The sequence below is a fragment of the Amphiura filiformis genome, chromosome 10 (genome assembly GCF_039555335.1).
Source record: "Amphiura filiformis chromosome 10, Afil_fr2py, whole genome shotgun sequence".
Lineage (NCBI taxonomy): Eukaryota > Metazoa > Echinodermata > Ophiuroidea > Amphilepidida > Amphiuridae > Amphiura > Amphiura filiformis.
Window position 1 is genome coordinate 59370006 of NC_092637.1, and position 144179 is coordinate 59514184.

Consider the following 144179-nt stretch of genomic DNA (forward strand, 5'->3'; position numbering starts at 1 on the left):
AGAAAGTAGTGTTGGTTAAAATTTGAAGTGTAAAATGTAAATTGACTTTACATAAAAATTTATGTTTATCATGTTTGTTGACATTATTATTGACATTGAGAAATATAGTCATAAAATGTATAAAACTGTATCATGTTTAAACAAAATATGAGAATGTATATCTTTAAATAGCCAACATGAATGAAATCTCGTAACTTATAAAAAAATGACATAGATTGCCGATTGTGACAAAATATTGTATATTTGATTAGTTTATCACATGTTTTAACATGTTTAATGTGATGATGAATTGTGGTCTATGGTGACAAAATAATGACTATTGTCTTGCATGACAATATTAAATTTGTTTTTCAAAGACACAAAATAATTGTGAATAATGTAATGATGCCAGGAGTTCATTTGTGTTTGTGCAATGTCAAATCCATCCTAGGTAGGATTGTGATCTCGATATTGTAACTAGCGAACAATTGGTCGAGTTAACTTGAGTCGACGCAAGTTGTCTTTTATACCAAATGTTTGTTGGTTTACACTATCAGATTCACCATTGCATGATCCGAATAACTTTTGTGACTGAAAAGTTAACTCAAATGATTTTGAGTTGTTGAAGGTGTTACATAGGCCTATGTGTTAAATGAAATGGTTATCATTTCTATTGAATGTATATAGAGGGCCTATGCCTTAATTTTTTTTGAAATGAAATTGTATGAGTATTTTGATGAAATGTATTTGAAATGTGTGTAAAATGATAGAATCGTCAAATTATATAAATAGACGAAAATATGTGTACAATTAACAATGTGTTAATTTTGATATACTGAGTCATTATCTGTTAAAAGTAGCATGTGATACAAAATTGTTGAACAATGTGAAAAGTCGGATATGAAGTTATTTGGTGTTTAATATTCTGTGTGAATGAATAGGTGTTATTATATGGTATAGATGTGGTTAAATAATCTGTGTGATACGTGTTAAATTTCCATAATGTATTATTACACGTAGGCGCACTTGAATATACCTAAGGGGTTAAGCGTATGTTGTGTACTTTGTGTTATTTTTGCTAGTTTGCCATAAACATAATTGTCCTAAGTGTTTGTGTTGTCACTCAAGTCTCTATGTTTCATGTACATTGTTAAAATTAAAAATACAATGGAAAGAAAAATTATCTTGATTGTACAATGATTGAAAACAATGTATCTGAGAGAAATGTGTTTAAAAGATAATTTGGTATGAAATTGGGAATGTACAATATTAATAGGCAAGCAAATTGTACACGTTCATCTGCATGTAATCAGTTGTAAAAAAAATGTATGTGCTAACCATTTTTTTTTTTCGCGATAGCTTGGAAAAAATCGCAATTAGGCCATTTTAACACCGACATTTGGTGCGTGCACTGCTGAGTTTCAAGCTTGGACATCGCGCGGTCCCTGATGAAACTTTAACGCTTTTCTAAAATTATTCGGTTGGACGCAAAAATACGAAGTTATTGAGTCTACATAAAACTTCAAGTTCAACTTTTAAAAAAAACCCATTGTCTTCAAGTTCTTCGTGGCTTCAGATGTATTTTATTGTATTTATATGTGTCGTATGTATTTGGTTAAAAGAATGACTTGTATGACTTCCATCTTGATATTATGTGTCAATGATGCATGGTCTATAAATAAGTCGGATTCAGTTTTGTTAAAAAAATGGCATTTTATTAGCAATTATTGTATGTTCTTAAATTGCCAGGAGTCAATTATTTAAGGGGGAGCGTATGTTGTGACGATAATTCAGTCAATAATTGATTATTGATCATAGAGCAGAAAGCCATGAATAACCATTCATCAAGTGAACGTTTTTATATCCAATTCTGTGCATCAATTGCACTGAGTGAACCACTGTTTTGTTTCTCCGTTAATAAATTCGTCACTCCTTGCTAGCCTTGCGACTGATGCAGGTCTACTCTACTTTGGTTCACGATGGATAGTTAGACTGGTAACATGATGACGATTCTAATGTCATCATGTCTTGCACGTGATTCATATTAAATTATACTACTTATGTGATGTAACTCTGGTAAGATTTTATATTAATTCATACACCTTGTATTTTGATCAGTTTAACGTAAATTCATAATAAATTCTATGATACGTAATTTCTGTTTCATCTTGTTCATTTAGAGATTGTCATTCCCGTTTCCGTCCATTCCCTCATCCCTTGGGACTCCAAATCTGGTACCTCGCTCTTCCTTCCCATGACTAATTCCCCAATTTAAAAGTCATAACAAATTTCTATAACATGCCATGCAAACAATGATTTTCTCTTTACTTTTTTGTCTAATATGCACAGTGGTCCTATTTTACATTGTACATTCATACAAAAATACATTTAAAAGGTATTTTCTATATGCGCTAGGATTTGGCAGAAGTGTGGATTGTAAGTGTGGATTGTCAGTGTGGATTGTCAGTGTTGCGACAAAAGACTACGAAACCCATTGCAATAACATACGTGGTGCACGCATGTTGTAATAGTACCAAAATTCATGCCCAATTGAAGGGTCCGCCTGGTTCCCCTATATATGACGTGATCCGGGGGGTTCTTAGTGGAAAAAGAGAGTAGTGGGATGTTCAGCAGATGTTGGGGTGCATTAGTCATTTAGTTTAGATTCGGGCTGCATTTTAAACTATATTTTAATTTATTGGTGGCTCTCGTTTACATGAAAATATGGTTTAAAAGGGAAGTTTTTCAGTATTTCTCAACTTATCTGTAGAAACATTAATCCAGAACCAACTATCCTTCTGGAACATTAGCCCTAACCCTAAACCTAATCGAACCTTTAACCAAAACCCTAACCGCAACCCCAACCCCGACCCAACATCTCAATTTTGCTATAGTACGTAGGAGGCATACTCACGGAAATCCTTCGCCATTTTATTTGTACGTAACTCGAGGGAGGGAGGGGGGTAAAAAGTTACGTACGCTTTGTACGTAAGTGAAAATGGCGAAAATTATGGACGGCCCCTAATGATACCTGCGTTTTGACTCAATAGTTTTTTAAAACCTCATTTTGCATTTAGTTTTTTATGCCACCTCGGGAGCCACCTACAGGATCTCATTTTGCATATAGGTTTTTATTGCGTTGCAAAGTAGCAAAACCCTCTTACAACCTATCGACAGGTCTAAAATCTATGAGGTGTCACCGGGTTTGCAAGAGATAATAATACCATGAAATCTAAACACCATGAAATTCACCACATCACGACCAAGTTCACATTGGGCGCCCCATTCATATTTTAAAGGAATTTTTATTAACTCTTGCTAGCTTTTGTAGCTTTTTGTCAGGGTCAGTGATATTTGTCTTTGTCAATATTATACAGGTTTATACACATGGCCGGGTTATTACAAGAGTCAATAAACATTCAATTAACTATAGATAATGGACTTAGTTATATGCAATGTAGTTATATTGAACTTCATCTGAAGTAAATCACCTGCTACACAGTTTTCTATACAGAATATGTTTACTTTGTAGTGAGGCCTGACCTAACTCCTGCTAGTTTTGATTAACCGATCAGTTATGTGTATTGTCAGCATGTGATGGCCATAAGCCAATTGGAAACATGTTTCTAAAAAAGGCTAAAAAATTCATACGCTGGACAGACTCTTGGAAAAGTGTTAAATAGTAAGTTGTCAGTGGGGCAAGATTAGATAAAGGCATACAAACTATGAGATATTAGGAATTATTTCCTAGCCTCTTAACCACAGGATGGTGTGCTATGTAGCTATTCAAGACACAGGATATGTAAGGGATAAACTGTGCATATGAGATATGGGTGCAAGTGGCATCATTTCACTGCCGTGAAAAAATATTGCACATCCCCTAACGGAAATGCACCAAAAATATTGCAGTTCCCCATGCGGAAATACACCAAAAATATTGCACATCTCCATGCGGGAATGCACCAAAAATGTTGCACTACCGCATGCGGTACTGCATATCCCGACCTGCATCACCGCATGCGGTGCAGTACCGCATGCGGAAGTGTGCAGGCGGTGATGGAAGCGATATCGCCAATTTTGAGGTCGCCATTGGATTAACACATAATCATGAAATCTTCACAAACAATTCTAAATTTGTTATGTGGTGTCAAATCATAATTATCTTACTCTAAAACCGTCGGGGTTCTACAAAGTACCCCACTGCAAGTATGTTAATTTTCCATTTGTAATTTATTGCTAACCGTGTATTTTGAATGGGGCTGTCAGCCCTGTATCTTCGCCAGCCTCGTACGTCACGTGTTGCGCTTCCTATGCCGCTACTGCACGCGGTACGGGACGCGGTACTGCACATATACCAGTCGCTTTTAATACCTGTCCAGAGGGCATACTAACTTATTTTCGAAATCGGACTAGTGTAACATGCGGTTGGCGTCTCACGTAAATTTTCTTTCTTTCACTCGCTTCTCACCACTGTGGCCGGGGTTCAATTCCCCGCCGTGCCACATGTGAGTTTGGTTGCCGATCCATGCTCGTCCTTGCAGGTTTTTCTCCGGGTGCTCTGGTTTTCCTCCTGCAGTTAAAATTGGACCTCTTCCCATATCCCTGTCCCGTCATATCCGGATGACATCCTTTGAATTTTTAGTAGCCTCTGAGCACTATTGGACTTAGCCTGGCTTCGGCCGAATGTTATAAATACGTAAAAAAGGTCGAATTTTGAACCTTTTACAGGTAATCTTCGACGACGTTTAGGGATGGTTCTGGAGATGGTTGGATCAGTGGCGTAGCTGGGATTTTTCCAGGTGGGAAAGCCTGTATGGGGCGGGGGCCCAAATCCACCAAACAAAAATTTTGCCGCCCTTTCCTCAAAAAAAGTTTTTTTCCGGTGGTTTGAAAAAGTGAAGAGCAAAAAAAAAAAAAAAAAAAAAGAAGGAATAGGCCCTACATGGGATAAAGACTTCATTTTGATATAATATAGTTCCATTTTTTAACAAAATTTTGAAATTGTTCAAATTCTATCCGCACCTTATATCGTTGGCCTATGGATTCTCTCTTCCTCTTTCTTTTCCCCTTTTTTCCATCTTGCTCACTCCTTTATTATTTTGCCCTGCGCTAGGGGGAGGGCGGGGGCCCAAATGGGGCGGGCCCAAATAGGCATTGCCAGGGGAAATTGCCCCCCCTGCCCTCCCCCCCCCCCGGCAGCTACGCCACTGGGTTGGATTACTCAAGTAGACAAGTAACAAAGAAAATGAATATGTACTGTTTTAGTTTATTCTCTTTATTATATTTAAGTGAGAAAATTGTCATACACATTACACCATTTAGGGGTACCTTTTAGTGTTTTACGTCAATTAGGGGGTAAATTTTCTAATATCTTACGCCAATAAGGGGTGAAATTTGCAACCCCTGAATACGCCATTTAGGGTCGAATTTTGAGCTGCTGTGACAAACCGTACCCAATGCTTGTCAACGGCGACGTCAAAATGGCGAGAGTATTGTCTCAAGTTTATTACAACACCATTGTTTAGTTAAATTACTAACAGTGGACAATTATGTCTCATGCCAGCAATCCTACTCGATGGCAAGTCGACACCCCAGAATTTCTAATCTCATGGATGTGTATTTATACCATTGGACAATACACAATCTGACATAACGCGCCCTCACCGTCGCTGCAAACATGTTGGTGACCTTAGTACTTCGATCGGCATTGGCGTTGAATACCTGAAAATGGAATGACAGGGAGATTTCAAATCATTTCGTTATTTTTATAGGGGCTGTGCAATAATTATTTGTCGCCCCAGGGTGGTCAAATTTCATAATTGCCTGCCAAATATGCTTTCCCTCCTCTCGGTATGCCCCACCCCACCCCAGTGCATAACAAGCAAGACATTTTGCTGTTTTCCTATCCTATGCCAAAGAGCGTTTTATTTAAAAGATGCCCATAATTGTGTGCCAAGAATCTCTTCTTTTTTGTTTGACTTGCCAAAAATTCCTTTCCCCCTTTATGGACATGTCAAAAATTGCGTGTGCCCCTCTTTTTAATTGGTTTAATTATTTTATGGCATGCCAAAATAGGTGGTCACGTTTCTTACCAGAAGTCAGGTTACCTTGAAATAAATATTTCATGTCATCTTAATCAGAACAGAATTCAGCATAGCATTATCTGAAAATAATTCTACACTTTACGTTTACTCTTTAAAAGTAGCGCTATATATTTCGTACGTTTATATCCGACTGCTAACCACGTTTTGACCTCGTGTGTTGTAGCGCTATATATTTCGTACGTGTATATCCGACTGCTAACCACGTTTTGACCTCGTGTGTTGTAGCGCTATATATTTCGTACGTGTATGTCCGACTGCTAACCACGTTTTGACCTCGTGTGTTCATGCTCGCATAATCGTACACATCGCTTTAGCATGACTTTTTCAAATTTGTAGCGATCACATAATTCACAAGTTGTAGTAAAACACGATTTTCAACGATAAAATTGCTAATATTGAAGTTGGCACTGTTATAATGATACAATTTTAGTGGTATGAACCCCTGGTGGTTTATAGGACGGGGTTAGGACGTTCGACTAATGACCGCGAGGTTGTGTTCGAACCCCGTCAGGGCCAACATGTTTTATCCTGACACTTTATCTCGCTTGTCCCACTCCACCCAGGTGTAAATAATGAGGAGCTGTTGGGGGTAGTCATCCCGGTGCCCGGGCGCCGTTATTGTTGGCCGCCGAATGATGCGATATATCATAGTTGCAGCGGAATCCATATAAAGCGCTTTGATATGCGGATCTAAGACGCTATATAAATGTCTCCATTTATTTTACCTTTGGTTTGTTATCTGTTCCTAAGATGTACTGAAGTGAGCATTGTTGGTCTCCCAGTTGGACCCTGTATTGAGTTATCCATTCATCGTAACTTGGTGCTCCTTGTGTCATCACTCCGCTCACAGCGTTATTGGTAGTCCCAAACAGATCAACCTGCATGCAGTATAATAAAAGGTTGGAAGCATTTGACAGATATAAGTCATTTCCTCAGCTTCATTAAATCTATTGTTCTGGTTAAAACTTTCAACTTAGGCTACACTTCGGATCTGATAATCTGAAACTAATATACCACGTTAAACCACTGAACGAATTTGCCATCCACGAGCGTATGCGTTTTTGTTCTCATCTCCGCAAAAGGCGGGGCTTCGGGCTCATTTATTATGGGGAATCGTCCGAACATGCTGAAAATGTATTGCTCCTCCAGAGACTCCGGTGCCGTCACCAGGTGACTGGAGGAGGAATTGTAGAAAGAGGGGGGCGTTTAGAAGAGGATTGGATATACCCTACCTGTATCCATGGATAATTATCGGAGAGATCCGCCGTCCAAGAGCGTGGGCCATCAAGACGAGCGTAATGAGAAAAATAGTTATCAGCGTATAGTATGGTTGAAGTGGATATCATGCTATCGGTAAGCTGGCCATTTGCCATTCCCAACGGCGCCGGTGATGCACAAACTTGTGGAAAAAAGAATAGCGGTATCAAAATTAGGTATAGTAAAATAGTACCTCCCAAAAATAATTTTTATTTAACTATTAGTGTACTGTTGCTTTGTCAACTTAACTGAGCTATTCAGTTATTTAAAAAAAAAAGCGCAGTGATTTATAGTGCGCTACGCACAGGCACAACGCCTAGACGTTGATCCACAAGCCTCAGCACACTTTACAGGTTGTCGCTGACCACTACGGCCCCACATCATTCCATAAACCATTTAACAACAAATCAGGGACTTTGCTGCTACAAGAGCGTACACCCTAGACATACCACAAATAACCTTCGCAGTTCGCAACCAGGATCGGCTCCCCGAGTTTCGTCAGTACGGGTTAAATACAACGAGACAATTAGCAGTAAGTTCCTTGTCCAGGGGAATTTCAAGCTAACTCAATTTTTCCACGAGAGCGTACTAGGCACCGCTCCATAAACATTTGACAAACTCTTTAAAAAAACCGTTAAATAAGTGTGTGAATCCGTATCCATTTATAAACCGTTTGACTATAAATGTTTGACAAACACTTGTACAAACATTTGGCGAAAACAGCTGTGTACTTTGTGTTTTTCGATCGTCATGTCTTTATTTTTATTTCTTGAACGATTTCAACGAATGGGGTCTTAAAATCGAGCTAAAAGATGCAGGTATTGGCTGCTGATTCCAATTATGACATACCTGTCTTTGTTTACGATATACAGGGGTGAACTAATATTACTGGTACCTTAACTTCTTTTGCTTATTGTATTTGACAAAGCGCTTTAATAATAATAATAATAATAATAATAACACTAATAATAATACTAATACTAATACTAATACTAATACTAATAATACTACTAATAATAATAAGAAGAAGAAGAATAATAAGAATAATATTAATAGATACCTACCAGCATAATTAAATGGTGCTTGAACATCTGAAAGTAATAAAATTATACTGATGAGGTTAGGAACGAAAAGGTTGTACGATTGCAAATTGGATTGCATTGGTGGATGGTGGGGTGACCCTCCCTGGGAGGCCGGTCGAGTGCAGATCCGTCGGAACACGCTCCCTAACCCTAACTAATCCCTAACCCTAACTAACCTCATCGTGACATCTTCCAATCAGCAAAGTTCATTTCCCATTGAAAAGCGTTATCCAACGGATCTGCATTCGACCATTCTGCTCGGGTCCGTGGATAACGACTGGTATTCTCGGAGTGGGATCGATTGCTGGATTTTGCGGTCAACAATACGAGTAGGTCTCTATACTGGTCCAGCTGTTTGTGTATTCAGTGGCATCGATTTGTGAAAGAGGAATTCAGCGGATTTTGGAGATTATCCAGAGGCGGAACGAACCGAGTCTGTGGGAGTCTAGCACTGGAGTGACTCACTTTGTTTATAATCACACAGGAAAGTGGGTGAGACATTCCTGCAATTACCTGAACAAGCAAGTCCTAGCTTGAATCACCTGATATTCCTAAGATGAAGGCATATGTTATTTTCATAATTGGCACATTTAGATGTATTATGAGGTGATCAATGGATTTGCATGTAAAAAAGACAGATGAAAATGAACTGACAATGACGATGATAATGAAATGGATGAAGAATGTATATATTGTACTTAAACCATACCAATGTTCGAATCACATTTTCCCAGGTAAGCCTTCACTTCGCACAACGTTAGTTGTTGAGTTCCAGACAGAGAAATACTAATGTATCGTCCACGTAAGTTACATTCAACTTCTATCACACTGCCAGCGTTCACTTGGTTCAGAGTTATGGGTGACCCACATACAGGGTTGTTGTTCCTGTTGGAATTATCTCCAACTCGAATAACAGCACCAACCAACTTCTCCTCTGAATGTGACGAGAAAATAATAAAAGTTTCATAAGTTCCGAGATTATTCTCTTTAGGCTGCAAATTGGTTGAGAGTATTACTGCAAAGTAAACCATATTAAAGATACAGAGATGTACGATTTTTCTTTTTTTTTTTAATATCCCGGGTTTGATATTAGGGTGGAACATTACTGGCCTTTTATCAAAAATAGAAATACCACTGTCAAATTATATGAGAGGTAGTCCATATCATTGAATTCGTACCGTAAAATGGGGTAACTTCGGTCAGCGGGGTAACTTTGGTCGGTTAAATATATTTTTTTAAATGGTCATATTTTCGTACAGCAATATTGTTTTTAGTCATATTTTGTGTCAATTTGTTAAGAAATATATTTGGAAGAAATAATAGTCGCTGATGTCCAATTTCATCTAAATTTGCGAAAAATTCGTGATTTTTGACCAAAAATGAACATTTTTTAAACATTTTTTTCAGAAAAATAAAAATCGATATTTTTGAGCAAGAATGTGTGCTTGATTAATTTTACAAGGGGTCAAATGTCACAAAAAACAACAACTTGCCCATATACAGCGAAGATCAATTTTTGATTTTTTTTTCTTCATGGAATGTAATACACTGACCAAAGTTGCCCCAAATGCGGGGTAACTTTGGTCAGGCTATTTTTAACCCCTAGGGCACCCTTATAAAATTGTTTAAAAATCTTTTTCAACTTCAAGGTGTAGTAGGGAACCCTAATGTCATAAAAAAGAGATAATTAGAAATATTATTGGTTTTGTTTGGAAGCAGTGGTTTAAACCCTGAAAAGTGCCCAAAGTAAACCCCATTTTACGGTAGCGCTGGAGCCTACTTTGTCACGGTGTACGTAACTCGAGACAGGGAGTGATTTTGAAAGAAGTCGCTAAAATGACAAGAAAAAAAGCGATAATTAAAGATGGTCGTATAAAATGTATTTGTTAGTTCTTGAACGTTGTAGGAGTTACGAATTTCTGTCCTCAATACAAGAAGCAGAATCCCACTCTAGCGCGTAAGTTAGTTTCTGCATTGTACTTACTACAGCAGTCCTGACGATTGTATATAGCAATGGATCCAATACATTGATTGTAAACTTGATCGATCATCCACCATGCACCGTATTGATTATCTGAAAAATGACGTCAGTGCCAAAAATGTCAGTGTAGTTGATTAAGGTTAGCCGAGAGTTTTATATGCGCTTGATTTCAGAGGGGCGTAAGTTCATAACAGAAACAGCCATGCAGAAAATGAACAAGCGTATGTTACGGCTGCCTTCGCAAACAGCACGAACTCGCAAACCAGTTTGCGAGTTCGCTCTTTGACGACGGAAACGCAAACTTTATCGGGTAAGGAGAATATAAGATGCAATCGTAAGTATCAACATTGTACTGATTTAATGGACATGATGGATATTATTCTAGGTCGGGATTAAGGGCGTCGTACACCAAATCACTATGTATTATTGCAATACGAGTTCCGGGTTAATATAATTATGCATTGGAGTGGGGAAATTGGTGGGTGTGTATGGGGGGGGGGGGGGGTTATTTCTTAGAGCAAAATCGGAAACTTATCTTAAACTTGGGCGAATTTGGCGGATTTATCCTCATTTTGGTTCAAAATAGTGTGTTTTCTGTGTTTTTTGTCGGGGAAATTCCCCTTCCCCTTGGCGCCGCCACTGGGTATATGAGCCATACTGGGGACAAGTTGCGAGACTTCCCTATTTTAAGAAGAGCTGTGCCGAATACGACACCTGAAAGTCTTGATGAAACGATCTATAAACCGTAAAAAAAATCCCGGGCACACATCCCCACAAGATGGTGTATTTACCTGCTGATTAGGCAGTGAATTCTCCTAACAATGCCTTCTATTGAACTTAAAACGAACTGCCTAAGAAAGAGGGCAGTATACTATTTGGAGTGGGAATTTTGTATAGAGTTTGCGTACCCGTCCAGTTTGCGTTTACGGCCTTCACAAGTGTTCCGGGACGTAGGCCTACTTACAATAGAATATCGATCCACGATCAAGACATGAAAAGGCTATGAAACTTGGCTTAGCTCGTGCCCGGAGCTCGGATGCCGGGGGGGTGGCACAAGCCGTTTTCGGCAATTTTCACAAGGATTTTATAAATTTTAAAATTGATTGGGGGCACTTCGTCAAGCTACGCCCTGGAAAATGTGTTGATTTTGAATTTATGAAATCAATGCTGCTATTCCCCTGAATGTAAGGGTAGGCAACAACAATATCAAAAAGCAATTATTTGTAAATCGAATTTGGGATGAAAATCAACGAGACAGACTTAGCAGGCCTACAAATTTCTGAATTATATAAAGTGAAAAACAATCAATCACGATTCACTGCACTCAGCGAATCAATCAAATAAAACTAAAAAGAAAGGAGCAAGAAAGAATAAAGAAATAGTGAAAAAGAGAAAGAAAGAGAGAGAGAAAGAAAATGAACGAAAAAGAAAGAAAGAAAGAAATGAAAAAAGAAATGAAAAAAGAAAGGGAGAAAGAAAAGAGGAAAGAAAGTAAGTAAAAATGAGAAAAGAGATAAAAAAAGATGAAAATCAGCCACACGGAGACTCGAACCCACAAAAATAGTTCATATTAGATTCCCAATCCAACGCTCTATCCACTCGGCCACAGATCAGCTTACGAAATTGTCTGTTCTCAAAGCGGACGATATAACTATAATTGGATGCAATTAATACATGATTACAATCGCGTCCGCATTATGGCTCTTAGAATAAACACGCATGTCGGCGCTGAAATTTTGAACGAACTGATGGAGGAAAACCTCGTTTTTGCAAAACTAGCTTCAATTTGGAGTGAAAATCAAATGGAATAGCAATTGGCAGAATGTTGAGAAATAATGTAGGTATTCAGATGTCTAAATTAACGTCTCGTAATCAAGATATCGATAATTTCACAAACCAGCTTTTCTCAAGCAAATTCTCCAAAATTTTCCCCCAAAACGGGCTTTTAAAATTTAATCGGTACTGTATTTGGTTCTTCCCCATGGCAACATTATTTCTTTGATCGATTTGTAATACAATACGAAAAAGAAGAAAACAATCGCTCGGTGTGGATTTATACGGAGCGCACATTTGAAAAAAAAACCTCATGGAACGTGTTTTTGATCTTGTGAACATGGTGGGTAAAAATGCTTTAAACGAAGGATTTTCAAATTTATTTTAATAATTTGTATATAACGCACACAATAATGTTAAGCTACATCCAATTCACCAACATTTCACTCGCTGCGATATTTGATTACTGAGAAAACTCTGTTTTAGAGAACAACTTTATACGTCTTTTATACGTTTTTTATACGTCTCTTTGTGTAACCTTAAAATAAAAGCGAGCAAAATTAAATTGTGATGTAAGTATTGAATGCACACACATATGTTTTTATGCTTTATGTTTGATAATGGTCAACAAAGGGACGCACAATTAGATAATAAAGGGGAGAAAAAAATTGTCTCGCCTTCTGCGCAAAAAAAATCCACCTCAGACCCCCCGAAAAAAAATGCTCCACCTCGGAACAGAAAAAAAAAAAAAAAAAAAAGATTTGGTGTCAAGGGTCAAAGAAATGTGTCACAGTTTACAGTGAAGAAAGTCGCTTCCCCCATGCCCTTATAAAAGAAAAAACATGACAACGCTTCTGGGGAGGGAATGGGAGTGCCTTGAAGTGGGAATGGGGTATTATAGGAGGGGATAAAGTTTGAGAGTGCGAGGATAGATGGAGGTAAGAGGGAGGGGAGAATAAGGAGAAGGGAAAGGGAGGTGAAACAGGCCGGGAATGGGAGAGAGAGGAACGTTGAGGAAGGGAAAGAAAGAAAGAATGGGTGTTTCATTACGCTTTGTATTGTACAATGGAAATATGAAATTGACAAAGCTAACATTAACTTAAATAATTGAACCTTTATTAAATAATATTGGCCTGCTATCATAAGAATATTTACTTGAAACATATTATTGCGAATTAAAAAATAAAGGAGATTAGCTCTGGCTCCTGACATAATCCCTGTTGAAAAGGCCATCGCCTGATAAATACATGTTTATGCAAACGAAGCGCCTAAGGTAGAGTCTTTTGTCTTGAATTGTGACCAACAACTCACTTGACTCAACAAAAGAGAGACATTTTGCAGCAGTCGCTTACACATTCCCTTCTTTTGATCGCCCATTGATACACATGTCCCGAGTTTAAGCAACTAAACGCTGTTGGTGTAGTAACCAATCAGACGTTCGCGTTGCAGTACATTTGAGCAAGAAATCCAGTGATATATGTGAAGTTGCCGCGAAAGTTTCACAAACTCTCTATATACGCTACAGCGCGCCCGGGACAGCTCGTAGCATCTGCGTTGTGTTATTGGTATAAATGTAGTCATTTGTGATATCACGCTATTAGCGAATCGACATTTGTGACGTTTCCAGACTCCTCGTCAAGTTCGTTCTCCGGAAAGCGTAGTATATCAGTTGTGATGCAATATTGGTGATGTACTTTTACGCTGGCTATAATCGAATATGATCTATCATTGATTGCATGTGATGAAGCTGACTTTAGAATGCAAATACGTCAGCGAACCCCGGCTGAAATAGCTAATAGTGCCACGTACGGTGAACATTTATGACACTAATGGCCGATTCATTATCGTTATAGTATTCGTTATATTTATATGTTATATTCGATGTCAAATATTCGTTCGTCAAGTATTCGTTATAATTATATATCTATTATATTCGATGTCGAATATTCGTTCATCAAGTATTCGTTATAAATATATTTGTTATAATAGACGTCAAATATCAGTTGGAAATATGATTTTATTTCACGTCAATAAATTCGGTAGAAGTTAAACATGACTGGAATGAATAACGAATGTTTGTGACAGTTCTTCTCAGTTCTTGTTGCAATTTTGCCATTTTTATTTTTCACAGACGATTTGACCTTTTAAGGTCATCTAATAGACTCTCTTATTAGTCTTTTTTGTTATCCTAATTACTGTTCGTCCTTTGAAAAGTGAACTTCTACTTTTGTGGTGCGAAAATTCTTGCCACCAGCTGCCATCGGTTTTTGTGGCGTTACCCGTGTTTTTCTGATCGTGTGGTTGAGCGGTACCGGAAAAGGGGCTAATGACACTCGCACGCGGTACTACAGTTTGTCCACTCTGAAGTACAAAGTGACAACGCTGCGTAGTGATGCGTCTCTGCTGCAGGTATGCGTGCCTTCAAAGTCGGCACAATGTGTGCGTCTGCGTCTGTACTTTGTACTTCAGAGTAGACTGACTGTAGCTTAACTGCCTTGAATGAGCCATGCATGGTTATTAAGCAAATTATATTAAAAATTCCGTCTTTTTTGGATGCTCTGTTTGCATACTATCTCTTTCATAGATTGTTACATTACCCATGTTACCCGTGAAACAAACTATTTGGTAGGAATGCCTTGTATTTTTTAGACATTTTTATCACGCATTTGTTCCGACCTCTGGTCGGTATAAAAAATGAAACAAAATGTGACTCTTAAACGATTCAAAATTCGGAAGCGACGTCGTTTTGCCCTATACTAGAAGCTCCCGGGTTCGAACACGGTTGCTCCATGCCCCTGGTTTCCAGTCCATCCAAAATTGGACTTGTATTACTCTCTCGTTCTTCTGACGATTATTCTCCTTTATTGCTTATTGCAAAATAAGACGAGAATGTTAACTTACATGTTTGTGAGCATGAGTTTCCAGAAAAGAAAGAATTTGTATTGCCATCTGTTGCTCGATATGCGGATGTTATAGTACTGCTCTGGGTTACCGTTCTACCAAGAAAGGAAATTTCTGTGCAGAGTAAAATGACAAAGAAAATACTAAATAATACAAGAAACGGGTACAATATAATTAATAGTCTAGAGTTTAGGCCTTAAAAGTTCTGGACTCTGGCACCCTACCCAGATGATGTATTGTAATCTCCGGCTGAACCTTTTGGTATTACCTAATTAATTATTAATACATTCATTCATTCATATTTTATTTCCATAAAAATTAAAGACATTACATAAAAAATAATATATAAACACGGTACATATGGAGGAAAAGGCTGGAAGACCAAAAAGGTCTGAAAGTTAGCCTTTCCCTGAAATCAAATGAACTTAACAAAATAAATCAACATCACATAACATAACCAAAAGACAAGGGAAGGGGGGGGGGAGCTCACGGAAAAGATTAATTATATATAGAGATCAGTTTTGTTTTGCATTGATTGCGGAAATGTTTAACAGATTTTGAAGCTTTCAGATTTTTATCTAAAGAATTCCAAAGAATGGGACCTCTTGTACGTATGGCATGATCAGAAAAGACTTTCTTATTTTTGGTTAGATTTAGGTTATTTACATATCGTGTCTTGTAGTTATGTATGTTAGAACGTTTGGTAAAATAATTATCAAATGAACAGGGCAGCTCATTTATAGAGTGCCTGTACATGAATGTACCTAATTCCAGTGTGTACATATCTTCAACTTTTAATATGTTATAATTAGCAAACAATGGCGCTGTGTGGTCTCTATAGTGAACGTTTGCCACCGTTCTAATAGCCCATTTTTGAATTTGTACAATTTTTTTTACAAGTTTTACATGTATTTCCCCATAAAAGTACTCCATAATTTAAATAAGGCAATATTAACGTACAATAAAGTGTAAATAAAATACGACTTTCAGATTCAGATTCAGATTCAGATTAAATTTATTTCAAATTCGTGGCCCGTAGGCCAAATTACATGAAATATTACATTTGCATTGTTTACATTAAAAGACATAAAAACACATATAAAATATACATAAAAACACCAAAAATTACTCAAAGAAATTAATTGCACTTGTTGAGGCAAAATCTCACACTCACCCCCATACAGCTCACACACTCCTATATTTCCACACACACTTTACATACACCCACACCCAAACTATCAGCCCTCCATATACACACACCCACACACACCACATATGCTCTAAGGAATTTAATTTTATAAAGCAGTATTTAATAAATAACATAACAAAATATTGCACATATTTAAACTGGACCAGCCAAATTATAAGGAACAAATTGAATACATCAAGATAAAAATGCTGTCATAAAATCATTAAAACACACCAGCTGAATATGAACATAATGAGATGCACTAATTAAGTAGATGAGTGAGATAGGGTATTGAGCTGTTCCCATATCTTTTTGTTTTGGTTCTGGGGACCTGATACTTATTGCACTGTCTAAGGGTCATATTGTGGGTCCTCATATTGTGTGTGGAAACCATTCTGAGTACCTATCAGATTCGACACATTTTGAGCAAACTGTGTACAGAGATGTAGTCTTCTATCATTCAAGGTTTGGAGTTCCAACTGGTCAAGGGAATCTGTGTAGGATGAGTAATTAGCACCAAGGATAATGCGGCAAGCCCTCTTTTGGATGCGCTCTAATTGATGTGCCTGGTCGTTGGTAATACTACCATGCCAGACAGGGGCTGCATATTCACATGTTGGGCGAACATAACCAATATAAACAGAGACTAGGTCACCAGTTGGAACACCAAAGCGTTTGAGACGTGAGAGCATGTACAACCTTCGACTGCTTTTTGATACCATATTGTTAACCTGAGACTGCCAGCCAAGATTGGACTGGACAGTCAGTCCCAGGAGCTTAGTCTCAGACACCACCTCAAGCTCAATCCCAGCAATGTGAAGACTAGGAGGGACAGGTGGTTCCCTCATGAAACAAACCTGCATCACCTTGCACTTACTCGGATTGAGCTTGAGATGATGGTCTTTTGCCCAAGCATCCAAGTCCTGAACATCGGGTCCAATCTGGCTGACTTGTTTAGCAGGACGAACCTCTCCAAGGGTGAGATCATCGACATACTTAAAGCTTTTAGTCAGAGACTCCTCAGAAGCATTGTTGATCACACCAAGAAATGTGATGGGGCCCAGCTTAGTGCCCTGTGGGACACCACATGAGAGAGTTTCCCATTCTGACAGGGCAGAGTGGTACTGCACCCGTTGACGACGAGCTGTGAGGAAGTTTATAATCCACGGCAGTAACTCGCTTCTGACACCAAGCTCGTAGAGTCTCTGGATAGCTAAAGTATGGTCGATGCAATCAAATGCCTTGGAGAAGTCCGTCACAACTAGGGTTCCTACAGTTCCTCCTTTGTCTGTACCTTTGAAGAAAACATCAAGAATTTCAATTAGACAATGAGAAGTAGACGACCCTTTGATACTACCATATTGGTTGCGGTCAATTGCATTAGAAATATCATCAAGCACCCAATTTGCAACAAACCCCTCACATACTTTTGCCAAAAGGGAAGTCAATGAGATTGGCCTTAGTTTTGAGATTGTAGCAGGGGTTTCCTTTGGAATTGGGGCAATTGTGGCATCTTTCCAAACAAAATGTTTCAATTTATTCATGACACCAACATTTCTTGAAATTGTTATACGCAATCTATGTGACATTTCCAAGTGAGACATTCATCTATTAGTACACCAAGGAATTTAGTTTGATGCACTCTTTCTAAAGTCGTGTGATCTAGTGTGATTTGCAGGTCTTGATTCATCGATGTCATTTTGGGTGTGCCAAGTATCATGTAATTTGTTTTGGTAGCATTAATTGACAATTTATTAGCTTTAAACCAATTGCTTACTTCATTTAACTCTTCATTAACAAGGTTTGTCTGGCGTTCTACGTTTTTATGGGAGTATAAAATGGTGGTATCGTCTGCGACAAAGTACGAATTCGAGTACTTTAGTTATATCATTGACATAGAGTATAAATAGAAGTGGCCCCAGTATGGATCCTTGCGGAACACCGCATATAATATCGTGTGATTCTGATTCATAAGAATTATAATAAACGTATTGTTTTCTGTTACTTAGATAATTTCTGAACCATTCTAACACAATACCACGAAAGCCATAGTGTTCTAATTTATGTAAGAGTATGTTATGATCGATTGTATCAAAGGCTTTTGATAAGTCCAGAAATATTCAAATAGTCGTTTCATTTCTTTCAACTGCTGCAGTAACTTTGTCTATCATTTGCTCTATAGCCATAAAGGTGGAATGTTTTGACCGAAAGCCAAATTGTTTGGGGTTAAGGATTCGCTTATTGTCAATGTAATCCGTACATCTGTTAAAAACCAACCTTTCAAGAATTTTTGAAAAACACGGTAGGAGAGAAACTGGACGATAGTTTGAGAATGCCTCAGCATCATCTTTTTTGTATAATGGTATGACTTTTGCTATTTTTAATTTATCAGGAACAATCCCAGTAGATATAGACAAATTAAATATCATATTAAGAGGTTTAGCAATTTCTTTACACACTTTTTTAATGATTAGATTGCCAATATTGTCATGGCCTCCCCCTTTGTTTATGTCGAATTTATCAATTATTTTTACAACTGGTCTTGTTCTCACTGAGATAAGCGAAATATTGCTTTCCTGTGTTTTGGATACTTGATGGAAGCTTAGGGCCTACGTTTACGAAAAAGTCATTGAACTGATTTGATATTTCTTTAGGATTGGTAATAGAATTGGTAATTCCCTCGCTTTGCACCACTGAGGTCCCGGGTTCAAGCCCCGGCGCGGCCCTAGGACTCATGTGCACTTGGTTTATCCCGATCCATGCTCGCTCTCGCAGGTTTTCTCCGGGATCTCCGGTTTCCTCCTGCTTTCAAAATCGGTGATTAGTTGTTTCGTTATCAAAAACTTCCTTCACCCAATGGAATTTGGGGAGCTGCAGAAAATGGGTGGATGTTACAATCTAAGTGCGGATAGGTTTGCGCCGGGTTCGGCTGCAACTAGCCTAGTTGATGCGATCTGATTGTGATGATTCACCACGCAGCGAAATTACAGCGCTTTGAATCCTCTGGAAAAAGCGCTATATAAATTCCGAAATTTATTTATTTTATTTAACTGCCATCTTCAGCTTTAAATTTGCTCTGTGCAGATTGTTTCTTTCCTCGTCCAATAATATTATTAATTGTTTTCCCTGTTTGCTTCATATTATTTTTAGCATGCTCAAATTTGGAAAAGAAGTATTTGCGTTTTGATTTTCGAATAAGCATTTGCAACTTATTTTTACATGTTTTGAATATTTGAAATTTTTTGTCGTTTGGAGCTTGAATGTATTGTTTATATAACATATTCTTTTTATTAATACTTTTTAACAATCCCTTCGTAATCCAGGGCGATATTGGTTCTTTTCTTCTATTACCAGTACATTTCTTTAACGGAATACATTCATCGTAAATCGTATTAAAGGTGTCAATGAATTTATTATAGTCATCATTTGCATCAATATTATCAAGAATTTCACCCCATTTAACGTTGGATAGTCTTGTTTTAAATTGAGCAATATTCTTACTATTGTGATTTCTTTTGTAAATTACGTCTTTCCCTTTACACGTTCGATTTTCTACTTCGAGTTTGGTCGATAAAGTAGTTGGAAAGTGGTCGCTTATGTCAGTAACCATAATTGTTGATTTGATAATATTGTCATTATTTGTAAGGATATTATCAATAACAGTTGATTCTGTGATTCTAGTTGGTTTATAAATAGTAGGCATTAATGAATAGGAGTAAAGAAGTTCAAGGTAATCATGGGTAGGTCTGTCGATGTCTACTTTAAGCAAATCGATGTTGAAATCGCCCATAATATAAATATCTTTTTATCCGAAGTTAACTTCTTAAAAATAGGGTCAATGTCTGTAATGAAATCATTGATTGAAGTGTGTGCTCTGTATAATACTCCGACTATAACATTCTGTTTAGATTTACATTCAATTTCAATAAAACAAGATTCAAAATTTGAATTAGCATGACAAAGATCTTTCCTGAGTTTATACCTTACTTTATCAGAAATATACATGCAGACACCACCTTTTTCCCGACCAGTCCTGTTCATATACTCCAAATTATATCCAGGAATATTAAAATAGTCGTGAGGTTTATCGTTCAAATGAGTCTCAAAGATACCAATTACACTGAAATTTTGGTTCAATGTATTTAAACATTTTTTGAGTTTTTCAAAATTTTTAGACAAGCTTCTTATATTGGCATTTAGTATATTAAATTTTCCACGACTTGCATACCTGTACGTTGTTTACATAGTGACGTCATTAGAGCTTGTCACTTTGTCAATACAAAACATGACGAACATTTGCCTTTTTCTTTCCATTTTAATACTGTTATATTGTGAAATACCATATAGTTGTGAAGTGTTAGTAAAATATAACAGAGCTTTATAGGAAAGTATTTCTGTTAATGACACTATGTTGACATTGGCTAAATAAACTGTATTTTCTCAGATGACAGGAACTTTTGAGGTCATTTAATAGAATTGCCTACCAGTCGTTTTTGTTATCCTAACTACAGTTCGCACCGGTTTCCAATTGTTATATAATTTCCTTGACACAGATACACACACACCCCCACACATTTACCTGCACACCCTCTTCATCCACATCTGTACACCCCATATCCACCATACACCTATCACCACTGTCTTTTATATAAATAATGAGACTCACCTCTCCGTTTTTGGCATATGTAAGGATACTGCCTTGTGCACTGATTATCCTTCCATTTGCCATCTTGATGTGGCCAGACCGCGACACAGTCTTGATCTGAACCGTAATTATCAGGTTGTCCAGGTGCCCAATTAGTATAGTCATACTATAAACAAACATGGATATACGAGATTATCAACAACTGCTGTGTACTTTGGTTTGACCGGTCAGGCTTCCTTTATACTGGGATGACAATCTGAAGCAAGGAGCTGAGGAGGTTTACTTTGGTTTCACCGGTCAGACGTCCTATACTAGGATGACAATCTGAAGCAAGGGGCTGTGGAGGTTTACTTTGGTTTGACCATGTTGAACGGCCAGGCTTCCTTTATATTGGGATAACAATCTGAAGTAAGTGGCTGTTAGGAGGGAAATTTCTTTAAGTTTTGATTTGATTTAACTTGTTCGGGTTTGACAACCCAAAAAAGCCTCTTTAATATGAAGCTTGGCAACAGTCATTGGTTAACTCTTCGCGAAACCGACTGTGAGCTAACATGGCTCTTCTATACACGGGATCGACGACTTAACATCCCTCTGAAGGACGAAATTATATCATAAAATTATGGTACATATACCAAATGCATCATGGGAAGAGGAGAAGTCTGAATTTAGTCTACAGGCCTTTTTATCCAATTGATGAGTCCATCTGGCTCTAAACTCTAAAACATTGGATGAAATTGAAATACATGCCGTACATTGCAGCAACATAATGCTAACTTGACAAATCTTCTGACCATGCTCACTTGGATTCTATCAAATTCGGCAATGCATGTTGAGGCTCAATGAAATAAAACTCCAGGAGCGAGCTGTATTGTGCGAGTCCCTCTCATTACTGCAGCCTATGGATCATGTAGCTTATCATCTACTGAGCACGGTTACCGATCCATACCTTTCAAACTTTCCCGGTAATCGGCTTCCTCTTCCATCTGTCCATTCTCCGATCTTACAAATAGATTTTTTTTATTTATATGTCATGTATGTGATGTAGCCGCACTTTATTTGATATAAAAGTTAAAATACCTTCTTATATTATGCCTACCTGGCTGTTGTCTGACCATTGATATACCCCCTCGTTAGTCTCGTCGCGTAATCCTACAAAGTAACCATCATCGACGTTTTGGGGATCTTGTTGGATTCGAACTGCAAAAGTAAATATAAAATACCGATGTGAACCTACAATGATCGGTTGGGAGGCAAGGTTGGTCATGCAAATCAAACAGAGCGGCACGCCTTTGGGGCACTATTTGGTTTCACTGTTGTTTATAATAGAGGCTGTTGATACTGTTTTACTTCACTCAACTTCAGGCGCCACTGTCTTAGATACTGTGCCACTAAGTGCTCATATCCTGGCATAGAGAGCTTTAAATATTCTTCCACCCGCTGTGTGTTTCAGGATAGCCAGGTCATCTGCCGAACCATATTTCCTTTAGATTGTGTCCGTAAGGTCATAGTCAGTTCATCTTTGAAGAGCACCATTCCTTGGTGTCCTTCGCTAGTCTTGAGGATTAAACTACAGTTTGATATTATCTCTACAATATATTGCACCATGCGTCTGCAGGATCCATAACAGCTTGAGTGTCAAGCCTCGATGTCATACTGTGTCGTATGCTGCGGCAAGGTCAACAAGGACAGCCCGCTTCCTCATTTGCCTCAAAGCAGTCCTCGATGACTTGAGTGAGTAACGTCACTTGGTCAGCGGTTGATCTACTTAAGTTGGTGGAAGCCAGCATGCTCATGGGGTAGCTGGGGCATGGGGATCAATCATGGTATTGGTGCGTCCATGTATCAGCCTTTCGAGGAGCTTATACGGTATGCACAAAAATGATACAGGTCTATAGCTCTTTGGGTCGTCTCATGGTTTGTTGGTCTTAGTTTGGGCGATCACTGTTGCTCGGCGCCAGATGTTCAGAATTCTGATCTAGGCGTGCATGTAGGATGGAGGCTAGGCTGTAGCATATGGATCTGATAGCGTAGCAGCAGATATGTGATCTTCTTACAGCTGTTGGCATTCCTCGTCCCAAAAATGAGATGTAGTTTCTCTGATAACCACGGGGGACTGATGGTTTGGCAGCATTGATAATCATATTGCAGTGAAGAATCCAGTGTGCATGTAGTTTTCAGTGCTAGAATATTTGGTGATTTGGTTGAATTTATCCCATATTCCACTCCCAGTCAGCCTTTCGAAAGTTACATCGTCTCAAACGTTTTATTTTTTGAGGGGTTGGTATGGTGCTACCAAGGGTGCGGAAGTGACGAGAGATGATCAATGTTGAGACCATGGGAACTTCTTAATGACTCGTCGGATAGGAGTTCGTTGCTCATCCACGGTGATCACAAAAGCCAGGTCAGTGTTTGTGCCAGAGTTCCAGCGAGCAGGGTGGAAATTGTCTGGTTCCATTGGATTATACAAAAGGGTCAGATTCCGTAAAGCATTCCATCCTTGTTAAATAAAAAAACAAATTTCGGATTTTTTTCTTTAGAATCCCCATTCAGAGTGGTGGGAGTTAAATCGCCTGCGTTATTATATGGGAGGGTGACCACTGGTATTAACACGATTAAAGGAATGTTGTGGCTAGGCGTGTTGGTGGTGGTTTATACACGTTTACTTGTTACTTCCTGTACTTTTACTGCTAGCCATTCCAATTCAGACTCCTCTTTCGATCATTGTCCCTCCGATGATCATTTTTGGTCTTCCCTGATGAAAGTGACAAGACCATGGTGGTTGCTAAGAGTATGATGCAGCAAGGGTGAATTCGTTAAGGACTAGTCTCTCTGATGTTTCACAATGTTTCCTGTAGGATAGACGACAGTGATGTTGTTGGTATATCAATGATATATAGTTTAGCATACATTGGCAAGACCTTGGACGTTCAACTGCAGCACCGCGGAACCCTTACCTTCGACGTCAACTGCCGCCCGCTCTGTAAAATGCGCGTGGCGGGACTTGGGCCACCGTGACAGTGCTGAGTTTCAGTCCTATCTGTGGTTCGGTTTTCTGTTGTCGGCATTCGTGTCTGAGAAGTAACAAAACTAGGTAGGAGCTATACTACAACTAACTAGAAAGCTACGGTATATGCTACAAGTACAAGCAGGCTAAAGATGAAGACCACGGGAAGGTTGCCGCCGCATAGTACGATCACTACGATGTACGCTGACTTTGATTCATGGTGTGCACTACTAAGGTATTCACCGGAGATAACCCAGGCTTCGCACCTGGGACCCTTTGGAGAACGGCTGTACGGGTTCTCCACATTTAGATTTTTAAATTTCATAAAATATTTTTTCCATTCATTTCAAAAAGCGTTAGGGAAAATAAGTTGTGAATTCTATGTAAGACACTATGTACATGGGTATGCCAGTTGGCAACTGACCACGTTGCACCTCTACAAGAAAGCATCTAAAGCTTCACCAGCTCCAGTCATTGTATAATATTGCGCACCTCTTTTTATCGTATTTGTCTGAACCCTCAGTTGTCACATGTTTGTTTTGTGTGTAGATATATGAGACGCGACCACGCAAAATCAGTCGGAACTCGGAGATATTGATTTTGAGATATAGCCAAAAAAAGGTAATATTTCCCTTTGTTTCCTGCTGTTCTTCAATTTCTCATATCTTTGGAACTGGTTGTTCAATTTCAATGGAGTTTTGCAAAATGCAGTTTTGCAAATGCTATTTACTATCCTATAAGAAACTGAAAATTTAATATTTCCGAGTTCCGACTTATTTTGCTTGATCGCATCACATGTGTGCCGGAATGTTATACCTGATGGTCCTGCACAATGCAGTACAAACATAAAAGTTCCTACCCCTGTCAACTTTGCAATCCACTAATAAAAATGCTCATACCAATACATGAGGCCTTCGGTTGACCAACATTACAATAATCCCAGCGCTCATTAATGTCAGTGGTGTAACACCATGGCCGTGGCTCCGAGTCTGGGTTGCGACAGTAATTGTGATCTCCAAGTCCGCTATTGGGATACCTGCTTGGTGTACGGCTATGTTCTTGAGGGGTCTGTGACGTCCATTTCTGGCATATCTTTCCACTCTCGGTAACAGAAATGTGACCTCGATAGTCAGCACCATTTGATTCAGTATAACATTCAATATCTATTTAGGAGAACAAACAAGTAAACAAAATGATGTGCATTCCTCACTTAATTAATCTAATGATATGTACTTAATGTGTAAGTAGCTGAGAGGAAAAGCCGACGATCATTTGAAAATGTTGCCCTTGAAGATATATTGAAGATATACATTTTTTTCCCACACCTACAATCCAGTATCATCATGGCACATCGTCATCGCCAGGTCAATAATTATATTTGTACAGACGGAAAAGAACCAATAGAAATACGTCCTGTAGCGAATCACGTGGAAATGTAAACGCACCATCAAGCGCTAGTTCATAACATCAAGCGTCAGATTACAAATATACTTCAAATTCTTTGTCATTCCATTTAATAGAGTCATAATCCTATTGATTATACGAGGATAATTGAGCTATGTATTTCTATATAGAATTGACAGCCACAGACCACACATTGATACATTCATACAATACAAACAAGAGATTATGGGTTGAACAGACCGCCACTTAAGATGTTTTTATTCATAGCTATAATTGGAAAAAGAAAAGCATGTAGCAGCGTTAAAGGGCATATAATTATATTGCTCGGACAACATCATATCATTGGCAATCTAATAAATAAGCCCAAATTAAAGATGTTATTAGACATCAATTCCGCCAGCATTGGATGTAATGAATGGGTGTAATGAATAAAACCCAAGTGGCCTATTTTTAAGTGCAAATTCCATATGAGGCAAAATAAAATCGAATTTTCTTGAGTTAGTAACGTTAAAGAGGGTAACGAGCATGCGCAGATCGTAAAAATGAGTCATTTCAGCTGCTGAATGGGAACGCCGTATTCGCAGTGGGAAAAATGCGTTATCTCTTGAGTTTAGCCTGAATCTCGAACAAAACCGCCATGCGGGCTGTTGAAGAACTAGTGGATTCGCCCTACTATCACGGCAATTTTTAACACGAAAATATAGGGATGATGGCGCTGTGCACCGTAAACTTTATTGTTATTTTGATTGGTAACTTTAGATGTGAATACTAGGCGTGGTTTTTATATGGCCGTAAATGTTGAAGTTTATAGTTGCCAATTTTATCGTAAATTCTATATGTGAAATTTTTAGCAACTTAAAGCCTATGAATGATGGTGAAAGGAAATGTGAATGAAAATCAAGCATCGTTCTTTTAGGTCGTTTATTTTTAAAACTTGCAGGTCACAGCTACCGCGTGACTCAAATATGCCCATTGCCAATGATGGTGAGATTCTAATTTTCCCATTTTCCCCATTATTCCCATCCCAGTTTCAACAACAAACTTATGCCTACCTGCTACCAATGCAATGATAACATTATTTTTCCCTAGTACATAAATAAGTACTCCGGTAATCAGAGATTGAACCGGAGTCGAGTAAGCATACTCTTATCATCCTATACACACCCGGCATACACATCATACTGCAGTTACTGTCCGTTTTCCTATACACAATACACAATGCTCTCACCATTGACGCGTGACCCCTACAAATGATGTATGTTGGGAGAATGGACACTTGCCTAGTTAACATCACTGTGTGAAAAATAACCAGCCAATATTTTATTTATTCTCCAAAACTTCTAGCAAATATATTTCTCTAACATGACCTAAAATTACAGCTAGGTTAGATGTTCAGAAATGGTCGCACTTTTGTAAAATATGAGTGAGGGCAAGGCATAGCTAGCCAACTCCCCGTGTTATTTGAATGGAGATTTGACCGAAAATATTGGTATCGGACCGCTCACTTCTGAAGGATGCCACAAAAAACCCGGTAAAAGCTACATTTAAATTATTCTAAATAGGTTCTAGAAAATTAGCTAATTTAGGTGTTTGGAGAGGGTCGTACTTTTGTGTTTTAGGAAGGACATGTAAACGACAGATAACACAAAAAATATGAAGAAATTATTTCTAAACCGTGTTAAGTCAAAAATCATTATGTTGCTCATTTTCAAGAATGCTGGTTTACAAAAAGCACGACATTGTCTGATTTCGTGAACAAAGCCACACATAACATTGTTTCCTTTCGTTTCCTTTATAATCGGTTACCCAACTGAAGCTATGAATACCAGCTTTATTGCGATATCGCACATGAAAACAGTCACTTGTGCACAACCAGAGAAGATCCGATTTAATCAGTTGAGCTGTTTCAATGAGTGTTATCTTGGTTTAATAGCTTTTAATGGGGTTAAGTCCTGCAAAGGTCGAGATGAATTCTACTGTAGACATGACTGCATCATGTGATACAGAATCCCTCGGCAACCTTTAGATAATGTCACTATACTTTGATTACGTTACCTCCTGCTAGAAAGACTTGTTCCGCGACACTGTGTATGCTGGCCAGTTTGGCTCCTTTACTCTGGCATTGTGTCTGTGCTTGAACGAAAGTTACTCTGGCGTTGTGGTCGAAAAAGTAACAGTTCCCTTGAAACTCTTCAAAGCCGGTGTAACATACAGATACTTGATTGTACAGGAAGAAAATGAGAATAGGTTATGAGGGTATAAATGGCAATGGCTCAAATTGGTGAGCAAATCAATAGCTATCAATGATATACTGCCGACCATGGGAGTCAGTTCATCATAGTTTATATATTTTGTGTTACTCCCCCATTAGACGTTGTATCATATTTTCGTCATTTCGTCACTTCTTTCCACGGACGGCAGGTGAGCATATTCAGATTTTGATATTTCTGTTCAGATTTCATTATTTTTAGTGTTAGCAGGAACTTTCCTGGTGTTAGGAATCGTTTTAGGAATTAAAACGTTCCAAATTACTGTAGGGCATTAAGCACATAGCTCGCGAAGAGGTGGTTTAGATATCACAGTTTTCATTTTAGAATGTGTTTTGGACGCGATATTCAAAATTCCCGCGCCGAAATTGTCTAGTGCAATGACGTCATGGTTACTTGTGCTCAACTGTCAGCCTTCATTGTATTTAAGGGGGAACTACACCCATTGCATTTTTTTTGCATTTTTTTTGCATTTTGTGAAGAAATGAGAAACAGAAATTGGACAAAGTGGTATGCAAAATGAAGGGGCAAATCTTCTCGTTCAATTGGTGGCATCGGTATCAATGAAGCGTACATGCTTCTAATGGTATAAGTCAAAAGGTGGTACATCACTGATGTTTGAAATTCACTTCATTTTGGAAAGCTTACTATCAACGGATTTCGTTAAAATTTTGGATATGTGTTGCTAACACATTAGGGAAATAATGTTGATATGTAAAATGGGAATAAGTGGTCCCTGATTTCTTTTATGACTTCATGAACTTGGTGCTCCACAACTATCAAAAAACGAACCGGTTAAAATGCTTCTATTTTCAATGTTCAGCTATATTTTGTATTTTGAACTTGCGACATTATTTCACTGAAATTTAATTAAGCCATAGGTAACAGGTTACCACAACCACACTACAGCAATGTTGAAAAAGATTGTATTTTTTTGTCACCTATACCACCATATTAGGTAGTGTTCCGTAAGCTTCATTTTTGTGATTTTGGTAACTATTTTATATTTATTTGCCCAATCCATCTCAACTAGGCAATCTAAATTGTACTCACCATTTACATCCATATCCCAAGGTATTTTGTTAGTATATCCACCTCACACATTTCCATTATATATCCAGTAACAGACAAAATATCAAAATTGATGCCTCATTATGACATGTATGATATCACAGACTATTCAAAATGGATGCCTGAATTTGACCTGAACCAATTGACCTATAACCTGACCTTTGATGACCTTATGGCCTTTTTAAATCTCTTTTCCTAACAACACATTATAGAAGATACATACATGGTGTAGTATTAAATTGTCTATGTGGAAGAGATTGGGCCTATTTAATTTATTCAGTGTTATAATCAGTGAGTACATTTCCATAGATAGTATAACAAAGGATTTAATGTATTCTATTCATGTATTCTACTTGGACATGTTGAATAGAATAAATTATGGTTTGTTATGAAACATACATCTGAGTTACTAGGATACAGTAAACAAAAAAATTTATAGGGCTAAAATGATTTTCTAAAATGGTTTAAAAGCACTTTGTATGTAGAGATATTTTATAAGTTCAGGACATGAGGTGATGAACATATTTATATACTTCATAAATTTGCAACAAAAAAAAGAAGATGGGTACTGATAAAAATCAGGGTATTATACCCCCTTAAGACGTCATTGCATTGGACAACTACAGCGCCCGGGAATTTTGAATATCGCGTGTTGAGAGACGGCTGTATTAATTATTCGTTTTGGTCAATATGGGTTTATTTCAAATAAATCCATGTGATTCATGCTTGATAATTAACTTCATATAAGGCATAATGTAGAACTAGTCCTAGTTCCTCGAGGGGGGTGCGGGCGAAGCGGCCAACGAGGCGCTATAGGACTGGTGGATTTTGTAATGTCAGAGAGGGGTTGTTATGGTCCCGTACAGGCACTGAACAAGTGCTAGCATAATGTTGTGGTTGCCGGTGGTTTTGGAACTGGTGTCAAAACAGGCCACCGGACATTGATATTCAAAGGTATACAGTTAGGCCTAATCAGGTATTTTGCATTAAAACACACATATACAATAACTAATAAAGGCTCGCTTAACCGTCGGCCGTCCCAGCCACAATCCACTAGCTAGCCGTGGATTGTCGACCGTGAGAACAACCCTTTTGTTTTTCAATTATTGCTTTCAGCAATTGAACACATAGAAGGAGAACCACGAATCTGATTGTCCATGTTTATAGCAATATCGGGATTGAAGCTTTCGTGGTAAGAACAGAATCTATATAATAATACGCTATTCTCTGTCTCGGGCTCAAACTTGGTGGGTGGGTGCAGCTTGGTATGAGGAAGAACGAGTTTATATTTTTCAAGGTCAAAGGTCAAGGACGGGGTCAAGTTCAATTGAAGTCTAATTTCAAATACTTTAAATGGCAAATCTAGCCATGCCATTGTGTTGACCTTGGACTATCAAACAAAAGTTTCCACGGTGACCTTTTCGTCAGACCAACGGTTAGAGGTCAAAGGTCAAGAAAGGTAAAAATTCAAATTGCTGCTATGGAGCTCAAACTTGGTGGGTGGGTGGACCTTGGACTAACAAGCAAAAGTTTCCACAGTGACCTTTTCGTCATACCTACGGTTAAGAGGTCATAGGTCAAGAATGGTAACAATTTCAAATTGCTCCCATTGAGCTCAAACTTGGTGGGTGGGTGGACCTTGGACCAACAAACAAAAGTTTCCACGGTGATCTTTTCGTCCGACCTACGGTTAAGAGGTCATAGGTCAAGAAAGGTCAAAATTTCAAATTGCCCCACTGGAACTCAAACTTGGTGGGTATGTGGAAATTGGACTAACACACAAAAGTTCCATTGTGACCTTTTTGTCAGACCTACGGTTGAGAGGTCATAGGTCAAAAAACAAAGATTTCAAATTGCTCATGGAGCTCAAACTTGGTCGGTGGGTGTAACTTTGGCCAAGGAAGCCCAGGTTTGAGATCTGCAAAAGCCAATAACTATGACAGCCGAGAACCGCGAAATACGGGTAACCGCCTAGTATAACTATAATATTACTAGGGCTTGCCATGTTTGGTGGTCTTGTAACCATAGACCATAACAAAATTCTTATTCTTGGATATCTAGATATATACGTAAACTTTTTCTACCTTTGGGTGTTTTGCAGATATAGGCATATAATCCTAAGCATCTGTAATCTCGCCATTTGCCGTCTCCATGAGGCCACAAAGCAACGCAGTCCTGGTCTCCACCGTTTGGTTCCCCAGACTCCCAGTAAACATAATCCAACTAATAGAGATTATAGAATTAAATAATTTACTATTGAATATTAGAGGAATATAAATCAATGGCAAAAAAAGAGGAATATAAATCGCCGTAAACATACCGTAACTGCTAGAAATGAGGAGTGTGACAATAATGAGAGTAGTGAAGGTGATGAAATAAATTATACTTACTGGTGTTCCATCTTTCCATTGGAAAACGTTTTCAGTTGTCATGTCATTCAGTCCAATATAATAGCCGTCATCAGTATTACTGCCATCTTTTTGTAATTTGCTAGCTGACATACAAACAAACAAACAATAAATAAATAAATAAATAAATAAATAAATAAATAAATAAATAAATAAATAAATAAATAAATAAATAAATAAATAAATAAATAAAAATAATTTTGAAGGTGGCTACCTGCATCAAATTTGAGGACAGATGTTGCCAAAACTTGTATAGTATCCATAAATGTCTTGACGTGCTTATATGCCTCGTGGTGGCTTCCAACAACCGAGGACTTCCTCGTTTGGAATGTGTCTGCAGTTTATATGAAGTGTATGCTAGCCAAAGGCCACGGTTGCAGGATAATATAAATGCTATACAACATACATACCTGCACACCCCTACACCCCCCCCCCTGCATGACACCCACCCTACACGCGAACTCACTATTTACCTGGGCACGATTCACTAGGTGCACCAACGTTGCAATAATCCCAGCGTGTGTTGACATCGGTCGTATAACACCATGCGCTACTTTCCCCGTCGGGATTCCTACAATAGTTGTGATCACCAAGTCCCATATTAGGATACTTATCAGGAGTAACACTGTGACTTTGTGGGCTCTGGGATGTCCACTTTTGACAAGTTTTTCCCAGTTTAGTTGTTGATTTTCTACCACGATAATCGCCGCCATTTGTCATTGTGAAGCACTCAGGATCTAGGATTAAAGCAAAGTAATACAAAATAGGCGATGTTAAAAATGTTATATGAACTTTCCACGCTCCAGTACCATTTTCTATATTTATGTTGATAAACACGGTACCCCGACATGGAGATACACACATGACGCACTATACTACAAGGTCTGGCATAGTGGCCTTTTGCTCGAAAATCATGGCAAAAGGAGTATCCGGCAAGCTGCTCACCTGGATTAGGAACTACCTGACAGATCGTTCTATCAAAGTTGTCTTATCTGGCCAGTCATCAAGTTCTTCCTCCATCAATGCATCGGTTTCCCAGGGGTCAATACTGGTCCCACTCTTGTTCTCTGTGTTCATTGATGACCTGGGCGATCATGAGTGTGAAAACCAACCTTGTTTTGTGAGATTACATCTAGAGACACCCCATAGGTCATTACTGCTAGCCTGAACAGAGACCATGAGAAAATGAGGATATGGGCAGACAGATGGAACTTCGAGCCATCGAAATGTAAAGTAAGAAAGTAAGAAAGTAAAGTAAGAAAAAATCAAGAAAGAGGAATCTAATCAAGCTAGATCGTCTGTTTGGTACCACCAAACTGGCTGACAAGGAGGAGTAAGCTGAAGATCCTGGGAGTTACAGTCGACGGGCAAGTTGACCTAGACAAAGCATATTTCCAATGTCTCATCCAGAGCAGAACAGAAGCTGGGCGCCCTGAGGAGAGTTGCAAATAAACTTGATGTCAGAGGCAGAACAATCGTTTACGAGGCTCAAGTACGCAGTGTGATGGAATACGCTTCACTGTCTCAAGGGGATCTCGCTTTCACAAATGCTGCCCCAATGTTATGGAACACTTTACCAAATATCATCAGAAACTCTATCACAGTTGCTTCTTTCAAGAGCCAAACAAAAACTCATTTATTCCCGGACTAATTCTTCCACCATGTTTCATGCTGCTTTGTTTTATTTTGTTAATTAGTAATGTAAGATGTGTAGTATAAGATATTGTTTGTAAAGCGCCGAGGTCGTGTACTCGTGGTACGGCGCTATATAAAAGCTGCTTGTTATTGTTGTTGTTGTTGTTGTTGTCTTGGATGATATAGGATTACTATACTCTATCCAGAGGAAGGCACTTCGAATCATAGGCGTTAGCGAAGAGGTAGCAAGTATAGAGCTGAACATCACATCTCTCCATCAAAGACGTTAATTGGCTGCAGCAACAGTCCTCTACAAAATGCACACCAGCTTATGCCCACCAGATCTGAAGGCACTGCTACCAAAGCCATTTGTAGTCGGAAGAGCTACCCGCTCCAGCTTGTCCATGCCTTGCCATGCTCTCACAGTACCGGTTTCGAGAACCATACTGACAGAACCTGCATCCACGCTGCAGTTCACGTTTGGAATAGCCTACCAGATGGAGTAGCCGGAGACAGATCTGACAACGGCGCACCACCCTTCAAGAGCAGAGTGTATCGTATTTCACGCGTCTGATGCTTTACCAGATGCTTTACTGTACCCCTTCATTCTTGTTTTTCCCAGGCTCCTGTGAATCTCTGATTTGCCCATGTGGTTTTCCTTTATAGTGCTTAGGTGCCTAGGTCTTGGCGGTGACGACGGTTAAAACAAGTTCGCTTGTGGTGTCTTGTGAACTAGCGTTCCGTAACATTAAGATGATTTTAAAGTATTAGAATGATAAACTGATTATCACTGAGTTTCCGATGAATTATCTGGATTTAAGAAATACGATATGGAAATGAATGAAGTTGTTTTGAATTAATGTTCCAAAATAATGTGGCCGTCTTTTAGAGTATGAGCCCGGGGGGTTGGGAGGTAGCACTTGGGTGGGGGTGGGGTGGGGGGGGGGGCAAAGCAGCACTGTCTTTAACCATAGGTAGTTGACATCATGGGCAACACAAAACACAAAAATGCCTGATAGTAATTGAATGGGAGTAGCTTTTGGCGGGAAATTTGTCCGCTCAGATTGTCTTTTTTATCCGATAAAGGACATACTAACCACCACTGATGAAGAACTGTTGCTTTTCTTCGTGAATAGTCGCTAGTTTGGCCCCTTGACTTTGGCATGCGGCATCAGCTTGGACATATATTACCCGTGCAGAATGGTCAAACTTAAAGCAAGACCCATACTCATCGAAGGCATCCCATCCGTAGTCACACTTTGGTCGGGCTGTTATTGAGGTAAAAGAAACAGTAGTCTTACAAGTATAATCATGATAATAAGGTTGCTTGTTAAAAGATCATTTCTCCCATCCAGGCCATCCTCTACCAGCATATGGAATGCTATACCAGTACATGTATAGTCAGGGGCGTACCGGACCCAAACTAAGGGACCGGGGGGGGTCAGGGGCGTACCGGGCCCGAACTAAGGGACCGGGGGGAACACAATTTCCAAATCGTCCTCATAACCTTTACCGGGACAAACTGCACAATTTTAACGCTCAAATGGCCAAAATTAAGACAATATTGTGGCTGGGTCAAAGGAAGATGTGCATTGCACCTTAGAGTAAATTTTGTCCCGGTATTTCGAGCCGTTGCAATTTTGATGCAACAAAACAAACAAAAACAAAACAAAAAAACTCTGGGAGGAATCCCCGGGGAGGAACCACTTTTTGCTGATATCCAAACCAGTGGCGTAGCCAGGGCATTCTGGTCTCGAGTGCATGCGCGACTTACCCGGATGACCAGGGCTGGCATGACACATCCTGAGCAAGACAATTATGAACAGTGTAAAAGAAAAAGAAAACTGACAGAAGGAAAGGAGAAAACAAAAAAATAAAAAAGAGAAGGAAAAGAAAAAGGAGGAGAGGGAAAGAGAAGACGTGGAAGAGGAAGTAAAGCAGGCAAAAGAAAAAAAGGAAGAAGAGATGAAATGAGGAAAACAATCTAATTTAAAGAGATTTACCCGGAGCTAGCAATGAGACTGATTGTGCGAAGGGTCAATAGTCCGAAAGCCCACTTTACGGATCGTTACAAGCCCCATATCCTTACATTAACCCCGACCCTAACCTATATATAACCTAAGCCCTATTCCTATTACCCTAAACTTAGCACTAACCATACACCTAACTACCCTGACCCTAACCTATAACCTAGGCCCTTTTCTTATAACCCTAACCCTAATCCTAACCCTGTCGCTAACACTAAATCTAATTCTAGTCCTACACTAACATTAACCTAACCCAGTCCCTACACTAAATCTAACTCTAATCCTAAACTAACATTAACCAACCCATATCCCTAACACTATAACTTCAATCCTACACTAACATTAACCTAACCCTGTCCCTAACACTAAATCTAACTCTAATCATACAATAAACCCTAAACTTCGTTTCACCATAAAATACCCTAAACCATTATTTTAACACTGTTCGGACTAAAAACCGGCTGGTTGGTTACGCCCGCCCCTGATGTCAATATTGAATTGTCTCTAAATCTGATCACGTAACATGAGCAGTGATGAGATAATGCTTTTATTAATAATTCGAATGTCATTTATATATCTTCAATACAAACAGACCTGGACATCCCATTACTTCAAATCTAAGAGCGCAATACTCATTGCAGGCAGTCGGCTCGATTCTCACAAATCGTGCTTCCACAGACTGGGGAAAATTGTGAGTTGTAGTTGCTGCAGTGGACGACGTGAATACCTTCAACGAATAATTACATGTATGAAAATAAATATTCTCGGTTACAAATTATTATTGTCGATCGCTTAATTAAAATATCTTGAAACCATTATTTTTTATTACTCGAAGTTTGAATTTAAACATGCGGGTATTGCCAGGCTTTGACACAATTACTGTTTTGAAATTGTAATTAACATTGAATCTTTTCTGCAGGTGGTCTATTAAGCAAGTTACAATAGCAATGTCTTTATATGATAGTCTTGTGATGGGTCGAAAGACCAACGTTCGTTAACTGTTAACTTGATTTGGGGGTTTAAAACGTTTTTGATTCAGCTTCAGCTTCAGCTGTTGTTCTTTTGCTAATGTCAGTACTTTTGGTATCGTTATAGCCCTACACCATGGTGTAGGCCTCAGTGGCGTAGCTGCCGGGGGGACAGGGGGGCGATCGCCCCCCTGGCAAAAATTGCCTATTTGGGCTCCCGCCCTAGAGCTAGTTGGGCCCCCGCCCCTAGCGCAAGAAAAAAGAGGAAAAAGAGAGAGAGAGGAAAAAGAGGGAGAGAGGGAGAGGAGGGAAAAAGAGAGAGAGGAGGGGAAAAGAGATGGGGAATCCATACGATATGCAATACCATACGATTATTATCAATAAGCCTGGCAAAAATTGTCTATTTGGGCTCCTGCCCCCCCCCCTAGTGCAGGGGAAGAAGAGAAAGGAGGGAGAGAGAGGAAAAAGAGGGGGGAGAGAAGGTAAAGAGAAAGAGAGAATCCATAGGCCTATACGATATGTAGTGCCATACGATTATTATCAATACTCGACAATATACTTGACTTCTTGAAAACAAAGAAATAGAAATCTTTTGAAATGCTAATTGCACAAAAGCACCTATAGGAGCAGTATATTGACTAAAACAAATAAAACAATAAAAGGGCCAACCCAAAAAGAAAAGCCGAAAAAGGTGGTTAAGAAGGCTGTGTCCGACATGTTTCTTGTATTGCATGCCCCGACACAAAATTGGCCGATTTATTCATTTACCACTGAGCTATTTCAAACTTAGAGCCAGATTTACCATTAGACCAGATGGGTACGGTCCAGGCCCCTAAAATAGCCTAAGGTATGTGCCCCAAAACACCATGTTTTGGACCGAAATATGGTAATATTGCAAAATTTTGCGCACTTCGCGCGCACTGGCCTTTACATCAAATTTACCTTCATTTTGGCCTCAAATTGTCTAAAATTGGAAATAAGCAAGAATTATGGCCAAAATTTAGTTCTATTAAGACCAAATTAGTAATAAAACAGCAACTTTTTCTTGTGGAGCGCGCAATTTCTTTGAAAAAGTAATAACCCCGTTTACCATTTCCCCTCTTGGGCCACTGTTTGCCAAATTTAAACTTATTTCCTTTGTTTTTTCTTTTCTTTGATAAATTAGAAAGTGTACTTTTCTTTGAAAGTAGGCCTACACTTTCTTTTCGATGGGGGTGCGTCGCACCACCCGCACCTACCCCCATTTTTATTTGGTGGGTTTGCCCCCCCGGAAAAAAATCCCAGCTACGCCACTGGTAGGCCTACACACTGTCTTGTTTGAATTTGTTTGTACCTCGATTTCCAATACAATATACCATGCTAGCGTTTTGGTACTAACTAATCATTATTTTGATGATTTCCTTTATCTCAAAAGTCATGAAGTTGACTGGCATGGCACGCCACGCATGTATCGTGATGTTCGTTATTTTGTCATCGATTATCCTTTAAAGATATCTTAAAAATTAAGTTGAATTTCCAATCTGTTTTATAATTTGACCAATGTTACGAATCATCTGACTTTAAGGGCCGCTACAGACTTTATAGAGAATACTCGATGTAACTAGACCGGCTTCGTTATTTAATCTAGTCCAATTCTATTTCCAGTAATATTCAACTTGTAACGAATATTTGATGACGTAATATAGATATTTTAACCAGACATTATTTATAATTATTTTCACCAGACATTCGACATGATAATTATGTAATAGATTTTCCAGCAACACACATTCGTTAGAAGATAAAAATGAATTGAAATAGATTGAATAATGTCTTGTTAACTGAACGAATATTCTACGTCGAAAATTTGGAGTCTGCGTGTCCCTTAAAATACTCATCGCTTTTAAATCAGTATAATTTAATATACTAACCTTTGTTGCTCCATTCGTTTCTGTTATATATTGTAAATTGCACTCCGTTATTCCGTTTTTACTTTGAAAGCCGTTACACGCTTGTCAGATACCGCTCCTTGCGTCTGTAGGCCGGTCACTATTCCTCTTTTAGCCTCACCTAAATCCACCTATAACATTATTACAGCATAATAATAACAAATAACACACCACCAAGCCCATATTATTTATGGGAGGGGGTTGAAGGACTAAAAGTAGATTTCTTTCAGAAAATAATCGGTTTAAGTTGCATTCAAAAAGTGGACTTTAATCCAGTCGTTAAAATTACAAAATTTTGAATTAAATCTTTTACTGGAACTTACTTTTACAACTTGCTACTTTGCGTCTGATATCATCAGACTTCATCAGGCAACTGACCCGCTGGGCAAGATTTTTGTGATTTGGATCAAGGAAATCACTTTAAGCGAAGGTGAAACAATAACATCGTATGACATAATCGCCTTGTTCATATGTATTCACCGGATTTTGCACTGAAAGTTGTACAAGAGTGTTTGAACAGTGACACTACCTTGAGCGAACGGATAAATCTAAGTGTGGATCTAATCGTGGAACTCGTAAGCATATATTTGTTTAAACACCACATACTTCTCATATCAAGGAAAATTCTACAAACAACAACATGGAGTGGAGATGGGGTCACCAGTTAGCCCGCTAGTTGTTAACCTTTGTATGGAAAGCTTCGAGCAGAAAGCCTTGCAATCATACCCTTGCGTTAAACCTAGACTCTGGCTGCGTTTTGTCGATGACACCTTTGTAATTACCGAGCGCACCGAATTAGAAGGTTTCTTTCAGCACATCAACAAGTTAGACGATAACATCAAATTTACCCAGGAAAGGTGTAAAGACGGCATGGCAACCTAGCATTCTTACTGTCTGATCAATGTGACGAACGATGGCTCGCTAACTTCTAAAGTATACAAAAAACCCGCGCACACGGATCATTATTTACAATTTATTTATTTATTTATTAAAACTTCTTTTGCCTGGGTAACAAAACTCAGTGTAAACACTGTTTTTCAGTTTGGCCCAGGGGTCAAACTTAAAACATCAAAAAAAAACAATACATATTAAAATTCATTATAAAAGTATATAACAGATTGCAATTTGGATCAATTGGGAGTAATAAGAACTCTACAGTACAGAGCAGATACCATCATTAACGAAAGCTAACTAATCCCAGAGTAGCAAGTTGTAAAAGTAAGTTCCAGTGAAAGATTCAATTCAAGATGTATTTTGAAGACCTCACTGACTTCTTGTTCTCAAAGGGTCAAAGTTCCTTGTGGGCTTTTTGAGCATTTTGCCTGGGTAATGCTCTTGATATGTGCTCTTTGCATTATGTAACCATCAGTGTGATGCCAGCATGACATGATGTGTGGCACTTGTCTTGTCCACACGTCGTTGTAGGGAGCCTTTGTCACTGCACTACATTGTAATCGTTCAAAAATGGCGATAATTTCATTATCTCGTTTGTATGTTGTTTTTGTTCCTACTGCAGTTACTGTTCATTTTCCAATACACAATACACAGTGCTCTCACCATTGATGCGTGACCTCTACAAACAGTGTATGTTAGAGGTCATAGGCCATTGCCTAGTTAACGTCACTGTGTGAAAAGTAACCGGCCAATATTTATTGTACTCTCTGAAATTCTAGGCAATATAGTTTTGTAACATGTCCTAAATTTTTAGCTAATTTAGATATTTGGAAATATTCGCACTTTGGTGTTTTAGCAAGTAGGGCACGGCATGGCCTGCAAAATTCCCTGTGTAGGCCTAAATCGAATGCAACTTTTAGTGACTATCACTCAATAATGCCCTCTCTTTCGAAGGGCATTAAAGCTAAACCACTTGTACTTTGTACTTGATGTGAATCAAGAATAATGTATACATTACATGTAGGCTAAAAACTGAGTATGTGGGGCATCTGCAAATGTTCGTACCTCCCTGATATGTAAATGACAGATAACAGCAAAATCAGCTCCCATATCTGTCCATAACTTTGGTCAGTGCAGCGAGCCAGGGAATTTCAAGTGGGTGATTATTGATTGGCAAGTGCCATATTTGGGCATAAGTGCAGTGCACCATTCAATGTGGAGGTTTAATTAAGTACTGCAAAAGTCGAATCATGTTTGCTGTGCAGTATAACTGCATGTATGGGACATTAAAACTGACACGAATGAATATACCTATATCATTCACTCTGTATCATACCTGTATCCACGGAGTAGTGGTATCGGTTACATCCGGAACCCATGGTCCATATGGTTCCAAGTTGAACCGGGCTGTAGAAGGACCGTAGAAATCATTGTTATAGTTCAACCAACTAGAGGCAGTAAGGGCCAAATTTGGGATTTCACCGCTTGCCATTCCCAATGCTGAGCCTGAACACGCTGTTGATAGAGGGTAAAAGTCTCGGTTGTTAAATGCAATTTGTTGAAAGTTCAAAATTTAAAAAGTGCTTCCAATTTGATGCATGGTGTAATCATGGCGATAAGTTTAAATCTTCTATTCAAATCCGAACGATCAAGTACATATTTGAACTGTGCCACTATTAGTATTTTTAAAATAAGAAAACAAATGCGGATGAAGTGAAATATAGATAAGCTTGGTGAGAAAACAGACATCCATTAGAGAAAGGCTACAATGTATGATAACTTAAAACCTGCCCCAGTTGGAATAGGTCAGGAGAAGTTATAAATATACACCGTGTAGTCGGATAACTTCCCAATTAAAATTGAAAATTACCAATTTTCCAGCTAAATGGCTAACAAAATGTAAAAATTGTTAAGAATACGCGCGAAGCGCCCAAAAATTTGCAGATTTGGTATAAAGCATGTGGAATATAGTGGATAAACAGACACTGGGAAATGAGAAAAGAAAATATTAATATACAAAGTAGGCCGGCCAGCCCTATGGGCCGATGTTTACTGACCAGCTAGTTTGGCGGCCGGGGAGGCTGGGTTTACTTACAAGCAACACGTAAATGAGTCATATCAAGTCTTTTGTCCTCTACCTAAATAGAAATCATATTTGTAAAATTTGTAAGGTTCATAATTGGCGAACAAATTTTAGAATGAACTTTAATAGAAAAAGTGCAATAGTCTCGTATATTTAGAAAAAGTGTAATCCCGTAGTATTTATTAGGCCTATTTTAAAAAACTTGGTCGAGTTTTCTTAAAGCCATATTATAACATTTGCTGAGGTGAACGCCCTCAATAGTTTTTTCAAAATTCTGTTTTTTACATGATTATATTGTACTTTATTAAACTAACATACCCTGAAAAAATTAAGACTATAGGTGCTGTAGTTTTGTCATAATCCGAGATTTTGAATAAAACGCTGATTCAGCGTTTTATTATTACGATGGAAATATTAGTCGAACGCGTACACGATAATGACAACACAGTACGTGCATTGCGTGCGGGATACACATCAAAGGATAGTAGGCCTACCGTAACACAACCGACGGAGTGATACACATTGGCGACATCGGCGCTGGTAGTAAATTCCAAATTTCTTTGCTGTACCTCGGTTGTTTGGCTCAAAATTAAAAGGGGACATATCTGATAATAAAAGCTAACATTTTATGGCAAAGAAATACTTATCTATTTGGAATGAAAATGTAATAATATTGCTTTAAGTTTAACAACAATTAGAGTCTTTCAAAAAGAATCAGGTGTATAGTAATTTGTTCTAACTTTCCATTTTCATATCTACCCTATTCTGCGCTGATCTTACAATTAGTGATTTGAGGCATAAAAATATACCTACATAATGACTCTGCCTTATATAACTCTCCATCCAGCAAGAAACTCATTGAAATGCAAACTTTCAAATCAATATCACTACCATAGGCCTATTGAAATTCAATTAATATGCCATGCAGATAATAACCTTGACCCAATAATTATTAGGTTTCCAATTAAGCTAAGCAAACATTACTGGGTAGATAACAGGAACTAAATTTCGTCAGTTGGAAGTAATTGAGTAAATCGCCTGTATCAAAACAGCAGTGTATTTTTCATATAATGCAGTAATATGCTCAGCCTTATCACAAAATAAACAATAGCATTGACCTTACCCACCAATCAGTAAAGCCTATTTATAATAATCATGTGATGGCTCAATCCAATAGTAAACATGCTTATTAAAAAAATAGTCCTGGTTGCCATTGTCTCAATACAAGATAAGATGTGCTAAAAAGCCCTTGTCAGTGGGGCAGGATTTGATAAAGGGATATAAACCTGGGTATGAGACATTGGGAATTATTTCCTATCCTCTTAACCACAGGGTTGATGGGCTACAATAGGATAAACTGTGCATATGAGATATGGGTTCAAGTGGGGGAAATGTTCACTCCGTGAACAACAAAAAAGACAGAGGTTTATCATGTTTATTAGCGCCAAGTCTACTTCCACTTCAAATCTATTGAAATCCACCATTTATTCTTGTTATTCTATTCATTTCTATTCATCATTCGTAATGCAGGAATCGCGTCAATCGCTAGTAAAATACACATAATTTTCTTTAGCACCGGCGTCTCGCAATTACATTAAAAATGCTCTAATGTTCTTACAATTATAGACTCATAGTCGCTTTTTATATCATCAAATTGCAACATATTTTCTATATTATTATCATCAAGGGAAGATAAGGCGGCCCAATAAATTTGACTCGCCAAAAAGTAAAAAACTACAAAACAAAAAAAAAAAACAAAAACGAAATATATATATATATATATGATAACAAGTATACTTTACAAGTGACCAACTTTGGAATTTTGAGTGCTCAAACCCATTACAGGTGAGCTATATAAACAAAATCAAATTATAGACCTCTGGCAAGGCAACCGTTACTTAAAGTTTCACGGAGTACCCTCACTTAGGCCTACGATCATTGGGTAAACCGATCATCAGACGGATGATCGGTTTACCCAATGATCGTAAGTGAGGGTAGGCCTACTCCGTGAAACTTTAAGTAACGGTTGCCTTGCCAGAGGTCTATACTTTGAATTTGTTTATATATATATATATATATATTTTAAAAATCAATAAAAAAAATCACAAAAACAGCCAAAAACGAAAACTTACCAGTGTATTTGGTTCATCGTCAAGAAACCCAAAGCCGCTAGCAAACAGCACTAGTAAACAAATTAAGACCAGGGAAGTGCAGATCGGAGGTGACATTCTCGACTTGTTATGGCAAACACCGTGAACAAAATGCCCATCATGAGGATAAAACTATCTATATATTCACATGGTGTCAATTATTTTATTTTATTGATTTGCTGTGGGCATGGTAGAAGCCTACACGCATTTTTCAAATTCAGAAAACCGATAATTAACTAGGTTACCGAAAGCGGGTTTAAATATTTATTTTCAATATCATTTCATTAACTATATATTTATTTTGACCCCATTTGTACAGGTTTGTTATAATTACTAGTATAGTCAATTACAGCAGCTAAAGGGAGTATCCCATCATGCATTGCAGTCTATCTGCTTGCTCCATAGCAAATGTGTTCAAAATATTGTTGCGAACCCTTATTTTGGAGTATCACAATGATTATTAACTAATATAGGCCTACAGAAACACGACAACTAAGAGCAAGACATTGATGATTCACTTAAGGGGGTACTACACCCCTGGCAAATTTTGTGCCTATTTTTGCACTTTTCTCAAAAATTATAACACATTGGTGACAAGTAAGATATGTATATTATAGGGGCAAGGACAACAACTACTGTACTGAAAATTCAGCAGCTCTAAGAAAGTAGTTATTGATTTATTGATCAAATATTGGTTTTCCCTCATTTTTGACTGTAACTCCACAACTGTTGTCTGTGATGAAATAAAATTCCCCGTGCAGTAGTTGTAGTCCTTGCCCCTATAATATACATTATCTTACTTGTCCCCAATGTGCTATAATTTTTGAGAAAAATGCAAAAATAGGCACAGAATTGGGCAGGGGTGTAGTACCCCCTTAAGGTTTTATTGTAACGTATATGATCATGAACATGCTGCGAATACTTCGAATAAACAACTGACTCCGAATAAACAAAAGACTCTGAACTGAATGATTACTCTTACCAAGCACGTGGCTTATATAGGGCTCATTAGCATACGATCAAAACTTTGTAGGGGTCAAACTGCAGATTTCAGGGAGGTCAACCACACATTTTTTTGAAGTAACCCTCGGGCGATATCCACACCTATATTTTCTGGGCCCAGATCTGTGGGTTTGTACTCGCCAAACTATTTGTAGGATTGCACGTCCTTGGATCTGAATCTGTGGATGATTTGTTCTCGCCAAACTATTTGTAGGATTGCACGTCCTTGGATCTGAATCTGTGGATGATTTGTTCTCACCAAACTATTTGTCCCGCTATTTGTCGGAGTGCACGTCCTTGGATCTGAATCTGTGGTTGATTTGTTTACCCTGAATATTAGCTACTCTAATTGTTTTAGTGTCATAAATTAATGATATAAGACAAATCTTATATAGGCCATAATCGTGCATAATTATTATCAAACATGATCTAGCAGGATCATAACAATATAAACAAGAGCCGCTTAGATTTTGAGAGCTATGGATAGTTTCACAATACTTTAGAGATCATATTTTTTCAAACAAAAGTCTAAGCTTCCCTGATATAAGCGAGTAATTGAAAGTTGAAGTGAAGGATTTTGTGTACACTTTCTATGGCATGTGCAGTTCTACTATGGTACCGCAGAGCATGATGGGATATACCTATCAGCTGCTGTGATAGTCAATGGTTAGAATTGTTATATTCTTAAGGTAGATATAACCGTACTAAACCCCTTGATAAATTTGTAACTATTTTTGCATTTTTCTCAAAAATAAATAACACACTCGTAACAAAAGTTATGTACTATATTATAGGGGCAAGGTGTCCAGTTACTACACTGGATGTTCAGTGACTCAAGACAAGCGGTACGTTATTTAAGAAAAGAGGCACCGCTAGAATGTATCTCATTTCTTGACATTAGATAATGAACCACTTGTCTTGAATCACTGAAATTTCAGTGAAGTAATTGGATTCCTTGAACATCTTGAAATATACTTTTGTTACCAGTGTGTAGTCATTTTTTGAGAAAAATGCAAAATTAGTCATAAAATTTATAAGGGGTGTTGTACCTCCTTAATCTGTATTGCCCATATCTAATCGCTCAGAGCGTGTTTATGAACCTGTTTAAAGAAAAAAAACCAAAAAAAAACCCAGCATTCTAGAAACTCTTTGCGTTTGGCGAAAAGAGGAGTGCCTGAGACAGCATACTACGGGGACGGTCAATAAGCCCGGTCAATAAGTTCCCGCAGCTATGGTATATCTCCGCTTATGCATGACGTTGATGACTGTTACTTACCATAAATAAGAGTTTGTACTTTTGCCTTTCAAAACAAATATGCATTAGCGATGTTGAACACTTTATTATGTAATGACAAAATTTAGCATAAACACCATAGCGTATGGACACTGCCTGATTTATGGTTAAAAGTTGAGGTATTGTTAATTACATAATTCCAAATATCTCAAGAATGAAAGGTTTTGTAACTTTGTAGACCGATAACATAGGGTTGATGCTATACTCTTTTTAGACCTACACTATTTTTAGTAAAGATAAGGGATGTTGTTAAAAAGGAGGTGAAAAGTTACCTATTGAAAAAGCTCAAATAAGCGATCAAAGCAACTATATTTATTACTAGGCTGGTCCTGGTTTCTTTAATATTCAAAAAGGTTATAACTGATTTTGTACTGTTTTTGATATTGTAATATTGTCTGTTGTTAATTTATTCTAAATGTAGAGTGCAATAGATATTTTACTATGTTATATCTTCACTATGGCTCAAGGACCACAATGGAATTAAGTTTACTTTTATGTGTACTTTTTGTGTTTTTATCCTTGGTATATGTAATGAAGTGAAATGAAGGAATCATGTTGAATAGCTCTAATTTTGAGTAGGCCATTGTTCTTTACATAAGAGATAGCAAGATTAATCGACGGCCAAATTTAACAAATAGTGCTGCAGAATGGTGAAACCATTGTTAATGTTTGGTGAAAAGTGTGAAATTTGGCTCAGATGTAGTATTCAGTCTGGTAAACAATTCTAGGGGGAGGGGCAAAAATATTTTGTCCAATATGGTCGCCAGAGTGGTCATCGAACTTTATACAGGGAAAAAATTCGAAGTTGTTCAAAATGTAGTTATAAACCATGCCAACGTGTTCTCTTGGTCACAAGGATCCAGAAAAAGTATAGTTTGACCTATGTACGTTTCTCAAGTTATAAGCAAAAAGGTCAAAGGTAAAGGTTTGACATCTACAGGGCTCAAATTTGAAAACTTGCTCCGATTGTTGTCAAAATGGTCTCAAATTCTTCATTTCATTTGGTCTCAAATTTGAGCAGTTTTGAATTTTGACCCTTGTGCTATCTTTGACCTCAGAAATAACTTTGACCTTGTAAATCTTGATAATTCTTCAGCCCCCCCCAATACTCTCATTTTGTACCTCACATAGAATTAATCACTAAAGAAAAACACTTTACCTGGCAAAACCACCTGATAAAACAATGGTTTGCAGCCCAACTGTTAGGTGAGATATGTCCCGTCCTGGCCAAGGTTTTCAGTGGGGTTTTTTTTTTTTATTTTTTTGGAAGAGGGGCAGACCCCCAGCACCCCCTCCCCAGATTCTGCCATTGGGGTGGCCGTGGGTGTGTGAAGGAGGGGTCATGCATCATGCATGTTTATGTCTAATTAATTGATGACATAGTTGTATGCAGCCTTTAACTTAAAAACATGCTCTGTAAACAATATTCATAGACAAATCTTTCTTTCATTTAATTCAGTCTGATAACCAAAACGTTGACAAACACAATGTACAGGGTGTCTCAATAAAAATAGGCCCTATGGAAAGTGGTGCATAACTAAAAATATCGACAGTAAAATACAAATTTTCTTAAAGATTAAAAAACCATGAAGTGTCTGCTTAACAGTGGTGCAAAATGATCCAAATCCGTTCATGCGTCACTGAGATAATTAAGTTTGTACATATAGACACATTTTTTTACCATTCCAATGGGGTAATACACGTTAACAATAATTGTAGTTTATTATAAAAGAAAACGCCTGGTGTTGCTGAGTAGAAGTTCAAAATCAATCAATCAATCTCCCAAAGAATGTTTTTCACATGTTTCTCTTTGGGTTAAGGGCTCGGATAGCAACGTTTGCACAGTATTTTGGGACCTGAGAGCACACCAGACATATCTAATACGAGGAATGTCCTTCTGATGTCAAATATTTTTTCCTTTTTTTTTGAAATTCGCGATATAACACACATTTTATGGCAAATTATTAAAATTTGATATCTTTTGTATTTTTGATATTTAACCATCCTCGAAGTAAACTTCATCAATCTAATAATATGTACTTAGGGCATCAGTTGAAAATTTTAACCTTTCATATTGAAGACCCATTTTTTGTGTGTGTTTTGTGTTTTTGGGAAAAAATCTTTTTATGATAGACAGCTTTTCGTCCCAGTTACATTTTAAGTACGTACATATCAATTAGTTTATACAATTCACTTACAGGACTGTAAAATTTCAAAAATATCAATTTTTAATCATTTGCCATAAAAGCGGCATCATGTCGCGTATTAAAAAATATTTGATATCAGATGGACATTCATCATTTTCAAAATGCAATTCAATATTTCTGATGTGCTCTCAGGTCCCACAAAAACACATTAAAATGTCGCTGTTCATGTATACATTTGTCAAGCAACAGTAGGGCTGAACTTTATATTGAAGTGGCTGAAATATTTGATTCAAAAGAAATTGGTTCTCAAAATGAAATGTCCAGGTGATAGTATTGATCTTGATGGTGAAATAAACAAAAATTGATAAACAACATCAATAACAGAAAAGAGGCATAACGCATCATTGCGATTTGCTAGTTCACATCATATTGCGAATGGTAGTGAGCTTGGCAAATATTGCATTGATATTACAGATATACTTCTGTAGGTTATGTGGTTCTCGAGTTATGTAGTAAATACTGTGCAAATGTTGCTATCCGAGCCCTTAACCCAAAGAGAAACATGTTGAAAACATTCTTTGGGAGATTGATTGATTGATTTTAAACTCCAACTCAGCAACACTTGGCGTTTCCTTTTATTTCTTTTATAATAAACTACAATTATTGTTAACGTGTATTACCCCATTGGAATGGTAAAAAAATGTGTCTATTTGTACAAACTTAATTATCTCAGTGACGCGTGAATGGATTTGGATCATTTTTGCACCACTGTTAAGCAGGCACTTCATGGTTTGTGAATCTTTAAGAAATTCTTTATTTTACTGTCGATATTTTAAGTTATGCACCACTTTCCATAGGGCCTATTTTAATTGAGACACCCTGTATCATGTACATGGTGTAATATACATATAGGCAATTCCAACACATGAAAAATACTCAGAACTTTAAACTACAAGTGCTACATTAGCACATCAGACACAACAAATTGCATTTTGAATACGAGGAATCAGGAATGTCCTTCTGATATCAAATAATTTCGATTTCATTTTTGAAATTTGCAATATAATATAAATTTTATGGCAAAATATTAAAAGTTGATATTTTTGACATTTAACAGTTGTCAAAGTAAACTTTATAAATCGAAAAGAAATGTGTACCGGTACTTAAAGTGATGTTGAGACATTTCATTTTAAAAGGTCATCACTAATAATTATGACATTTTTAAAACTAAACTGGCCTCAAAAAGAAACTTATATTTTTCACAAGGTCATATCTTAAAATCCTCTCCATAAAAATGAACACAAATTGCACACAGGATTACTTCAATACTCTACTCTAAACACATGTCAGTAACCAAGCAGTTGTCCAACTGACACAACAGCAAAATGCACTGACATGGAGCACCTTCCTGGACCAAGATTCACATCCCAACAGATTTTTTTTGTTGGGTTCCAATTATGCGCCTGTACATGAACAAAAATTACACACAGGATAACTTCAATACTCTACTCTAACCACATGTCAGTAACCAAGCAGTTGTCCAATTGACACAACAGTAAAATGCACTGATACGGAACAGCTTCCGGGACCACATTCACAGGTGAATAACTGCAACCCAACAAAAGACATCTGTTGGGATGTGAATTTTGGTCCAGAAAGGTGTTCCATGTCAGTGCATTTTGCTGTTGTGTCAGTTGACCAACTGCTTGGTTACTGACATGTGTTTAAGTAGAGTATTGAAGTAATCCTGTGTGCAATTTTTGTTCATTTTATGGAGAGGATTTTAAGATATGACCTTGTGAAAAATTATAAGTTTCTTTTTGAGGCCAGTTTATTAGGAGAAGCACACCCTGTGATATTTTATTATATTCATTTTCACCAGAGGGATCACATCTGTTAAAACTGCCAAATCAGCCGTTTTTTAGGTAAAAAATACCTAAATATCACGGGGGATCACTCATGTATAAAAGTTGTAAGCATCTGTGTGAATTCACTTTCAAAAATGACCCTAAGCTAGGATGTCGAAAATGTGTCAAACTAACCCTAAACAAGGATTTTACTGAAATAAAAACAGCCTAAGCAAGGAATTGGTTTGAAATGTACCCCTAAACAATAGACATTGCCCCTAAACAAGGATAGACATTGGCGTGTGTCGGTTCAGTAAGCTTAAAATTGGTGCTGTTGAAGTCGGCTCCGATTTTTTACAAATCTGGTTGGTAAAATTGCTCAGAAACCACTCTTTTGTGCTGAATAATTTGAAAAATAAACACTAATGTCCTTTAATTGTATGGGTAATTTTAAAAACTACCCTAAGCGAGGATCGTCCTTAAAAAAACACCCCTTCTTTTTGTAAAATGAGTTTTGAGACCCTAATCGCGGATCCTCGTTTTGCTTTTCAAAACCACCCTAAATCCATGTTTTCTTTCACGCGGATCCTTACAACTTTCATATAATTATGTGACCCCTCAGCACAACTGAGCCCTGAAGTCGCCAATCATCATTTTTGAGATATTCAACCAAAATATTCTGCTTGAAATTAGCTTTAAAATGATGTATATCATGTCTATAGTACTTGACATTTAAGTAGTGAAAAATCAATAAAACAGTCAATAAATCCTTTGTTTCCTATTGTTTATTGGTAAGTTCAATGGAGCATATCTCAATAGTGGCACTGGCTACATCCGGGCTCAGTTTAGTTCACCACGTAAACTTGTATGGCTCAAAATTCGGACCGCTCGCCAATAACAGATGTACAGATAGTATCAGTTTGTGAATGAGGACATCGTATAAGTTCCTTGTACTAGGCTCAGTTGTGGAGGATGGTCACATATGAATTGCCAAAATGCAATTTGAGTACCCCCCCCCCCTCCCCCAGGGTTTGGACCAGGGGTAGCGCAAGGTTTTCAAATAAGGGGGAAAAAATTTTATATTTTATGAAACTATGGATCCCAAACAAGACCCCATGGTGCAAGTCAGCGCTACTCCTGGTTTGCAGCATCCTCCTTTAAGGGGGTACTACACCCCTGTGGTAAATGTGTAGCTATTTTGCATTTTTCTCAAAAATAATAACACACTGGTAACAAAAGTTATGTATATTATTGGGGCAAGGGATCCAATTACTACGCTGAAATTTCAGTGACTCAAGACAAGCGGTTCAGTATATATGATAGGAAATGAGGTACAACCTAGCGGTACCTTATTTCTTATCATAAATAACGAACCGCTTGTCGTGGGTCACTGAAATTCCAGTGTAGTAATTGGATTCCTTGCCCCTATATTATACGTAACTTTTGTTACCAGTGTGTTATTAGTTTTTGAGAAAAATGCAAAAATAGACACAAATTTATCGAGGGGTGTAGTACCCCCTTAATTGCATTCAATTAACAAATGACTAATGATCTATGGAGTCCATATAAAACAGGGGTCAAAGTTCACATTGGGACAATTTCAAAAGTGCTCAGATTGTGAAATGGCACCAGTTGAAATGTGAATGCATTCCTTAGGTCACAAGGATTCAAGAAAAGTATAGATTGACCTATCTGTGATGAACCGTTTGTTAGACATGTATGTTTCCCAAAGTTACACAAGAAAGTAGATCAAAGACCATCAACTTAGATGCCTACATTGTTATAATTGATCATGCCATATTTATGATGTAAGCTTAGAATGAAGCACTCTAGATGAATCATTATGTAAATCGGAGCATTTTTCAAATTTTGCCCCTGTAAATTTGAATGTTAACTGTCACAGATATATCACACTATACTTTGTCTGCGTCCTTATTACCCGAGGAATACAATGCTGTCATTTTTAACACAATCTAAGCACTTATTATTTTTGTGTGCCTGAATGACCTTTGACCTCTATGTTTTGGTTTCCAAATGTTAGTCATTTTGGAGCTATTCAAGAGTTCAATAATTAATCGCAATGGCATGCCCAATTGAGCATGTAGTACTGCTTTTATCATGAGGCAAGCTATTCTTTGTTTGGCTTATAATTGGCAAAGTCTCATAACATGGTAGATTGATACAGTCATTTAGAATGGCTGCATAAGTTGCCATTTGTGATGCAAGCGTAAGCATACTAGCATAGAAACAAAAAGTGACTACAATTATAAGCTGAACAAAGTATAGCATAAAAATGCCTGAAGTGTTCAACAACTGTTACAAACCCTGGTTACCAGTGGGGGTACCCATTAGGTTCATCATGTAATTACATTTAACATCAGTTGAAACAATTCAAACTGAACATCACTAAGTCAGCTGAACATCACTAATTCAGCTACATATCACTCCCATAATGGTTGCTCCTGGGATTGCTCTTGCTTGCTTGGTTTTAAAAAGACCTGTTCAGTTACTTGCTCATCCGGACGATCGTAAAATCATCAAAATAATATGAGACATGTAATTTCTGTACTAAAGAAAGTAACATGTACAATGTAGGCCTATTTGAATAGGGCTTCAACTTTGTCAATATTGCTGTTTTCCTTTTTTTTGCCAAATTTTTCAAAGCAAAAATATCTAATGACAATTTAAATGCCTTATCCTTGAACACTCTTAGGGGCTGTACAATAATTATGAGCTGGGGAGTACAATTTTCAAATGGAGTGCCAAAATTGCTTTCCCCCACCCCTCTGGGCCTGCCAAAAATCTTGGACCCCTTTACACATGCCAAATTTATGGGTTCCCAGTTTGCTAACTTCAAATGTTTTTTTGTTATGTATTCCTAAGCCTTTTTTAGGGTTTGCTATTTAAAAGTTGCCCGTAAATGTGTGCAAAAATTGCCCCCGGCTTGCCAAAAATATTTCCCCCCCCTCCCAAAAAAAAAAACCTCCCCCAGGCTCATAATTATTGCACAGTACCTTCGAAAGGCAATTTATAAACAATTTAAATTTGTTTACATCTTCACTGCAATCATTGAATAGGCCTTCAACTCCAAAGCAAAACCTCTGCCAGCAACAATAGATCAAATTTGGTAAAATTTTGTCAAACCACAGAGAGGTTACTGGTACCTCTCCTGTTGACAAACCTGTATACTGGCCCTCCCCAGAGTAATTAAAAGCCCATCCCACCCATTACCCATTTAATTTGCAATGTGATGGGCTTATCACATCCCAGTGTTAAAAGTAAAAGTCCCAACATCATGCATTCTTCCTTTGAGTTCATAGATTCTGAAAGTCTTGAGGACCAATTGCGTGTTCATCTGTGCCAGCAGCTTCCTGCTCCATTACTTTGTCCTGTGCATCCTTCTGCATCTTTTCCAACTTCTCCAAGGTGACAGATTTGAGAGGGAGAAGTTTAGGTTTACATAGTACCATTGTGGGCTGCTCCTCCTGGTATACAAGTCCTTGTTTAGGGAGCACTTCTTGAAATGTTCCTTGTCCTTCAGGCATTGTGTATATTATTACTGATCAATGATTGAACTGCCAAGTTGACTAGATTCAAAATCAGGAAGGAATACAAGACAAAGCCAAACCAACCTAGTCTCTGCTCACCAAAGTGCTAAATATTAAGCACTATATAGAAGTCACACAGAATGTGTAATTTACATGAATGATGCATGCAGGACTGGTATTGGCACAAGTTCACTCTTGTAACACATGAAAGAATATACAGATTTGTGCCAACAGTCCACATGTTCAGTTCAGTTTATTTCAGTTCAGTCTAGTTCTTGACTAGCATCAATTATCAAGAATCACACATCTTCACTGCAGATTAAACACCCTGTTGATGAAAAACAAATAGCAAAACCAATGTTTAAAATCATTTATGCTGAGTAAGCTTCATTATTTTTATTTACGCCTGCGATCCAGTTTTATACTATCAATAAAGATATCGTTATGAAGTGTATGTAAGGCGGAAGCCATATAAAATTAATTGTTTGGTTCTCGTCCCTGCCCACATCATTTTCTGGAGATTGATCCATATTTTTGTTTGTCTTTTCTTCAATTTCCAAGTACAACTTTTGATTTTAAAGCTCCAGCAATTCATCATGATGATACAAATATATGACATACCGGTACTATACCAACCAGCAGCAAGTAAGGTATAGAAGCAAACTCGTGTGCAGAAAGATATCATTTTCATAAAAATTGTCAAGATAAAATAAACCATTTTACCCCCAACTCTGTCATAGTGTCATAAATGTGTAGTAAGCTATGCAGTTTAGGTTGCATTTACAGTTTAGTCATAAAAATATATATGAATGAACCTCTAATTTTACATGAAGGGGGCTGGCATTTTCTTCGGAAGGGGGTGGGTCCCAAATATACTGGGGGTCATAGAATTGTTACACCAAAAATAGGGGTGTCATAGAATTATTAAGGGCTGGTGACTCAAAATTTTCGTGCACTGCGCTCGCATTCTTTAATTTCATAATCAAAATTTGCATACAAACTCATGATCTATCATGTCTATAGCTATAAAATGCAATATTTTTACGCACTTTGTGCGCCTTCTTTACACTTGTAAACGATAAAAAATTTAACACACACACTTTCTACACTCTTGCTGCGCTCTGTGCCTTAGTTCCAGCAATGAATAATTTGTCTCGAGTCTGTGTAGGTGGAAGGGTGGGGTCATAGATAGGGAGGGTCAGTAAAAACATTTTGGCGCGATGGGGGAGTCATAAAAAATTGACTCGGTCACCGACATATTTGGGATCTCCCCCCTTCCGAAGAAAATGCCAGCCCCCTATGCTTACATGATAAAAATGAAACGTTTTAAGCTTTTAAGCTTTAAAGCTTTTACCATGTTTACTACTAGTAGTAGTAGCATCATCATAGCATGGCAGTACATGTACAGTAGTCATCATGGCCGGATGGTCGACCTAGGTTTCATTAAATATTATCATTGAGGTATAGGACTTTTTATTTTTTTTGGAGAAGAGCAGGTAGGGCAACTACTTGATTATATTTCTACATGTTCATACTACATACTCTGAAAATTTTAGAAAATTCGACGAGTCCGCTTTTTTTTTTTTTAATCACATTTTGTTCCTAAAATGGGGTTTAGTGCCCTCAACGGGCACTCTCTCCATAGGGCTACATCATGGAATAATTGATAGGAAGAGGCACTCCCTAATTAGCATGAGGCCGCATTCTTATTTAAATTAGCCATTGTGTTATAAATTCATATTCATGTTTACCGGTAGCACTTTACACCACCACGTAGGGTAAGCCATGAATAATTTAGTGTTGTAGGCCTAAAGTCAAATAAGCTTCATTCTTTCCAGTCTTGAACAAAATAGAAGGCGGAAGCGGGAATCGATCTCGGTACCTCTCGGGTGAAAGGCACAGCGCACAACCACTAAACCAAGTAACTATCTGCTGTGAGACGTGTGATTTTAATCCTTGATATTGCTCAATGGAATAAATCGTGAAATTAAATCAATAATAAAAGAAGCAGAGTTTTATTTAGGGCTCAAATTGGAGAAAGCTCTACTAGAGAAAAGGGAAAATATTTGTCTTTGCTCTAAAGAAAATATTTAAGTTAGAAAATAATCAAATAAATATGATTAAATATTTTGAAACAGAATGTTACGCCTATCGCCTCTATTGGAAAAAATTTATTTATTTATTTATTTATTTATTTATTTATTTATTTATTTATTTATTTATTTATTTATTTATTTATTTATTTAATCACTAACATTTATACTCACTTCATCACTCACTCACTTAAAATCAATCTCATTCTGATGACAAAACAACCCGATTAATTATATCATGAACAATATTATTTAAATTATTTAAATTTTTTTAATTTGACCAAATATTTTTATAAATGTCCCAGATAGATCAATTTGATTGTAGGTGCATGCAGTAGAAAATAGTCTAAAGACAATATATGCAAAGTTTAAGGCCTATTATGGTGGGTATGCTTTTGGAGCTACATTTTATCTCAGGTCGAAATATGGTGAAAAAATGAAATGTGTAAAAAACGCGTTTGAAAATTAAAAAAAAACGTTGTTTTTAAATCTTTTTATCCGATTTGCATAACTTTTAAAATTTTGTTTAATGTACATGTATTATCAAAAGTGCATTATGTTAATGTGTCTAATAATGAAAAACACATTGATATAATGAGGATTTTTTTATTTCTCTTGACACCTGTCTCACTTTAACTTCAAAATGGCAATTTATTGCTCGCATTTATTTCGAAAAATAATTCATCCACCAATGCCAAGAAATCTACCGTCACCACTGTCTATTTTACCATAATGACAGATTCAGTAATCATCCATCTTACAAAATAATATTGTGTGAAATAATATATGGTCAGTAAATCAATCAACCAATCAACACCCTCCTCTCAATCACTCTTGCATTCATTCATTTACCTGTTATACCTTCACACTTTTTTCCAACAATCAATCATCAATCAATCAATTCATCAATCAATCAATCCATACATCAACATATCAATCAGTCAATCTGTCAGTCATTTAGTCTCACGTCATCACAAGTCATACAATTAAAATTGATCGACAACTTGATTGGTCGATCAGTTCATTGTTTGATGGTTTGATAAGTCTATTGATCGAAATTGACTATTATATAATTATTAATATTGTTGTTGTTTGATTGATTGATAACTTGAAGAATTTATTTATTGATTAATTCGTTGAGCCGTTGCAAGTGAGTACGTGAAATGTTTAAGAGCTGAATTACTTCAATAGGCCTAAATTAAATAAATAAACAAGCAAATAAATAAATTAAGTAATTAAGTAATTAATTTATACATTCATTCATTAATTAACTAATTAATTATTAGATAAATGAATAAAAGTTGTGCAAGAAAAATCAATGCAATAGATGTCCCATTTCGTTTAGGGCTATACATCTGTATATTTGTTTTGTTTTCATAAAATTGTTGTAGGCCTATTTCTCTTTTGAAATCATTAGGGGCTGTGCAATAATTATGAGCCCTGGGGGAGGGTAAAATTGGGGGGTGAGGGGTGCGTTTTAAATAAAACGCTCTAAAAAGGCTTCGGAAAACAGTACGGAAACGCTTTAATATGCAAATTTTCCTGCTCGCTGCGCTCGCAACATAATAAGCCATACCGCATGATACCCGCAAATTGGGATCCCAAAAAGTTGGCATGTGCAAGGGGGGGGGGCTTAGAATTTTTGGTGGACCGAGAGGGGGGTGCAAGCGATTTTTGGCGGGCCGTTCGGGAATTTTACCCCCGGGGGCGCATTATGGGTCCCCGGGGATAAAATTTCCAAACGGCGTGTCCAAAATGCCCCCCACCGCCTGCCAAAAATCGCTTATCTGCAAATAAAATTGTGACACCCCCACCCCTTGTTGCACATCCAAATTATTGGGATCCGATCCCGCAAACCTTAAATTAAATAGATTCATCAGATTGGTGGATAGGCCCTCCTATAGGCTTACAGTAAGAAACATTTTTTTTTAACAAAACCGATTTTTTACTCATTATTGACCATAGGCCTATTAAACAGGCGAAGAATTTGGTTTTGTTCAAAAGACAATTTGCATATTTAAGCGTTTCCGGCGCGTACTGTTATCCTAAGCCTTTTTAGAGCGTTTTATTTAATAGGCGAGGCCTACCATGAATATGTGCAAAAAAATCCCCTTCTTTCCCCCCCAGGCTCAGAATTATTACACAGCCCTTGATAATCTCCGGGGAAAATCTCCAAAATCATTCAATCATTCTTTTGATAGACCTAAACTCTTCTAGTAGGGATTTTAAATACTATGAGTAGGCCTACACGTAATTCAGCAAGTGACATATCAGTGCAATGTACAAGTGATATAAACGCCGTGCATCAGTGTGTCACTTCATTAATATTACTAACCGGCTCACGCGCTGTAGTGTATAAATCAAAATTCAAAACACTCGGGTGATTATATAATCAGTGGCCTCAGCTCAATTGAGGGCGTTTCAAAACAAACGAGGTCAGTGGAGGTCAGTGGTCTCAGCTCTCATAGCGGGCGCACTTTCAAGCTTGGTACTCGCATTGAACAGACAAAGTTCGCAAAACTGAATGGCGGCTTTATTTGTCAACCGTAATTAACATGATCAAGGGGTCGAACATGAATATTCATAACCGATCGATAACTGGACTCATTTTCTACCAAGCAAACCAGCGGGATTTGTCATAGGTTTGCGTGCTTAATAGAATAACCGTGAATTTAGTGTCACCCCCGTGGGCTACATGTAAAGACCAGTTATAGACAAATGGCCCTAAAATAAAACGGACTCGTGCGAATTTCCTCAAATTTTGCATATGATGTAGATTTAACATCTGGAATGTAATGCAAGTGATGTCGTTGCTGCTCTTCTAAATTCATTTTTAAAATGTCCGCCCCAGACCAAGGTGGGATAAAACATGATGTATGTACATACAGAACTAGCTAGTATTTAAACTGTACACATGATCTGTCAGACTGTCACAAGAATCTGAGAATCATCTACTTACTCTGTTCAAAAAGAAGCTGTATAAAAATGTATACACTACAGTCGCTCTAGCGGTCTTCTCTGACCAGATACACTGCTGCCATGACTGTAGTCTCGCGGCCAGACTGTATGTGGCTATCACGAACATACATGTTTGTTACACGAACATACATGTTTGTTAGGAGGATCGACGAGTGTCAGACCGACGCAAACTGGCTGTGTAGGAGACTACCATGACTGCAGCTCGGCACAAAAAGAATGTCTGTTTTGCAAACAAATCATGTTAGTGCGCATCTCATAGTACACAGTACATCGTAGACCTCAATGCTCTATTGTATGAGAACGAAGCATTCTACGTATGATGTTTTCTGAACCCGGAAGTAAACAGTGTGTGGAAACTGAAAGAAAAGGTTACAAAAATCAGCTGATCGTGACTGAAATCACTTCTCAGTATTTGGTTCAACTTCATTGAACTTTAGAAGTAGCCTGACGATATTTTATTTATTCTCTTCAACTCCCGAGGTTCGACGTGTACGTGAAAGTGAAGTACATGTTACTCTAGCATTGATTGATCGTCAGGTAAGCTTATCCATCAATCATGTTTGTCAATCACATGATCATTCATGATTCCAAATCCAACACATTCTCACATTCACAAAAGGTAGCCTACCGAATAATCAGTCCCAGAACAAAATATTAATTTCTGACATGATCGTGTTCTGGGTCTGAACTGTTTCTATATGAAATCTTGATGGCAAATTGGACAAAAGAAGCACGTGGTTCTACTTGACAGCTTTTTATAGGTACATGTTATGTATGCAGAGAAGATGAGACTCATCTTCTCTGATGTATGCTAGGTGAATTCAAATTTGCCATCAAACCAGGGTTGCCAAAACTTTTTAGCCCAAGTCGCGGGTATTAGCCGTGAAATGTCGCCCAAATAGCCAAAAATTCGCCCAAAATTTTAAAGTCGATTTAGGGGGGTTCTACACCCCCGTTTTATTTTGAAATTTTTGGAAAAGTGTCGAAATAAATTCTAAAAAAACAACAAAAAAACTGAAAAAAATAATTTTAAAAAAAAGCGGAAGCAAAAATTTAAAGTCGATTTGAGGGGGTTAAACACCCCCTTTATTTTTGAATTTTTGGGAAAATCTGAAATAAATTATCAAAAACTAAACAAGTTTTAAAAAAATAAAAATTAAAAGACAGCTCAGGTGTTTTTTTTAATGCTGAATTTTTGTTATAGGCCTAGGCCTGCTGTAGGCCTAAGGAAAATTTATTTGTGATTTTTTGTGGAAATAGGCCTATTGAAATAAATTATATTAAACTAACAAAATTTAAAAAATTTAAAGTCGATTTGAGGGGGTTAAGGGGGTACTACACGCCTGGCCAATTTTGTGCCTGTTTTTGCATTTTTCTCAAAAATTATAGCACATTGGTGACAAGTAAGATATGGCCATGTGTCTTGAACTCGCCCCATTTTGCGTTGCGCAGCCTTTTTGAGCTTATTTACACCTTCCGAGGTTTAAGTTGACATAAAATGTTAAATATGCACTCCACCCCATACAAACTATACATTTCCTGAAAGGAAATTGCATGAGGAATCCATATATGCCATTAAAAAAATTGTAGGGGGTATTGTTAAGTTGTCCTTGCCCTTATAATATACATATCTTACTTGTTTGTTACCAATGCGCTATAATTTGTGAGAAAAATGCAAAAATAGGCACAAAGTTGGGCAGGGGTGTAGTACCTCCTTAAACACCCCCTTTATTTTTGAATTTTTGGGAAAATCTGAAATAAATTATCAAAAACTAAACAAGTTTAAAAAAGATAAAAATTAAAAGACGGCTCAGGGTTGTTTTTTTTAATGCTGAATTTTTGTTATAGGCCTAGGCCTGCTGTAGGCCTAAGGAAAATTTATTTGTGATTTTTTGTGGAAATAGGCCTATTGAAATAAATTATAAACTAACAAAATTGAAAAAAAAAATGTTTAAACTGCAAATTGAAATAATGAAAAACTAACAAACATTTTCAAAAAAAATAAATTGCAAGGAAAATAAAATGTTGACTTTTGATGTCTCAGCTTTTGACAGGGTTCTGCACTATCTTTTTAATTTTTGGGAAATGCTGAAACAAATTATAAACAAACGAACAAAAATTATTTTAAAAAAATACCAGGAAAACAAACACGTTTAAAGAACGTTTATTAATAGACATGCCATTCATTGCAATATATAGGCCTACACAAATTTGCCTTCAGCTGAGTGATAACAACATGTGCATGTACTATTTTTAATCAAATTCAAAACGGCCGGTACTTTTGATCATCATGCCGTTTCAAAAAAAAATGTGCGGTAGGTGTTTACACATTTTTATTTCAAAAGAACCGCCAACGGAAAAAAGAAAAAATTATGTTGAAGTAGAAACTTGGCAGTTGGCACGCCGCTGACACTAAAAAGCTACTTAAGTCGTCTTAAACCACTTGTGAGCAGGGTTGTACATGTAGATAGGCCAATTTCTATGCCAGGTGGCAAATTATTGCGAAGCCGAGCGCGCGTAGCGCGTGGAGCTCTCGCACTTCCGGCCGGGGGTCCAGGGGCCCGCTTAAGGGATATCACCCCCCTATAAAAAAAAATTTTTTGCTCCGCCCGGCGTAGCTACAACCCTGCTTGTGAGTATTTAGATGGGAATATTCTAAGGATAATCCTCGGGCTCAAGTGGTCTTTAGCAACAACATGTGATGCGATTAACCAGCCCCCTCCCTGTGCGTCCCATTGTTTGCTTACTGAAGTAGTTCTTTGGTGCTTTTGTTGAATGACCATTGGTCATGATCAAAAAATAAGTTTTTCAGTCGGCTTTGTCACAAATCGCCCAACATTCAATACATTTCGCGGGTGAGATTTTCAAAGTAGCCCAAATGTCGCGAAATCGCGGGAGCACTTTCTTTGTCGCGGGACGGAAGTTGAAAATCGCCCAATTGGGCGCCCAAATCGCGGGTTTGGCAACACTGCATCAAACTGCATCATTTTATATACGGTATCAAATTCAAGCCCTTGAGTAAACAAAGCCAAAACTGAAAACTTTTTCTTCATAGCATTTTCCGTAGCAAAGTTACATCTTGTCAAAGATTGACTTTCATCAAACAATGTCAAAAAGATTCAGCTAGCAAAATTCCCCAAAACGGCATTTCGGGGGTGTTTCTAGATCTTAGTCTCATTAGGCGAAAGTGAAAGTCGATTCGAGTTTATCGTCCCCGCCAAGGCGTCACTTTTTGGTAACCAAAAACACCGTCAAATTTTCAAAAATGCCAAAATAATTCATTATTTTCAAAGTATCAGTGTTTCACCAGTTTTAGCAATTGGAAACATATATTTTTGTTTGTAAAACATATAAATTCATAACTTGAAAGCAAAACGAGGCCCTTTTCTAACTTTTCTAGTCTCATATAAAAACATGTTTATAAACAACATGTATGAGTGTGGCTTTAAATCAACACGCATTTTAGGTCAATAATGAAATCTGATGAAATAATGAAAAATGAAAAATGAAAAAGTCACCTCACCAACCGGGGAAAAAAAAGGGACGATAAACTCGGAATTAACTTTCATTGGCCTTATGATAGTGCTCAGCTTTTTTTAATGGAACTGCTATCAAAATCCCTCTAAAATTCCATGAGCGATTGTCTTATCACCATAAAAAAAAAGTGAAGTATAGAAAACATATTTATGTAGGTTTCCTTCTTCGGCCAGTTGTTTTAAATTTCTATGTAAATACATGTATGCATTGACATTGTCGGCGAATTTGACTGACTAGCAAATGTGTTTGCCTGGCATACCTACTTTTTAATCCCTATTCATGTTACGTGAATCATGCCATTGTGGAACGGTCTTTTGTCTACCTCTCTGTTTGTAAACAGACGAGGAGGTCAAAATTGTCATCCTCGCCGAATATGAAAGACAGCGTAATATTACGGCACTACATGTACTTCCGTGGTCCAGGTACGCTGTGGTGATTGGCGATCGCGTAGAAGTTGCGACTCTCCTGGGTGTAGTTTACGATGGGGTAACTGACAGTGTAGACTAGTTCCAAAGATGAAAATACCGCAGTGTAAAGAATGTCATTTTTTTAGAATTCTGTGGACGGTGCTGTGCATACACAAACGTATCCCCATTAGTCCGAAACACTGCCTGTCCGAACTAAGGATGTCTACGTTCTGGTTCTGGTTGATTACTCCAACTAAGCGGGATCCCGCATCAGCGTCGGAGGAGGTGACCTAAAGCAAACTTGAGGTGAGTCGGTGTCGTCAAAAAGGTCGCGGAGCCTTGATTTAAAGATTTTTGAATTTGGGGCGTCGAAGATGTGATGAAACGTTTAAACGTGTAACCGCCCGTTAAATGCACTATCCATTTAGAAGAATCGCTAACCGTTTAAACGTAAAAAAAAAAAAATTTAATCAATTTTTTTTTGTGTGTTTGTGTGTGTAATTTTTTATAAAGTATTTATATATTAGAAAAGTTATGCAACCCTTCACGACCTGATTTTACCTGTTTACCTGTCGTCTTGGGCACTCTGTTGGAAGGCACGCCCATCTAATTTTATCAATACTTGACTATAATAGAGAGTGATTTTTTCCATGGTGATGCTCCCCCTGTACTCGTATTTGTCATTGTAGTTCTCTAGAGGAAGGAGTCGATGCTGTTTTTAAAGCAGTTGGTAGACTTGGCATGAACTACGTTTACTGGCAATCTATTCCAAACGTTTACTTAGATGAGGTCTCCTCTGTGTCTCCTGAATGCTAGTGTGGGGAGTTTTAGCCCAGTTTTGGCATTGTTTACAGTGTAAACAGAAAGTGGGGTTTTAATTGGCCAATTGAATCAAGTCATCCCCGGTGGGTTCAGTCTTCACTGACAATGTGTACGCATGATGGTTCCAATTAGGGGTACTTTTCAAGAAATGTCCGCGGAATTTTCGAGGACAAAATTGTTCGCGATTGTCCAAATTAGGGGTGTTTTGGAGCAAAATTGTCCTTGACATGAAAAATAGGGTGTATTTCTAGGACTTTCGTCCGCGTTTTACCGCTATAGTTTTAGTTATTGTCCTCATTTCCCCGTGAAATAGGGTGAAAATTCAAAAGCGTCCTTGAAATGGTAAAAATAGGGGTATTTATTTCGGAAAAATGTCCTTGATTCCTCGTGATAAGGGGGTCAAATGAAAATGCATCCTCAAAATGATAAAAATAGGGGAGGTATTTGGGGGCAAATTGTCCTTGATTTCGTGCAAAATAGGGGGTAAAATAGCTGCAAATGTCCTCGATTCCCCGTGAAATAGGGGTCATTTTCAAATCCTGGAACGGTCATACGTCCTACCTTTAAATACAAAGTGAACCCACCGGGAAGTCATCATCATCATATAGTTACCTCATTCGCTGAACAAGCTGTGTTGCATCGTGCGACACAGGCATGCATGACCTAGTTCTTTTTACACAATGATCAGAACAAGCGGTCGGTCAGACAGGGTCTAATTCTGCATAAAACCGGGCGCGTTATTTCTATAGATCTGCTGCGCATTCAAATTGCATTGTATTGCATCGTAATTTCATTTGTGTCTATGCTAATTATGTTTACACAACATGAACTCATGTGTTTTCAAGCAAATTCGCCGATAATAGGTGATCAAAAGCGATCGGAATGTTACAAAAGTACAGATCGCATTCAGCTTACTTCATATGAGATGATCTTGGGAAAAATACGGCATAATTTGTCTTGGTGCTTGCGGAATGCCATGCAGTAAAATATTAAAACGTTGCGGTAATTTATGATTGACAACTAGCAATCGGCGTGTCCTTCGTATCCTCTGCTGTCAATTTCTTATCCACTCACTAATCCTCACAAAAGCTTTGTGTTGATTACGTAATGTGTGGAGGCAAATTGCAATAAGTACAATGAAATAATGAGTAGGGCGGGCTCCGAGGCGGGTTTCTTCTTCATCTTACGTAACAGTATTGTTCTCCAAAAAACCCCGGAAGCTTGTCGTTTGGAGCTCTAGCTGAAATACAGCAAGATAATGTAAGATAGTAAATGTAAACCTGTATTTTAGCTAGAGTATCTCGAGCTACGGTCGGTGCAAAATTGTGTGAATTTTATTATTATCAAATATCCATGATTATCTGCTTTATCCTCAGGCTATTGATGTTGAATTGTGCATACATGTAGATTAGCCCTGTGCTCAAAATGGACAATATTGGACAAACCAGGTAATGTATAAATATAATAATTGTAATTTGTGCGAAACAAATAGTTCAATTTCACACATTTTTAGTTGCCACAAATATTTTATTTGTGACTTTAAATCCATAATAAACAATTTTGGCCAAATTTTTACTGTCTCACCAAAACTTCGTACAGAATGAGACTTAGTAGACTACGTACCGTACACCAGACGATCTGGCCATTTCCGATGTTGATTAAGACACTTCTTGCATCAATCCGGAGATGCGGAAAAAAAATGCGGAAGTATCTTAACCAACATCGGAAAGGTAAGATCGCTCCGGTTAGTAGTCTAAAGTACAAAACATTTCTGTTTTGGAGTATATACACTATAGCCACTTTTCTGTCTTTTCGGACATCTAGCCGGAGCTGTATTTCAGGATTGTTTTATTTCTGTTACCCAAAGTAATTGTGAAAGCAAGCAAAACATGTGATTTGAGAACTGCCTAGTTCTGTTATTCTTTGCCAAAATTATGAAATAATATTACTGGTAATATAATTCTGATGTTCTGCCTATGTTTGAACAGAAGACTATGAAATTCAACCAAGATGGTATTATGGATGCAAACACAAATTTAAGAACATCAAAAACAAACAGGATAACATATAGCTTCATGACATTAAGGGTGTTTTAGTATCGATAGTTGTAAACACTAACATCCCTGGGTAACATCCAAAATATCACAGAACTTCATGAATCTGGCTAAGTACTTAATATAAATTGCAACAACAAAGGATACTGATAACAGTTTTCTTCTCATTTAAAAGTCAGTTATAATTTGATTCACCAAATAAATGTTCTTTTTGTGCCTAGGCAACTAGAATTTTGTATACAAATCCAATCATTACCAACCATCCTATTGTTTTAAAACCAATACCATTTTATTTTGAAATATTTTTCCTTGGTCCTCTTTGGTAATGAAAATTAAAAAAATAGCTGGATTTCTCAAATAATAAAGAATCAAAGTGCAGTACCGCTATACTTTAAAAAAGAAGGAAATGTGCGTAGCCTAAAGTTTGTTCAGCTTATATTTAGTCAAAATTATTCGGCTTTTGTTACTGCGCGCGTCTATAAATTCCCAACTCACACTGTGCCCAACTGCGTATGCCATTCTATATCAATACACAGTCTTATCTTACTATAAATAGGGGAATGTTGTATCTATCTATCTATCTATGTGTATAAAGGCTCTGTCAGTTTCAATCCAAATGTCACCAAATTCATACGGGAGATCGAGGAATATACCGAGACTGTAATGCAAAAATTTGGTTGAAAACGGTCAAGAATTGGCTGCAAAAACAGTGAATAATGGGTAAAAACGGGGTTTTTGTTATGAAAATCGGTTACCAGTCTACGCGTCACTGCAGCTGGTCGGCAGTTGTCGGCGTCAAGCGTATGTAATGCGCGATACGCCAATGCGCGCGATAAACGGTGCAGAGCCACACGATTTGCGAGCCAGAGACCAGTGGACATGATATAATACGGAAAGAAGGAAAAATAATAAAGGACAAAAAGGTACATGGACGGGTCACAGGATGAAGCGGTACTATAAAGAAAAATTAAATTTAAATGAGGACAAAAAGGTACGAGTAATTGACCAACGGGTTAAAGTAACTAAATGAAACGGGAACGAAACAAAGAAGGAAAGAAACTATTCAGGAAATGTAAGAAAAAACGAAGCTACAATAATGAGAACAGAATTAAATAAAAAACATGGAAACGGGAAATCACAAGCAGCAAATAAAAAAAAAAAGATGCTAAAAGGAAATGTAAGAAAGAACAGATTTAGAAAATAATGGGAACTGGGTTGAATAAATAAATAACATGGAAATGGAAAATCACAAGCTAAGCAGAGGAAACTAAAAAAGAAAATGTAAGAAGAGACAGGTTTAGAAAAATAAAAATGTACCTTTTCAATGATTCTACCTGTTCAGTAATTTTTCCTGTTATAGTGAACGCTCCCATTTACTCATCTAGCGGGGACCCGCGCGAAGTGCGGGTATCCCGCTAGTTATTATAAGCTGAACAAACTTTAGTCATGCTATTAATGAAAATACCCTTTTTTTGCATAATGATCTTACAACTTGTAAATAAGAATTGCGTAAGTTTGCATTTTTGTTGAGTATGGTACAGTAAATATATGAATTTTGTCATCATTAATTTCTGTTATATTTCTTATAGGAGTGGGTTTATGTGTGGCCAGGTTGCGGTGGATTTCGCCAACATCTTCAAAGCATTTGTAGGTGCTAACTACCTAAGTGTATCATTTATGTTCTCCCAAAGTGGTCTGTTGGTAAGTGACTGGGGTAAGTGGGTAAATGCGTGGGGGTATATATGTAGGGGTGTGTGTATGGTGCCTTGAAAAGTGCTGGCAAACGAGGATCCACACACAATATTTTTTCATTTAAACTGGACAGCTCTGCAATGGGGGACAATCCTCGGTTCAAGGAGGTCTGCAATTGCGTACATGTATATTGCATTCTGAGATATGTCCTCTGTAGTATGTGAGATATAACATCTGCAGTTGCTTGGTAAAATTTCATATTTATACACATACAAAAATGGCAGAAAACGTCATCGGTATTTCCATACTGTGGGCATGTTGGCTGTAGGTAAGCACCGGGGAAAAACACGATTTTGGAAGCCAAAAAATGCACCATGATTTTCCAAAAAATGCAAAATTGTATTCTACAATTTTTTTGGTGCTTTTTAAAGACGTTATAGAGGGTATGCAATAAGACAATACAACGTCACTCATGACAGAGTCATCCTCATTTAAATAAACTTCTGTCCTCCATAAGGTACATTCCAAGGGCCAATTCGCATGATAATACAATAAAGCAGGTTATAGGTATGAATGGTTGTGGAATCAATCTAGAGACCTGTCCCTCTGTCATCTTAAGCTATCTTAGAACTGTCCTCCAGCATGGCTGTCATTTCAATTATTATACCATTCTGGTTGGTTTATTGCATACGCTCTATAAATCCTAAATTACTTGTTACTCAAAGTTGGAACCCATAGAAATGGTCTATAACTTCTTTCTTTTCAATTTTTGTAAAAAAAATGTGTTTTTTTTAAAACGCAATTGCAACCAAAAAACGCAACTCAAAAATAGCAGGGGTCTCTGGTTCAAAACTGCACCTGAGAAATAAAAAAGTTTTCTCTTGATCTTCTTTGTTTCTTCCTTCCTTCTTCCCTTCCCCCTTGCCAAAATAGGCCCAAGGTGTTAATAACACCTTTCCTCCTATATGAGTATATTAACCCTAACTGAACAAATATCTAAAAAGCTCAATTCACAAAGCATCTGCAAGTGCGGGTATCCCATGTGATGTGATTGCGTCATCATGCGAACAGTCATATGGTCACAGAAAGCTTGGCTGGCCAAGGTAGACCCGCATTGCATGGTATGGCCGTGTGCATGTCTGGCACCCAAGGGTCCCTGGTTCAAAACTGCACCCTTGAAAAAAACAAGTTTTCTCTTGTTCATAATTGGATAGCAGAGAAGATATCTCACACTTCCCACAATGCATTTCTTCACTGTACTTCACTTCACTTTAAAAAATACCTCAATTAAAAAAGCTCATCCAGGTCTTGCAATTGAGGTATTTCTTGTCACTATCGACCTATGTCGCATTGAGTAGCAAATCAGTACAGGGAAGAAATGCATTGTGGGACTGGGATATCTTCTCAGGGTTAGTAGTATTCGCTATTTCTAATACAGAAAATGGTTTGCTATACCTAATAAAAAAGGTTTGAAGGTTCAATATCATTCATTTTAAAATAAGGTTCGCTATCACTAATTTTAATTAAGGTTTGCTATCTCTAATTTTAAATAAGGTTGCTATCACTAATTTCAAGTAAGGTTCACTGTCTCTGATTTAAAATAAGGTTCTCTCTAATTTTAGAAATAGCGAACCTTATTTGAAATTTGAGATGGCTAACCTTATTTGAAATTAGCGATATCAAACTTTATTTGAAATTAGTGATATTGAACCTTAGAAGTAAAGAACCTATTTTGTAATTAGTGATAGAGAACGTTAGTGGGATGTTACCGAAACAGGAACAGTTTTCAAGGGATTCTGCCAAATATAAGGCATACATGCAGAAACTGCATCAATCAAGATAGCTGAGATCCCGAGTTGTTGGTATGCAAGTGTTATACCCAGAGGAGGCTTAAAGGCATTCCTACAATGCACTATGATTGGGAAATTTGATCAATATAACCTAATTTTAAAGGCAAAGTCCCCATTGCCACACACACAAAATGGTAATTTTAAAACTGCAGCCAACAAGTTAATAGTTGAGACTTAGGACTGATATTTGATTTTCTTACAGGAAACATTCATATTGTCCCACTCTGTTAATTTTATTCCTAAGTCTCGATGTTTTGAATGTTAAATAATAGGATGAAAACACCAGATATTTGCACACAATCCCAGTGCAAGGTATGATCAACTGTACCATATGTGTACAAAAGCCAGACATACAAGGTCAGAAACCCCATTGGGTTGTGGGAATGTCTTTAAACATCCTCTGTGTTATACCCAAGCCAGTGCCTCCAAGCCAGTGGATGTATTCATGTCAGGGGTTGGTTGGGTGTATATAATATGTAGGGGTTGGTGTATACATGTAGGGGCGTGTTTGGATGGGTGTATAATGTCAGTGGCGTAGCGTGGGTCATCACATTGGGGGGCACCGACCATGATGGGGAGGCACAAGCCATTTTTCGGCAATTTTTCTATGGGATTTTAAAAATTTCAGATCGATTGGGGGGGCCACATGCCCCTATGATGCTATGCCACTGTATAATGTAGGGGTGTTAGGGTCTGTGTGGATGGATTATGCCACTGTATAATGTAGGGGTGTTAGGGTCTGTGTGGATGGATTATGCCACTGTATAATGTAGGGGTGTTAGGGTCTGTGTGGATGGATTATGCCACTGTATAATGTAGGGGTGTTAGGGTCTGTGTGGATGGATTATGCCACTGTATAATGTAGGGGTGTTAGGGTCTGTGTGGATGGATTATGCCACTGTATAATGTAGGGGTGTTAGGGTCTGTGTGGATGGATTATGCCACTGTATAATGTAGGGGTGTTAGGGTCTGTGTGGATGGATTATGCCACTGTATAATGTAGGGGTGTTAGGGTCTGTGTGGATGGATTATGCCACTGTATAATGTAGGGGTGTTAGGGTCTGTGTGGATGGATTACTTTTTGTGGATAATGTCTCAATCTAGCAGCTATTTTTGATTTATATTCTTGTTATTTATACTTTCAGCTTGGTATAATAGGCATTCTTGTGATCAGCTGTGTGGAAGGCCACTGCTGCAGTCTCATAGTCAAATGCAAAAGGCTTGCCATACACAAAATATTAGAATCCCGTGAAGACTGGCTCAATTCAACCATCGAAGCTGTGGAAAACCCTTCACGATTAAAGCTAAGGAAGAAGGTGGAGAGGAGACTAACATATAGTGATGTAGCATGGATTGGCGCTGGCAAGTGGGGATCTCGAGTGGTAACCTTCATGCTCTTGTTTACTCAGTTTGGTTTTTGCATCGGCTATTTGATATTTCTTGGAAATACAGTACGCAAGTTCTTTCCAATGATTCAAAGCACGATATCATTTCCAGCTTTAACATTGTCACCAGCTTTAAGTTCAACAGCTATGTCTCCAATAAGCACCATGCATACAACAATGGTGCAGAATTCAACTACCTCCTTATTTCCAACAAACCAAACTAGCTTATTACTGACAACATTGAATTCATCATCAACTTTATTGAACTATTTCACAACTGCTAACCCAAGTTTTTTGGATAGCTCTATTTCTACAGACAATATGAGTACTATGTCATTCATGACCAGCAATTCCAGCAGTTTGAATCCATCGTCTTCATATCCTGTGCACCTTTATTACATCATAGTTGCTGTATTTGTGCCATTTTTTGCTACACTTGCATTGGTGCGTAACATACGTCACCTAGGAGCAGGTAGTATGGTGGCCAATTTTTCCATCCTTATTGGATATATTTCTATCATGGCGTATATTCTGAGAGGTAAGAATGGTTGATTGGCCTAAAATAAAAGTGTTTTGGTTTCTGGTATATCTTGCCCCATCCCTGAAAAGGGTGCAGAGTTATATAATATATTTATAAAATTGCAAAAATGTTTGAATTAGCTTGGTTGTATTTTGCATAAAATTGCACACAATCCCTACATTTTTACTTTCTGCTATTGTGCAAAACAAATGCCAAGAAGTTTACCCAAATGAATCCAGCCTGTTATATTTGTTGCTTGCTTACACTCGCTGCATCTCATACATTTGCCATATTTTGCCTTGCAGGTTTTCAAGTGAGTCACACAGTTGAGTTGGCTAATTGGTCCACATTCCCCATTTTCATTGGTGGTATTTCCAGTGCCTATGAAGGAATTGGTGTGGTAAGATAACTTCCTCAACACAAACTCCCTGTTGGATTATTAAACAAGCAACAGAAGTTAGTTTAGTTTAGTTTAGTTTAGTTTAGTTTAGTTTAGTTTAGTTTAGTTTAGTTTAGTTTAGTTTAATCTTTATTATCGTCACATTCTCGCATAGAGACCAGCCAATTCTGGCTTATCAGTGACAAAATAATATACAATATAGAAATATAGAAATATAGCACATAATAATACATATAAACATAATAATAGTCAAGGTTTTTTAAAAACAACAACATGCATGTACATTTTGAAAAATAAACACAACAACCTCATCCAAAGCCCCCTCAATAACAGAAGTTTTTATTTTCAGTAGCACCGGAAAACTACCCTTTTATTACCTAGGAATGAAAGTTGGATTTCAATGTATGGTCAGAGTTTGAAAAGGGGGCAAAATGTCCCTTATCCAAGTATGTAATTAACAATAGTAGTCATTAAATTGAAGAATTAGGCACAATACAAGTCAAAGCTTGCAAAATTTTGGTATATAAAAATATTACTCCTAGTTTTCTTTATTTTCAAGTTTCATTATTGCTTACTAATGAGAAAAAGAAAGCAAAACATTATACTGAATTAGTCTTGAACAAGTTTTTTACCTTGGTTATGACTGGCTGACCGCAAAGTTACTGGCTGACAGCAAAGTTACTGGATGACAGCAAAGTTACTGGCTGACAGCAAAGTTACTGGCTGACAGCAAAGTTACTGGCTGACAGCAAAGTTACTGGATAACAACGAAGTTACTGACAATTATTGTAAAATGAAATCTCTGATTGATATGTTTTCTCCATGCAGATCATCCCCATTGAATCCAGCATGGAGCATACCAGACGGTGGTTCCATCAGCTACTCCTTACAGTCATAATGCTGGCCACATTAATCCTTTCAACCATTGGTATCTTAGGCTACCTTCGCTTTGGTAATGGAACAGAACAGACCATCATATGGAATATGACAGCAGATACTGCATTCCCGTTGGTTGTGTACAGTGTGGTCTCAGTAGGGGTGATTTTTACATTTCCATTACAAAACTTTCCTGTGATAGAGATATGCGAGGGCTTTCTCTTTGCTGAAGGTATGCATTGTTTATTACTCTCTTAACCCAACCTACCCTCAATATAGACCACTTTACATCATTGTTTATTATTCTCTTAACCCAACCTACCCTCAATATAGACCACTTTACATCATTGTTTATCAACAAAGACGAGGGATTGGTCTGTCGATATGCCCGAACGAACCGCTTCACTGTTCAATGGCTTTCTTGTACTATATGAAATGTGGTGGGACATTTAAAATACACATGCCCTGAGCAGACTACGATGCGCACGCACACTGCAGGGCAAAGAACAATGGAAAGTACCATAATGCGTGCGCATACTGCCGGGCAATGACGTCACATGTCAAGTGATCTATACTACCGACCCTCAATACTTTGATTAATTTTAATTCAATATATGATAATTGGAACAATTTCTGACCCCCCACCTGACCAGTTGCTTCATAAGAAGTTAAAAATTTAAAAAGTTAGCAAGCAGTTAAAAAAGCAGGTGGTTGCAAAAGCAGGCAAGACTTGTGGTTCAAGAACCGCCGTCTTATTGCAAGTGGGTAAAAAGTTGAAATTAAATCAGGATGAAAACTTATGAATTTCTAGACTGCCTCACAACCTGACTTTTTTCATTTCTTTTATTCTTTTTAATCTCAATCTTAATTAGCTAATATGAGGTATCCATCTCCCTGCTGAGAACTGTGAAATCCCTAACGAAAAGTCAAGTTGCTAAAATTGATAGCTTAGAAATGTGTTAAGTATGGGAGTCAGGGCAAAAATATGACCGAATACTTAATGAGCTATGATTGACAGTGGGTGTAATATTGGTGGTCATATTAGCCAATAAAAATCCAGATATAACGTGAGGCGTAATTACTTATTCATTATCTGGCATACAGTATTTATGAATGTGAATGGCAGTATCATCACATGTGCCCAAAGTCTACATTTAATATGTGGAAAAACTATTCCAGTTGAAATACATGACCCCTATAGAAGACATGACCTTAATCTCCCACACAAGGAGTGTGAATTTCAAATGGGGTTTTCTGAATGGGTGACTTCCCTGTGTGGAGGATTAAGGTAATGGGTGTATGGATCAACTGGAATAACTTACTATCTACTGACAGGTGGAGTGTTTGGGCCAGCCAAGATGCTTGAAGTTGGAGATGCCAACATCCAGACTGAAACATCCCCATTACTTGATAGTCAAGATGAAGTTGATCCAGAAATGTTAGCAGTACTACAAAAACTTCCAGTAGCTGTCACAATTCCTGACTCTGTGAGTTATTTGGCATTATTTCTATGTTTCTTACCTATGCAAAATAAAAAAGCTTGATTGTGTGTTTCCTGTAGTGTGCATGTGCACATTTTCCTTTGAAGCCATTTTGACTGATTTTCCCCCCCCCCCCCCCGGCTTAAACCATGAAGTGGGATTTTAGGATAGTGTCTTTCTTCTGTGTTTCGGGGTGTATGTGGGGGTGTATGTATGTGCTGGTGCCTGCCTGCAACCGAGGACACAAGACATTTTGCATTCAAACCATGGATCTACATGAAAATGAGCACTGTCCTTGGTTCACTGAAATCTGCAGTAGGTCCCAATTACATGCCGAATGCATTCTAGAGATACATCCACTAGTATTATCCATTAAATATAGCGATCTCGGTTGGTAGGCATATTTCATGCTATTGTCATTTCTTCATTTCACTTCACCAATCCTTTCCATGATGTCTTTGACTCTTGTTTTGGTTTCTGACTCTATCCCATAAAGATATGTGTAGCATACATCTTTCCATGGCTCTCTGTGTCGTGATGTGTTTTTGTTAGTTGTCCACCAGGTTTCAGCACCGTAAGTCATGGTGGGTAACACACATTGATTGTACTTGCCTCAATGTCATTGGTAGCGTTTTATCACAGAGGAGGTCTTTTTATCATACCATCAAATAGTTTCCTGTGTTTTCACTAGTTCGATAGTACCCCAATTTCCTGACATGATATATCTGGTATCATACCTGCCGAGCATGTCACATGCGCATTATATAGCAACGATTGTTTCATAACAATCATGGCGGTTCAATAACAGGCTATAAAGTCGTGTGCCAGCTTTGAAAAACAAATTTCATTGAGATTTGCCACTCCAAATGATACAGAAAGCAAACACTGTAGCTTTTCTAAACAAAATTGGCTTGGAAAAGCGGGTTTCAGTGTCTCAGTAGAGCTGATTTGGTGCGGAAGAGTTGTATTGGAGAATTAGGTCTAGCAAGAATTATTGTGTAGATGGGTTTGAGTAAGTGTTCCAGCCAAGAATTATGCCCCTAAATATTTGTTCTTGTTATATCAGATTTGTATGTAACGGTATGATAAATCGTTATTAGGTTTAGTTTCAGTGGCGGCGCCAGGAATTATGCCCCTAAATATTTGTTCTTGTTATATCAGATTTGTATGTACGGTATGATAAATCGTTATTAGGTTTAGTTTCAGTGGCGGTGCCAGGAATTTTTTTCGGAGGGGGCATTAAGGGGGTCAAAATGAATTTCTGGGGGGGCAAAATCTAATTTTTATAAAAATACTGCAAAAAGTAATTTTGGGTTTTTTCTGGGGAGCAACGGGGGGCAAGAGTTCTGACTTTTGCCCCCCATGCCTCCCTCGTGGCACCGCCACTGTTTAGTTTAGGGAGTGATACAGATTCTGTATCGGTCTCAGAGTCTGTGTCAGGTTCAGGCTATTGTTGTCGCCTGATACGTATTCCTCGACTAGATATAATCCGTATCACCCCCAAACCAGTGTCTAGGCTAGCCACCCGTCTGCCCATCATTTTAGACGGACGGTTTGCTTCTGGGACGGGCAAAATTAATGCCTTTGACAGATGCTACATTATAATTGTATGTGTTGACAAAGGCTATTGTCCTTTTTAGTACACCAGGTTTGCAAAACAAGGCCACTGCAACACATTTTCTAACTTTTTGAACCCAAGCAATGGGCTGTAGTAGTCTGGTAAATGTTTTAATGGGCAAATTAGGACAGGCATTATTATTCAAATGATGGGCAAACCTCAATTCCTAGCTAAGACCCTGCATGCCCCAAACCTCGCCTAATAACTATAATAGTATCTGCCAAAACAACACCAGCCAGTATTACAGCCTTATTTGATTCTCAGTAAGACTTTGTCCTTTGTGTTGTCTTCCATCTTGTATGTCTTGCAACTTAACTGTCTACTTTACTCTATCAGTGCATTATCAATTTCAATGGACTCTCAAGTGTCAAAATTGGTCATATATTTCATTTTCCCTTGTGTGTATTTTCAGTTCAATTGTCTTACTCTCAGCATTCAAACTATAAAGCTGAACTTGCAAGTCTTTAATGGTGGTGATGTAAGGGCTGCATCATCTGCAAACCTCAGGTCAGTTAATCGTTCTCCGTCAATGTTAATACATCTTTCTTCTAAGTCTAGTTGTTTGAAAACTTGTCATTCCATTTGAAATCTACACCCCCTGAGTGGGAAATTAAGGTCATGTCTTCCATAGGGGGTGAATGGATTTCAACTTGAATAGCCCAATGCATCTCATATCTTGACCTTTGTGAAACCTACAGGAAACAAACATTTAATTTGTTAACCTTAACACAAAATTTCACCTTATGATGCTTATCAATGTATCACGGTTGTTTGATGTGATCATTTATTAAATTTTCTAACAAAACATTATATAATGTCCAATTCTAGATCTGGACAATACCAACAACTATCCCACTAATATGTACATATATTTATAGCACTTTTTAATATAGATTTTCGTTTTCTTTTCCAGCTTATTCATCTTTTTCTGCTTTTTTGTGATATTTTTTACTCTATAAACTGTATATTTGTGTGCAAATTGAGGGCTCTATTTACATATATTTTCATAGACATATAAATTATTCCTAACATTTCATGATAAAAAGGTTTTTTGAAAATTTCATTGTTATTTATTACTCTTTGTCTGATGTTTTAATGCCATTATACCAGTGTCTACCCCTTATATAGATGAAAAACACATTTAAGATGAATAGCACTATCATTGTTCACCTTTTCTTAAAAATGATGTAGTTTTACATGCTATTAAACAATCATGGTATAAACCCCTAAACATTTTATTTTTTAGGCTTTATGTCTATCGATATATAAAGCCCTAAACATTTTAAAAATGACTCAAACATAAATGGGAATGTCATAAAACCACACTGATGCCAACAGGAGGAAGTGAATCCAAAATGTTGAAAGTACTACAGAACTACACAAAGTATATTATTTAAAGGACTGTCATTGGCTATGGAAATGGGAACCAGCTATGTATGTTCATGTTTGTATGTTTTGACATACTAAAATAGGGGGTGCAAGGTGGTAGATACTTCCAAATAGCCTAATATTAGGTACCCCCCTAGAATTTGCATTTTGCATTTATTGATGTTTGAAGAGGGGGTCATGCAAAAAACTTCAGATATAGGGGGGGTTACAAAAATATTGAATTTGTTCACTGACATATGTGGCATTCCAAAACCAATCATGCAGCACCTTAGCAAACCAAAATATTTGTTTCTTTTCAATGCCTGTGCAGGTAGCCACCTGGAAACGTAACCTGCTGCGTGTCATCATAGTACTGTTAGAAGGAAGCTTTGCTTTAGCCCTCAAGGATGACTACGCATACTTTGGATCATTTGTAGGTGAGTATATTTGGGGTGCTATAGATAAGAGGGTGTGGGTGGGTGTCATATACCTCTCCATTCATAGATTTTGTCAGGAATAGTAAGTGTTGTTGACAAAATCATGCATTCATTGGCAAATTGTAATGTATTGTAGAAATGTTAGTGTGTGTTCCTGATACCATGAAATGTTGTAGCAATATGGGTAAAAGTAGTTACTGTATTTTTTTAATTAGTGAATTTGTCTCCACTGACATTTGAATTGCACCATATCTCTACTCTCATTCAATAGACCTTTTCATACTGAGTAATTCTGATAAAACCCAAAGCACGAAACAATTTCCCCTATCACGCGTGCATAAAAGTACCTCTTGCAGCATCATGTACAGTGCAAAGTTCCAATGTGTAACAGGTATCATAACTACGATGAACTTTCGACGGTCAATTTAGGGACGAGAGAGGTACTTTTGCCAAGGATACGCAACGTGCAATCAAGCGTGTGGTGGTAGTGTTGTGTAAGAGACTGACTGTGCAAGGGATGATGCACATAAGCAAAACGATCGACTGATCAACTGTCGAAAAAATTACAGGCATTTGTCCATCTCTTTCCATTAGTATCTTATTGTGAAAAACTAAGTAGCTGAGGTGTTAGCTTAATATATGCTAGAAAAATATTTCTTGCGGTGACCCCATGTTGACATTGGCTTAATGAGCTGTATTTTCGCACAAAAGGGTGTAGTAATTCATGACATATCTTGTCCGCCAGTTTCGGTACAATTTGACCCCCTAGCTTACTGAATAAATAGTGCGGTTTTCCGAACTTTTTCGATCTTGATTTGAAAATCAATTCTATTGCGCATTTGATCCGCATTCAATCGGAAAATCAAAAAGAGAGAATGACATGACTTTAAGTTGTAAAACTTCCCCCATGTATCCCACAATGCATTTATTATTCTAATTTACTTTGTCTCTGGGGTGGAATTTATACCAATTTTTGTCAAAAAATTCTATACCCAAGGCCCAGATTTGGGCCAAATTTAACACAAATTTGGCAATTTGTCTTAAAATTGTTGTGTGTTTTGGCTCCAAGATTCATGAAATTAGGCCTATTTCATGACAAATTAGAGAATATTTTGAAACAAATGACCCATCTGTATATCAAGGGCTATCCTTATACCAGAGGGCTGAAAAGTCCCTTTCTTAACTTGGTTTGTCCCTTTGTTATCTTGGTTTGTCCTTTTGGTAACTTGGTTTGTCCCTTTGTTACCTTGGTTTGTCCTTTTGGTAACTTGGTTTGTCCCTTTGTTAAGCGCTCCACAGACTCCCGAGTATTAGACGTACTATATTGTATGTAACGTATCTACGTTGTTTAATCTATTGCCATTCTATTTCCAGTAATGTTTAAGTTCTAACGAATGTTTGATGAAGATAAATCGATAATATGTTACATATAATATCTAGTAGAAATATATTATCGATTTTACGTCATCAAACATTCGTTAGAACTTAAACATTACTGGAAATAGAATGGCAATAGATTAAACAATGTAGATATGTTACATACAATATTTTGCGTACAATAAAAAGTCTGAACACTGCTTTATACCTTGGTTTGTCCCTTTATTAACTTGGTTTGTCCCTTTGTTACCTTGGTTTTTCCCTTTGTTACCTTGGTTTGTCCCTTTGTTACCTTGGTTTGTCCCTTTGGTAACTTGGTTTGTCTCTTTGTTACCTTGATTTGTCCCTTAGTTAACTTGGTTTGTCCCTTTATTAACTTGGTTTGTCTTTCTAATTTTTGGCTCCAGAACGGATTTTGAAGACATAAAATGGGGTTGCTGGAACGGAAATGGGGTTTTGTTTGACCTCAGAAATAAGTGCTTCAAGCTCAAATTTGAAGCCAATTTAAAGCTTAATTATCTGTAGTGCAAGGTATATCAATTACACCCCTCCTCTGGATATATCACATGCTTATTTTCTGTTTTACTTTCTTATTGTTACAGGTGCCATCGGTAGTACAACACTTGGTTTTATCATGCCATGTTTTCTGCACATGAAACTTGAGCGTAATCTTCATCCAGTCAGGATGGTAGTAGACATTGCCATCATATCATTTGGTATCATTGGTGGTATCCTTGGTGTCTATGTGTCAGTCACTACCATTATTGAGAATTACTGAAGGTATCATAATGTATAGTTTGGCATGACCCAAAACAAGAGTTTGATCTTGATTTGATTCCCATATGTATCTACAAGGGGTACAGTCAGTGTTGGGGAAGGGTGAAAGAAGATTACATTTTTTATAGGGGGTAAATCTCATTAGTCATTTTGGTCGATCCTTCATGTAATTATTTCGTGTAAGCTAATCCTAACCCTAATCCTAATCTTAACCCTAATCTTAATCCTAATCTTAACCCTAATCTTAACCCTAAACTAACCCTAACCTTAATTTTGTGTATAATTACGTGAGGAGGAACCGTCATTTTGGACTAAAAAGATTTTCAAATTTCTTATTTTTTAATACCATACATGTACATTCTAATCTCTGTATTGAACAGATCACAAAGGTGCTGGGTTTTGGCAATCCAAGACATTTGTTGACAGTCACTCATTTCAAAACGTAGTCATGCATCCCATATGCAGGAGGTGTGCGGGGAGATGACAGTACTGAGAAAAATGGCCACTTATCAGGGTAAAAACAGGGTTAAATTGTGCAATACAACAAAGGTTCAAATTGGAAATCAGGACCAGTTATAGGAGAGCTAGCAATGTCAATGCCACTTGTTTGTCATGTTTATACAAGAAGTCAGGCTTGTTATTATACAGTGTGTTCTTCATTGAACATAAATACCTTACAAAAGGTCAATTCTCATTTTTGGGTGGACAACAGGTATACATAAGCATTAAATTAGAAATAAAATGCCATTTCTTGCCACATTTTGATACTTCATTTGTTCCAATAAGCCCAATATTGTTGACATAGCAACCCTTCAAATTGCGAGATGCTTAAGAGATCCCCCCCCCTCACTTTTAAGATTCTCAAATACCCTGGCAAACTTTTTTTTAATGGGTCCAAATTTCTTGAACATTTGGTATATGGGTCTCATCAGCACACCCTACCCAAGCCAAGTATCCCCCATGTATCTAGGTGTTAGGCGGCTTTTATTTGCACAATTGGACGCTCAAAACACCAGGTTGGTGCTAGCGGCTACCCAAAGATGTCCGACCAAATCCTGACCATGACTTGGCTCGTTGGATTCGTCTATACAGCTACATCAGCATCTCAAAAAATGTCATTTTGCCACATTCCTGGCTTTACTGAAATGGGTCTCATACATTATATTTGTGTAAAACAGTACTAAATATTCAATATGTCTTTCACTGTATTTTGCATCATCAGGTATAATGACCAATCAGCTCATATAATGAATCTATATCAATGCATGTGTATAAAATTTTACTCTGATATTTTGGTTTAAATTATTTAAAATGGAAATTTGTTTTTAAATGGAAATTGGTTTAGGTCATCCGAAGGAAAAGACCATACATGTATGTCATCACGAGGCATAGGTCAGTCAGACAGTCAGTCAGTCAGGCGGTGTGTCAGTTAGTCGGTGTGTCAATGTAGGGCTTTTGGTTAAAATTTTGTCTCATATATGAAAAAAAACCATAATAATTGGATGCTTTACGCCCAATATTTATTGGTCGGCGCTATGAGTTTTAAAATATTGGACTTGACTACATCTCATCCAGTGTTTTTTATCCTAATCCTATTGCAACCATTATGTTATGGTTATATTATATAAAAAGTACAGAAATTGAATCAATTATATTATATACATTATAATATTATGTTCTCAGAATCTTTCTTCCTTTACTATATTGTACAGAGTAAAAAAGTCCAATATATTCAACACTTGGACTCAACACTTGCACTGTGGTGGATATCTCCCTTTTCCCCCAACATTTGTTTTCAACAATAATTTGGCCAAAAATCATTTTTGACTAACAGTCATACAAAAAAATCACACATAAAATCACATCTTTGTCGAAAGGTCACATTTTGACAAAAAAAACTACATTTTTGACCAAGGAAAATATTCTGAAAACATAATGATGATAAAATTGGAGGTTTTTTTTACATAATATACATAAATTTGTGTATTGGGTTAAATCTTTTTAAAGCCATTCAATTTTATATCAAACTTGGGCCATAGCTGGACTATGGGGCCTTTCATGTCATAGTGGTGTTCAAGGTCACACACTGAGGTCAAAGGTCATTTTAGGTCAACTTGTAAATAGGCTGAAATGAAGAAAAAAATTGTCTCACGTGAATGTTTACTCTATGTGTGGGATTGCATGGTGCTCACTATCCATATCTTCAGACAACCTATTTGGGACGGATGTCTCTATCTTTTTAAAGTTTTAAAAGAATTCAATGCAATATGTATAAATGCATACATTTTATACAAAAAATATTTATTTTAATATATGGTTTGAATTTGTGTATGATAGATGTTGTAGAGTAGTATTAGTTTGTCCACCTTTCTAGATGAAGGTGTGCTGCATATTCCTATTGTAAAACATTGTTATGTAGATTGTACCTCAGATTTAGGATTGTACTACTAGTACTGAGATTGCAGTTGTTGGTAGCAGTGCCATTACAGACATATTACTCATCTCAAATTGGGATTGGGTCCAATTTGGAAAATTGTCCCACTGACAGGGCAAAATTTGCCATTGGGTCAGAATCAGATGGGCCCCCACAATTTGGGGGTCCTCTAAATTGCCCTATGCACCTACGCATCTTCCTTTTTAGTCCAAAAACACACCATGTTTTGGACGTAGCCTGTGGGCTGCCATTTGAGAACTAAGCAATATTTTAAGTATATGGCAGACCATGAAATGAAGACATCAGTGTAAAATGAGAGTCTATGTCATTTTAAACGCACCTGCAATGCTTATCAAAGGTTGTTGAGACATTGGGCGCCCCATTCCTTTTTAAAAAGGAATTTGTATTATGAATGTGCTAACCCGAAGGCGCTGAATTTTGTGTCAAGATATGTGGCAGCAAATGGCTGTCGTGTATTGTGGATTTAAAAAGAAATCAAAACTATTTGAGAAATATGAGAGTGAATCTCTGGAAAATACGAGTTCGTGAAAAAATGTTGATATCTCAATTCTTTTTTTAGTTATTTTCATAGGTGAATAACTGTTATTAAGAAAGGCGCATTGGACTATTCCAGAAAATAGATGCACACCCCCTATAGAGGAGTTCGGATATCCAGACTTTTTGTCCAGTCGTGATTGTTGGAAATCCAGACTTGTCCAAAGTGTCCAAAGGCGAAAAAATCCAGCAGAAAACTAGTTCAAAGTAAGAAATCCTGAATTTGAGAGCTCATTTTAGACATTTCCGTGATTTTTCCTTCATTTAATTGGATTTCCAAGCTTTTTCAAGCGACATTGACAACTGGAATTCCAGTTGTTTTCAGAAAGCTGACTTGGAAATCCAGACATTTCTTTGGTTAAAAATTTACTCCTCTATAGTTAGTTTGTGTTACTGACCGTGTACCTATATAAACGGTTCCAAAAAATAAGTCCCCCCTAAGAATTTTTGGTATAATCCAAAAACGACTTGATCAATTCTCTTGTTTTAAAGTTTGAAACATAGGCTGATTAGTTATGCATCAAGTGAACGGGGTTTTGTTGTTATCTTTTATCATCTTCACTGAGAAATACAGCCATTTATAAAATTTTCGGCCAAAAAAAGTTGCACTTTTCTCCATAGGTTTTTTATGCATGACTTTTGGTTTCAGACCTCTTTCACTTGAAGAAAATTAATCAAAAGGAATGTTTCAATATTTTTTTTTGTTTTTATTAAAATAACTTAAGTTAAGATATTCATGAATTATATACTTTTTACACATTTCAAACATGTTTTATGGTTCAGTGAGTAATCATATAGCCATTTATGAAATTGTATTCATCAACAAAAGTTTTTTATTTTTTCAAATATCTTAAAATTTCAAGAATCTAAGCTAATTGAACAGACAGTAGTTTTGATGACTTTATTGTGCCAACGCGAAGGCCGCTTTTGTCAAAATTAATTGACTGTAGATTGGCTCGTTCTCTCTGTGTCAACTATATGACTTAACATTAACAAAATTGGTCTTCTTCTCAGAGCGCTTAAATCATGCACATTTTGGGACAGGAAATTTTAGACGCAAAGGGTGAAATTATATTTACTCATTGCTATGAAAATTTGTAATTTCCAGTGATTTCACGCTGCTGAATTTATCCATGGGATTTTGGGGGTTGTGATACCCTGTGCAAGCAATTTTCTCGAAAATAAGAACTTCCTCCAATATTTTGATGCTTTAAGATATAAAATTAATGTCAATATTCAACAACTGTGAAAGAAATTGAAATCCCGGTGCGTATTATAGTTATGACCCCTGAAAGTGGCAGGACTGCAAATAGGCACCTTACCAAAGAATGAACCCTAACCTTAACCCTTCCCTAACCTCCCACCCCTTCCAAACCTCTCAACCACCCCACGTTCCCCACCAATCAATGTTGGGTACTAGACCTGTGAGCAACATTGCAGGATTGAATGTGTCCCATAACTTGTGAAGCTTTTTGATGAGCATTGTAATATACATTGTAAATGGTTCAAATGTAAATGCTTTAATATGTTAATTCAAGGATGTGTTTTTATCAAATGAACAATTGAAAATTTATACTTTATTATTGGGTATGACTAAATTTTTTATAAAATTACAAAAGATTTATAAATCAACTTTTAACAAATTATAGTTTTTATGATCTATTTCAATAATCATGTTAAGTGGTCTTCATAGGACTAATGTGTCTTCTTGTATAAAGCATTGTTATCTAAATGTTTATATTCATATGTTTTTACACAGCCGTGACGTTAGTCACGGCTGTGTCTTTTTTCTTACAGGTTCTTCTTCTTTCTTCTTTCTTTCTTCTTTCTGTCAACCATTACATTTGCTCTAGCACTCACATGCTTACATCGATTTTGACCTAACTTGGTCACAATGATCATTGACCGTGCCCCTACATGTCACATGAAACTCGTGGGGTCAAAGGTCACACAGGGGTCACAGGGGTCAAAAACGTGATTTCAACTCAAAATGCATCTTCTCCTACAAATTACGTAGGACAGTGACGCCACTTGCACACATGCATTGTAATTACCCAGTGTCTATGTGGTGTACACAGATTTGGGGTCAAAGGTCATTAAGGGGTCACTTCCGGTGTAAAACGAAAAAGCTTCAAAAATTTTTATTAGCTAAGTAAAACATAGCACAGTAACGGTATGTTCACATATGATCTGCAGTCACACAATGTATATGTGGTATTTTTTTTATTTGGGGTCAAAGTTCATTAAGGGGTCACTTCCGGTATAAAAAGAAATACCTTTAAAATGCATCTTCTTCCACAAATTATGTGGGACAGAGACGCCACTTGCACACATGCATTGTTATTACCCAGTGTATATGGGGTGTACACAGATTTGGGGTCAAATGTCATTAAGGTGTCACTTCCGGTATAAAACGAAATACTTTCAAAAAACTTTATTAGCTAAGTAAAACATGTGACAGTAACGGTATGTTCACAGATGATCTGCAGTCACCCAATGTATATGTGGTATTTTTTTATTTGGGGTCAAATCCCATTAAGGGGTCACTTCCGGTACAAAACGAAATACCTTTAAAATGCATCTTCTTCCACAGATTCTGTAGGACAGTGACGCCACTTGTACACATGCATTGTTATTACCCAGTGTCTATGGGGTGTACACAGATTTGGGGTCAAAGGTCATTAAGGGGTCACTTCCGGTATAAAACGAAAAACTTTAAAAAAATTTTATTTGCTAAGAAAAACATAGGACAGTAACGGTATGTTTACACATTAATTGTGGTTACCCAATTCATATGTGTTATTTTTTTATTTGGGGTCAAATGTCATTAAGGGGTCACTTCCGGTCTGAGACGAAAAACCTTCAAAATGCCCCTTCTGCCACAAGTAACATGGCAAAGTGATGCCACGTGCACACATGCGTTGACATTAGCCAACGTCTATGGGCATTTTCATATATTTTGGGGTCAAAGGTCATTAAGGGGTAACAACACGGCTGTGTTCGTGGTCTTAGACCACAGCTAAGTCTAGTTCATTTTATTAAAAAAATACTAAACATAAGTTGTAGAGATTCTTTATTCTTGCCTTTACCAATGCAGTCAATACCCCTGTTTAGAAAACAATCCATACAATTTAAACTATGCAACTCTTTAGAATAATAGTGGACTGGACTTTTGAAAACCGGTCGCAAATGGAACTTTTGGGTCAAAAGGGTGGCTTTTTGGCCTTTAGTGTTTGGGGGTCTCCACTGCCCCCCCACGGGCCTGGATATACCTTTGCCCAACAATAGTAACCAAAGTGGTAAGTCCATTAGTCCTTTTATTTGAAACTAATTAATCTTCTTGCATCCTATGCAGCACCTCTCCCAGTACAACAGATAAGCCTTGTACGTATTTCGTAAATCTTTCTTTGTTTACTATGCTAGTGTTACAATTGTTTTTAAAGAAACGTTTTTTATCCAAACGGTTACATTTTAGCATTTATTCACATCAAAGCTCCCATTGTGCGCCCCATGCATTCCTTTTTAAAAAGGAATTTGTATTATGAATGTGCTAACCCGAAGGCGCTGAATTTTGTGTCAAGATATGTGGCAGCAAATGGCTGTCGTGTATTGTGGATCTAAAAAGAAATCAAAACTATTTGAGAAATATGAGAGTGAATCTCTGGAAAATACGAGTTCGTGAAAAAATGTTGATATCTCAATTCTTTTTTAGTTATTTTCATAGGTGAATAACTGTTATTAAGAAAGGCGCATTGGACTATTCCAGAAAATAGATGCACACCCCTATAGAGGAGTTCGGATATCCAGACTTTTGTCCAGTCGTGATTGTTGGAAATCCAGACTTGTCCAAAGTGTCCAAAGGCGAAAAATCCAGCAGAAAACTAGTTCAAAGTAAGAAATCCTGAATTTGAGAGCTCATTTTAGACATTTCCGTGATTTTTCCTTCATTTAATTGGATTTCCAAGCTTTTTCAAGCGACATTGACAACTGGAATTCCAGTTGTTTTCAGAAAGCTGACTTGGAAATCCAGACATTTCTTTGGTTAAAAATTTACTCCTCTATAGTTAGTTTGTGTTACTGACCGTGTACCTATATAAACGGTTCCAAAAAATAAGTCCCCCCTAAGAATTTTTGGTATAATCCAAAAACGACTTGATCAATTCTCTTGTTTTAAAGTTTGAAACATAGGCTGATTAGTTATGCATCAAGTGAACGGGGTTTTGTTGTTATCTTTTATCATCTTCACTGAGAAATACAGCCATTTATACAATTTTCGGCCAAAAAAAAGTTGCACTTTTCTTCATAGGCTTTTTATGCATGACTTTTGGTTTCAGACTTCTTTCACTTGAAGAAAATTAATCAAAAAGGAATGTTTCAATATTTTTTTTGTTTTTTATTAAAATAACTTAAGTTAAGATATTCATGAATTATATACTTTTTACACATTTCAAACATGTTTTATGGTTCAGTGAGTAATCATATAGCCATTTATGAAATTGTATTCATCAACAAAAGTTGCACTTTTCTAAATTGGCTTTTTGTTTGCATTAAAATGCGTAAATTTAACAAGTTTTTCATTCTAATTAAATTTATTAGGAAGGAACAACTGTAACTTCAATTATAAATCTTGTGTTCATTGATTAATTTAACCAATGGTCCAACAGATTCCTGGTTAGATCTTTTATGCTGGATCCCTATACACTTGGCACACTTGTTTCAAGTGGTCATTCCTTGAATGGTTCACAAAACATTTATATGGGTGGCCGTTTGTTACAAGCGGACAAGTCAGGGACAACACCACCTTAAAGGACTTTGCAGCAAATCCTGTGCAGCATCCGGGGAACCAGCTTGACCAACAGCAGAGAAGAACGATGGTTGGAAGCTATATCACATGCAAGAAAGGCCTATTCATTATTGAAAGACATTAATAAGCTGCAGCATTCATTTTTAATTTATTCACTGAACCAATGTGTGACACCTAAATCAGGAAAAGCTTAAATTAATTTCATTATTATGCTTCTTTTCGATTAAATTATTACTCACTTAAAGGGGAAAAGTTATCAAACACTAATTGAAGCATAAAAAGCCTATGTAGAAAACTGCAACTTTTTTTGGCCGAAAATTTCATAAATGGCTGCATTTTACAATGAAGATGATAAAAAGTAGCTAAAAACCCGCTCACTTGATGCATAACTTATCAGCCTATGTTCCAAACTTTAAAATAAGATAATTGATCAAGCCGTTTTTGGATTATACTAAAATGTCTTAGGGAGGGACTTACTTTTTTGGAACCGTTTATATTATCCATAGGGAGAGAAACTAATGGGAACCACACACTTTCGGAAACCATATACTCGCCGCCTCGCCGCTCACCCCCCTTGATCGCGAGTCCGACACTATCGCGAGTCGGTCTTTGACAAAGACTAAACAAAGTTGGCAGCCTGGACATTTGGTAGACTGAAAAATACTATCTGGTCTAACCATGACATCACCAGATCGCTGAAAGTAAGGATCTACCATCGCTCATCCTCCCTATTTCCACCTATGTATCAGAATCCTGGACGTACGTGAATCCGATCGACACAGACTAGATGTTTTTGAAATGCGATGCCTTGGGGCAATGCTTGGAATTTCCCTACTTGACAAAATCCGCAACAATTCCATCAGACAGAGTCTCAACATCTGGTCATATCTTCATGATGCCTCAACATCGGCTTCCCCACCAAGCCTACATTAATGACTTCAGCGAGAAAGGATCACCAGGTTGTCCACCAACCAGATGGAAGGACCAAATTCAGAGGGACCTGGGAATGAACCCACAAGATTAAGAAGCAAAGACACAAGCAGCATACAGAATTGAGCGGAGGAGGGTCTTCTTGCTAGCGTTCGTCGGAGATTGTCTCATATCCCTGCTTTTATGAACACCAATTATTATTTTGTAATAGAAAATATTTTACTGGCCAACATGTTTATACACACATTGCTGGGTTATTAAAAGAGTCAATAAACATGGATTTGAACTTTTTCGGAAGTAAATCGCCTATTGTAACTTGCTGAATAGTTTTCTACGAAGATGATATGCCTTATCACTAAGTAAACAAATTATACTGACCATTGTGACCTGCCTAGCTTTTATTAACCAATCAGTTATGTATATTGTCAGCATGTGATGGCTATAAGCCAATTGAGAACATTTTTAAGGCTAAAAAAATTTCCAACACTGAACAGTCTGACCGCAAGATTAAATGGGTTAAATAGTCCTTGTCATGTGGGCATGATGGGTCAGGATTAGGTAACTAGGAATTATTTCCTAGCCTCTTAACCACAGGGTTGGTGGGCTACAAATAGATATTCAAACATAGTGTATGTAAGGGATAAACTGTGCATATGAGATTGATGAATGTTTTCAGTCATCCAGTTGTAGTATATGAAGTTTGGAATTAAATCAAAATACTGGACTTACTATTTTTAGCAAAGCTACGTTGCTTTGCTAAAAATAGTAAGTCCAGTATTTTGATGTGCATATGAGATGTTCAAATGGAAACAGTTCACTCCGTGAACAAAAATTGTTAGCTATTGTTGGACTAAGTTTCCAATAGATACAGGCAGTTTTCTGACCAGGTTATTAGCCACGGTGGTATAAAAAAAAGTATTGATATACCGTATTCACTCGATAGTTAGCACATGTGCTTACTATCGAGGGCTTTGAAAACGTGCAAAACGGAAAAAATGAACAGCGCCATCCACAAAAGTGACAAAAGTGTAAAGGGTTTTGAGCAAATCATCGATACACATAGCTATATACGAACAATTAAACCAACAAATTTGTGTGTTAACTACATTAGCTCAGTTGGTAAAGCGACAGAATTTGAATCATCTTAAGAAGAGCGAACTGAGCAGGAGTTCGAGGCTCGTTATAAATATAAACTTTTCCGTTGATTAATTTTTATTTTGGGGTTTGAGCTTTTCTTGATAAATTTAATCTTTTTTTGCTTTGTTTTTCATTTTGTTTCTTTATTGTTTCTTATTTGCTTTATTTTGTTTTGGTTTTTCTTTTCTTTTCTTTTTCTTCTTTCTTTTTTGTTCTATTCATACTGGGGTCATGGGCTGTTTATTCAACAATGTAGTTGGGTATGCCCTCAATGTTAAAATGAGGTGGTCATGGTCCTCTTTGCCATTACACGCTACAGAAATTCCATATTTTTCAAAGGCTCTGATGATGGTTCCCTTCTATCAAATGACTATCATTGAAGACTGAGTTCCGCAGTCTATTTCAAAATACTGACTTCGTTTTACATCAATAAGGACACAATAACTGCGACTTAAACGTGATATGGACATGCTTTTTAACCGCAAAGAAATCTTTTGCATTTTATAATTTTAACCTTATCCATTATACTTTTATGATTTTGTGCAATACGAAAAATAAAAAACAAAGAGCGTGTTTATAGTGAGCCAGATTATGCGGTATTTAGCTGGACTGCCACGCAGTCTATATTTGTTTATGTTTTACTAACCATTGCAAATCTAGACTGCGCGGTAGTTTAGCTAAATAACGGAAAGATTGTCTCACTATAAACACGCTCATTGTGTAACATGTAAAATCCCGCTCCGATTCAATTGTGCCTGTTACATTGTGTGCTTTATTGAACCAGGGACCTTGTATAGAGGCCCTGCATGAAATTATCGATTGGCTCCAGACAAAGGATTTGAACCGGTGTCCTTCACCGTAGTTATAGCGGAGTGCAGTCCATTCAATCAAATGTTGTCATCAACCTATTTGATCGTAGTGCAGGGTTATGTGTGTGAGACGAACTGTCACGGTAGATTGCAATCATGCTTTTGTTGAATGCATTTGAGTAGTCCGCCATATTTACGGGATGATACGTCACATGCAAGGCCTCTATATAGAGCGTGTTTATAGTGGTGTACGGTATTTATACGGTATCCTTATACGCATATGGGATTAGGATGGAATGTGACTTATCCGTTATCTCGGCTGTTTATAGTGACAACCAATAGCGCTATTCTGAATCCGAGGTGGTTGAACTCGGCGTGTTCGAGGTCACCGCAATGCAATGTGGGAGACACAAATATGGTGCCAGTTTCAAATAGTTTGCCGTCGAAACGACACCGGCCATTTTTTAAACATTATTACCACATTACCGTACTACAGCCTGTCTCAAAAAAAATTGTGCAAGTGAAATCGCTCTCTGTGGCAATTAGAAAATACTGTTGTGACATGATACTTACATCACCGTCAAGGGCACAGTCTTAGCTCTCAAATACCGTTTATTCTGTTCAATTTGCTCTTTTTAATCTCGAGATATGCTTAGTTAACAACGAAAGGGTAAAATCACAATTGTGCCACTTTTACTAGGTAATAGGGCTGTTCATGTAAATCATCGATAGCTGATGTTAATGCGTCTAATGAACTCCCCGGGCTCGGGCATTAGACGCATCAACATCGTCGCGCGTGCATTATTTTGTCTAATTTCATAAATTTGTCAAATTTCATGAACTTGTCAAAGTTCATTAACCTATAAGTGTGCAATATTTGTTTGTCTTTTAACATGTCTTGAATGACAAAGAGAACAGTATTTACCATGATAAAATCATTGACATGCATACGTATTTGATTTTACAGCAGAATGTGAAATATTTAATTATCGTTTCATTGGCGTAAGTAGAAAAAGAGAATCATTATACCTTTATCATGATAAAACAGTATAAACAATTTTGTTTTGTTGTGTAATTGATGCATTCTTTTGATTTCACGAAGGAACTCTTGATAAACTTGATGCTATCATTGATTTACATGTACAGCCCTCTTCCCTAGTCAAAGTGGCACAATTGTGATTTTACCCTTTCGTTGTTGAGTAAGCATATCTCGAGATAAAGCAAATTGAACAGACTAAACGGCATTTGAGAGCTAAGACTAAGCCATTGACGTTGATGTAAGCATTATTTCACAACGGTATTTTTTAATTGCCAAAGAGGGCGCTTTTTACTTGCACAATTTTTTTTGAGACAGGCTGTATTTGTTGGTGATGTGTTATTACAGTGGTAAATTTGAGCTCGAAGAGTTAAATTACCCTGCTCCACTTCCTTGAATAACGGCATCGTTAATCATAGCGCTATTGGTCTGTTTATAGTGGCGACCAATACCGTATAAGATGTACTTATACTCTAAATACCGGATAATCTGGCTCACTATAAACACGCTCATGGAGGGACTGTAAACGGCTTCCACCCATTGTACCATGCGAGTTGCTGGTTTACAAATTATCCTCAGTTGAGCAAGCATGAATAATACGTTGATCAACAGACCCTGGTACGAATCCAAGCACAGTTACAGCACAGCGCGTGGCTTGTCTTGTACATTGCGAAATGAGCCTACATGTTTGCCTATAATGACAGACTCTAGAAATGCCAACATAAATCTTCAAAGAACATCATCTTAAGAATTATTTCAGTATCGAAATCAGTAGGAATACCAAGCGTACGGTGTACACATTCCAGAAAAATATAATTTTGTTTGTTCTAGCATTCTGTATCTCCACAAAATTATCACATTTTGTCTTCAAAATCCTATGTAAATCATCTTAAGAATTATTTCAGTATCGAAATCAGTAGGAATACAAAGCGTACGGTGTACACATTCCAGAAAAAATATAATTTTGTTTGTTCTAGCATTCTGTATCTCCACAAAATTATCACATTTTGTCTTCAAAATCCTATGTAAATGATTTTCCATGCTACACAGAAATTGTGTTCGACAAAGGATAGACATTTTACACAATTTTACATAACTTAAAAAAGATATTGGAATATTTTGATGTTTCTTTATATTTAGTAGGGCAACATGAGTAAATAATAAAATTCAAACATAGCGCACTCGGCGCAACTCGCATACAATCGAAGGTCGAAAAGATAATCTGATAACAATAGCTTGACAATAATCTGTTCCAGTCCCTGATTAAATGGCCAAAAATACGCCAACAATGACATAACAGCAAGCCAAAGACGAATTCTGATCACCAAGTGGGTTGGAGAAGTATGGAAGGACATTACAATGAAGGAAACCAAACGTTAGACCTACTGTACATATTTCGATGAGCATAACAAACACCAATTGGTGTCGTATGACCTTTGACATGCATGCATTCTTTTGTCGAGAGTGACATGGTCTTTCAATTCGTGCCGAGTGTCCTTGTCAGACTTGACCATGCATCAGTGGTCATGAAAGGATTCAATTAACCTCTGCCCCAGTAATCCCAAGCAATTGTCTGAAATTGCTCCTCGGAGATGTATCATGATAGTCATATAACGACCAAAAGATAAATGACTGACTATCACTGAGGACTAAGCAAGGGGGTGACACTAAATTCACGGTTGTTCTATTAGCAACGCAAAATCTATGAAAAATTCAGCTGGTTTACTAGCTAGAAAGTGAGGCCAGTTATCGATCCGTTATAGCTCGTTATGAATAATTCATGTTCGACCCCTTGGATCATGTTAATTGAGTTTGGCAAATAACAACGTTGTTAGTTTTGCGAACTTTGCCTGTTCAATGAGAGTATGCTCCCAGCATGAATTATTGATTTTATACGGAAGTAAAGAAATGCACAGTGTATGTGCATGATGTGCAAGCATACTCCAAATATGTACGGTAAATCTGAATAGTGGTCACATGTTAACATATCATGTGTTCGGGAAATCACGTGGCAACATTTTAAGATTTCAGGCTTGTTTACTAGTTAATTGCCATTTGTACTCTTTATTATTTATCTTTGTTAATTAACATATATTTTAAATGTTGATAAATCGTGGTTGGCTACCCACGATATCTGTTAAATTCAATATTTTATGAATATAATTCTACCACGCAGAGGGGGTCACGCAGCAGAATTTCACATCACCTGACTTAGCTACATTTCGAAGCTCTGCTCTTCAAATTCATGTAAATTTCAAAGTTTATACATTTAATATATTTAATATGATACTAATTTTTTGTTATAACCAACTGGTACACGACATATACTTGCTTATTACCTATACAGAAAGGTAATTATCAGCCTTCACTCAGCAAATTGCCATGCCCGGCATATGCAGCCATTCTCCGTCTGGATAACATGACTGTCGCCCTCAATACGTCTGGGCGCAAATTTAAATAACAATACGCTATTTACATATCAATGCGGCCTCATGCTAATTAAAGCTGCCCCATCCAGGAGTTCATCTATGGACTAAGTTCCGCAGTCTAGGTGAAGCTGAGTCCTATCAAAATCAATCAGGAAACAATTTCGTGCCTAAATTTAACACCGGGATTTTTTTCAAATGTATATCCAAGAACTATGTTTTTATTCAACATTTTTTATTCAACATTACTGAAAAAAAAGTTTTTTATTTGACCGAGAATTTTCAAATCAAAAACGCGTATTTCTGAATTGTGCTGAGTTCAACATGTATCGACCGACTTTTAGCACGACTATGCGTAACAATTCGCAAGGGAAATGTTACGTGTAATCCGATTATCACTGTCAGCTGGATCACGCTTTTGAGTTCTGCACCACGATCGATATCATCGCAACACAAAGTCTATGGCATTCAACGCCATTTATTGTTCTATTGTGTCCCAGCAGCTATGTCTGCCATTGAGGTGTAGCATGCATGGGTGTAGAAATGCATGAAATTGGATGTAGGGGTGAAATTTTAAAGTTGATCCATTTATTCGCCAGCGAAGTGTTACGTGTAATCCGATTATCACTTTGTCTATTAGAACGAAATGAGCGTATTTATTTGCCTTCAAAAAAGGTGCGTGATCCAGTTACCAAGGAGTTATGTAACCACTCCACTTTTAATCCAACTGATCTCTAATTGTTCCTTTGGTAAAATAAATAAATAAATAAATAAAAAGCCCACAAAAAAACCTTCAAGAATTGTCAAATGTAGGCCTATATTCGTAGTTAAAAAAAGACCTGTAAAACAAACATGGCAGAAAAAAAAATCTAAATAGTGAAATACTGAACAGATTTGCACTTCATCGAGTCTCGAAGTCCGGCGTTTTCCAAACTGAGCTAATGGGGTTGAGCAGGGCTACGAAATCACCGGTATCGTGGTACCGGCGTTCCCAGAAAAAATATTATAGTCGCAGAAAAAAACCAAGACGGCAAAAAAAATCTTTTAATACAATTTTCCTGCAGATCTTTAAAATATGCTGTTGAAATCACCTCTTGTAAAATATATTTCCACGAACTTTGAGGATAACTGATCAATAAAGTTGAACACGAGGAATATTTGTAAACAAAATATGAAAATAAACAGATGCCTTTTAATTTGTTGATTTAAAATTTTATATGACTGTAGTCTATAACGCTGGAACTCCAGACAGCCCAGACGATCATATACACCGCTGGGATCCCAGAAAGTAAATGCGGTAGAGTCTAACTGTCATCTTGTTTTTCAAGGGTTCATACATGTGCCACTAAATCCTCTATATAGTCCCAACTTTGTATAAAAATTGTGCAAAAGCGGTACAATATTAACAATTTTAGTATTGAAAATCATGTTAGCTGGAACTTGTGAATGTGATTTCTAACAATTTGAAATGAAAACACGACAATTTGAGTGATATTTACGATTATGTGGGCATGAACAGCAGAACAGACGAGGTCAAAACATGGTTAGCAGTCGGATGCCACACGGGGAAATCTGGCCTTTTTATATATCGATAATTTTCTCAAAAAGTAGACCTAAATTCCGTAAGAAATTCACCAGGATTATGCATAATTCATAATTTGCCAATGTTCTTGTGTACAAATCCAAAAGTATTTTGGTATAAAGATGTTAAACATAGGCCTACCTCAATGACGTTTCGTACTACACCGTAGCACTTTCTCAAATTGACTGATCAACTCTGACATTCCTTGTCTGTTTCCTGGAACTTGGCTTTGGTTCTAGAATACGAAGACACATTAAGGAAGCCATCTTGATCCGGCAAAAGGGGGCCAACATCACTCTCAACCGAGACGAGGGCAACCATTTCCTACCCCACATTTATGATCAATTAATCCACTCCAAAACGCCACCAACGTAAAGTTCCAACAGGAAACAGACGAGGAGTGTGAGAGTTGATCAGTCAATTAGAGAAAGTACTACGGTGTAGTACGAAACGTCATTGAGGTATGTTTAAGATCTTTACACCGAAATACTTTTGGATTTGTACACACTAAGAACATTTGCAAATTATGTAGACCTAAAATGTTCTGATCAAGATGATATCAGATATATTTCAAAGTTAGAGGTAATTCGACTTATGTTGTACGTGACCCCTATTTTGTATGTACGAAGAGCTATTTTGTGGTCTGTATGACCACTTTTACAGTAGTTTGTGGCTTGTGCCGTAATGTTTAATAAGATTTTATGAAAATATATCTTACATTGATCGTATTCGCTACAGTAAAGAATAATGTAAGGTTTGAAGTGTCAATAAAATTAGTGTCTGATTAGCCCCCAAAAGAAATAAATATCAGTCTGTTGAAGAGACTCGCGAAGCTTGACAGGGGACGAGAGTCAAGGGTCGAGAACAAAAATAATAAGTAACGGTCTTAGATCATTATTCTTTTTAAACAAATTATCTGTTTTAATAAATTAAGTTGACTTGGTGAGCTTGGCAAACAAATATTTACCCACCCAAAATTCTGAAAAATAAGGTCAAGTTTTTTAGAATGTTTTTTTTTTTCATATTTGAATTTTCAGATGTTTGGTATAAATTTTTGCAACCTGCTTGTAATTCGTACAACGGCTGGCTCCTGCCTAGACCCCGCTGGGGCTTCGGCTCTGGACCCCACCCGTTCTTACTCGCGCTTCGGCTCCGTGCTCGCAGAAAATATTCCAAACAGCAGTTCACGTTCCCAGAAAGGAAATTATTTTCCGCTGCCCTGGGGTTGAGACTAGTCGGGATTATGCACTTTCAGTTTCTCACGCGTTTGAACGGGAATTGGATTGCGTACTTTTTCGATGTCTAGTGAGCAAATTTCTTCAATATTTTGAGAAAATGATGTCAAATTTTCTATTCTATATTGTTTGGTAATAATGTCTTTTGCCAATAGTATGTTTAAAGTTGTAATTTTGTGTGTTTGATCCCAAAGATCGGATATTTTCGTTCCCGATTCGAATTCTGAACCCTTCGCAAGGGTGCCGATTTCGGCAGAACTTTGACGATAATTTTGCCTTTTGGACACTAAAATGCATTCGATCCTTAATTTTGTTTCAACCGAGTCTTAAATTAGCAAGCACAATAAGGTTGGTACCACTTTTATATACATTGATACAATTTTAAAGATTTTTTTTCAAGTTTCTAACCGGCGCAAAGCGTTAAGTGTGTATTTCCCATTGACATCCAAAATGGGAAATACGAGTCTGATGGACATAGGAACGGCGTCCATGAGACTCAGCGAGTCTAGTTGAGACATACATTTGCAGGTTGAATTGTTCGTATATAGGTATGTTTTGAGTAAATAACCCATGACCCCAGTATGAAAGAAAGGAGAAAAAGAAAAGAAAAAACAAAACAAAATAAAGCAAATAAAAAACAATAAAGAAACAAAATGAAAAACAAAGATTAAATTTATCAAGAAAAGCTCAAACCCCAAAATAAAAATAAAGCAACGGAAAAGTTAATAACGAGCCTCGAACTCCTGCTCAGTTCGCTCTTCTTAAGATGATTTAAAGTCTGTCGCTTTACCAACTGAGCTAATGTAGTTAACACACAAATTCGTAGGTTTAATTGTTCGTATATAGCTATGTGTATCGATGATTTGCTCAAAACCCTTTACACTTTTGTCACTTTTGTGGATGGCGCTGTTCATTTTTTTTCGTTTTTGCACGTTTTCAAAAGCCCTCGATAGTAAGCACATGTGCTAACTATCGAGTGAATACGGTAATTGCAACAGTATTTGAGTTCAAACACTTTTCACCATCAATATCAAGAAGAGTATGAGACTGGTCCTTGTTTTTAGAGTTAGGGGGCCTATAGCCAACCATTTTCAATGGTCGCTAAAGCTTTTTTGGATTTGATTCAGTGTTTCTCAATTTTGTCTCTAAAGTAGCAAGCCTTTGTTTGCTTTTATGTCTCTCTGAACATTGTTTCTAGTTTTACAGGCTCATGATGACTCATGATGGTTTTTTTAATCTATACAATAGACTATATCCCTTTCCCTGACGGGCATCACATTGGTCATCAAGGGTTCAGTACGAGATGCCAATTTCATGCCTAATAACACCAGGATTTTGGAATCCAAGCTCTATAGTTTTAGAGCAAAATTACAATGATTGTTTTTTATTTGATGAGAAAATTAACGGGAAAGTTAATTTCAAAGTAAAAAGGTGTAGACCCCTATTGCGTTGATTTCAACTTGTACAATAAACTTCCAGGACGTATGCATAATACATAATAGAAAGTGGTCCGTAGTGTTCTGAGCGTATTAGGCGGGGATGAGGTCGATCAGGTCTGAGGCAGGCCTGAGGTCGAAGTGACTTAGCGCCCTCCTATCTATATATCAAATTCCGAAGTTATAAATGACGTACAAGCATTGGTAAGAGGGCGTCTGCAGAGCTCTGGGTATTCAGCCAAACCTCATCCGTGAACAGAGTGAAAAACGGGTACATTTCTTAAGGGATCTAAAATGAGCGTTTATTGCGTTTCGACAGTATTTTTTGTGGCACATGAGAGCACCTCAGACCTATCGAATTGTATTCTGACATCAAATAATTTTCATTTTTGAAAATCACAATATAATACAAATTTTATGACAAATTATAAAAATTTGATATTTTTCGAATTTTGATATATAACAGTCCTCGAAGTAAATTATATAAATCTAATGATATATTTTAAAATGTATGTAGCAGGGAGGAAAAGCCGCCGGTCAATTGAAAATTTTGACCTTTCATATTGAAGATATGGATTTTTTTTTCCAAAAGACCTAAAAACCTAATTTTTTTGGTGTTTTGGGGAAAAAAATCCATATCTTCAATACGAAAGGTCAAAATTTTCAATTGATCGTCGGCTTTTCAACCCACCTACATACACTTTAAGTATAAATCATCAGATTTATAAAGTTTACTTCGTGTACTGTTAATATCAAAAATATCAATTTTTAATGATTTGCCATAAAATGTGTATTAAATTGCGAATTTCAAAAATTCAAAATTATTTGATATCAGAATGACATTCTTCGTATTCAGAATGCAATTCGATATGTCTGATGTGCTCTAATGTCCCAAAATAAATACTGTCCAAACGTTCATACCCCAGCCCTTAAAGAGGGCATAATCTTCAAAAATTGTGAGCCGAAATAATCGTTTTGATTTATTGAAGCTAACCATTTAAGGTTTCTTTACATACCAAAATACATTTGATCAACTTTTCAGAAATAGGAGAATAAGAGGGCGCAATGAGGGGCCTCTTTTTTTTGGGGGGCACTCCAACTTTGGAGGTGACGCGTATGTAGGGCTGTTAAGACCCCTTTTTCAGCATCGCTGTCACCCAAAGACCCCATATTTTTTTACGAACACATGCTCGCTCCGCGCTCTGTCACCCAAAGACCCCCTATTTTTCCATTTGATCTGTCACCCAAAGACCCTTACAAGTTCAATTTGAACAGCAACTTTCATTACACAGCCGTGACGTTAGTCACGGCTGTGTCTTTTTTCTTACAGGTTCTTTCTTTACACAGCCGTGACGTTAGTCACGGCTGTGTCTTTTTTCTTACAGGTTCTTTCTTCTTCTGTCAACCATTACATTTGCTCTAGCACTCACATGCTTAAATCGATTTTGACCTAACTTGGTCACAATGATCATTGACCATGCCCCTACATGTCATATGAAACTCGCGGGGTCAAAGGTCACGCAGGGGTCACAAACGTGATTTCAACTAAAAATGCATCTTCTCCTACAACTTACGTAGGACAGCGACCCCACTTGCACACATGCATTGTTATTACCCAGTGTCTATGTGGTGTACACAGATTTGGGGTCAAAGGTCATTAAGGGTCACTTCCGGTATAAAACGAAAAACCTTCAAAATTTTTTATTAGCTAAATAAAACATAGCACAGTAACGGTATGTTCACATATGATCTGCAGTCACCCAATGTATATGTGGTATTTTTTTATTTGGGGTCAAAGCTCATTAAGGGGTCACTTCCGGTATAAAAAGAAATACCTTTAAAATGCATCTTCTTCCACAAATTATGTGGGACAGAGACGCCACTTGCACACATGCATTGTTATTACCCAGTGTCTATGGGGTGTACACAGATTTGGGGTCAAAGGTCATTAAGGGGTCACTTCCGGTATAAAACGAAATACCTTCAAACATTTTTATTAGCTAAGTAAAACATGGGACAGTAACGGTATGTTCACACATGATCTGCAGTTACCCAATGTATATGTGGTATTTTTTTATTTGGGGTCAAATCTCATTAAGGGGTCACTTCCGGTATAAAACGAAATACCTTTAAAATGCATCTTCTTCCACAGATTCTGTAGGACAGAGACGCCACTTGCACACATGCATTGTTATTACCCAGTGTCTATCGGGTGTACACAGATTTGGGGTCAAAGGTCATTAAGGGGTCACTTCCGGTATAAAACGAAAAACCTTAAAAATTTTTATTTGCTAAGAAAAACATAGGACTGTAACGGTATGTTCACACATGAATTGTGGTTACCCAGTTTATATGTGGTATTATTTTATTTGGGGTCAAAGGTCATTAAGGGGTCACTTCCGGTATAAAACGAAATACCTTTAAAATGCTTCTTCCACAAATTACGTAGGACAGTGACGCCACTTGCACACATGCATTGTTATAACACAGTGTCTATATGGTGTACACACATTTGGGGTCAATGGTCAGTAAGGGGTCACTTCCGGTATAAAACGATATACCTTCAAAATGCCCTTCTGCCACAAAAGCATAGCAAAGTGATGCCACGTGGACACGTGTATTGACATTAGCCAATGTATATGGGGTTTTCATATATTTTGGGGTCAAAGGTGATTAAGGGGTCACCACACGGCTGTGTTCGTGGTCTTAGACCACAGCTAATTCTTTCTTCTTTCTTCTTTACACAGCCGTGACGTTAGTCACGGCTGTGTCTTTTTTCTTACAGGTTCTTTCTTCTTCTTCTTCTTCTTCTTCTTCTGTCAATATTTACATTGCTCTAGCACTCACATGCTTACATCGATTTTGACCTAACTTAGTCACAATGATCATTCACCGTGCACCTACAAGTTACATGAAACTCATGGGGTCAAAGGTCACGCAGAGGTCATAGGGGTCAAAAACGTGATTTCAACTAAAAATGCATCTTCTCCCACAACTTACGTAGGACAGCGACGCCACTAGCACACATGCATTGATATTACCCAGTGTCTATGTGGTGTACACAGATTTGGGGTTAAAGGTCATTAAGGGGTCACTTCCGGTATAAAACGAAATACCTTCAAAAAATTTATTAGCTAAACAAACTATAGGGCAGTAACGGTATGTTCACATCTGAGTTGCAGTTACCTAGTGTATATGTGATATTTTTTTGAAATGGGTCAAAGGTCATTAAGGGGTCACTTCCGGTATAAAACGAAATAACCTTTAAAATGCATCTTCTCCCACAAATTACGTAGGACAGTGACGCCACTCGCACACATGTATTGTAATTACCTAGTGTCTATAGGGTGTACACAGATTTGGGGTCAAATGTCATTAAGGGGTCACTTCCGGTATAAAACGAAATATCTTCAAAAATTTGTATTAGCTAAGAAAAACGTAGGACAGTAACGGTATATGCACACATAAATTGTGGTTACCCAGTGTATATGTGGTATTTTTTAATTTGGGGTCAAAGGTCATTAAGGGGTCACTTCCGGTATAAAACGAAATACTTATAAAATGCATCTTCTTCCACAAATTACGTAGGACAGTGATACCACTTGCACACATGCATTGGTGTTACCCAGTGTATATGGGGTGTACACAGATTTGGGGTCAAAGGTCATTAAGGGGTCACTTCCGGTATAAAACGAAATACCTTCAAAAATTTTATTAGCTAAGAAAAACAAAGGTCAGTAACGGTATGTTCATATATGAATTGTGGTTACCCAGTGTATATGTGGTATTTTTTTATTTTGGGTCAAAGGTCACAAGGGGTCACTTCCGGTCTAAAACGAAAAACCTTCAAAATGCCCCTACTGCCACAAGTAACATGGCATAGTGATGCCACATGCAAATGTACATTGACACTAGCCAATGTCTATGGGACTTTCATATATTTTGGGGTCAAAGGTCAATAAGGGGTCACAGCACGGCTGTGTTCGTGGTCTTAGACCACAGCTAAGTCTAGTTCTTCTTTCTTCTGTCAACCATTACATTTGCTCTAGCACTCACATGCTTACATCGATTTTGACCTAACTTGGTCACAATGATCATTGACCGTGCCCCTACATGTCACATGAAACTTGTGGGGTCAAAGGTCACGCAGGGGTCACAGGGGTCAAAACGTGATTTCAACTCAAAATGCATCTTCTCCTACAAATTACGTAGGACAGTGACGCCACTTGCACACATGCATTGTAATTATCCAGTGTCTATGTTGTGTACACAGATTTGGGGTCAAAGGTCATTAAGGGGTCACTTCCGGTATAAAACGAAAAACCTTCAAAAATTGTTATTAGCTAAGTAAAACATAGCACAGTAACGGTATGTTCACATATGATCTGCAGTCACCCAATGTATATGTGGTATTTTTTTTTTATTTGGGGTCAAAGCTCATTAAGGGGTCACTTCCGGTATAAAACAAAATACCTTTAAAATGCATCTTCTTCCACAGATTCTGTAGGACAGTGACGCCACTTGCACACATGCATTGTCATTACCCAGTGTCTATGGGGGGTGTACACAGATTTGGGGTCAAAGGTCATTAAGGGGTCACTTCCGGTATAAAATGAAAAACCTTCAAAAAATTTTATTTGCTAAGAAAAACATAGGACAGTAACCGTATGTTCACACATGAATTGTGGTTACCCAGTGTATATGTAGTATTATTTTATTTGGGGTCAAAGGTCATTAAGGGGTCACTTCCGGTATAAAACGAAATACCTTTAAAATGCTTCTTCTTCCACAAATTACGTAGGACAGTGACGCCACTTGCACACATGCATTGTTATAACACAGTGTCTATATGGTGTACACACATTTGGGGTCAAAGGTCAGTAAGGGTCACTTCCGGTATAAAACGATATACCTTCAAAATGCCCCTTCTGCCACAAAAAGCATAGCAAAGTGATGCCACATGGACACGTGCATTGACATTAGCAAATGTCTATGGGGTTTTCATATATTTTGGGGTCAAAGATGATTAAAGGGTCATAACACGGCTGTGTTCGTGGTCTTAGACCACAGCTAAGTCTAGTTTATCACTTATTTTGAAAAAATAAAGAAATTTGAAGCCATTTAGAACTAGAAATTCGATTTTCGAGGTTTTTGTGGCGCTGTTTTGGTTCTCACCCAAAGATTCCATTTAAAAAAGGTTATGTTCTCACCTAATGACCCCATATTTTTTACATTTTGCTCTCACCGAATGCCCTAAATCATGCTCTCACCCAATGACCCCATATTTTTTACATGTTGCTCTCACCGAATGCCCCTTAGTGCGAAAGCGCCAGCCCTACACCTATATCCATTTCAAATTGAAGTGCCCCCCTGCCCTTGGGGACACCCTGTACTTCAATAAATTTTTCCCAACCCCATGTCAAAAAAGAAACATGTGTCGGTGCAGTCCCGTGTCAAACCCTTTATACAATAAAGTATTTGGTACTTTTACCTGTCCATTTGGTTTCTTTTAGCTGGGGTGAGTGTTTGTAAGTTTATATAGCGTTTGTTGTGTGTGTCTGTTTGTTTGTGGGTCTGTGCAGACGTAGACCAGGATAATCATCAGTGGCGTTAGCGACTGGGGAATAGGCACGTACCTTTATAGGGGGCGCCTAATTGTACAATTCAGCATCGATTTAACGCCCCCTTCAAGCGATGAAAATCAAAAATCGTTTGAAAGATCAATTTAAAACCAACATTGAACTTCGTTGTAACTAAAATTAATTAGTGGTAAGCCTTACTTCACAGCAAAAACACTGTTTAAAATGTCGCTGTTTAAAACGGTGGAACAACATTGTTTAAAAGACAGTCCTTGAATTTTAAACAGTGTGTGTTTAATTCATGAATAATACCAAAAAGGAACTTTTAAACAACGTTGTTTAAAAAAGATCGCATTTTGCAAAAGAGGGGTTTCCTTCCTTGAAATCAGGGTCAGATTCATCATCATGGCGGATGACTATGTGATTGACTTGCTCCAAAAGTGGGAAATGCCAGACCTAATTGATACATTCAGAGGGAAGTGTTTGGTTTAAGTTTGATGTGATAGAGTATTATAATGAACACACAGTTGTGTGTTGCACATGCTAAATGATGCAAGCTGTGCAGTAGTATGCAGCCGTGACAAGTGTGAGTGTAACCTTCTGAACCTTCTGAATGTTTAGTCAGCAGGGCGGTTTTCCGCAAGTCGCTAACTTGTGTGGGTTGCGCGCATTTAAATTGCAGGTGTGCCATCGTTTTGTTGTAAGTCTGCGTCAGTGTCATCATTCTGCTTGAAGTCTATTGTGTCTTTTTGCTTGAAGTCTACAGTGTCTTTGTGTTTGAAGTCTACAGTGTCTTTCTGCTTGAAGTCCACAGTGTCTTTCTGTTTGAAGTCAGTGTCTTTCTGCTTGAAATCTGCAGTTGCTTTCTGCTTGAAATCCACGGTGTCTTTCTGCTTGAGATCTACAGTGTCTTTCTGCTTGGAAACCACGGTGCCTTTCTGTTTGAAAACCACAGTGTCTTTCTGCTTGAAGTCTACGGTGTCTTTCTGCTTGAAGCCCACGGTGTCTTTCTGCTTGAAGCCCACGGTGTCTTTCTGCTTGAAATCTACAGTGTCTTTCTGCTTGAAGTCCACAGTGTCTTTCTGCCTGGAGTCTACAGTGTCATTCTGCTTGAAAACCACAGTGTCTTTCTGCTTGAAGTCTACAGTGTCTTTCTGCTTGAAGTCCACAGTGTCTTTCTGCCTGGAGTCTACAGTGTCATTCTGCTTGAAAACCACAGTGTCTTTCTGCTTGAAGTCTACAGTGTCTTTCTGCTTGAAGTCTACAGTGTCTTTCTGCTTGAAGTCCACAGTGTCTTTCTGCCTGGAGTCTACAGTGTCATTCTGCTTGAAAAGCACAGTGTCTTTCTGCTTGAAGTCCACAGTGTCTTTCTGCTTGAAGTCTACAGTGTCTTTCTGCTTGAAGTCCACAGTGTCTTTCTGCTTGAAGTCTACAGTGTCTTTCTGCTTGAAGTCCACAGTGTCTTTCTGCCTGGAGTCTACAGTGTCATTCTGCTTGAAAACCACAGTGTCTTTCTGCTTGAAGTCTACAGTGTCTTTCTGCTTGAAGTCCACAGTGTCTTTCTGCTTGAAATCCACGGTGTCTTTCTGCCTGGAGTCTACAGTGTCTTTCTGCTTGAAAACCACAGTGTCTTTCTGCTTGAAGTCCACAGTGTCTTTCTGCTTGAAATCCACAGTGTCTTTCTGCCTGGAGTCTACAGTGTCTTTCTGCTTGAAAACCACAGTGTCTTTCTGCTTGAAGTCTACAGTGTCTTTCTGCTTGAAGTCCACAGTGTCTTTCTGCTTGAAAACCACAGTGTCTTTCTGCTTGAAGTCTACAGTGTCTTTCTGCTTGAAGTCTACAGTGTCTTTCAAGCTTAAGGTAGAAACATCGGCTTTCAAGCTTAAGGTAGAAACATCGGCTCCGGTGTCATGCACAGATTTGGTTTAAAATGATACAGGATGTGTAGTTGGGTGAGATAAACTTGCCTGCCAAGTTTTAATTTTTGCCAACAAAGCATTTTTGAGTTATGCCATTTTTTATCATTAGAAAACCCCATTGACTCCAGGGCATTGACTTTGTACATAAAGTGGTTTTGACACTAAGCCTCGTTCACTAAAATTGGTTAAAGTTTGAAAATGGATACTATGTTTAAATATTATTTTTTCTCCTTTCTATCCCATTTATAGAACTGCTTTTTGGATCTTTTTATTACAAAAATGTTATCAAATAATATTAGTGACTTTTTTCCAATATATTGGTCAGTAGGCCTAATATAGGGGATATTTGAAGGTAATGTTAGTACTTGCTCAAATTTTCTTGATTTGATCTAGAAACACTGAATGACCCAATTTCATAATTATTGTCTGAGCTAACCATAGGGCCAATTTTAACAAACAAGGTGTCATATGAAAGGTTATTAAATTTAGAAACTTTTCTCGCCAGCTTTTTTTAATAAAGTGTTTCTATTTTAAGTTATGGGTGTTTCTAGATTTCCATAATTTAAAAATAGAAAAATGATTTTTCTCAAAAATAAACACTTTATCAAACAAATCTGGCGAGAGAATTTAGATATTAGGCTTATTAACCACCCCACAAACTATGGAAACCATATCACATTCCCTCTAGGCTAGCAATAATTATTTGTAGAAAAAATTAGGGAATTTCAAAAAAATAAAGAAAAACATAAGAATTGTTTAAATTTTCATGAAACATTAAAAATCAGTGGAGTAAAGACTTATTTTCAATTGGTTATATATTTGAAATGGATACATAATTCTGATTTGAAATAGTGGCTATTTTCCTGCATGGGCCTATTATCCGATGCAATCACATTCACACTGCTCATGCACAGATGCATGGGGCTGAATCCGCTGATGTGCATGCATTCATATGCTACTTGATAATAAGAGATTTTGTCCACTGTATGCAGTATGTTTTACAGTCAGTTCCCCGGTCAGTTCTTCTTGCCCATTCTCCCAAGTAAATTGATTTCAACAAACAAAAATGTTTAAAACTTTTAAACAACAAGTTTAAACAACTATGTATGTTTTAAACCATTGTTTTAAACAACAGCCATAAGCAGCTTTAAACAACTGTTTGATTTAAACATTTGTTGATTAAAAAATACTTTAAACAACTGTGTAGGCCTACATTTAAACAACTAAAGTTTGTTTAACCCAGATGTTTAAAAACTGTTGTTTACAAAATTGTTTAAAATTTTAAACAAGTGGATGTTTAAAGTTTAAACAACACAAGGTTGTTTAAACTTTAAACAGAAGTTGTTAGAGTGACCGGCGTAAACAGTGTTGTTTAAAAATTTTAAACAGTTGTTTAAAATATTTTTTACTGTGTTGTGCACATTTTTCGCGCGCTCCGCGCCGCGCTTAATTATGTATACTTAGCCCTAGCTATACGCAACTGATAATCATCGTCAAAACTCGTATGCCGAAACAGTTAGGGCTGTTCCAGTCAGTGGGCCTACTCATGTCTCGGGGGACGGGGGTCCTTCAAGGAACTTTGTACGGGGATGTGTCACTTTTGAATGACGACTTTCTCTATAAATACCTTCTTTTTGCTGTTTTTGCTACTCTTCAGTATACAAATTTTCAACCAAAAATACCTGATTGATAAAATTGATGAAAACAAGGACAATCCTAAACAGTTATGGAAACATCTAAAAGATCTTGGCTACCAATCTAAGTCAAAAGAGTCAACAATATTTAATATTGTTTTAGACGTGGATGGTATAAAGTGCCATGACAAAAAAGATGTTGCTGATCATTTTAACAATTTTCGCCAGCTAAGAGCTGGCTATATAATTCGGAGATCGTCTTTGTTTGCTAAAGAGATTACAGGGTAGGGGGCCTACTAGCATTGGTTTGAATTACTTTGCGGACCTTTTTTTATGGTGAAAATATAACGTAAGGCCTACTATTTGATTTGTAAGAAAAAGAAAGTAAGTTTTGCCGTTTCAACGAATGAAAACGAGTGAGAATTTCAAAAGTTATGGTTTGAAGGAAATATGACATTAAAAAAAAAGAAAATTATAGTATCCTTGTTAACAGGCGTTCTTAGATTTACATTTGCAGACCTCCTGGAGACCAACACAGCATGAGATGTGAGTGTATTGATAACAGAATTAAAACCTTTATGGATGTAAAAGTCAAAGTAAAAAAATATCCTATATCCTGTATCGTTTTATGGATAAAAATGACTCAAAATGTCATGAATGAAATAATTGATATCTTAAACATCAGTTTTGTCTTTTCAACGGGAAAAATGCGATGCTATTTCAGGGCCTATCTATGATATGGGGGATGGGCATAATTTATTATACATGTAGGCCTATTGAACAATATACCCCATTTGACATGTATTATAAATAGGTAGGTAAAGTATCAATAAATAAAATAACACATATTAAACTAAAGTGAATCAACCTTTTTTATTTTATCATGTTGATTATTAAATAATTATTATGGCATTCAACAAAATGATTGAAGAGAAAACACACAATGCAGACTATAGAATGGAGTAGGTAAGATGCCATTTTCATAGCTTCGCCGGAGTATCGGATTAACAAATTATTATCAACACATCAGTCTTTAGACATTTTATAATGTGCTATAGGAAACTATACATTGCGAATTAAGGGACAATTAATGTGCATGTATAAGGCAAGTAGAATGGCAGTTTTTATTCAATTAACTAAAAACTGCAGTGTATTTCTTAATATTATATGAGATAAGGGTAAAAGGCAGAAAGACAAAAAGTTTGCTGTTTCTGTGTGCATGTTCTCATCATTGATGGTTTGGTGGACTGTCATGAAACATGATGGATCCTAAAAAAGCGTGATCCTAAAAATGCCTTCCACCCAAACTAATTACAAGACCTCTTCTACATTGAAGCTGGCTTTCCCTTTTAAAGGGAATTTTTATTTTAAACTCAGATTGCCTCCAATCTTGTCAGTAAACTCCCAAAGCAAGAGTCTTTTCTTATGATGTTGAATCAGAAGTTTAAAAACCATAAGGACATTGTTCCCGATTCTTTTGAACTTCAAGAGGTCAGTGAAAAATTTGTTCTCAATGAGATTCAAAGTCTGGACATAAAAGTACCGGTCTCGACGGCATCCCTGCTCGGTTTATAAAAGATGCAGCAGAGGTAAATAAAGGTCCCATCACTTTTATTGTTAACTTTTCCTTGAGATCTGGCATTGTTCCAAATGATATGAAACTTGCAAAAGTTATTCCAATTTACAAAAAGAAAAGCAGACTTGATGCCGGAAATTACAGGCCAGTGAGTATTCTTTCTGTTGTTTCAAAGATATTAGAGAAAGCAGTTTTTACTCAATTGAACAATTACTTGGTTGAAAACAAGCTTCTTTATCAATTTCAGTCTGGTTTTAGGGGATCATACTCAACTGACACCTGCCTCATTCATTTAGGAAGCAAATAGCCTCCGTCCGGTTACTACACTGGTATGATCTTACTGGACATCCAGAAGGCGTTCGACAGTGTAGACCACCAAATTCTCATAAAGGCGCAGGATTGGTCATTGCACAAATAGCCTTCAATTGCAAGAAAGTGTGCAATTTGTATAAATAGCACAAATTGCACAAATAGCCAGTTGCTTAAGCAATTTTCACAAATTGCATAAATAGCCACAGATAGTTGCAATTGATGCAATCTATGTCGGACAAATTGCATAAATAGCGACAGGTGTTGCAATTTGTGGAATTTATGTCAGTAAATTGCACGAATAGCCTACAGTTGCAGGAAAGTGTGCAATTTGTACAAATAGCAACGTATGTAAGCAATTTTTACAAATTGCATAAATAGCCTGAGGTGTTGCAATTTGTGCCATTTATGTCAGTCAATTGCACAAATTGCCTACCGTTGCAATAAAGTGTGCAATTTGTACAAATAGCACAAATAGCCATGTACGTAAGCAATTTTTACAAATTGTAGAAATAGCCACAGGTGTTGCAATTTATGCAATTTATAAAAGCAATGAGGACAATATCTGAGTTGCTTCCAGTAAGCGCTATTTGTGCAATTGGTGGAAAGAAAATTTAAGGAAGAATGATACGTACGAGGATGCTAATATAAGCAAAAAGAAAAATCCGTCAACCACCCTAACTACGGTTACACTCAACTTTTCCGGGCTCGCGCTGCGCCATTTCTTTCGAGAACGTGCTCAAAACAAAATCATTCGTTTCATCCTGAATAAGGATTTTCGGTACCACATCAGTCACTCTGACTTTCAAAATCTTGGCATTTTAAATATAAATAGGCCTAACACCCGTTTAAATCATGTTTTTAATATTTTTTACAATACTTGTTCGACTACATGAATGAGAATTTTACTAGACTATCAAGTGTGCATCATTATAGCACAAGGGGAAGGGACTTTAATTTTCAAGTTCCCCGGATCAAGTCTTTTAGTTCTGGTTCTTTTTATTTTAATGCTATCAAAAACTGGAATAGCTTGCCGGAAGATATTAAATCTATTTCACTGAAATACAAGTTTAAAAAAGATGTCAAAGCTCACCTTTTAAATCAAACGAATCCAGTCATAGGGGCACGGGGGGCACTAGCCCCCAATCGATCTGAAATTTTTAAAAATCCCATAGGAAAATGGCCGAAAAACGGCTTGTGCCCCCCCCCTGGTGCCCCCCCATCGGATGACCCCCGCTACGCCACTGAATGAATGTCTAGTTTGTTGCTTTTGCTCCAATGCTTTGTTTTTGTTTTTTTGGTGTTTTTTACCAGTCTTAACTTTATATATCTTTTTTCTGTAAGATAAGGACCCCTTTGGAAATAAGTTTTGAAGCTTAAAGGGCTATCCTTGGCGTTATGGATTCTGTATGTAAAAAATTGTATGTTTATAATTATGTATTTTACCTGTAAGTGCAATATAATGTTTGTAATGTGTATCCATTTTAACATGCTGAATAAAATAAAATCAAACCCGAAATCACCCAAATTTGCCCTAATTGGGCGCTTTTAAGGGCACTTTTGCCAAAATGCGCCCAATTGGTCTCCACTGAAAACCCACCGATCGATATACCAAAATCGCTGAAAAGGTACCCCAAAACCGTGGCACATCCCCGTGTACCTTCCTTCAACCAGGGGAGACCCCCCCCCCCCCCACACACACACACATCCCACCCCCCCCCCACACACACACACACCGAGTCATGTAGTGCTTAACGTGCGGAAGGAGTCAAAAGGACATCCTGCTCCAGCCATGCCAGCCCCTTAAGGTGCCAAGTATGGTATTATTGTTGTTCTTTTTTTCATCAAATTTGAGATTATCCCTTAATAAAAAAAAAGAGAACTTCCTGCTCTCTAAAATGGTTTTTACCGCATTCAAATAGAATGTTTGGTTCAAAAGTCTCCTCAGTAACCAATTTTCTGGTTTTTACCAAAAATGTGAATTTTCATACTTCCGGATGGAAATTCAAAAAATCCCATCATAGCTCTGTTGGCAAAGGTTTATACTAAATATTTAGATAGGTAGAATTTTTATACCTCAAAAGATGTAGGAGATAGATTTTGAATAAAGTGGGAAAATTGAGCTAATTAGCATATTCAAGGTCAAAGATCATCAAATGTTACATTTTTGATTAGCTTTATATCTTAGCTTTCCAAAAATATATGGTTTGTTTGGGTTTTGAAAATGATAAAGAACTGTTTTGGCCAATAATACCATACTTGGCACCTTAAAAGTAGGCCCCCATACCGTATCACGATTTTGAAAATTCCAATATTATTGACATTTTAAAATACCTAGATTTAATACTCATAATATAACGGTCGCTGTTTCTCGATGAATTAGAAATTAATAAATCGCACAACCATATTGGTGACGATGTTTGCTGATGACGCGCTCTGAGATTCATACAAAGTTCCCAACATGCTTTGCAGCGACAACATAGTCATGCTAACATATCTCATGAAACGATGCACCATACTGTTCAAAGTATCTGTTTTTCCACCATGGTGTTCTGAATTGACACTTAATTTGGGTGTACTTTGTCTTGGGTCCAATCTCATGGAAAGTTTGCTATATCTTTCTAAATATATGATTGTTTGTTCTAGATTTGAGTTTTAGCGTTTCATATTTGAAAGAACTAATGTTTAATTGCAGCATTTCGAAACCACAAACCAAAACTGGGTGCTATGATGTACAAGATTGGGCTACGAGTATGCATTTTACCAAGTTAGCAATAGGTAATTGCTTCATTTTGCATATGCATGACTTTCTTTATTATACTCAAAATCGGATTTTATTATACATGTTATAAGGAAGTTGTTTACGTGCATTAGGCTCCTTCACAGCCGGTTTCTGTCGTGTATGTTTGCGAGTGAACCACAAGCAGACTGGGTTGCCAAGGACTACAGGACAAAATACCTGTTTCTGACTATAAGTTCTATTAGCAAGGTCTGGATTTGGCAGCTATACTGATATTAAAATGGTTAATTGGAAATCTGAAAATAAACACTTATTTTGTAAACAGATGATACTCTGTGATTATTTATGGATGGAAACTTAGGAAATTGCTGTTAATGGGTTAATTGATATATTAAACATACATTTTGTTTTGTCAACGATAAAAACCATTCACAAATAAGGTTTTTAGGAACCATTTGACATTAAATATTTTGAACAATTGCTCTATGAAAAATGATATAAATGCACCCCTGCTGATCCAGGCTACTGATAAGCTGTCAACAGGTGACCATTAATTCAACAATTATAATGAGCAATTATCTGACCGGGCAGGAACCAAGCTGGGTATAAGGTGCCCAGGCACCTGCACTGTTAACTAGGGTTAGTTTATACCATCACTAATTGGTGTTGGGAGTGACACTATTGGGGGGGGGGGGGGTTAAATACCAGTAATTGGGGTAGATAGTTGCTTTGGTTTTATACATTTTGGTAGAGCAACTGGGCAGTTAGTAGTAACAATATAATCAACACATTCAGAAAATAAAGATTGAATTGAGCCAGGGAACCCCTGGGATTGAGTAATCAGTCTTTTTGATTATAAATTGTTAAAGGTCATCTGAGCCTGAGATGGAATAAGTATATATTGTTGGATTGTCAGAATGTTCAATCACAAAGTCGTCTGAATATAGATTGTTGGATTGATGCGAAACTCGGTGGATGTGATTTCCATTGATCCCTTTGTTTGTACAAGTATAAATTAAGTATAAATTAAATGTAGACCATATCAAAACCTTTCTATGTAAAAAATAACATGTTTTTTACCTAAAATAATATTCACTACACAATGAAAAGCAATAGTGACCTTGATGAACGCGAGCTGTGTGGAGTCAGATCGTATAGTCTACGCAAAGTCTACGCTTGGTCGTATTTCACGTAATGCGAATTATGCTGTGCCATATAGGCTGTGACTAAGACTGGCAGACCCAGCGAGTTATCGAAGGGACTAGAATTGACTTCTGATTAGGGGGTACCCATAGTTTTTTGTATGCGGCGAGACTAAATTCAGGTCTATCATAACCATTTTTAGATGACCATTAGGGAAAGATACAAAATGAGTGAAAAGATGGAATAAATAAAAAATTCAGGCGGGTTTATGGAAGCACCTACAGCTTCAAAAAAATAATTTTAGGGTTAAAGAATATCTCAAGGTAATATAAACGTGGGTATAGAATTCTGAGTTCACTAGTTCGAAATTGACGGCGATTTAAAGAAAAATTTGGTCATTTTTAGCCAGTTTTCTGTTGCGTTTTGAATGGCCAAGTCTGCCGTGAATTCACTGATTCTGAAATGTTACTAAAGGTTTTGATATGCTATTTAACACACATTTTGCAATTTAGCTTATAGTATGTCATTGGTGGTATTCGTGGTAACAACATTTCCAACCCGGTTAGTTGTGCATGTGCTACACACAAAAAATTACTAGCATTCCAAGTACTTGTCAATGTAAAATTATGAACCATGAATTTCATCCATGATGTTGTCTTTTTAAAGACATTTCTTGTTGACTATAACATATGAGCAAGGTCACAACATAATGTCCAGGCAATATCTGTGGTCCTAGGCACTCTACCGGTTTACTGATAGCTATACTGATAACTGTGCAGGACTATAGACTAATTTAATTTGAACATGCTAAACGCTTATTTTGTAAACAAATAATACTCTGTGATTATTTGTGGATGAAAACTAACCAAAATGCTACAAATGAAATATATATTAAATGAAATAATTAATATATCAAACATACAGTTTGTTTTGTCAACGATGAAAATCCGTTCACAAATAAAGTTTTTAGGACCTAAAATATTTGACATTTGCAAAAGTAGCAAAATAACTTCGCAGAAGTATAGTCCTAACAATGTAGCAATCAGCACATAAAATAAATAATTAGTAATCAGTCATTCTGATTATAATGTGCTTGTAACTAAAACTACTCAAATTGGGAATAATATATATAAAATGAAATGCCATGCTCTATAGGGATTGCAGGTGTGCAGGAGCCTTTTTTCAGTTTTAGTCATTTAATTCAAAAACTGGTAACAGAACAGGAGCAGAACAGGTAAACAGACAGAAGTTAAGAGTTATGAATTAGAGAGTTGACAGGAAGTTGTAAGAGTTAAATTGTTATGGCCATATGGGTGTAAGCGCGAAAATATTGAAGGTCAGGTCAAAGTCATCCGAGGTGAATTAAAGGGGGTAACCCTATTGGTTTTGGATATGGATTGTCTTTAAAATTACATAATAATATCAAATATCTCCCCCTTTATGCTGCTTTGTGAAAAAACGAGAGCATTTTCAGCGTAAATGTGAATAAATAGCCAAATTTGCAATCCAATACCTTGTATACGTGAATTGCATTCTGGGTAGGCATGCAACAACAACAATTCCCGTTCGTATGACGAATGCTGACATGCTGCAATGCCCGGCCCGTATTGAACGGAAAATATTTTTTTTTTTTTGTTTTTTTGTTTTTTCGTACCGTTTCAGAAAAAAAGGAAACAAAATATATTTCCCCTTGCAATATGTACATTTCAAATGAATATAAAAAAGTTTGGGTTAAAATGGAGAGGAAAAAACCTTCCGATACCGGGTTTTGAACCGGGTACCTCTCAGGTAAAAGAACGGCGCACTAGCCAATTGAGCTATTTTACCAACTGTAATAATCAAGGAATTGTTTTAATTATATACGGCGGACCGTCTCCTCAGCACTTAGCGTAGTCTCCTACACAGCCAGTTTGCGTCGGTCTGACACTCGTCGATCCTCGTGATAGCCACATACAGTCTGGCCGCGAGACTACACTTAGCGTAGTTCGCTTTTTTCTCTTCCCGTGATCCGAAGAAATTTTTATTGTTTACAAACTGGTAACCTGTAAAAACCGCTGTGATTCATGATTTCTCCGGAAATACATCGACTTGGAGCGGCAAATTTCAGGATAGTAATGAGAAAAATAGTATCTATTATGTGATACCAAAACCTCATCAACAATGAAAAAATCGGGGGATGATGCTGTCGATCGGGTTACGGACCTTTAAGTATAGATTTCAGATTGTCGATAACAATTCTGCGCAAAAAATGTTAAAGGTCATCTGAGGTAGACTAAATATATAATTATTGTTGGATTGTCAGAATGTTCAAAGTCGTGTCATAAAACATATAATCACAATTAAGCATCAAAAACATCAAGGTCATATCAAAGTTAACAGTTACTGGTAATAGATTTGGATTGCCATGAATTGGTTATGATCACCCTTGAGCAGCGAAGATTCTTAAGGTCGTCTGAATATAGATTGTTGGATTGTTGTGAAACTCGGTAGATGTGATTTTCATTGATCCCTTTGTTTCAAGAATTGGTAACTATATTTCCCTCCCGGTTATAGTTTTACATGTGCACACACAAAAATACTATACCTTTCTCGAGTCAGTAAATTAGATATTTTTTTATTTTTACTGTATTTCTAAATGTAATGATTTTTCAGAAAGTAAATGATGCAAGGGATCCAACTAGCATGTGCATAACAGATTACTGTTTTTTACTAACAGTTTTTGAGGAAATCTCAAATTTTGATGTTACTTTACTGACTCGAGGAAGGTATATGGAGTATAGCATTCTAAGTACTTGTCAATGCAAAAAAATATGAAACATGAACTTCATCCATGGCGTTGTCTTTTTTAAAGACAGTTCTTGTTAAACATAAAAATATTCTGTAAAGTTTAGAAACAAACATTTCGGGGTTCTTTCAATTTCCGAGAACATTTCTTTCGAATGTTCTACAAATGTTAAGAGTGTATTACATGACCCATAATGCATTGCTATGACCATCATGGCGCATCATGGGATACAATCAATTCTTCTGTTGGTCGTGATGTTTTTCAAAACTTCCGAGCCTTTGGACAAAGTTATAGTAATAAATGTCACGCATGGCAACCCTTCAAGTTTCACCAAGGGAAATTACCACAAATAATAATGATTGCACATCATTTTTCTACCTACCTCATCCCTTCTTAATGCGGAGACTGATGCTTCGTATCACTTATATCCTCGATGAGAACACATCCGCTGATTTCATGCGAGAACTCACCAAGGGATCTGCCGATATATGGTTGTATAAAAAGCTTACATAGAATCCCAGAAGCCCACTTTAAACAGTGAACCAGTGCAGCAGTTTACATTTTTAGAGTAGAGAATATTCATTACGAAATGCTTACCCTTAGACTTAGAGGTCGAGTGTATTTGCTATCTCCAAGTTTCAATAAAATGTCATATTGTGCCAATACTGAGTGGCACTTAACACACAGGTTTAACGCTTTTAAAAGATGGCGAAACATCGAAAGGTGGTGCTTCAGATATCATAGTACCGGAAAAAGGATTTGCCGACTTGCTCTTAAACCTGCTTGGTTAAAACTCTTTCATGCTGCATTTTAGGGTGTTAACGACGTGAAGAAGACGAAGGATGGATGCGAGAGAATGATTACTCTTAAGTAGGGACATTGCGCGTAATTTGGTTATTTCGGGGCCGTTAAGTCGGTAAGAAAATGGGGACGTAGTGTGTGTTAAGTGCAAAAGTGACGGTAAAATTTAAAGTGTTGATCGCCATTGAAATACTCTGATAAGAAGGACACTGAAATGTAGTCATCTTTTTACAAGAAAGATGTTAACTGTAGGAGGTGGCATATTAATGTCGGGTAGGTTCAGGATAGGCTCTAATGTATCTAGCTACTCGACATGCAGTACAATTTATAAAGTTGCCATGCCATATTCACGATTTTTTTTTTCAATTTCGCGAAACGCGATCGGATGTCATAGACATATAGAGCTTATTTTCCAACCAATTGTTTTTAGCCAAACACACTGAGCAGAATGCTAATACAATAGATAAGACAATACATAGAATGTCTATAGCTCCGGCCGCCTCAAACAAGACAGTATACACAGAATATTAAGCTCAGATAACAAGTATCTACATTATTTGAAACCATATTTCCTAAATAATGCCGAATGCGTGATATTGGGCATATTTTGCTCATATTCATTTCATTTTCAGTCGACTGTGGAGCAGGCGACTACAAATTGGTTTCTCCAAGCACCACGATCTATAGCAAGTACGGCAATATCATCTGGTTATAAATCATTGTTGGTATATCGCCCAACAACTTCCAGACAGCGTACCTTTGTCGCCTTGGTCTGCTTTTGCCATGTGATGGAACAGAAAGAACAAATCTTCTACATGGAACCTCCACTGGCAATCATCAGAATGTGTTCAACGCTCGGCTGCCTTATGAGATGCTGGGCGTCAGTCATATCATGGATCCGAGCATTGCTCGCACAGTCAAGGCGCTTGATGTTGAAAAGCATGATTTTGGTTGTGATGGAGATTAATAGACTTCCAATTAAATATTCATAGCTGATTGATCATTGATTATCGGTTATCGACTATCGATTAACACCATCTCAAACGCTGCTTATCAGCGTGCTAAGGTAAGACTGTGATGAAATCCGTAGGTATGATACTCTATGTACTACTGCTGGCTATGATCTTTCCTTTGTTTTTTCTTATTTCATTTGTCTTATGATTAAGGGGGTACTACACCCCTGGCCAATTTTGTGCCTATTTTTGCATTTTTCTCAAACATTATAGCACATTGGTGACAAGTAAGATATGCATATTATAGGGGCAAGGACTACAACTACTGTACTGTAAATTCAGCAACTCAAAGCAAGTAGTTATTGATTTATTGATCAAATATTGGTTTCCCTAATTTTTACTGTAACTCCACAACTGTTGTATGTGCTGAAATAAAATTTCCAGTGCAGTAGTTGTAGTCCTTGCCCCTATTATCTTACTTGTCCCCAATGCGCTATAATTTTTGAGAAAAATGCAAAAATAGGCACAAAATTAGGCAGGGGTGTAGTACCCCTTAACGAGGTCAGATCTGTCAAAAAGATTAAGTTTTCCCATGTCTTCTTTAGGGGGAGAGCCAAAAATATCTGGATGCGCCCAATTTGTATACCGTATGTACGACTCTTTTAATTCAGCGCCATCGAATTTACAGAAAGCCAGCGGAAACATAATTATAATTTGCATAATTATATACGACTCTTTTGAGAGCCACCGAATCTAAAGTAGACCAGCGGAAACCTATCCTTTGTATATAAGACTCTTCTACAGTAGACTAGCGGAATAAATGAATAAATTAATTGATTAATTAATTAATAATTTAATTAATTAATTAATTAGAGAAATAATTCATTGGTAGAGCACCAGCGCAGTCACCTTCGGAGCCTTATTTCACCCTTATATAGATGAGCACTCCATTATAATGCCTCTTTGAAGGTGTCTTGGGAAGTATTTCTTAAACTGCATATCTCCTTGTCTTGGGTAGGCATCAAACAATTCTCTGAGGTCTCTGGACTTAGGACCAGACTCTGGTGGGCTAAACCGGTTTTAAGGGATCCCAACCGTCTCGCTTCCCTCAGAGATAGATTTAATTTAACCATCATCAGATATTGGGCACTCCATCCTACTTTCAGGCTAGGAACAGCTGGTATGAGTGGCGTAAACCAGCGTAAGTCAATGCCCCTATATTACCCAGCAGACCCTTGAGCTAGAGTCAGCTGAGCAGAGCTTGCACTACTGGAACTGGGATGTGCAATGTCATTACGGACAATGACTGGTCACAGGAACCTAGTCTTACTATCAGTTGGAGGGGTAGTTCATTGGTAGATCACCAGCGCGGTCATCTTCGGAGTCTAATTTCACCCTTCTTAAGATGAGCACTCCTGGTGTAGTTCTCTCTTGGAAGATGACAAAATTGGAAAAATCACCTTATTGCAGTCTAATTAACAAACGAACAAAATCAGCTTGTTAAACTAGCAAGTGCCACACCGTCGCAACGGTCCACCCGGGGTGATGTAATGCAGCAGGCAGGACTAGTGTATATGAAAAGTGTCGTTGAGGAATATTTATAAGTGTCACTTGGCATATTTAGGTCTGAGTGTCTTGTGCTGGTTCGTCTTCTTTATCTTCACATGGAGACGGTTTCCAGCTTTGAATCAGGTCGATCTGTCGGAATGCGTTGCTTTGACGGCATAACCATATCACATAGCTGGTTCTTAGTGCGGTTTTAGAAGCCACATCCATGATGCTACAACTCTTTCCACTACTCTGCTTCCAATTTCAATTGGGAAGTAGTGCGTACACCATCCCCTATTTTCAGTCGGCTACAATATCTTGGTATTTGCTTTTCTTTCTTGCATTGGCATTTGACAGGTTTTCTTCCATTGGGACAGTAAGCTCAATGATGATAACTGTTTTGGTCCTTTCAGAATAGATTGTAATATCAGGACGTTTTGCAGTCTCTGTGATTATGGGAAGAAATACTACTTGCTTATGTTCCTCATCCATCAGGATTTCCCAGTCATTGGCCTTTTGTAAGAGGTTTGTTGGATCTCTTTTTGGAAGAGGCAGTGCTGGATTCCGGTAGGTTACACCATCTGCAGTGCGGAATTTGATAGTAGTCATATAGTTGGTATCTTCTGGAAGGGTGTACGACTTCTGATCTGCCTCTTCAATGGAGGGCATTATGCCATTTGCTACAGCTTTCAGTGTCTGATCATGTCTCCAGCTGTATCTACCACTCTGCAGAGAATAGTTGCATCCATTTAAGATATGGAATAGAGTGCAGTTATTATGATGACATAGATGGCAGGATCCAATGTTGGTCTTTCCCCAGAGTCTCAAATTAGCTGGTGATGGAAGTTGGTCGTGGATGGCATTGACATGGAAAGATAGGAGCTCTGGTGTCCATACATAAAGGAGCTTCTTCCAAGATGTATCTATACTTGCATGGCATGTCCCATCTGAGCCATTGTCCTTGTTTGGCGCAACCATAGAGGTGCACAAGCATGTCATCATCATCTAAGTCTTTTACCAGACTAGTGAGGCATTTCCTGTGTTCTTGGGGTTTCATGTCTCTTAACAGTTTCTGGTTCTTTTTGAAACCAAGGCCTGCTCTGTCTGTTTGACCTCTGCACATCTCATTCAGTATCAGATGTCGCTCTCTCTGTTCTCTGACTCCATTCCACCTTGATTGCTTTTCTTTTCTTTGTAGGCAGTCTTTGTAGAGAGTCTGTGTTTTTCCATCTATAGAATACTTGTTGAGATGGTGCTTGGTGACTTGCATGCATTTTACAGAAGTGGTGAGTCTTTTAAGGTGAAGTCCACACTTCTTCCTGCTTCTGTATAGAGCACTGTTGGTGGTACATCTGCTTATTTCTGCCCATTTTTTCAAGTATTTGGTGCAGGTAGCTTCCAAGCCCTCGATGTATGTAATTGGGAAGTTGTAGATGGTAAACTCCCATGTCATTTTGGGTAGGATTGTATTATTATATATCCACATCTTCATGATTCCATTGAGTAGGCTTTTGTCTGGGTTTTTTTTCATCATGTCTGTTAGTTTCTGCTTTACAGACTCTCTGATTTCCTTATCTTTCAGATCTTTGAAGATAAGCTTGCCGAGGAATCGCATGGGTTGGTCGTTGATATACGCAATCTCTTCTCCATCTTCAACTTTGGATCGTATGCCACATATTGGGTCTTATGTCCCTCTTGCTTTTGTTTCTTATTTGGGACAAATCTCTTCATGGCATGGGATCGACATTTGCTTGGCTTTGCCTTCATTGATCGAGTCCACCTCAGGAAGTCATAAACGACGTTGACCAGTTTCTGACAGTCTTCTGGGTTTCTTGCAGTTTAGAGTAAGGTCATCAGCATAAGCTTTGACTGAAGATTTGATGGATGAATCCTTCATGCAGTATCCCAGATGGCTGTGTTGGTCAAGAAGATCAAGGCAAAGATTGAATACTGCCGGGAATAGGATGCAAGATCCCGGCATCCCTGGAATACTCCTATGCTGCAGTGTATCCAATCTGTTGTCCATTCCTTAGATAGATAAATAAAATTTAAATAAAATAAGATATACTTTTGTAAGTCCTGTGGTTCTTGAGTTATGTTGTAAAGACTAAAGAGGGCTGAAACAACAACACTTTTGTAAATCGTACATAACATAACAATAATAGATCAAACAAGTTTTCAAAGTCAACTGGATGTTCATTATTGATTTAGATAATGAAAATCGGTCATGCTGCTTCGACCAACAATACCTATAGTCTACCCTTAAGGGGACGCGATCTTTTGTTGGTCGAAGCAGCCAAAAAAAAATTGAAAAATAACACTTTAATGTTTTGCAAATGTTCATTCTACAAATCAAATACTTTAAAAACTTGCTTCATTTATTGTTGTTAATGAATTATGTACGTTTTACAAAAGTGCTGTTGTTTCAGCCCTCTTTACAAAACTTAACTTAAGAACCACAGGACCTATAAAATTATATCTGTATCTATTTGAATTCTTCTACACGCTCGCTTTGAAATGATCAATGTAATTTTTGCCAAAGCTCACTGGCATTCGCAAGATGCTGTGAATTACCAAATCACTACAGTTTAAAATAGTTACTAACCTTATGGATAAAGGGCGGGAACCTGGTTTGGATTCCAGAGGGAGTGTATCTGTAAGAGACACAGCCATCAGAAAAGGACTATATAGCTCAGATCGCGCGCCAAATAAGTTAGCAGTTCAGAAATTGGATATTTTTTCCAGCATTGAAAACAAAAGAGGTAGAGCTGGGAATCGTACCCGGGACCTCTCGGTTCTGAAACTCAATGCATTACCACTAAGCCAAAACTATTGCTGTGCGAAGTTTGATAGTAGTCCTTGATATTGCTGAATAGAATAAATCAATGCTGATTTTTATCTAATGTACGATGTTATTCAAATAGACATTCTACGTTGGTAAGGGCACGGTGGCTCAGTGGTTACGGCCTTGGACTCATAATCTGAGAGCTTGCTTGATGTGCATGGGTTCGAGTCCCCGTCCCACCACCGTGTTGCGCCCTTGGGCAAGGCGCTTTGCCTCACCCCACCCAGGTGCAATGGGAAGCTGTTAGGGGTTGTCACAGTCGTTGTACTGATGAACCCTGCGCCAATTGTAGGCTGCAAACGTGGTTCCGACATATTCTAATAACGGCGAAATAAATGTAAAGCGCTTTGAGGCTGTTTACGGCATAAAGCGCTATATTTTATTTATTTTACATAGAATATGTCAAATGGCTATCAATCGATCAATCAATCAAGTTTTTCGTTTTCAAGTTATCAACAATCTATAATAAACCGATGAATCATGGAATATTAATAATTACTTACTAATCTACCAAATAAATAAATAAGTCAGTAAATAAACAAATAAATAAATAGGCATAAATAAATAAATACATAATGCAGAATGAAGTTAGTATTTTAGTTACAAAATTCCAAACATTCTATTATTTATAATTTTCTGCTATACACGCAAAGGAGCTGTGCTTTTAATATCCGTGCCTGATCAATAATGAGTATTTCACTCCATATTCAAACTGCTGCTTGCCCTGTAGGATTATGTATTGATTTATCAAACAGTCTTTTCTCTGTATGCTTTATAACAGCTTAAGAGTGTCCAGTCAAGTCTATAACAAGGTCAGTCATTGGTCGGTTTGCAGAGAGGTAGCATTATAGAGATATCTCAAACTAAGCCAATCATATCACAGCATATGTGTGATAATGGCTAACCAACGTATCCATATTAGTATATAGGCGTTGACACAAGCTTTCAAGCGGGAAATATGAAGACACTCTCGCTAGTCGTGCTCTTTTTTGAGATATTGATACGGCGCCAAAGACTACAGCTTTTCCAAACGCAGCGACGAACCCTATATACAGAAATAAATTATCATCTTGTTACAATGAATTCAAAGTAATCATATCGTATAGAGACCCACCTAGAGGAATATAACATTCATCGTGAGCCAATCTGCATTATGTTGCCTGCAAAAAGCCGACGGTCAGACTCAAATTCTAAAAGGAGTATGTCCAGATATCAGCGTTAATTTCAATATAAGCTTAAAACGCATTGAAAACGATCAATTGCAGTCACAAAATGTATAATATTAGTAAATCATCAAAGCGAATGATAACGTAGGTATGTGGAAAAGAACTGTATTAACAATAACAAAGTATGCGCCCAAAGATTTGTCTGTGGCTTGTCACTTTTTTTGAAATATCAAATTTTGGAAAAACGTCCCAAAATTTAAAACAAACATGAACCGTCCAAAATAAATACATACACGCACTTGGCGGCCCAGTCACTACCTGACGCTGTGATTTGGGGTAACTCGACGCTTCCCTTCTCCAGTTACCTGTATTTTTAATTTGCCCATACCCCAGGTCCAAAGGGTCCTATTTAATCAATAATGTTGTCATGTGCAATCTCATTCAATTGACTTTATAAACTGTATTTACTGTATTTTTTGTGCAATCATGCGGAATAATGTCCAGAGGAAGAATGTCCTGATGTCGTGGTTTTGTTGTTGTTTTTTCCTTGCTCATTCGATGGCCTGATATACAGGCTACCATGACATGACATTCTGCTCTCTGTTCTCTTTTATTGTGTCTTCATTTTAATTTGCTATTCCTGTTGTATAATATTAGTTTTTTAAATCAAACTGTAGTTTTATTCTAAGATTTGACTGTATATTGTAGTCTTAAGTATACTGGTATTTTTATGCTGTACTTTGGTTTTTAGTTTGTATATAAGAGCCTGTTATTATTATTATTAACAAACTACCTGAATCGATGTCATCTGAATGCCTATACTTTTGCCAGGTTGTTCTCACTCATTTCTCTATATAAATATACGGTAAGAAATACCAAATAACTAGGGATTTTGTGAAAATCTACGGCCTGGGTGAAACATACTCCGATCTTACTGATATTTCAGCGCAATAGTACACCAGGCACAAAAAGAAACTCGTCAGTTATATTCATCCTTGCTGTTCAATAACTTGATAATTTTGGATTATTCTGAAATATACATTTTGTTAATTGGACTTTGCTTTCTCATTTGACACCCTGTCCGTGAAAAACGAACAGGAATTGACCAAGGTATGCGCCTCCAAAGCCTCAAACCCCAAAATCGAAAGTTGCATTTTCAACGATTTTCAATGGGAACGCATCGTTGTATCACACACAAGCACCACGGGCCAATCAATAAAGCACACAGTGTAACAGGCACAATTGAATCGTTAAAATTGCAACTTTTCATTTTGGGGTTTGAGAGGTTGGAGGCGCATATCTTGGTCAATTCTTGCTTAACCCTAACCCTCCTGAATACTACAAAATACTACTTGATATATGCGCTGTTCGTGCATGCATCCCACGTCGTGGTGTGATGACGCAATCGCCCTAAGTGATATATAGGCACGGTTTCGCTGGCCAGCGAAGCCCAAGACCCGTGGCAAAGTGTCGCCGACCGAGTGCTTGGCATGCGAGGGGTTAGGGTTCGAATCCCACCCAGAGCAAACAACTTGTTTCCTTCTTTTCTCTCTTTATTCTTTCCTTCTTTCCCTTCCCGTCGCCAAAAAGCCCCTAGGCGGTTAGGGTTAATGTTCACGAACAGAATAATCCAAAATTATCAAGTTATTGAACAGCAAGGATGAATATAACTGACGAGTTTCTTTTTGTGCCTGGTGTAGTTTGTACCCTAGTAAAATTTTCGAGAGTTCCAAGCTGATCCGAGAAAAAAAAAGTGTTGTTCGCCACACCCTAATATACATTCTCTGTCCAGGGTTCCTTTTTAAAGTCTCCATCACTGAGTTGATTTTTATTATTGGTTTTTTATCATTGTCTGTTTTATCATATTTTAAAGAATATAAAGGAAAATGTTCGAAATTAGAAATATACGGCTAGCATACAGCTAGCTTTCATATACACGTATCATTTTTCCAGTATCTTGAGTCGATTTGGTTGTATTTTACGCGAAACCAAATACCGTCAGCGGAAGTTAAGCACTTGGAATTTTAACGTAAAAGCCTGTTATGAAGGAGAAAGAGGATAGGGTATTTTATAGAAACAATAGTGTTGAACACAACTGGACAATGGAACTGACTTCTTGTCTGAACTTGAAATTAAAATGGCTAGCTTAACTAGAGTGCTATGAATTTCCTATCAGTATTGTGAATAACGTTATAGGACATTTTGTCTTTCTCTGCGCATCCGTTTCATTCCGCGAACTTCACGGATCGCATTTTCTGCCGAAGAAAAACTATATTTTCAGCCAAATCTAGATTTCCTATTGGGTTTTACTTATATTGCGCAAACATTTTTAGATTGGTTTGATTGCTTGAATTGCTTGACAACATCCCTGGACTAAATTTTAACTTTAAAAAAAAAGAATGAATATTTTTGCATGCAGCTCCGAAGCAAGGAACTTTAACATAAACACGGCTATACACTCATTAGAAATTGGGGTTGGGCATGTTGGGTGAGCGGTGGCGAGTCATGTATGAGGCTAATTTGCCCATCATTTTGTTTCACACAATTTGTCATTTTTTCACGCAAATCGAATGCCTCTATCTAGGGAAAACGACTCCCAATTCTTTCTCAGAATGCAGGGGTATTGTAAGAAACTATTTTGCAAATTCGAAGGAAAATGGGGCAAGTTTTAATATACCAAATTCTAGAAACATGCAGTGACGTAACTAGACTTTTACAATCGAAGGGGTAGTCGGGCCAAATCTGCCACCAGGGGGACCAAAATGGGAGTCCAAATACCGATCTATTGAATTGAAGCAAACTCGTGGGGGGCAAGCTCCCCTATAGTTACGCCACTGGAAACATGCTCTGATCTTATACGCTACCTGACGATTATTCTCTCTTATTTTGAATAGTTTGTACGTCTTTACCATTTTATGGTTCCCTTAATTTCGTGTCTTATTTCTCTTGTGTCTCATTATGGCCTCATTGATAAACTCACAACGTTCACACCTTCTGGGTAGCAACTCTAATGGGCTAATAAGATTATATAGCAAATAAAAGTTTGCCAGGCCAGAGGCGGAAAAATTCTTCAACGAAACTCATTCAGCACAAATCTCTACTCTATCCCAACGGCTGCGTATGATTGTTTAATGTCATCTCTACTATTTCTGATTTACAACAGCAGTTGTAACTGAAATAGCTGTTTCGTGAATTTCTTGGATTTGAAAATATTGATTTCCAAAATACCAGTGGCGGCACCAGGAATTTTTTGCGGGGGGGGGGGCATAGGGGCCAAAGTGAATTTCAGGAGGGCAACAAATTTTGCGCAAAAAATTGCCGCAAAAAGTGGACATTTTCATTATTTTGGGTTGTTACTGGGGGTAACAGGGGGAAAGACTTTTGAATGGGGGAATTTGCCCCCATGCCCCCGTGGCGCCTCCACTGCAAAATATACTCTCATAAGAATTTCTCCTTCTTAAGGGCTGGGGTAAGGGCAAAATTGAAGTACTGGTAATTGGAGAGAGGAAGCGACGAGGAATCCCAAATCACAGCGCCAGGTAATGACCAGGCCACAGAGTGCAAATGTGCATTTATTTTGCAAGGTTCGCGTTTGTTTTAAATTTTGGGGCGTTTTTTTTCCGAAATTTGATATTTTGGTGATATTTCAAGAAAGCGACATGCCAAAGACACATCATTTGGCACATACTTTGCTATTGTTAATAAAACTCTTTTCTGCATACCTACGTTACAATTCGTATTGGTGATTTAGTAATATTATAAATTTTGTGACTGCGTTTTGGCGTTTTCAATGCGTTTTAAGCTTACCGACCGTGGAATTAACACTGATATCTGGTCCTGTTCCTTTTATAATTTCTGTCTGATCGTCGGCTTTTGCAAATAACAGAATCCAGCCTAGCTCTGAATAAGTATCGGTGGGTCTCTTTTTCATGATATAATTAATTCCGTGTAACAACCCAAAATTTACCTCTAAATTCAGGGTTCAAAGCTGCTTTCGGAAAAGCCGTAGTCTTCGGTACATACTTCAACATTAATGATTCCGTCTACACTTAATAATAATACTTTCTATACATATATATTTATTTGGTATGACTTCAGGTATAGACCCTTTATGCATCTTCCGTGCTTTTCTATTACGTAGGATCTTTACCCACAGGTATTTGTTTTATTTTTCGATTGGTTATTTGCATGACGTGAAGATTGAGTGATGATTGATCGATTGCTATTTTATGGTACTTCTATTTGAATGACATCGTACATTAGTATTGATTTATTCCGTTAAGCATTCTCAAGGATTAAAGCCCCCCGGACACGCCACTGAATATCACATGTTTTAGTGCAGATAGACAGTTGGTTTAGTGGTACTATCCCGTGCTACATATTAATCAATCGAGAGGTACCGGGTTTGATTCCTATCTATGCGTATTTTTTTAAGACTAGGGAAATTACTGCAGTAAATTTATTTGGCGCGCGGTCTCAGTTAGTCATTTTCTGATGGCTGGCTGTGTCTCTTACAGACACCCTCCCTCTGGAATCCAAACCACGGTTTGCTCTCTTGACATCCCTTAATAACATTTTGACGATCTATTCCCTTTTCGGCCCAGTTGCAAAAATTAAGAACGGCAATTAGAACGCCCCTGTTCATGGCATTATTAGGCTCGTTGTTATTTCAGGCATTGCATAGATGATTGAAATTGTTCATTTAAATTGTTGTTTTGATTTTAGCAAAAAGAGGATACTTGTTGCCATCTCCACATTTTGACATTCAGTACTCTCTAGCAAAAGACCCGGCAAAAGAATCCTGCCTATACCATAATGTATATGGACGTGGCTGGTTCCATATAGCATAGGTTAACGCGAGTTCCTCTGTAGCTCCCAGTACTATCAGCTACTATCGGCCACCTCTGCCAAATCGAATAGAAATGGCAGCTATCTTAATAGCTAAACCTTCGTATCATTCATTAGCAATCCTAATAACATTTATCTAGGTCGCTAGAAAATCGGGGTTATACCACTAACTAAGGTGATGACCTAAGAGCTTTATTATTGCGATTTGAATTTTTTCCAGGGCGTTTTGTATTTTGAGGCGGCGGTGCTTTTTGAAAACATGTATAATTGAGGGTAATTTTGACAATTTTGAAATAATACTCATGTCTGTGTTGACTCCGTTTTGTCTGTAGAAATCAACTGTATGAACTATTTCGGGTTGAAATGCCGTGAACTATGGAACAACACTCAATGAAAAGGTTGATGGCTTGCAAATGAAATGTTCAGTTCAGGACAATCATTTGGAACATGCATGTCAGGCTACCCGGGTTCTATGGCGATGTACGTGTACTAATGACTACAATTGGCGGCGCAACTTTTTATTTTAGGTCCACATGTCTAAAACCAAAACTAACTTACATTTTGATCTTTTTTAATAATATTAATTTAAAATTGAATATGAAACGATATTATTTTGTTACATTGTAAGTTTTCGACATTGGTTCATAATAAATGTAGCATTTGAATTGCATGGGTGCAATTTAAGTGTTTTGTGCCCGGGTTTTGCACTGCAACACGACAATAATTGGTATAGAAGGCCGGATGGGTCATAAGTTAAGTGTACGTCATATGATGGCATCACCAATCTGTATAATGCATCAATAAATGGTGTCTTTAATTGGGGTTTGTAGCACGTGCCCAAGTCGAAGGTGAAACTGACACCACACTCGTTTTGGCTTATTCCATGGAAATCCATGCTTATTCTGAATGTATTGCATATCAAAACATAATTATATCAGCCGAAAACAACAAAGTTGGCGGATTTGTTAGGGAATTACGAAAATAAAGCGTACATGTTCAAATAAATAAATCTAAAAATATGGAACCCAAATATTGCGCCCCGGCACTCATGGTATTGAGAATCTTAAGATAAGGAACAAAATTGATATAAAATTATTTAGCGTAAATAGAACCAGAAGCCCCGACTTTTAACATAACTTCATAGTATCTGGTATAGTTTCCACAGATCATGATGGTAATGATTAGGCAGTCAAGTTAGCTCAATCGATAAGGCATTCGACTATGGTGCGAGAGGTTGCGAGTTCGAACCCTGGTTGTGCATATAGTACGCTCTCGTGGAAAAATTGAGTTAATAGCTTGAAATTCCCCTGGACATGCTGGACAAGGAACTTACTGCTAATTTGTCTCGTTGTAACCCGGACGAAACTCGGGGAGCTGATCCTGGTTGCGAAGATTATTTGTGGAATGTCTAGGGTGTGCGGTCTTGAAGCTGCAAAGTCCCTGAATTGTTGTTTAATTGTTTATGGAATGATGTGAGGCCGTAGTGGTCAGCGACAACCTGTAAAGTGTGCTGAGGCTTGTGGATCAACGTCTAGGCGTTGTGCCTGTGCGTAGCGCACTATAAATCACTATACGCTTTTTTTTTTGCTTTTTTTAATGATGGTGATGACATTATGATGATGATGTTGATAATGATGATGATGATGATGACGACGACGACGACGACGACGACGACGACGATGATGATGATGATGATGATGATGACGACGATGATGAAGACGCAGAATATGGTGCAAATCCCTGGTAATAGCGGCAGGGTCTAAGTCACATTAATTGCGGATTAGTTGGGTCCATCTCTCAAGAACATTACACGACTGACTGAAAATGTGATAGATTGTCTTTGCACGGCAATACGGGATCTTCCCTCATTGCCTTGCAAAGATGGCCAAGTGCATGTGAGCATGATCAGTACTGGTCTTCGATCCCTTCACAACTCATCACCCTCTGTCCCCTAGTTTGCACCTCGGGTTTGCACTCCTGGTAATATGCAGAGCTAAATTTTCTTTAGCATACATCGTAACACTGAAATGTGTGTAAGTTACCATAACCATAATTGCTCATATTTTTTCAATTTGTTACACATCCAAACGAGCAATATGTACAACAAACTAATCATTATTCATCACTCGCAAATATACCAAATAATCTCAAGCATAGACCAATGCTTTTGATGTCAAAAGCCGCCATCTTGAGACCCGTTTCCTTCCTGTGAGAGTTCTTCATAAAGAGAACCCTTGCCACTAAGCCTCGGTCCACCAGGAGATGGGGGCCAGAGGGTATACTACTTGATCGACTCCGTTGAATTCCTTGAAGATTTTCCTTATTACGTGTCTTCACAATGTAACTACGTACGTGTCTGCCCCACTTCGCCAACCTTTCAGCGTTTATCTCCTGGCCTTATAAACATTAAGCAATGCAACGGTCAATTGTGTTCTCAATGACTGCACTCATGTTGTAATGTTTGTACTCGTTAGTCATTTGCATGTTTTTACCAATTTATTATAAAGTATTAAAATTCTGAAAATTTGCAAAATAGTTCAATTTTGCACCTGAATTAGTATGGTTGTAAATATTAGTTTAATATAATAGCATATACGCTTGGGTAATAATGACGCAGTAAAGAAGGGACGAGAGATAGAGAGCTAGAGAGAGAGAGTGGGAGAGAGAGCAATATTTTTGCTTAATCAGAAGACAATGTTTACCAGGTGGGGGTTGGTGTTATAATGTAAAGCTTGGTATAGGTATGTATTGCTAGCATGATTATTAGCTATTATTCTTTGTAATTTAGCAATTTTCCCATGTGATCAGTGATGATGATGTGCCGCGCAGGGGCAAGTTGAGGAAATGTTACCCATGTCGTGCGTGTGTCGCATGCCATATTTAGCTATCAATCCAAGTAAGTAGAAACGTGCCTAGTTTGTGGTTAATATAGACAATTTTCGTAATTGACCACTTCGTCGCCGTTGAGGGCGTTTGGCTCTGCTAACTCCAATTTAGCGGAGCAGAAAACTGAAAGCGAGGCCACTGGATTTAATTACATACTCCCAATTATGCAAAGTTAATTTGCTAAGTAACTATAAGGACTATCTAGCTGTAGACTTCTCCGTAGTCCACTTGCCAATTGTGCATACTCTGGCTATTGCATTTAAGCTTAAAACTCTGATTCAATTAATTTGTGCACAATTGATAGATTTTCACATCTGATCTTTTCAGTCACCGTACTCCCTCTGTTTGTTAGCTTCCCAAGTTGACTACTGACTTTGGATTGCGGTTTGCATGCTTAACACGGCTGTCTATGGATGAGATTGTCGGATTTCTGGCCTACTAAAATTGGTCATGATGTAATGCATCTTTAAATGGATCTGGCTTGTGATTGGTCGCCCAGATCTCGTTATGGTTTTTAAAATCCTCCGGGCACCTGCCATTACCATTAATAACTACATAGTACACAACTATACCGCCCTTTGTGTTAGCGGGAACATTAAACTCTCTGTAGGTGCGTGAGCGCGTCTTGTACTTGCTTGCGGTTTAATTGGATTGATAAACAAGTATGATTGACAGTGTGTGTGTTAGGGACTTTGCCCGTTCAAAGTCCCGTTTAAAATTCAAAGTACATAGTCGATTTTTAACTTGGGCTTTCGCGATTAATAAACTGGCCGATTCTAAAATTAGAATTGTTCAGTATTGAAGCACCATTATAGTTATGCAATTATGATATGTTGCATTCAATAATATAAGCCTACGTATACTTTACTTTTACTGTCACAAATATAAGTATATAAACTTTTTCATAACCCTTTTATACTAGTATTTTGATGTAATAAATAGCAGTATAATTTCGAGTTCAACTGAATGCGTGCCCTGAGTGATTTAATTTGATTACTTTTTTTACAATTTAAAGCTGTTTCATGAGAGGTATGAGAGATGGAAACCCCCTTTCAAGTAATTATGCAAGAGTTGTTGTGTAATGACATGTTGGGAATCTCCTCTCATGCAATCAAGTTAATTCAATAACAATTCAATAACACTAACAGATTTATTAATATCCTGAGAATTCCCGTGTGACTCAATGTTGTCATTATATTACATCAGAAAAGGGAACATCATGCAGTTATTGTTAACTATATGCACACAACACAGGGGCACTCACAATAGGCAATTGACCCCTACTTGTAGCGCTGTGTGGTAGATACAGGAGATGAACTAGTTAGCGTCATATATCAAAAAGTATAAAAGCTATGATTTTAGTACTTGCTCTATGTTTCAATTACTTATTCTTTTCAAAATATCTGAATTTTCAACCCGGTACAAACTTTAATAACGGGGGACCATACATTTGTATGAGAAAGAAATCCTATACCATCTGTCCAAACTCCCGTCTTATTCCAATGCACATTTTACTTCACCGGGCAGCCCTGGCTTAGTTGTATTTGGAAGATTGGTGTCACGAAACCGTAATAGGTACAAATTTAGTACTTTCTGTGAATCATGGTTTATTCTCTACATGTCAATCTTTAAAAATCATTAGCATAGTCCTTATAATAACGGGGGACCGCCTTGATGAGTAAATGACAGCAAACCAGTGAAAAATACCCCAAAACTCGGTCAGTGGAGCTCCGTCCGTACATGTCAATAGCGACATTATCGATTGGATTAGTAGACCGTAGCGGACAATTCGATCGCTCATTGGATTAATATTATCACGTGGTAATCAATTTGCATTGGACAATAGATTACTATAATGGTTTAGTACTGCATATATCGGTTTAATCTTCACTAAGCGGGTTTATGGCTGGAAAGGTCACGGTGAATTTGCACTATGAGTCCCTGTTGTTATGAAAAGGTGAATGTCAGGCGGCGAGTGGCATGATGGTCGGAGAGAGGCGGCAAAACCGCTCAGCCGTATGGCATTTTCCATACACTCGGTTAGTTTTGTGGGGTTCATTATCGAACCCCAACGGACTTAGCTTGTATTAATATTATTTATTAACATAGGCCTATTTGTTTGTGATATTTTAAGCGTCTTAAAATTTCAAAATAATCCCATTCAATTACACGGTTGACAACGGAAATGTACTGAATTTTGCAGCATGAGTTTTTCAGTTTTGCTACTTTGGTGTAAAAGACAAAGTTGTAGTGTTTCTCGCCGGGGTTTCTCGGGTCAGATCTGAGTTAGAAAGTGGTTAGGCTTTCTAATGTGTTATATAGTCTATGTGCCTTAAATGAGGTACATGTGAGCCAGTCAATTTGCATATCCAATAATGTGCTGTATATTCCAGCAATATATAAGGAGATTTCGAGTGCAACAAAGTGCTCTTCTCTTCCCAAAAGGGGAGTATATTCTTCTGTCGACATATGGTTTATGAAACAACACATCTGTCCATGTATAAAGTGGAACTGTGCAGAAAAGGCCTGTTTCCTGGAGAAAGCGAGTGATTGGTAAAAGCAGCACCATTTTGGTGACTGTCATCTATGCGAGGATTTTATACGCAAAGGATATATAAATTCAAGTCTTCAGTGAAATTTGCTGAACAGTGATCTTCGTAGGACACGTTTGAAACAGGATTATGAGTCGTCCAGAACAATGAGTGCAACAGAACTTTGTAATCAACAAGAAGAAGACTGCCGGATAGTGAATATTAGTGTGAATATAAAGTATAGATAATTATAGTGCATTTTTGTATGTGTGCAAAATCATTATCAATCATTTTATACTTTTCATTAAAGATTCAGATTTTGTTATCAAACAGTGTGTTTTGTTGGGCATTCTGAAGTGAATTTGAGTAAAAGGTGGTTTTGGCCTAGGGGCATTTGCGACTCGTAAGAGTTTCACTGACGAGCAGGTTCTATATACCCAACTAATGGAGACAGAAAGAAGAGAGAGAGAAAGAAAATTAAAAAACCGGTCAAACCATTGCCTTAGCCATTTAATTGGCTGATGGTAAAGAGAGATGCATACATTGATCTTAGACAAGAATATCCTCTTTTTATATTAAACCAGTTGTCAGCAACTTAATGTGTGCCATCCACCTAGCCTGCCTACGTCAGTACAGCAGTACACATCACCTTACACCTCGTTTATTCACCACAGATTTATCTAGTTACAAACATTGAAATCAGTATAAATCGATTATTTTTTGTTCCCAAATCTCTCATTTTTACTGCAAATTTTCACCTTGGGAAATCAGCTAGGTTTTGCCCGCCTCTTTCCCATACCCGTGTGGCCGAACTCTATAAGAAAACCAATAAGAAAAGTCGTTATAATCTTATATAAATGTTTAATAGTTAGGGCGACAAATCGAACAGCTGGACACTTTAGCCGCTGGCTTGAAGTTTAAACCGGCGTGAAAATACGCTTGTTTTTTACATGAGCCTCGTTACAACAGACTATGGTCCGCTATGCAGTGAGTCTGTCTGCCTTGTGGCGTATTTGCCATGCGATGAGAGTTCCACCGGTTTATTGATCATCAACTTGAAGCGTTTTTAGCCTGTAGCGATACTATAGCAGATATCCGTTTATTTCAAACCGCTATCATTATAGCATTGTAAATAGGAGTAAACATTGGAAATCATGGATAAATCAAAATATGCCTTTTACAAATCATCACAATGACTATCTTTTTCGTAAAAGTAGAAGATGAGATTCTTGGATTTCAGTCTTATTTTGCCACGACAATCCATCAAAGTGGCTTTAAAAGCTTATCACACTGCTTGACATTAAGCTCAGGTCAATTCGTATATCCCCCGCGAGCTGATTTGAGAATTGGAATTTTCTAGTTTAAAAAGACCGATTGATATTTGTTTTATGATGAGTAAAGAAGTGGGGCAGATGTTATTTCAGCCAGTTGATTAGTACGTCTCTTGTTTGCATGCTGCCAGTGTGGGCTTTTGATCTCTACAATTATGCTATTTAGATCCTTTGTTATTTTTGATAATAATCATAATTCTGTTCATTCGGGAACAGGAAATGTTTGTTGTTTCATTACATTTTGTTACGATATATTATTTACAATAATATTTCACAATCTCTCTCTCTCCCTCCCCTCTCTCCCCAGATTCACTACCCTCTCTCTTCCTCCCTTCCCTTCCAACTCTCCCCTCCCTCTACCTCCCCACCTTCTTTCTCTCCCTCTCTCCCTCCCTCTCTCTCCTTCTCTCTCTCTTTTCTCTAATTTTCTCTCCATATCTTTCTGTTGAATCACCTCTCTTTGCCATTTGCTTTTAATGACTCCATTTCTGTAGGCCTACATTTTGCTCTCACCGAATGCCAAAAATCATGCTCTCAGTCACTATACTCATCTGAACCTTTCTGATTGGTTATTTTCCCCACACCGTGCCCATGCACGAAAAATAGCGCCGCCGCGACATTGATATACTGAGCTAATTTGCATAAATGCTAATAAATACATAAAAATATGTAAATTAGAGGGCGGCTATATAACGCTTTGACCAAGTTTAACGGAAAATTAATAAATTCCCCGAACATTTATGCATGGATTTTTAGCAAAATATTGGCAAATATTACATATTAATGAGCTTTTCCAGTCATTTTAGCTCATTAACTTGATTAGTACTGATAAAAACAATTAGATACAAAGAAAATATACATTGATATATTTTGGAAACCGTATGTCCGATTTGCTTCAAACAAAAGGCATAATTGATATTGAAGTGCTTTGCTCTACTCAATTAATCTGTGTTAAACATGCATAGAACACTTCCAAAATGCCTCAAATATACTCACTGAATCGAAAGGCGATCGCCGATCGACTACATATGGTGCGAGAGGTTGCGGGTTTCTCCTTGGCGGTGGTTAGTATGCTATTAAAATTGAGTTAGCTTGAAATTCCCCTGGACAAGGAACTTAGTCGGCTAAGTGTTATTATTATTATTATTATTATTATTATTATTATTATTATTATTATTATTATTATTATTATTATTATTATTATTATTATTATTATTATTATTATTATTATTATTATTATTATTATTATTATTATTATTATTATTATTATTATTATTATTATTATTATTATTATTATTCTTATTCTTCAACCGCTATCCAGACAAAATATACGCCACATACCGCATTGTATTCAAACACTCATCTGCACCTAATTTGCCTCCTCTCAAGTCCCAATTATCAAAACAGTGGTCATTTCTATAGCCTACATGTAAAGATCAATCTCAACTATACCAACAGGTCCTCAAAATTTGTCTTCAAGATCATTCATCTATACAAGCTATCTCAAGTTCATTCATCTGATCATGCTGATAGAGTGTGTATTTCCATCTCATCCTCGTTCTTCATCAGCACTCGGGGCGTTAGGCAGGACCACTTCCCCTCCCTTCCCGCGCCCACTCACCAACCCATAACACAGCAGAGGCAGAGCCGTAGCAAAAAGGGGAAATTTATTTTGACCCCAGGCGAACCCTTTTTGTCCGCTCGGAAAACGCGTAGCGATCAAGTGCGCTGAGCTATATAGACTACTTCAATTGGTCTTTTCCTGTTCTACTCAACAATAATTGTTCAACATCAGTATTACCTTTTTTATCAAAAAAAAAGGCTATTGCTATGGCGTAGCTATAGCACTATACATCATGAAATTACAAGCAATAGAGCCAGCAATGATATAGTTTGAATTGAATGAAATCCGAGACTTAGAGAATAGAGAGGAAGTAATATTAGCATCATACTTCAGTCACGAGTATGGGTAACAGACATGGCAAATCGTGTTTACCCATCAATAAATGGTAGATTGGTAGCCTGAGACAGATTCAACTAGTATTTCAAGTACTAAGTATTGATGACGTGAAAGTAAGCGAGGAGAACTGATTTTGATTGACGTTACCCTGAATAAAAAGAATCGTCTGTATATATACCTTCTACCCACGGACATCCCATACAATAATAACCCTAAATTTATCCTAAAATTGTCGAAAATATCAGATTTGTGCAATTTATGCTATCATTGGAATCTTCATGACAAGTCAATGCGTATACAAACAACACTGGTATTGGTTCATTAGTTTTCAAATAGACATTCAATTTCTTGACAAATTTCAAAATGTGTGCAGCAAACAAAGGCATTTTGCATAGTTGAGATGGTAAAGAGGTTTTGGTTCATGTTGAACAGGAGTAGCGTATACTAGAGTGGTATGAAAACAAAGCTGACAAAACCTGGGTTCACAAAAGACAAATAACCCCATGGGTACGCTTTCTTCATTTGTCTGTTTCTCTCATTTTTTACTATTGTTAAGAGTGTCTAGGTTACACCCGAACGGTCAAACCCCTCAATAGTGGAAATCGTATTTCATTGGTCATGTTTATTTAATAAGTGTGTATGTTCTGATAATTTGATCCATTAAGATGACTGCGATTAACGATGTCATATTTTATGATGGTGTTTTGCTGCAATTATAAAAACAGCGAGGATTTCTGCAAAATCACGCATGTGTATGGATTGTATGCTTCAGGATTTTAGCAATTAACAACATTTTTTTCAACCATCGTATTCATAGCATAATACTTTTTTGATCATATTGTTGAGAAACTATAAAGTTGGTTATACGATTCGGATCGATCTCAATGGTTTACTTTGAATCAACAAGACATGCCTATCAAGTTGTTGTATTTTAGGGGAGTCTGATGGCTATCCATAATTTACATAAATAACCTTTTTGCATTAGTTTGTTGATATATCGCGCCCGAATGGAAAATACAAAAGTAAGCAGGCTCCTGATTGGCTGATTTAGTTGCATGTGCCTTGTCTACGCCTCGTTGATGCGATGATCAACACATTGGCACCTGGCAATTCAATTAATACTGATGATGTAATCATAAAAATTAGAACCATTTTTGCACGAATCTTTCCTGTTTTCTCGATCAATCGCGTTCTACTCTCAGAATCAGTTTAAACTAGACTTAGCTGTGGTCTAAGACCACGAACACAGCCGTGTTGTTACCCCTTAATGACATTTGACCACAAAATATATGAAAACCCCATAGACATTGGCTAATGTCAATGTATGTGTGTACGTGGCATCACTTTGCCATGTTATTTGTGGCAGAAGGGGCATTTTGAAAGTTTTTTGTCTCAAACCGGAAGTGACCCCTTAATGACCTATGACCCCAAATAAAAAAAAACCATATATACATTGGGAAAACACAATTCATGTGTGAACATACCATCACTCTCCTATGTTTTTCTTAGCTAATAAAAATTTTTGAAAATATTTCAATTTATACCGGAAGTGACCCCTTAATGACCTTTGACCCCAAATCTGTGTACACCACATTGACACTGGGTAATAACAATGCATGTGTGCAAGTGGTGTCACTGTCCTACGTAATTTGTGGGAGAAGATGCATTTTAAAGGTATTTCGTTTTATACCGGAAATGACCCCTTAATGACCTTTGACCCCAAATAAAAAAAAATACCACATATACATTGGATAACTGCAACTCATATGTGAACATACCATTATTGTCCTATGTTTTCCTTAGATAATACAAATTTTTGAAGGTATTCCGTTTTATACCGGAAGTGACCCCTTAATGACCTTTGACCCCAAATCTGTGTACACCTTATAGACACTTGGTAATTACAATGCATGTGTGCAAGTGGCGTCACTGTTCTACGTAATTTGTAGGAGAAGATGCATTTTGAGTCGAAATCACGTTTTGACCCCTATGACCCCTGTGTGACCTTTGACCCCACAAGTTTCATGTGACATGTAGGGGCACGGTCAATGATCATTGTGACCAAGTTAGGTCAAAATCTATGTAAGCATGTGAGTGCTAGAGCAAATGTAATGGTTGACAGAAAGAAGAATTAGCTGTGGTCCAAGACCACGAACACAGCCGTGTTGTTACCCCTTAATGACCTTTGACCCCAAAATATATGATGAAACCCCATAGACATTGGCTAATGTCAATGTATGTGTGCACGTGGCATCACTTTGCCATGTTATTTGTGGCAGAAGGGGCATTTTGAAGGTTTTCGTCTCAGACCGGAAGTGACCCCTTAATGACATTTGACCCCAAATAAAAAATACCACATATGAATTGGGTAACCACAATTCATGTGTGAACATACCGTTACTGTCCTATGTTTTTCTTAGCAAATAAAAATTTTTGAAGGTTTTTCGTTTTATACCGGAAGTAACCCCTAAATGAACTTTGACCCCAAATATGTGTACACCCCATAGACACTGGGTAATAGCAATGCATGTGTGCAAGTGGCGTCACTGTCCTACATAATCTGTGGAAGAAGATGCATTTTAAAGGTATTTCATTTTATACCGGAAGTGACCCCTTAATGAGATTTGACCCAAAATAAAAAAATACCACACATACATTGGGTGACTGCAGATCATGTGTCAACATACCGTTACTGTCCCATGTTTTACTTAGCTAATAAAATTTTTGAAGGTATTTCGTTTTATACCGGAAGTAACCCCTAAATGACCTTTGACCCCAAATCTGTGTACACCCCATATACTCTGGGTGACAACAATGCATGTGTGCAAGTGGTGTCTCTGTCCCACATAATTTGTGGAAGAAGATGCATTTTAAAGGTATTTCTTTTTATACCGGAAGTGACCCCTTAATGAGCTTTGACCCCAAATAAAAAAAATACCACATATACATTGGGTGACTGCAGATCATATGTGAACATACCGTTACTGTGCTATGTTTTACTTAGCTAATAAAAATGTGTGAAGGTTTTTCGTTTTATACCGGAAGTGACCCCTTAATGACCTTTGACCCCAAATCTGTGTACACCACATAGACACTGGGTAATAACAATGCATGTGTGCAAGTGGGGTCACTGTCCAACGTAAGTTGTGGGAGAAGATGCATTTTTAGTTGAAATCACGTTTTTGACCCTGTGACCCCTGCATGACCTTTGACCCCACAAGTTTCATGTGACATGTAGGGGCACGGTCAATGATCATTGTGACCAAGTTAGGTCAAAATCGATGTAAGCGTTTGAGTGCTAGAGCAAATGTAATGGTTGACAGAAAGAAAGAAGAAAGAAGAAGAAGAACCTGTAAGAAAAAAGACACAGCCGTGACTAACGTCACGGCTGTGTAAGTATAGCCATGCCCATATAATATTTGTTCTACAAACTGCAATATATAAGTTATAGAATTAGACCTTCGGCGTAAATACTTGATAGGGCCGCCCCTAATACTTTAATTCATAATGAAAACAATCAAATAAACTTAAGGAAAAACAAATTATATGCGAATAATACAACTCATTAGCTTCGATTCAGATCTAATCACCAAAGCCAGGGCACATGCACATTCGCATCACAAAGTTTCAAAACAGTGCACGCGACATTTAGCACTTGCAGTGGACTGTTTGGGGCATTTACGCGTGCACCCCCTAATATGTCGTGTGTGTAACACGTGAGTTTGAAATCAGAAACTGGGCCAATGCGTTATGAGCACGGATGCAAGTTCTGTTGCTCATTTTGATGAATTTTAGTGACCCTCTCCTTTTCTGGGAAAGGAATTCTTCACGTCTCCTCTCCATCTGATATTTTTTAGAATTAAATGCAAGCACAGGTTTTTGCCACCATTTTGCTCTTGATTTCTGGTGCGTGGTTGATCAGAAGGACACACGTGTAATTTAAGGATCACAATATCAGATTCAGCATCGTGGACCATTTTCTTTTTTCAGGCAGAGTCTGGGTGCAGAAAAAAAGATGAACACTGGCCGGTGACCCAATATGATAGATGCAAACTGGTGTAAGATATTATGTTCAATGAGCCCATGCTATCTACCTTAGATCATACTATCTGATAAACTCGGTCAGTCACATAATACCTCGTCTCACGTACATTATACTCTATGGACTGTGTTGGACGACTATGTAGTCATTTGACCGTCATGGACTGGAGGAGTTGTGAGAAAAAGAAAAAGCCTCTTCGTGAAAACAAATAATAAGTTACGTGAAAATTCAATTCCTTTATTTTTACAGTGAAACTTAAACAAAATTTGTATTATGAATTGAATATTTGCGAACTGTTCCACACAAAATGTTTTCATGATTATTATGAAGTTCTATTTTTACAAATAGTATCAATATACAATTCCCCTGGCATATATAGCTTCTGATAAATACAGCACTAAATATAACTCTTTTTATTAAATGAATATTCTTCTTCTTTGCCAGATGAAACAGCTTAATCCTAATCCTTTCGTTTGACCTGTAACTGTAAATGAAAATTAAAACTTCAATTATATTCAATATATAATATCTTTAGTAAAGATGACAAATCTTGCATTATCACTTGTTTTCTTAAATTTGTTTGAAAAATAATTGTTCTGATAATTGGATCCATTTTAAAAGATGACTCGTCTGCATTAACGATAGACAATTTTTATGATGTTGTTTTGCTGCAATTATATAAATAGAAGAAGAATATCCATTTAATAAGAAAAGTTATAGTTAGTGCGGTATATCGGAAGTATATGCACAGGGGAATTTTTTTATACCAATGTTATTTTGCAATAAGACCAAAAGGTTAGTCAGTAAGTAAGAAAGTAAGTAAGTAAGTAAGTAAGTAAGTAAGTAAGAAAGAAAGAAAGAAAGAAAGAAAGAAAGAAAGAAAGAAAGAAAGAAAGAAAGAAAGAAAGAAAGAAAGAAAGAAAGAAAGAAAAGAAAGAAAGAAAGAAAGCTAGAAAGAAAGAAAGAAAGAAAGAAAGAAAGAAATAAAGAAAGAAAGAAAGAAAGAAAGAAAGAAAGAAAGAAAGAAGGAAAGAAAGAAAGTAACATTTCTATAGGGTGTAATATAGGTCTCCCTATACGGTCCATCAAAAATAGAACTTCATAATAATTATGAAAAAAAATGTATAGGACAGTTTGCAAATATTTAAATACAAATTTTTCGCATAATACAAAAGTTTCGCATGAGCCAAAAAAGGTTTTTTGCCAAGAAAATGGTTCCATCTATGTAGAACCTTAAGCTTAAGGAACCCTTAATAAAGAACCTTTGTAGGGTAAAATAGAAAAATAAATAGAAAGTCCCTATGCCTATTTAAATCTTTAAATAGTATCAATATACAATTCCCCTGTGCATATATAGCTTCTGATAAATACAGCACTAAATATAACTCTTTTTATTAAATGAATATTCTTCTTCTTTGCCAGATGAAACAGCTTAATCCTAATCCTTTCGTTTGACCTGTAACTGTAAATGAAAATTAAAACTTCAATTATATTCAATATATAATATCTTTAGTAAAGATGACAAATCTTGCATTATCACTTGTTTTCTTAAATTTGTTTGAAAAATAATTGTTCTGATAATTGGATCCATTTTAAAAGATGACTCGTCTGCATTAACGATAGACAATTTTTATGATGTTGTTTTGCTGCAATTATATAAATAGAAGAAGAATATCCATTTAATAAGAAAAGTTATAGTTAGTGCGGTATATCGGAAGTATATGCACAGGGGAATTTTTTTATACCAATGTTATTTTGCAATAAGACCAAAAGGTTAGTCAGTAAGTAAGAAAGTAAGTAAGTAAGTAAGTAAGAAAGAAAGAAAGAAAGAAAGAAAGAAAGAAAGAAAGAAAGAAAGAAAGAAAGAAAGAAAGAAAGAAAGAAAGAAAGAAAGAAAGAAAGAAAGAAAGAAAGAAAGCTAGAAAGAAAGAAAGAAAGAAAGAAAGAAAGAAAGAAAGAAAGAAAGAAAGAAAGAAAGAAAGAAAGAAAGAAAGAAAGAAAGAAAGAAAGAAAGAAGGAAAGAAAGAAAGTAACATTTCTATAGGGTGTATATAGGTCTCCCTATACGGTCCATCAAAAATAGAACTTCATAATATAATAATAATTATGAAAAAAAATGTATAGGACAGTTTGCAAATATTTAAATACAAATTTTTCGCATAATACAAAAGTTTCGCATGAGCCAAAAAAAGGTTTTTTGCCAAGAAAATGATTCCATCTATGTAGAACCTTAAGCTTAAGGAACCCTTAATAAAGAACCTTTGTAGGGTAAAATAGAAAAATAAATAGAAAGTCCCTATGCCTATTTAAATCTTTAAGGTTCTTAATAGTACATTTTAAGGTTCTTTAAAACCTTAGGATACTATAATATGTGGAACAAAAAAGTTCCAAGTTACACCTTTTTTTTTCTAAGAGTGCACCAACAACCAAACAAACACAAGTGCAGGTATCACAAGTATGTCGTATGGTATTCCCATTGCAACGTAGATAGGATTTCAGATTAAGGGATCGGTCGGTCATATCAACACTGCGAAGAATTGTTACATCGAATATTCTACGTCGAATATTTGGAGCTGTGTGGTACCTTACTTTCGTTTTGAAACGAAAACTGGATTATTTTTATACAGGTTTGAATGTTGTAGTAATTAAAATAATTATAAAATTTAAAAATCAACCGAAAAAAAGGAAGAGGAACTGTGGAATTGGTTGTGGAATTGGAATAGTAATGTGCATCTTTCTTTCGTCTGGTTTTAGCCCTCTGGGTTTTAGCCCACAATAATCATCCTAATGTTGCCCTATTTTAGCATTAAAATTTGCACATTTGTACCGGTTAAGGGGGTACTACACCCCTGGTCAATTTTGAGCCTATTTTTGCATTTTTCTCAAAAATTACAGCACATTGGTGACAGGTAAGATATGTATATTATAGGGCAAGGACTACAACTACTGTACTGAAAATTCAGCAACTCAAAGCATGTAGTTATTGATTTATTGATCAAATATTGGTTTTCCCTCATTTTTGACTGTAACTCCACAACTGTTGTCTGTGCTGAAATAAAATTTCAAGTGCAGTAATTGTAGGCCTTGCCCCTATAATATACATATGTTACTTGTCCTCAATACGCTATAATTTTTGAGAAAAATGCAAAAATAGGCACAAATTGGGCAGGGTGTAGTACCCCCTTAAGTCATATGAGGATGCTCAAACAATTTGAAGCAAGAATTCTTGAAAAAGTTATAGTTGAAGTATAACACTTCAATTCAAAGAGCCAGGTCCATCAGGGGCCAGCAACAGGTGAATCCTGGCCTGCACGTCTGTTAATTTCACTACCAAATGTTATAGCTTGCAACATTTTTCTGACGAAAGATTGCGACCGTTTTAATTAGACCCAAAGAAATTAGACATAATAGTAAAATACTACTCTCTAAATGTATAGAGTAAAACACTCACTCTACAAAAGAGTGGTGCACTTATAAGACCACTCAAAAGAGTGAAATGTGTTTTTAACTTTAAAACCACTCTAAAAAGAGTGAACACCACTCTTAAAGATTGAATTTTAACTCTTTCAAGGAGTTGAATGAAGGGCAACTCTAAAAATGTGTTGTCCTTTATTTAACTCCTTGAACGAGTTGAAATTCACTCTTTAGGAGTGATATTCACTCTTTTTTGAGTGGTTTTAAAGTTTAAAAACACATTCCTCTTTTTTGATTGAGTGGTTTTTATAAGTGGATCACTCTTTTGGGAGTGAGTTTTTCACTATTTTACATTTAGAGAGTATTATTTTATAATAATAAAAACTGTCTTTAGATGAACACTTTGTGTCGTTTCACCTGTTGTTTTTCACAATTAATTCAAAAGGGACTAATACCCTATCTTTATCATAAAAGTATCGCTGCACTGTTCACTTTCCTTAACCTAGAAAGAAAAGTTTAATTTGACAGAAAAATATCGACGTTTGAACTTAATATCATAACCCCAACTTGCATTTATTCACAATCTTCACCTTTTTTGCTTTTACCAGGTCCCAATGGTCACCGACTTGTGTGTCCGCGTATGATTTTAATCATCGTTAGTGTATTCTAAACATCCCCATCAAACCCAATATTGGGAGGTAATTTGGGGAGAAATCGCGAGAATCCAATTGTTTATATTTCCCACGACCAATTGCGTCCATCAAAGTAATCACACGTTTGAAAAAAGCTCGCATTGAATGACCAGAATGACACAAGACCATGGGGGGATATAATGTGTACCCATAATGCATTTCAAGAATAGTAGGAAGTGGAATTTATTTTTAACCTAAAACATACAACTTTTATACTTCATCTAAAGTATTGAATTCTTGGTTCTAATTGTGAAGGAACCATTGAATAATGTAGAAAACTCATCAGAAATTTCAACTATAGGCTAGTGAGAAATGTTATACACATTTTTGTGCAATTTTCGGGCTGTAAATACCCTAAAATGCATCTTGAAATAAACAAAATAATGTGCTGACATGTGCCAGGCGTAGTCATGGTAGTGTATATGAAAACTCGGTGGCGCAAACTACTAAATAATAAAATATTGTGGTATAGCTAAAATAAACATTACGCTCTAAACGTAAACATGGTAAAAGAGTAAAATTTCACTCTTTTCTGGATTGCCTACTTTACAATTATCACTCTTTTGAGAGTGAATTGCATTCCATATTCACTCTTTTTTTATTGACCGTCTTTTTAGACTGACTCTTTCCCACTCAATTTCAAATATTTTTTGCATTTAGAGAATATTGTTGTTTGTTATTGTATAATTTCTCAAGAACTACATAAGTTTTTAAACAATCGGACAATCGGAAGAGGTTCAGTTGCATCTCCAAAATTCCAGTTGGTACCGATAGTTCTTCAACTCTGATTATTTCTTGTTTCTTGACACATGAGAGTCGACCGGTGTTTTGC

At 37.3% G+C, this 144179-nt stretch overlaps 2 protein-coding genes across 4 annotated transcripts; one reads left to right on the forward strand and one right to left on the reverse strand.

Moving 5' to 3' along the window:
* Window positions 1-5254: 5254 nt before the first annotated feature.
* On the reverse strand, window positions 5255-52510 carry LOC140163284 (uncharacterized). Its single transcript, XM_072186682.1, has 19 exons — window positions 52388-52510; window positions 40613-40655; window positions 39854-40032; window positions 35322-35454; window positions 33798-33968; window positions 31539-31802; window positions 31048-31151; window positions 30742-30880; window positions 27375-27536; window positions 24815-25078; window positions 22008-22108; window positions 20933-21077; window positions 15078-15191; window positions 10407-10496; window positions 9132-9356; window positions 8405-8431; window positions 7316-7482; window positions 6809-6961; window positions 5255-5700 (listed from the first exon to the last, which is right to left on the reverse strand). The coding sequence occupies exons 1-19, from the start codon at window positions 52508-52510 to the stop codon at window positions 5548-5550; spliced, it is 2757 nt and encodes a 918-aa protein (XP_072042783.1). The 3' UTR covers window positions 5255-5547.
* Window positions 52511-57919: 5409 nt separating this feature from the next.
* On the forward strand, window positions 57920-81852 carry LOC140163086 (proton-coupled amino acid transporter 1-like). 3 transcript variants are annotated; one of them, XM_072186459.1, is made up of 9 exons: window positions 57920-58197; window positions 63803-63874; window positions 66070-66181; window positions 69168-69945; window positions 70233-70327; window positions 71156-71435; window positions 72539-72690; window positions 74715-74809; window positions 76002-76110. In XM_072186459.1, the coding sequence occupies exons 2-9, from the start codon at window positions 63852-63854 to the stop codon at window positions 76003-76005; spliced, it is 1539 nt and encodes a 512-aa protein (XP_072042560.1). In that variant the 5' UTR covers window positions 57920-58197; window positions 63803-63851; the 3' UTR covers window positions 76006-76110. The 3 variants fall into 3 exon arrangements, with proteins under 3 accessions (XP_072042560.1, XP_072042561.1, XP_072042559.1); XM_072186460.1 differs by having other exon boundaries at window positions 57923-58197; window positions 74735-74809; window positions 76002-76094; XM_072186458.1 differs by lacking the exon at window positions 74715-74809 and adding an exon at window positions 78087-81852 and having other exon boundaries at window positions 57937-58197; window positions 76002-76107.
* Window positions 81853-144179: the final 62327 nt, after the last annotated feature.

Excerpts from the sequence above, each read along its gene's own strand:
- LOC140163284 (XM_072186682.1), bottom strand. The coding sequence starts at position 52,510 with ATGGTACTATGTAAACCTAAACTTCTCCCTCTCAAATCTGTCACCTTG. Across the intron at positions 27,537-30,741 it reads TATCTGCAAAACACCCAAAG|TATCTGTATGTTACACCGGC; the intron begins GTAGAAAAAGTT and ends TGTACAATCAAG. Across the intron at positions 21,078-22,007 it reads AATGGTCAGACAACAGCCAG|TATGACTATACTAATTGGGC; the intron begins GTAGGCATAATA and ends GTTTGTTTATAG.
- LOC140163086 (XM_072186458.1), top strand. The coding sequence starts at position 63,852 with ATGGACAATATTGGACAAACCAG. Across the intron at positions 72,691-76,001 it reads CTGTCACAATTCCTGACTCT|GTAGCCACCTGGAAACGTAA; the intron begins GTGAGTTATTTG and ends ATGCCTGTGCAG. Across the intron at positions 76,108-78,086 it reads ATACTTTGGATCATTTGTAG|GTGCCATCGGTAGTACAACA; the intron begins GTGAGTATATTT and ends TTATTGTTACAG.